A 114,070-nucleotide genomic window follows, 5' to 3' on the forward strand; every position below is an offset into this window, starting at 1 on the left:
CGTCCTGCAGATGGCCCCACACATCATTCAGATTGAATTACACTCAATTATTGTCTCAAAAAACATTGAAAAGCATTCATTGAGATAAAGACATTTTTCACGAGATGAAATGAAATCTGATATCATTCAAATAAGCTGCCCCGGAAGAGCAAACTGTATACAATATAATCACATAGAGGAAAATGTTTTCATTCACCTTGTGTAAAAATATGAAGACTGGATATGTTTTTAGATGGCCTAAATATGCAGACAAGCACATTTTAATTAACAGACGCTCTTCAATATCGAACAAGCATTCTAAACAACGTTTAAGGTGACTCCCCTTGGCATCAATACACGCTTGGATTCTCCTTTTTCCCCCCCTCTAAGCTCTGCAATCAATTGTTCGCTTAAGAAAGACTGAATGAAAACCTCCGTGTGCACAGTCAATGGTAGAATTTGCTACTCTCCATCGATGAAAGACTGATGAGCGTGGGGTTGTGACACGTCTTCCAAAAGTTTCCTTTAAAAACTGCTTCGATCAGTGAGATCATCCTGTTGAATATCTTTGACATGGCCAAAGTTGAAATGAACAAAGGTGGTCATTCCATCAGTACTGTGTACTTAAAACTTTCCGTAGTCCATTAAGACATCAAGCTGTTGCCATGGCAACACCGGCGATTCTATTTTCCTCATGATGTACCAGTGTGAACTCAAAACAAAAGGCAGCAGTGCACTTACGTTGTGGTTTAATGAATTCAAGATCGAGATGCACAAAGATGAGGCGATAAAGTGCGGAGGAGACTTTGTACTCGTCAGTCAGGCCTCCCTCCCTCCCTCCCTCCCTCCACCCCTGGAATGGCCCTAACCTCCCACCCCAATCCAGCAAGTCCTAAACATGGCACATGGCTTTTGCCCTGGGGTCCATCCAAGTGACAGCTGTTGATTTAGATCCCTCCAGCACATGCCAGATAAAGAAGGATTCAGTCACTCCCAATCCTACTCCATTCTTTGACCCCAAACCTGCTTCTCTGCTACTGGACTTCTCCAAGCACGCATGATTGCGTACGATTTTCAGTCCCCACTAAAGAGCCCAACCCCCACGCAATATTGACTTCTTTAGCCAACCAAAGAATTTGCTTGCGTTTCAGTCATGGCTACAAATGACCGTAGCGATGTTTATGTGATTGTAGTGCTGCCTTGAGATGAAAGCTATCACGAGGATTTTGTTTGGACTTTTGACTTGAGAGCAACATTTTCCAGATATTTACATTTGGCCACAAGCAGCAGTTTGACAGGTAGTCAACATCCTTCCATCCAGCCATCCATTCTCTGTCACGCTTTCGGATTTCCGGGGGCTCACCAGCCGATTGCAGGAAATCGTCAACAATTGTTCAAAGAAAATAAAAAGGCAAATATTTCCAATCCCATTGGATGTTTATTACATTTAAAACACATAATAAAAATCATTAAAAAATCACTAAATGAAATTAAACATAAATAAATATAAATAAATAAATAAATATAAGCGAATAAAAGCACTTCATTATTCCAAGCAACTCTAAAGCTTTGCTATGTGTCTGGGAATTAAAACATTAAAATATTTGATTCATCCCATTGATCAAACACCAAATAATTGACAAAAAAGAAGACACAGTTGATACAAAAATAAGGAACGGAAAACGACCCACAAGAAATGTACGGCTAGTCTACTCAGTGACACCCACTCAGTCAGAAGACAAGCAAGCTAGCTGTCATGTCAGTCGTTCTGCTAACCCGTCCGACTCCCAGAGTGACTGCGAACATTGTGGGAAGCGTTGCCACCCTGACACACACACACACACACACACACAAACAAGTTCCCGAAGGTAGCCTCCTGCGACAAGACAGGTTGTTGTTTTTATCCACTGATGGATGGATGGATGGATGGATGGATGGAGGGAGGTGGCGGCTGACACTGAAACACTCGACTGAACTTCAACATTCCTACAACATCACCCTGGTGTGAGAATAAGAAGCCAGAAAGAATTCTATATTCTCATTTAAATATGATCCATCCAATTGAGTTCAGGTCAAACAAGGAAGTTTCCGATGCTCAACATTTAACGGCAACATCAGACAGCTGTTCTTTCTCATCTTTGTCCTCATCTCAATCTCCCTAAATGCCCGTTTTGACTCTCAATCATCATCGCGCCACATCTGTGAGTCATTTCCCTTCGGTTGAAATTTGACTGCGTACTCGACATTGCCAGAGATACGCGGGCCGATAAAGGAATAATTCATGCCACATAATTGGACTCAATCAGGCTTCATGAGATCATTTCAATTAGCGGCTGTGTTTTCATTTGCCGCTCCTGGAGGGCTGTTCTATATCCGCAAGGGACTAATCTATCGCTGCCATTGTTTCCAGCTCCATGAATTAGTCACGGATAATTAATTGATCCCATTTAGCACATGCATTTAATCAAGACGCTCATGTGTGGCTTTAAACTTCATTGAGAGTGAAGGTTGGTCATCTAAATCAACGTGAGTATCACAATAGAGTTTAAGGGATGATTTGACCCAAATGATTCGATCGCAATAATAATTCGATGCAATTATGAAGCCTGTGGGGGAGAAAAAAAGCCGCTCGTTCCATTCCTTGTGAATGTCAATTGATGGGGCGGAATATGCATGCAATGGGATCCATTCGGTGTGAGCGACATCGATTAGATGAACTAAAAGGCCGCCTCTCTTTCGAAGGTTAAGGTGAAAATTCATTTGCTTGTTTGTCAGTTCAATCCTGCTCTTGAAAATAATTTGAATGTGACTTTTACTGCCCACTGGGTCATGTGATCTCTTCTCTCCGTAATTGTGCTTGCTGAATACAAATGGTGGCGACTTTGGACAGGGTTAGGATTGAAATTTCATTTTCAGCCCTTCATTTATTGGCTTGTGGTTGAGTTGAAGCTATTCATACGGGATTTGTCCCGGCCACCGGCACCCGGTTGCTCCTGTCTTGTATTCCACAATGGCCGAGATTCTTTGAGTATACACACAAGGAAGAGGAGGAGGAGGAGGAGGAAGGAAGGTTTGGGGGGATTAAAACGAAAGCACTCAAAAGTCAAGGTCCATCCATGTAGTTATTGTATGAGATGGTCCCTGTCAAGGATGACAGTTTGAAACACTTGACCCACAAAAATGAATTCTTTGCCAGGGCCAAGTGACAGCTCTGAGTAATTCATTCTTTTGAAATGTTGAGGCAGATGGAGAGAGAATGGAAGAAGAAGGGGAGTGACGTGGAATTTGATAGAGCGAGACAAGAGCCAGGGACAGCCAGATAAGGTAGGAATAAAAATGAGACAAACAAAGACAATTTAGACATGCGGGGATGGATTAGAAGAACACTCTGACCACCTTAAGTTAATACGAATAATATACATTCGAAAATATAGGAATTGATATGTCATTTTGGTGGTCTAACAAGTACGTACGCCAAGAGCATTTAAATAGGTATGTTCAATAAGAGATCACCCTAGCTCCAATGACACTGACGGTTATTCACGTTGTGCTCTTAGAAAAACTTCATTTCACAGAATAAAAGAAAAAGGAATTAAGTAACCTCTCGTTAGGTAAACAAACTGTGAAAGGCTTTTATTAAAGGATTGACTCTGCTGCTTTGAGATCATCGGAATCGACTTGTGTGATGTCCATGAAAACTTTTGAATGCTAATAGCTCGACAGATGATGAGATAGAGTGGGGGAGGAAAAGAAAAAAAAGAAGCCCGAGTGCGGCACCGTCCTTCAGATGGCTGATGGCTGCACGGTGCGCTTTGTTGAAATTAGCAGAACTTGGCAGCGATCAACATCCTCAAATAGCGACATCTCCAACGCGCTGTGTTCTTTCAACTTAAAACCACAACAAAAAAGGAGAGACGCACAAGTGACGGGGGGGGGGAGCAAAGAAAATTCATAAAAGAAGCTTAAAATACAAAACTGGCTTGCCAGTGGAAAAATAGCTGTTGGGTGTCACCTTTTAACCTTTTGAAGAACAGGTCACATCGCTGACAGACAACCAATGGAAAAAGCAGAACAAAAAGGTTTCGATATGCTGCAAGAAAATGCTACCAGACCCCCAAGGCAGCGGTGACGGCCGGACGGACGGACGGACGGATGGATGGGAGAGAGACAGAGAGAGAGAGACAGAGAGAGAGCTTTTTCTCTCTGTCTCTCTCTAAATGGTCCAATTTCCACTCTCTCTTTGGCCATCAGCGTTATTTAGAGAGCTGCTGATGCTTTAATGATTGGAGGGGGCCTCATTGTGATGTAGCGCCACCTCTGTGTTGTCTAATTGTCTCCGAGCAGGCTGATGGCCGTCTGTCTGGAATGCAAAATCAACTCGTAACGAGGAGCCCATAAAAAAGCAAGCGTGTCTGTATTGTATTCTTGGGTGGAGCATTTGGAGATAAAGAAGAAATGTGTGCATGCATGCATGCATGCATGCGTCACCAATTAAAAATGACCTCCTGTGAGATGAATGGCCTGCACTCAGAAAATCTCTCTACCTGTGATCATTTCAATCCAGTTTACCCTGTAATGAGAAAGCAAGCTATTAATTGTAATCATAAAATGAACGCTTGACTTAAATCATCTTTATATTTCCTTGCAATTAGCCGTCACGTAACCAAATTTCTTGGCATTATAAATTTAATTGACGCGTCTTTTAAAAGCCACATTCGTGACATTTAAGTGTTTGTGTGTGTGTGTGTGTGTGTGTGCGCGCGTCCACAATCGATCGGTGCATGGTTTAAATGACTTGCAATCAATATTACGCCAATTAAAAAAATCGTAATAAATTGCTAATGCACACTCATTATACTTGGAGTGACCTATCATGTCATAATTGCTTGATTATGAAGGCCTGTTAGTTTTTCTCTGACAGAACATCATTTCCTTTTCATAGACTATCGTCAGACAATCCTCATTAAAAAATATATTTATACTGTATATGCATGTTTTTGTAAAACGACTCTGTTGTTTCTAATTGCTCACTAAGCATAAAATAAAGTTGCTGTGATTCAATCACGAGATAATTTGTTCTTCAATTCATTTAAGAGTTTGCTTCTTTGAGAATTGAATGGATTTCTTAGAAAATGTATTTTTGTCGATCGTCAGCGAGGAAAAAAGAAAAACAGAAAATGCACAGGCTCAATCCATATTTGATGCATTTTTGAAGTAGGCATGCATTAAAAGTTCAGGGACATCATCGCAAGGCTTTTTAACACAAAGAAAAGAGTGGCCAAATACTGAACAAATGTTTCTAACAAGACGAGAGGTAATTGCTTGTTTGACGCTCACCTCAAGCTCTAAAAGCAACATTCTTGAAGATGAGATTTTTTTGAATACACACAAAAGCTAGTTTAATTTGCACATTCGCTATGTGGATCTTAAGTGCCTGAGGTATAACAGATTTCCTTTTTTTTTTTTTTTGATGAATACACAGCGATGCAGTGTCCTTACACCCGTGCAAGGCTGGCCTGTAAATTTAACAAGAGTGTAACCTTGATGGACCCAACACACACACACACACACACGTTTTTCTATAACACGAGTGTGCTTTCTTTCTCGCTGTACTTAAATGATGTTGAAACATAGACACTTGTTGAATAAAAATGATTCAACCTCAATCTTCAAGTTTGGCTCCTTTCAGTTTTTTCCCCGAAGGGGTCGACACAGCATTTTTGTCCAGATGACAAAACAAATGGTGTACCCAAGAGCAATAGTAGAAGAATTTTTATTGGAAGTTGAATGCAATGAATTTAATAGATCATAAAAAGTAGCTAAATTCTCCACTTATGAATTGTTGTTTTACTTAGAAGAAGTAAATAAAACTCACATCGCATGTTGATGTTTGAGAACGAGCTAGGCTTGACTTTTGGCATAGCTTGACTCAACTGAAAACAAAGAAATATCAAATATACAAACAATATTAACTGAGAAGGGGTGTACCTTCTTTGGATGTGTTTTAGATTAGATGGAGAAAACAAGGATTTTTCTTAAGCATGTTCAAATGTAGCAGCTAACGTATGGTATTTGTAAAAATAATTCATGAAGATTTTTCTAAAGAAAGATTTTTGTAATGTAGCAGGTACAGTGTTTTCATATATATATTTTTTTTTAGTTTGATATTTCATGTTGCTATTTGTGGAGGTTAGAGAGATACCAAGCAATGCCTTTATTGTTGAAGAAAGGGGTTACTTTATGGGCATTCATGCAGGGAGATTTGAGTTGCAAGTGCCATTCATCTGTCACCTTTCCCTTCCCGTCTCGGTAGGCGGCCTTGTCCGTCCCCGTTATGACCCACATTTAATTTGGCTTTTGGAAATGTCCCTGATAAAATTGCCTCTTTCGCTCATTCCCCAAACCTGCATTCTTGTTTTTTTTTTGTTTTTTCTTCCCAGAGCCACAGGCTAAAATCCATTGCCCAACTCCGCCAATGTTTTCATGGCAGCTTTACCCTCCTGCCTTTTTGAAAGTTCATAGCCTGGCTCGGAGGCAAACGGAGAAAAAAAAAAATCAAAACTGTAAGGTAGGCTCACATCACAATTACAACCCCCACCCTCACTTCTTCTTGAAAATCAGGTTGCTCCCTTTAACCATCTCTGGGGTTCCATTTAACATAGCTATGTCTTTTTTATTTTGCCCATTTTTGTTCAGGGCTATTTTCTCATGAAATAAGGAAGGCAATTATTTGCAAAGAGCTGATCTTTGCCTCTGTTGTATTCGTGACGTTTCACCTATTGGCACACACGGGCGGGCACATGTAGCAAGCCACCAATGTGATCACTGAATGTCAGGTCAGGAACATCCAAAGACCAGCAGTCCTCTCAGCTGAGCATACAAGAAGTTGATAAAGAGCATCAGAACGCAAAGATTCTACCAGGTCAGCTCAAAATGCTACCACGCCATACATGATGTCATACAGATGAAACATTTCTTTGTCATTTGTGGCCAAATTGTCTATTTTTTGTGTGGATTGCAACCAATCATGGCTCAGCTTACGGCTGTCACATGACCACACCTAGGAAACAGGTGAGCTGTGATTGGTTGTTAGTTGAGCCCTTAGCACATGTGACGTCATTTTTAGTCAAAGGTATTAAATGCACACGCACAAAATAATTGTAGAGAAAATAAGTTTTTACTGCTGAAAATGGCTAAATAAGTGCACTATTGCTTTCAAATCATCTTACCTTCAAATGTTGTCTTTTGCCTTTAAATGTTTTCTAACCATGTGAAAGCAACCTGGTGTCTGAAAAACAGCATGTTTACAAAAAGATCCTGCGGCATTTGCTTCTTTGAGTGAGCTAGTGCTGTGGCAGGAACTTCACCATGCAAAAACCTGAAATGCAATTTTACAGCATTGTGGACAAGTGTGGGCGGGCGGACGTGAGGCCCTTATTCTGAAACTGTGAAAGACAGCCCAGTGGCCAGAGGTGCCGGCCAAATGTGAAATGGAAAGTCTTTTGGATTCACATTGTGGAAAAAAGTCAACACTTATGAGGAGTGTGGGTGGGTGTCAAGGAATTTCTGGTCGAACGTTGTTGTAATAATCTATTGTAATAATGGAGCTGTTCCTAATTGCGGTGATTTGTTTTTGGACTTTGTTTGGAATAGGAGCACGTGAAATTAAATGAAGAGGAGGAACCTTGGACCACACAGAACAGATTTATTGTGTCATGGGTTCAAGTGGCCCTCCAATTGAAAACAACGACTCGAGACAGGAAGGAGGGGAGGAAAACATAATATTAATATCTTCACCACGTAATTAGTAGGAAATGTTAATAGGAAGGTATTATTGATCCTCATAAAAACTCCCACACATCAGGAAAGGAAACGTTCATGTAAAGGTTAATCCAGTGGACATGCTGAGGCAAGGCGGAGCATTTGGATTCTTTTGTATTTTGTGCAACAATGACAATGAACACTTGTTTTACAATAAAAATGAACAATTTAAGAGGAACTCCACAGAACTATTTTTAACACGCTTTCTAATAAAAAAAAAATTCCAATTCGTGTTAAAATTTCATTAGTTTGTAAAATTTCAAGTAATGGAAAAGAAACATGAAAATAAATAAATAAATAAATATTTAAAGTCTACTAGCCACTGGATACTAGCGAGTGGATTTTTGACATTTATGCAAAAATACTGCTCTCCTTTGGTGAAAGCGGGAACAGCATGTTAAAAAAATGCTCATTTCATGTCATTGCTTTTTTTTTTCTTGCCAAGAGTCAGTTGAAATAGGCTCCTTCCTATTCACGTTTTTTGTGGACCTTTTGGAATTCCCTTAGATGCTATGCCAAAATTGTGATCAATCAGAAAGTAGTCATTGATATCAGAGTAGATTGAAATTCTGTAGCCTGAGTTGTTTGACTTCACCACACGTACAAAATATATATTTTTTTCTCTTGAGTTGCTTCTCAAAAACGAAATCACATCATCGATAAGATCCATCCACCCATCCATTTTCTGTCCCGCGTTGGTTTAATTTTAATGCTAAACTGTGAACAGATGATTGATTTCCCCTTCAGTCATTTTGTCACACGCTTGTTGTTCATAATATCACCAGCAGAGGGCAGCGTAGCTTTACATTTGTTTTTCTAAATTGGAGACATCTGAGCCAAGTCATACAATGTCGGCTCCATGTTTTTAAGAGGGGAAAGGTCATGTGTAAGGGACGTGAAAGAGTACAAGAACAAATGGTTAACAAGCAGTTCAACTACTTTTGGAGAGGAGTGTGATTGCTTTACGACATGAATATTCGAACGCCGCCGCGACAGAGTGTCGGCCAGCTACAAATCTCGCACTAATCTTACTTGCAGCATTTTGCAACGTCATTAGCTATAAATCAATATAGACTATTGATTTGTGGGCTTATTAACCTTGTAAGACAACAGCTAAATTGATTGTTCTGTCAAGGTATTGGAAATATGGAGTCTGCATGTAAGGGTCCAGATTTAGCTTGTCCTCAAGCACTGGGAATATTTTGAAACATGTAAGTGTAAATCATCAATGTTATCATTGTAAAATTTCCTCTGTTTTCTCCATGCATGAACAGATTTTTGACAACATTAGATAAAAATATTTGCTCCAGAGCGGAACTGACCTGGTACAAATCAAGAACCAAATTAATTTCAAGTGTCATTAGACATAATATGGCCATAGAAATTGATGTCAAAAGGAATTAGTACATATTTCTTTGGAGTTTTCATGGTCGGGTATACAACAGTTTCCATGGCAACTGTGGCTCCCGCACTCCTGTGGATCTTGCATGGAAAGGAAACAAAAGGATTAACAAGAAGCACACGAGGGGGTTTCTTCAATCAGGTGAAGACCACAAGTTCTGCTTGCAAAAGGGTTGGCTAATTAGATCCTAAAGTAAACTTTTGGATAAATGATCTCAAACTGACCATCCCAGTTATGAGGGGGTGCACACTTACACAATTACAATGAATTTATTTTTAAAAACATGATCATTTTCCTATTTTTGTACAGGTCATCGATCACAATTTTTTATTTTATTTTTTTAATACATGTCCAAGCTTGTTCTCATTTTATTTAAATCATCAAAAGCTGTCATTCCAACAGGGGTGTGTAGACTTTTTAATCGACTGTTCATGTGAGTTGGTTTGACCCGTTGGCCCAAGGGAAGTGTTATTTGATGAAAGGAAAATGTGGGAACAGACTCCAATACTAATCTAATCTTACTCCAAAGGTCCTTGAAGAGGACAAGCCAGGTCATGAACAAGGATCTGTGGGCTGCACTTGCCAGATGGTTGAGCTGCCAATGTGACAGACAAGACAAAGCAGCTACTTGATGCAACCACAACTGAACTGTGTAGCTCTCAAAAGATAGCTGGAACACAGACGTTGTGTTTTCCTGACTTTCTGACGTTACACCGTAGCTCCGCCCCTAAAGTCAAGCGTACTTTCAGTGATCCCTCGCTACTTCGCGTTTCGTTTATCGCAGCTTTACTACATCGCGGATTTTTTTGCCAAATTAAGAAAACTTTTAAAAGTCAAACAAAAACTTATAAATTGAGGAAACATGTGTCTAACTTTTAGGACAATGTAGCATTGCTCCAAATGTTCGTTTACATTCCATTAGAAGTCTGTTTTCGCGTGTTAGCACGATCGCGAATTAGCATCTTTCCGCTAACTCGTTAGCCTGCCCAGTACTTCTTGTTGATGACCATACTTCGAGGATTTCACTTATCGCGGGTGGTTTTTGGAACCAATTATCCGCGATAAACGAGGGATTACCGTAGCAAAATGGGTGTAAAAAGGGAAAGGTTTGATCAAATAACACTTTCATTTCTTTCTAAAATATGGATTAAAGATTGTTCATCCGTTTATGAGCGTCAGGCACGCATTTTGTGAGCATATGTAGTTTATTACTCTTGTTCCATTGGATAATGGTCAGTGTTTGGGAATGATTTTCAACTCTGGAAAAAAAATGCCTATATCTCCATGAAATAGCTTGGCAGAAGACACGCCTACCTTGGTCGGTCAGCAGCGTCTCTGTCACACGTTTCCACAAACAATGCACCGCGCCCGTGAGCGCACGACCACACGAGCATCTCGGAAATGAGAAGCGATTGCTTTTGTCTGATGTTTGGCTGCCGCATGTACGCGATCAGCCAAGGCCGTCAAGCGTGCGTCATGGGGGAAATTTTCTGACCATCATGACTGACTGGTGACAAAAGGAACGGATTGTATTTTTTGTTTGGGGGGGGTGAAGAAGGAAATAATGCCGGTCCGCAGGGGCCACGTAGCGCCACATAATACATTTCTCGGAGTAATAATTCGTAAATTCGAAGGACAAAGTGAGTACAGTGCATGAAGTGTGTGTCCTGCGCTGCGCTGCGCTACGCTGCGCTGCGGTGCATGCTGCGCCCGTAAAAAGCACGAGTCTCATTCCTCTTTAAATGATTTTATTTTCGCCCTAAATGTGATTTATTGTCCTTTTGAGTACAGGTGCAAGAATTTTATCTTTCAATTTCAGTTCAGTTTTATCCACGTGAACATTCATTCGTTATTAATAAGCTTGGACATGTATTTATTTATTTATTTATTTTTATGTAATTTTATTCATTTATTTATTTATTTATTTATTGCTCAATTTTATTGGGACAATTTCTGCTGTAATTTGGTGGTATTTATTGGGATATATTAATCATAATTTGGGTTAACGTCATCATCATGATCATTATTTCACCATTTCCTCGAACATGCATTTTCCAAATGAGTTCCAATCAGGCGTTGACTGCAGGCAAATCTTTTTTGGGCCATAAACTATAAGCAAATAGAATCACCAAAGTTATTAGAACTTAAATCTTGGAGTACTGCACTCCATTTAATGAGCCTATAAATGAGTTTCATTGTTTTGTCACTTATACCACTAGAACAAATTTTCATCGAGGTCATTGGTCGAATATGAACAAAACAAATTCAAAAAAGAACCAAGCTCTAAGTATGTGGGGTCTGAAAGTTAGTGGGGCGAATTAAAGAAACCCTTAACTGATATTTTGGCATATTGACTTTTGTTGTTATTGTTGACAGACAAGAAATTCATCATCGCCAATGCTTGTGTGCAAAACTGCGCCATCATCTACTGCAACGATGGATTCTGCGAGCTGACCGGTTTCTCCAGGCCGGATGTCATGCAGAAGTCGTGCATATGCGACTTCCTGCACGGTCAGTCCACAAGCCGCTATGCCATCACTCAAGTCGCTCAGGCCCTCCTGGGATCGGAGGAACGCAAGGTGGAGATCATGTACCAACGTAAAGACGGTGAGTGACCTTCACTGACTTTGTGTGAAAAGGTTCAACTAAGATGTGCTGCTTACTTTTGTTTGTCTACTTCTCTTTGTAGCATAATTTATTCAGAGAACATTCTATAATGATTCATTATTACAGTGAAGAGATCTACCATGCAGTCCTTTTTGACTTGATGGCTCCTAATAGAATCTTTGAGAGCAAATTCAATTCATTTCATTTATTGCCTCCCATCAGCCTCTTTTGCTCGTTGTTTCTATTCCTGGGGACATTTAGACTACAGTTCATTTTGAACGGAGTTCCTGTAAAATGTTCCCAATATGGGATGACAACAGACTATTAGTACCTTCTAGGTGTACTTAGAAGTAAAGGAACTGACATTGTGGGCAAATCTTTGAGTACATTTACATGGCAAACATAAAACAGCCATGTTGTCGCTTTAGACTTGTTGCTACTGTTGTCAAAGTGATATTTTTAACGAGGCGGCGGACGAAGCTGAGGTCAAAAGATTTTTTCACAGTCAAATAATAGAGTATTGCTATCATCAGATAAAAATGCAGTTTGTCTTTGGTCAGAATTAGAAATATTTAATGGCCCTACACTTGTGTCAGAGGCTATCAGAAGACAAGTTTTTGCCTGTGTTCTGCCCACTGGAACACTTCATAGCTGCTGTATATCTAAGGAATGTCAAGCATGTGCTACATATAAGTCCTTGTATCAGGATGGATTAGCTCTTTGCTGTATTATCACTGTACACATGCGGTTGCAATGCGACATGAACAAAACACATGTATACACTTTCAAGTTGACAACCGCGTGAACATGAAATGATGGCAGCGAACGCAGGTTATTAAATCTGAAAAGAGCATACAGAATCCTGACCCTGGCTGTCTTACTTTCAGGTCAAAGTGATTGATTTCTTGGCCAAAGTTAATGGAGCATTACAATGTTTTCCCCATCAATCAGAGCGCTTCAAGATCTGCCCTGCTGAAAATATGTCTCTGGTGGTGTTAATAGTACATCCCTCGAGTCATCGTGAGGCTAGCTGGCTCAGTTTAGCTCATCGTTAGCTCATACCCACCTAGCTTGCGCACAATGCTTTTCAGGGTTTATGCATTGCTAGCTTGCTAGCTAGCTAGCTAACTGTTTCAAATGAATGCTGAGCTACAGTGTCTTAATTATTGAAAGTGGAAATGAAATGAAATGAAACCGAATGACGTGCTCAAAAGTCCTCATTTTCTCAATAATTTGAAATGTATTATAGTCACTGTAGTACATTCAAAATTTAATGAGTAACAACGTTTTTTTTCTTGTTTGGGCAGTTTTACAGACATTTAATTGCACCTGCATATTTATGAGTACAAGTACCTTCCTCACAAGCTGGATTGCTGTGTTTTTGTCCGTTTGATCGCCAAACAGGAATCTCGAATCTCATTATTCGTGCATTCAATTGTTGTAGGACTCACTCTGCCTAATTTTAGTTTCCAATATTAGCAATAATATTACTATCAACAGAGTTGTCAATAGAGCTACCAATAAAAATAAAAAAATACTCAGAGGACACCATTCGTTTTATATTTGTGTGTCTAATGTGTGTAATCGGGCAAACTAGTAGGAAATTCAGTGACTTTCCCTCATGAGAGTGATCATCTTGCCTCCTCCTCCTCCTCATATCAGCAGATTTATCATGACTTATTAATGTCTTTTTCCTTTTGTGGTGACAGTGATGTACGATAATGGGCATAATACAGCTTAGCCCAGCAGAATCAAGGCTCACCAATACATAAAAAAACGACCCTTTGCTACCTAAAGTCAGCTGGAGGATTTGATTTATTATCTTGCTGCACAAAATAAATTTTGTTTGGATAACATGCTTTCTAGAATTATGGTTAAAAAAGAGATGGATGGATGGATGGATGGATGGATGGATGGATGGATGGATGGATGGATGGATGGATGGATGGATGGATGGATGACATGATAGATAGGTAATTTCAGTTCTGCATTCAAATGAATATGTGGACAGAATGTTAAGTTCCTGCTGAAAAAAAAGCTGCTGTATGAGTTGAGGCAGCGTGCGCTATAAATAACTCGCCTGCAGACTTGCAGCCTGATTCGACTGCAGGGATCTTCTATAAATGTCCATTTTACAACTGAATATTCATTGCAGAACTTCCTGACAATTCATGAGTCATACATGGAAAAATTCCATGCAAATATTGCCATTAGAATCGAGCCTCCTTCCTGACAATTCATGAGTCGTACATGGAAAAATTCCATGCAAATATTGGCATTAGAATCGAGCCTCCTTCTGAAGCAGGTTTAAGAAATAATAAATCAAACAAAATCCTATTTTTAGATAGAGCAGGTGTTCTCGCTCGGAACCCGCATTTGGCTATGATCCATTTTTATAGAGGTCACACACATTGGGCCAAATCACTAAAATCCTTTTAAACCTGAATATACAGCACACATCTGAAAAGTCTATTCCAGAGCCCGTTGTTAAGATACTCAATAAGTCACATTCAATAAGGTCATAAAATTTGATGGTCCAATCATAAAAGTTTCATTTCTTCATTTCAGTGTTGTCACATGATATAAATGTAATTGATGGATCTAGAGATTGACTAACCATGACTCAATCTCTTTTTGGTCAGGTTCAAAGTTTCTGTGTGCCACACATATCATTCCGGTGAAGAATGAAGACGGCGTGGTCATGATGTTCATTCTTAATTTCGATTACATTCTGGACGAGGGCAGCAGCGACTCGGTGGAGAAGCTAAACCGCGCTTCCCCTTCCAAAGCTGACCAACGTAAGTGAAAATGCAATGGAAACAATGGAAGCTAATCAAGCATGTGTAATGCGTTATTTTTTTTTTAGTTTTTTATTTCATACAAACTTGAAAAATGCTGATGAAGATTCATCATGAGAAATCCTATCAAAATTGGAAAATACGCAAAAGTTCATTATTTGGCCTAGCACTTGGTTAGGGGGGGCAGTGCCCTCATGGTCCCACCTCTATCTCCGCCACTGAGCTTAGAAGTAAACAATATAAATGTAGCCATTTCTAAACATTGGGGGTGGGGGCAGCAGTTACCGATGGCAAAGCCCACCCTCAAATGTAACCATCTGTAACTGTGATCTACTCCTCGTTCAGGAAAAAGAAGATTCTTCCATTTCCGTTTGCCAGTTTTACCACTTCTGGGCATCAGCAAGCAGTCCCTGCCTCAGGAAGACCCCGATGATGTGATGGTGGAATCTCCTTGCCACAGTGACGACTCCATAACAATGTGTAACGACCAACTGGCCAACATCCAGGAGAGCTGGAGTCGTTCCAACCCCAACGACACTCTCATCGTCCCGAGTTTTTCTTCCACACCCGTTTCTGGCCCGTTGGATCACTCCTCGCCCAAAGGTCCTTGGGACAGATTATATCCAGATGCCAAGTGTCAGGAGGACACAATTATCGCCACGCCATCCATCCCGGGCCTCACTCCCACCGCATCCAGGGAGAGCGTATGTAGCATTCGGAAAGCCTCATCCCTCTATGACGTGGACGGTTTTAGATCCAACTCCAAGGAGGCCTTCAGGGATCGCCACGACAGTGAAGGTAGGCCAATAAAAAAGGATGGAGGAATGTTTTGAGGCTCACACTCTACTTATCTCATCTCGTGCCTGTCAGAGAAAATAAAGCCCCAAAGCTCATGTCCAATATTCCAAGTATTACAAAATGGCCGCTTAATATCAGCTCCAATTTGCATACATTGAAGAGCACAAGCTCCTTTGTCTATTCTCCTCTCCGTGTCCCCTCCACCTTCTCTGTTATTAATTGCTGCCATCTGACAAAGGACAGCTAACAAGCTTCCTGTATCTTCATTAGCTCAAATGCAGGTTTACCGCACGAGTGGTGCTGAATGACAAATTATTTAAATGAGCATGTGTTTGAATAGATACATGAAATTTGGTCTGATTGTTGGGTTATTACTCATAGGTTAAAAATGAATCAGAAATGTATCGTAGTTCATCGGACCCCAATCGGTCAGTCCTGGGTTTCCCCCCCTACCCCCACCCTTCACCTTGAGTACCCTGCAGCTGGATGACTGGTGCTATGGTTTGAGCCATTTTTCCTCCACAAGCTGCGCAAGCATAGTCCATCCTCAAGTGTCTCTTGCGCTGTCCTATACCATCAATCACGATATTGTACGGCCATGGCAGCGGCAGAAGCAGGGAGTGGGTCGGTTCTGTGTCAGCCAGAGTTCACCTTTGGTCACTCTTGTCACTGTAAAATAGAAATGAAGTGCTGAATATTGTGGCGACAACATTACAGAGGTACCTTGACTTACAGCACAAGTAAAAAAAATAAAATAAAGTACTCGTTCCCATTCTACATCATCCCAAACATTGCTTGATTTCTCTTTTTGCAGCCATTTTAAACAAGCTAACACGATGGCTGATGGATGTTTCGCTACGCAAATATCGGATGGTCTCGGCTGAGATGTGCTTCGTTCATCACTCCCACTTTCATTGTAATGACAAACTGTCCTCTGATGTGCACCGTTGGCTTTCCATCTTCAGGGCCTCTCATCCAGATCAAATCAAGTCTGCTCTGCTCCACCTCCGATTCCAATCTCAACAAGTACAGCACAATCAACAAGATTCCCCTCATCACGCTTAACTTCTCAGAGACCAACGTTGAGAAGAAATGCCCATCGCCGCCGTGTTCGGAGAAAACCGTGATTGCGCCCAAGGTCAAAGACCGAACGCACAATGTCACGGATAAGGTCACACAGGTAAGTAGTTAAGAATGAGAAGGAAAAAAATCATCCTCAACCTCGTGTCACTGTCTCCAGGTTCTATCGCTGGGTGCCGACGTACTGCCTGAGTACAAACTCCAGAGCCAGCGCATGGATAAGTGCACCATCCTTCACTACAGCCCCTTCAAGGCAGTGTGGGACTGGCTCATCCTCCTCTTAGTCATCTACACGGCCATTTTCACGCCTTACTCGGCCGCCTTCCTCCTCAACGACGTGGAGGAGCAGAGTAGACGCGAGTGCGGCTACTCCTGCTCGCCGCTCAATGTGGTGGACTTGATCGTGGACATCATGTTCATCGTGGACATCCTCATCAATTTCCGCACCACGTATGTCAACAGCAACGAGGAGGTGGTCAGCCACCCGGGCAAGATAGCCGTCCACTACTTTAAAGGCTGGTTCCTCATAGATATGGTGGCCGCCATTCCCTTTGACCTACTCATCTTTGGATCGGGATCTGATGAGGTGAGATGCTAGTCATGTGCGGCTTTGGATGTCATTTGCCCAAAGAAAACAGGGTCGTTGGCTTAAATGATGATCTTCTCCTTTACCATCATAGTTTGGAAGTTTTAACAGGTCAGTTGATTCTAAAGTAGACATAGGGAAAATAGAAATCGTTTCTGCGATAATTGAGAGAGAGAGACCGGACATTAATGGCGCTCCGAATTATTTGGATGGTAAAATGGATAACGTTCTTTAGACTTCTCCGCTAAACATTCATTCAAACTAAACTCGTGGGGATGAAAACAGTGTGCTAATCTTTCAAATAAAAACGCTATTTGTTAGGCAAGGCCTGGACCATAATTGTACTTTATGGCTGGGCAAAAGCTAGCTAACATTAGCACTGTCTAAACGAGAGCTGGTGTTAGCTAGCAGGCTAAGCATTAAGTTTTGATAATCAAAGAAAGACAATCCAACCAAACATTCTTTACATTCCTGGAATAAAATTCCTTCCGTAAGGTTCTGGTCCCAAGAAGTGGCTGGTCCACAACGAGGCACTCTCGCTATCATCTCTGTAGAGTACAACTATTTACGACAACCACTTGAGCCTCCTCACCCACACCTTCCACTGGATTAATATAGATTTCTTTTTTTTAAATCATAAACAAAACAATAATGCATCACATTTATATAGCGCTTTCGGGATATTATTTTCTACCCCAAAAAAACCAACAAGGTGGGTTTGTGTTGACTGTAGTTTGAAATTGCTCCGAGTAGTTGACGCCGTGTTGGCCTTGCTTTGCAGACCACCACCCTGATCGGTCTGCTGAAGACGGCCCGCCTCCTGCGTTTGGTACGGGTCGCACGCAAACTGGACCGCTACTCCGAGTACGGCGCTGCCGTGCTCATGCTGCTCATGTGTATCTTTGCCCTCATCGCTCATTGGCTAGCCTGCATCTGGTACGCCATCGGCAATGTGGAGAAGCCGTATTTGGAGCACAAAATTGGCTGGCTGGATAACCTGGGCTTATCTATAGGTGAGTTATACTTCATCAAGCTGGTGACCTTTGACACTTCATACCACTGTGATTTTTCATCCCAGGCAAAAAATATAACTACAGTGACCCAGGTTCCGGACCGTCCATCAAAGATAAGTACGTCACTGCACTTTACTTCACCTTCAGCAGTTTGACCAGCGTGGGCTTTGGCAACGTCTCCCCCAACACCAACTCAGAGAAGATCTTTTCTATTTGCGTCATGCTCATTGGATGTGAGTGACAACCTACAAATCTTCTCATTAATTCACACTTGTAAAAAAAAAAAAAACTTCTAGGCCTTAATTTTTCTGTTCTAAGTTTAGCATCCACTTCCTGTTTGATCCATGATAGAGAAGACTGTTTGAATACATCATTCTAAGTAAACCAGTCCAATCATGGATCAAATACCGATGACACCAAACTCATTTTTGCCACGGTCCGCATCATAGTCATAATTTCCCTCGGAGGGCCATTATGATCGTTTTAAAATCTGAGACTAGTATAAATATTTTAAAAAGATGAATGGTAATAAAAATTGCAAGCAATATCTCTATTTATTTATTTTTTTTAAGTGAAGACAATTTGTAATCTTAGTAATGACACAAAGTCGATGCAAAATCGGTCTTCGTGGGCCACATAAAATGATATGGCGGGCCGCATTTGGCCCCCGGGCCTTGAGTTTGACACCCACCAATGAATGTTGGACATTCAAAGCTCCATGTGACTTTTTCAGCACTAATGTACGCCAGCATCTTTGGGAACGTCTCGGCCATCATCCAAAGGGTGTATTCCAGTACGGCCCGTTACCACCTCCAGATGCTGCGAGTCAAAGAATTCATCCGCTTTCACCAGATCCCAAACCCGCTTAGGCAGCGGCTCGAGGAGTATTTTGAACACGCGTGGACGTACACCAACGGCATTGACATGAATATGGTATGAGAGCCATGCCGTCCGGTCGTTGGAAAGAGGCTGACAATGGCAATTTGATCATGTAACATTATGACATGCGTTACAATATTTGTTTCTATTCATCACCGTATTATTGATGGTACTTATTTAAGTTTGTCTTTTTCCATGTCTGCTTCATGCCAAATGGAATGATTGGACCACTCTGGTAAGAGAAGGAGGTACATGTGTACCATTTGTTGATTGTTACTTGGGGCGGTGTGGCTCAGGCGGTAGGGTGGTCGTCTCCCGATCCAGAAAGTTGTGGGTTCGATCCCCTCGCCCCTTGTGACTATGTTGCTCCTGATGCTGCATCATCAATAGGTAAAATGAGGAGGTGTTTTCAAAAGCATCATGCAAGTGAGAGTCCATTTGATGATCATAAAATCACAGTGTAGTTTTTAGCTTTACTGTAAAAAAAAAAAAAGCATACTAGTATCAGTCTTGTTTGAAAATGCAAAGTTGTGCTACTAGTCAATTATTTAGGCATCATTGGACTTGGATTAGGTTTTCAAAAAAGCTTCAGTAGCCGTGTCCGGCGCTAGCACAAAGTTTGACAGTTTTTGATGCTCACAGAATGCTTCAGCCGATATGTAAAAATATTCATACATACCCGAGTAAATATGGAAAATTAAAGTAATGGCAGGAGCAATGATGGATTCAGTGTGAAAGTACTAAAATGATGGAAAGACTTCCCAGCTAATGAAAATTCTTTCATTGAGCAAGGTACAATTTTGTTACGCCAACTCATTGTAAATATGTAAAACAAACGTGATGAGTTGATAAAAAAATATACTGTTATTGCTTTTCTTGTGTTAACTATAAAACAGAGGAAACCCACATGAACACTAAGAATACAGTAATTCTAGAAAAGCTGAAGCCCGGATTTGAACTCACAAACTCAGAACTGCGAGGCTGATCAGCTAACGACTGCATCATGTAAAACTACAAGTGGCAATTGTGATATTTGTCCAAACTGCAACTTCACAGAATCAAAGCAACTTTTTTTTTTTTCTTCTTCAATTCCTCACTCGCTCTCACCACAAATCCATCTGCTTGTAGGTCCTGAAGGGTTTCCCGGAGTGCCTCCAGGCAGATATCTGCCTTCACCTCAACAAGAACCTCCTGCAAGGCTGCAAGGCGTTTGGCGGTGCCACTAAAGGTTGCCTGCGGGCGCTGGCCATGAGGTTCAAAACCACGCACGCACCCCCCGGAGACACACTGGTTCATTGCGGAGACGTGCTCAGCGTGTTATATTTTGTCACGCGTGGCTCCATCGAGATCCTCAAAGAAGATGTTGTGGTGGCCATCTTGGGTGAGTCTTACGACTTTAAGGTTAGCAACACGTGACAAAGTTGACATGAACGTGTGGCCTGCAGGCAAGAACGACATATTTGGAGAAATGATCTCCCCGTCAGCAAAGCCAGGAAAATCATGCGCTGATGTGCGGGTGCTGAGCTATTGCGACTTGCACACCATCCAGCGGGGGGAGCTCTTGGAGGTTCTGGACATGTATCCAGAATTTGCTGACCATTTTATGACGAACCTGGAGCTGACCTTTGACCTCTGTAATGAGAATGCCAAGGTATGGATTCAAGTTCAATTCAGTTCAAGTATTTGCATGAAATCCTTAAGGACTGTTTGTTTTTAAACTTTGACCTGTGCAAACGTCATTGAACTCAACCCTAATGCCTAATTTGAAACCCTAATTCTAGTTTCAAACACTAACCCTGATTTGAAACCCTAGTTTGGAATCCTAATTTTAAACCGCTAACTGGGTCATCCAAATAATCTGTTCAACTTTGTAGATTCATACAGCATACATGACTTCCTTCTGAGTATTCCATTTGTCTACCTAGAGACCCAACACGCAAGACATCGATTCCAGCGTGGACCCTCAAATGAGTTGGAGGAGAATGTCATGCGCTAGGAAGTCTTCGATTGGTATGTTCATTTTTGTTTATTCACTTTTGTCAACACGTCCATTTAAACAAATTGACCGAAAAACTCGAAATACATGGGATCTCGATGAATCAACTCTCGCGACCTCGCTTTAGATTGTCGTTTCAAACATTTTACAAATCATTAATACTTCTGTTTGTTGTAGGTCTTCCTGCACCAACATTCTGCAACTCCACTCCAGAGCAAACCTCCTCCACAGCCAAGGAGCGGCGAGATTCTGCCATGGCTGCTGGAGAGCACGAGGAGGAGGAAGAGGAGGAGGAGGAAGAGGAAGAGAAACCCAAACCTTGGCGTTCCAGCGCACTGGGCAAGCCACCGGTCCCGGACCAGCGCAGCTCTGCCGCTGGGCTCGACACTTCTGGTTGGTTTGAGTTTGAGTTTATTCACGCAATATCCAAGACATACAACATGAAACAACAAACAGTATTACACAGTCGGATGCGTGAAAGGTCACCCCAAGCAAGCTATTTAAAGCTTCATCATGACTTCATTCAACATGTTCACGTACGACACTGACTGTTACCATGGTGACCGTGATTCTTCCCAACAGAGCACCTCGAAGACCAGTGGACACTTACAAACCAAGAAAAGGAGTCACTCCGGGGTCAGGCCACGCCAGTCGAAGAGGACGACACCGATACCGACCTCAGCTACGTGGAAGTGGAGCAGCGGCTGGACAGGCTGCAACAGCACCTCAACAGGTGCGGGAGAGGCACAAAGGACGAGGAGAGCCCGGTGGGATATGACCATCATCTACGAGCGTGCAACTCCAGTTCTGTGCCGCCTTGTGCTGTTTTGACTACAGGCTGGAGTCCCAGATGACGGCCGACATACGAGCCGTCCTCCAGCTCCTCCAGAGGCAAACTTCTTCCTTCCCGCCTGCCTACAGCGCCGTCCAGCCCGGAGGAACCGAGATTGGCCATCAGGGTGCGGCAAGCGTCGGACATCCGGACAAGTCCTACTCGACATCCACTTCTGGTAGACGACACAAGCATTTTGGGATTTTGAAACAAACTTTTTCATTCTGGATCGTTTTCAGGGTCCTGGCACAGAGACTCATCCAGGTGTGAACATAGCTGGAGTGGAGCAGAGACTTCCAGTGGGGAACGTGTCCTCTGTTGAGTGATGCCCGTACCAGCTTCCCAGCAACGTCACCAGCAGCTCAGTACCAGCGGGACTCCGTGGACCAAGCCGTGTCTGACCTGCGGCACTCCCCAAGATGACCAAGGACTTTTTTAGTTGGACTCAGGGTAGAAGAATATGCAAAGGAACAAAACACGACTTCCATTCCTTTACAGCAGTGTTTCCCAACCAGTGTGCAGTGTGCCGCCGTGAGAGATGTTCAGCTGTGCCGTGGGAAATTGTCCAACATTAAATACCCAGCGCATTGTAAACAGGATCGCCAAACCACAGGTCAGTTAGCGCAAGGCCTGGTCAGCCACTTGCTAATCGTGCATGCGTGGCAAATCGGAGAATCTTGACATTTCATGTTGCGGCATCGGCACATACTCAGTTCATGTTTATGTGTTGCTGTTAGCGTTGGCTCGTGAGTGAACGATTCGTTCAAAAGAACGATTTTCTTTTCAGTGAACGAGAGTGAACAAATCACTTCCTAAAGTGATTCGTTCTTTTTTCTGTTCATATGACTTCAACAAGTAGGTGCCGGTAATGCGCATTGAAGCTGGTGCCACCTCGCCGCAAATCAGAATGAAAAAGAAGCACTTTCACTTAAGCTTTTTCCCTAATGAAGTGGCCTGTGATTAGGTACACCTCATGGACACTTCAATAGGTACACTACACGAGGTAAAAAAAAAAAAAAGAATAAATAAATAAGAAAGTGTAGCGAACGATTTGGTGAACGATTCTTTTGAACAATTCTTTTGAACAAATATTTTGAGTGAACCGATTCTAAAGGTTCAGTTCACTTAAAAGAACTGGAATGCACTAGTACAAAAGAGTGCAGACGGCCAAGGGCTGTCAGGTCGAAATAGCTGACTGGTTAGTGACACGGGCTCTCGCTTGGAAGGAACTTGGTTCGATCCCAGGTGTGAGCATACACCTAATTGTCCTTTTAGAATTGGAACCTCGCTGCATATGCAAACATATGCAAGTATTTATGTGTAAATACATAAGGTGGCCCGGCCCCAAGTTGGCGGAGCGAACCAATGGATCACGCCCACTACCTAGGGGGCCGGGTGGAATCCAGTAGTGTAAGGGGCGGGGTGAAGAGAGTTACGGTTCCAAAGTAGGGTTTAAAGCTAGGGTTAGGGGCGGGCCACCTTATGTATTTACACATAAATACTTGCATTTGATGGCATATGCGTACGCAGCGAGGGTCCAATTCTAAAAGCACATTCAGGTATATGCTCACACCTGGGCTCGAACTAAGTTCTTTCCGAGTGAGAGCCAAGGGAATCTTGGAAAACATGTTGGAATGCGGCCCCGAGGACTAGAGCTTGACACCTGTGACCTTTGACCATGATATTTCCCTAATAAAGTGGCCTGTTATTAGGTACACTTGAAAATGGCGGTGTACCTAATGGAGTGTCCGTGTGAGTCCCTCGTTAAGTGCACCTGCGTGAAAAGTTTTAGCTCCTGCGGAACGTGAAAGGAGCTAAAACATTTCACGCAGGTGCGCTTAACGAGGGTCCATTGGAAAACATGTTGGAACGTGGCCCCGAGGACTAGAGCTTGACACCAGTGACCTTTGACCATGATATTTCCCTAATAAAGTGGCCTGTTATTAGGTACACTTGAAAATGGCGGTGTACCTATTGGAGTGTCCGTGTGTTTCCCTCGTTAAGTGCACCTGCGTGAAAAGTTTTAGCTCCTGCAGAACGTGAAAGTGACCAAAATCTTTTCACACAGGTGTGTTTAACGAGGGTAACTTGGAAAACTTATTGGAACGCGGCCCCAAGGACTAGAGCTCGACACCTGTGACCTTTGACCATGATATTTCCCTAATAAAGTGGCCTGTTATTAGGTACACTTGAAAATGGCGGTGTACCTAATGGAGTGTCCGTGTGATTCCCTCGTTAAGTGCACCTGCGTGAAAAGTTTTAGCTCCTGCGGAACGTGAAAGTGGCTAAAACTTTTCACGCAGGTGTTTTTAACGAGGGTAACTTTGGAAAACATATTGGAACGCGGCCCTGAGGACTAGAGTTTGACACCTGTGACCTTTGACCATGATATTTCCCTAATAAAGTGGCCTGTTATTAGGTACACTTGAAAATGGCGGTGTACCTAATGGAGTGTCCGTGTGATTCCCTCGTTAAGTGCACCTGCGTGAAAAGTTTTAGCTCCTGCAGAACGTGAAAGGAGCTAAAACTTTTCACGCAGGTGCGCTTAACGAGGGTCACTTGGAAAACATATTGGAACGCGGCCCCGAGGACTAGAGCTCGACACCTGTGACCTTTGACCATGATATTTCCCTAATAAAGTGGCCTGTTATTAGGTACACTTGAAAATGGCGGTGTACCTAATGGAGTGTCCGTGTGATTCCCTCGTTAAGTGCACCTGCGTGAAAAGTTTTAGCTCCTGCAGAACGTGAAAGGAGCTAAAACTTTTCACGCAGGTGCGCTTAACGAGGGTCACTTGGAAAACATATTGGAACGCGGCCCCGAGGACTAGAGCTCGACACCTGTGACCTTTGACCATGATATTTCCCTAATAAAGTGGCCTGTTATTAGGTACACTTGAAAATGGCGGTGTACCTAATGGAGTGTCCGTGTGATTCCCTCGTTAAGTGCACCTGCGTGAAAAGTTTTAGCTCCTGCAGAACGTGAAAGGAGCTAAAACTTTTCACGCAGGTGCGCTTAACGAGGGTCACTTGGAAAACATGTTGGAACGCGGCCCCGAGGACTAGAGCTCGACACCTGTGACCTTTGACCATGATATTTCCCTAATAAAGTGGCCTGTTATTAGGTACACTTGAAAATGGCGGTGTACCTAATGGAGTGTCCGTGTGATTCCCTCGTTAAGCGCACCTGCGTGAAAAGTTTTCGCTCCTGCAGAACGTGAAAGTGGCTAAAACTTTTCACGCAGGTGTTTTTAACGAGGGTAACTTTGGAAAACATATTGGAACGCGGCCCTGAGGACTAGAGTTTGACACCTGTGACCTTTGACCATGATATTTCCCTAATAAAGTGGCCTGTTATTAGGTACACTTGAAAATGGCGGTGGACCTAATGGAGTGTCCGTGTGATTCCCTCGTTAAGTGCACCTGCGTGAAAAGTTTTAGCTCCTGCAGAACGTGAAAGGAGCTAAAACTTTTCACGCAGGTGCGCTTAACGAGGGTCACTTGGAAAACATATTGGAACGCGGCCCCGAGGACTAGAGCTCGACACCTGTGACCTTTGACCATGATATTTCCCTAATAAAGTGGCCTGTTATTAGGTACACTTGAAAATGGCGGTGTACCTAATGGAGTGTCCGTGTGATTCCCTCGTTAAGTGCACCTGCGTGAAAAGTTTTAGCTCCTGCGGAACGTGAAAGGAGCTAAAACTTTTCACGCAGGTGCGCTTAACGAGGGTCACTTGGAAAACATGTTGGAACGCGGCCCCGAGGACTAGAGCTCGACACCTGTGACCTTTGACCATGATACTTCCCTAATAAAGTGGCCTGTTATTAAGTACACTTGAAAATGGCGGTGGACCTAATGGAGTGTCCGTGTGATTCCCTCGTTAAGCGCACCTGCGTGAAAAGTTTTCGCTCCTGCAGAACGTGAAAGTGGCTAAAACTTTTCACGCAGGTGTTTTTAACGAGGGTAACTTTGGAAAACATATTGGAACGCGGCCCTGAGGACTAGAGTTTGACACCTGTGACCTTTGACCATGATATTTCCCTAATAAAGTGGCCTGTTATTAGGTACACTTGAAAATGGCGGTGGACCTAATGGAGTGTCCGTGTGATTCCCTCGTTAAGTGCACCTGCGTGAAAAGTTTTAGCTCCTGCAGAACGTGAAAGGAGCTAAAACTTTTCACGCAGGTGCGCTTAACGAGGGTCACTTGGAAAACATATTGGAACGCGGCCCCGAGGACTAGAGCTCGACACCTGTGACCTTTGACCATGATATTTCCCTAATAAAGTGGCCTGTTATTAGGTACACTTGAAAATGGCGGTGTACCTAATGGAGTGTCCGTGTGATTCCCTCGTTAAGTGCACCTGCGTGAAAAGTTTTAGCTCCTGCGGAACGTGAAAGGAGCTAAAACTTTTCACGCAGGTGCGCTTAACGAGGGTCACTTGGAAAACATGTTGGAACGCGGCCCCGAGGACTAGAGCTCGACACCTGTGACCTTTGACCATGATACTTCCCTAATAAAGTGGCCTGTTATTAAGTACACTTGAAAATGGCGGTGGACCTAATGGAGTGTCCGTGTGATTCCCTCGTTAAGCGCACCTGCGTGAAAAGTTTTCGCTCCTGCAGAACGTGAAAGTGGCTAAAACTTTTCACGCAGGTGTTTTTAACGAGGGTAACTTTGGAAAACATATTGGAACGCGGCCCTGAGGACTAGAGTTTGACACCTGTGACCTTTGACCATGATATTTCCCTAATAAAGTGGCCTGTTATTAGGTACACTTGAAAATGGCGGTGGACCTAATGGAGTGTCCGTGTGATTCCCTCGTTAAGTGCACCTGCGTGAAAAGTTTTAGCTCCTGCAGAACGTGAAAGGAGCTAAAACTTTTCACGCAGGTGCGCTTAACGAGGGTCACTTGGAAAACATATTGGAACGCGGCCCCGAGGACTAGAGCTCGACACCTGTGACCTTTGACCATGATATTTCCCTAATAAAGTGGCCTGTTATTAGGTACACTTGAAAATGGCGGTGTACCTAATGGAGTGTCCGTGTGATTCCCTCGTTAAGTGCACCTGCGTGAAAAGTTTTAGCTCCTGCAGAACGTGAAAGGAGCTAAAACTTTTCACGCAGGTGCGCTTAACGAGGGTCACTTGGAAAACATGTTGGAACGCGGCCCCGAGGACTAGAGCTCGACACCTGTGACCTTTGACCATGATATTTCCCTAATAAAGTGGCCTGTTATTAGGTACACTTGAAAATGGCGGTGTACCTAATGGAGTGTCCGTGTGATTCCCTCGTTAAGCGCACCTGCGTGAAAAGTTTTAGCTCCTGCAGAACGTGAAAGTGGCTAAAACTTTTCACGCAGGTGTTTTTAACGAGGGTCACTTGGAAAACATGTTGGAACGCGGCCCCGAGGACTAGCGCTTGACACCTGTGACCTTTGACCATGATATTTCCCTAATAAAGTGGCCTGTTATGAGGTACACTTGAAAATGGCGGTGTACCTAATAGTGTCCAAGTGACATCACAGATCAAACAGCCAATCAGGAGGTGGGGGTGAGGGCGGGTGTGGCACTTTTCACTTTCACTTAAGCTTTTTCCTGTGATTAGGTACACCTCATGGACACTACAATAGGTACACTACACGAGGTAAAAAAAAGAAAAAGTATAAATAAATAAGAAAGTGTAGTGAACGATTCGGTGAACGATTCTTTCTAACAAATATTTTGAGTGAACCGATTCTAAAGATTCAGTTAACTGGAATGCACATCACTAGTACAAAAGAGTGCAGACGACTATGGGCTTCCAGGTCGAAGTAGCTGACTGGATAATGACACGGGCTTTTGCTCGGTAAGAACTTGGTTCGATCCCAGGTGTGAGAATCTATACTACTGTGCTTTTATTGTGCAATTAATCCTTTATTTATTTATTCTTTTTATTTTTACCTCGTGTAGTGTACCTATTGAAGTGTCCATGAGGTGTACCTACACACATAGTCATATAAAGCAGTCTGATTTTTATGTTTTAATTGGCGAATAAAAAAACAAGGAATAAAACACCAGACAAGTTTTAACATAAATGTTTATTTGAAAATAATAATATTAAAAGTAAATTTCAAACCAGCAATCTAATGTGAAATTGTAGTAGATATATTGGATAACAATATTTAGGCGTATGTATGCATACACGTTATTTAAAAACTACTACAAGTGTTATAAAATCAGGATTACCCAAAGAGAAGCATAATCTCCCCGTTGTTGCATAAGGGCGCATCCCTTCATGCAATAAAGTTAGCCGTTAGCTTGGAGAAAACGTGCATAAAAGAAGTGGTGTTTCAGTGAGTGGTTCTTTCTTTCCTTGGCAAATCGTCAATCGACATTCTGGCTTACATAGTTCACGCCAGGAGACGCAACACGTTCACGGACTGATCCGTTGATGCACGGGAAGGCAGTTGACCCATGAACTCGTTCGCGAACGGGAAAGTCAGAACTCGTTCCCTCACTGATCCGTTCTCGCGATGAACTGGAAATGCGAATCACTCACTCACAGATCCGTTCTGTTGGGGAACTCGTTCGTGAACGGGAAGTGACGTCATTTTCTTCGTTTTGATTTACGGCGTGGTGGCACCAGCTTTAATGCGCATTACCGACACCTACTGGTTGAAGTCATATGAACTGAAAAAAGAACGAATCACTTTAGGAAGTGATGTTTATTCAATTATTCGACTCTCCATACATATATAGGAATAGAACTTTACGTCTTTTGTTGTAATATGACTGATTTTAATATAGAAGCTGGTGTAACACTTAACAGATATTTGTTGGTGGTGTGCCTCGAGATTTTTTCCAATGAAAAGGTGTGCCGTGAATGGAAAAAGGTTGGGAAACACTGCTTTACAGAATATCCTTTCCTAGTTGGAATTTGGATTTCTTAAGTCCATTTATATACTGAAGATAATCAACCTAAATGTATTACAAGTACAATGTGCATGTTCTTTTTTTCCAGAGAGAATTTGTATTTTCTGGTGCATGTTCTTTATTGGATCAATTCTCACAAAGGTTCTGACTGCAGCTGTCGCTAGCAAAGTGCAATTTGCTTTGCTATTTGTTTTCCTCACAGGGGACATGAGAAGCTCATTTTGTTGAAAATGTTGAAATGCAAGCTGAACTTTTCTGGTACACTTGTGAACAAGATTTGCCAGATCTCGTCATCAATCATCTACAATTTGCAACTCTATGCACGTTCTACAAAAAAAAAAAAAAAAATGTTGTACAGGATAGTATAAACGACACATTTGAAATGTTTTTGTGAGAATGTGATATAATGCAACACTTTTCACAGCTGTTTTGTTTTTAAATGAAATGGAACAAAAGTGTAAGAACACTTGGGGGAAAAAAATCACAATTGTACAAAGTCAATAAACACAAAGAACACAACATTTAGAAAAGTTTATTAGTAACAAAATATGATCTCATCAGTAATGTGTTTTTGGGTCTAGAAAAAAAAAAAACATGCAAAAATGTATAGACACATTATATAAATATGAAGTTATCCGTGACTTCATATATGCTGGTATTAAATGGCACAGGTGTCACAAAATCTATTCAAACTATTACTATACCTTTGGTTTTATACATTTTTCAAGTTATATGAGCATGTGAACATTCATTTCTAAGCAAATATGTTTTGAACGTTATAGCAAGCTTTTTCACCTCGTCAACCCGACTGGCCATGATTGGCATTGTTGTACAGTGATTGGTCAAAGGGCAATCCCCCGCCCGATCGGCTCCTCAAGGGATATTGGACTCAAAACTCCGCCCACGTGCAGCAATTAAATGGCCATTGTGCACAGGATGAACTGCCCAGAAAGAACACAAACGTTTTAGGAGCCACATTTTGAAGTTGGTTCAAACACATATCATAATATCAGCAAGAATAAATATCAGCGTAATAATTGACAAAGGAAACACAACGTAAGTTGATGAGCGTAAAATGAGGAACCGGCAGTGATTTCGGGTGACTTACGTCATCGTAGCCAAAGTGCACAGAACCTTGCTGCATGGTATCTCGCCTCTTAAAATGATCTGCAATGAGAACGGATGTGAATGTCGAAGTTTCAGTTTGCCGCGTCTGAAATTGTGAGCGTGGTTACCTGTGAGCGTCCGGAGCTTGACGCAGCAGGCCACGTAGTCGTCAAAGTAGATGCGACCGCCTTTGTTGTAGCGCTTGATGATGGCGATCAGGGCCTGAGGACTGATGCGGTATCCTGGTTTGGTGGTGGTGGGGGGGGGGTAAATGTTATGTAATGCAACCTTGACTTGCATGTTATTTCCTATGGAAGCCACAAGATGGCAGCAAAACCCTTTTTTTTGCCTGCTCGACTGGTCAGATTAAATGAGTGGTTCTTCACCTTTTTCCTTGTTCGCACCCCATTCAATTCACCAACCAGTTCTCGCACCCCTAACCCTAAATAATGATTATAATAACAATTGGTTTACTTTACAGCTATAAGGCTTAATTAGCATTATCCCTAATGCCAATTAACACAATGACTTCTTGATTTCCAGAATTTTTCGGTTGCCCGACCAGTATCCCCGAAAATTTCCCCCAGGGTATCCTCGCACCCCCTAGGAAGCATTCTCGCACCCACTGGATTAAATGAAGCTCCGCCCTTCAGTTCAACATTGCTTCTTGGCACCAAATGATGCCAAAGCGATAAAAGATGAATAAATATGTGTCTCAATATCTTTCAAAGTGGAATGATTTGACTCCGTTTGATTTGATACATCAAACTTGATTTTCTGATTCAACTCATTCCCACTCTGTCTCGTTTGATTTGCATCGTCATTTTCTCACCCATGGCGCTGATTGCCTGGTTCATCTCATGTTGCTCAATTGTACCGCTCCGGTCTCGGTCAAACATTGTGAAGTTCTGCTTCCAGCCGTTGAGCGCCACAAAAAGCTCCTTGAACTCAGTGAAGCCCATCTTGCCCGTAAAGTCTCTCTGGGGATGGCGTGGTGAAGGTACAATCGTCCATGACGGAAAGGCGGTTGCACAAAAAGCGCTGCGCTTACACAAAAGGATACGTCGAGCATGGCGATCATGATTCTGCACGTCTCCAAGCTAAATGCTGCAACACGCAGAAAACACCAATTATACGACCAAGCAAAAACTTTGCACAGCTTGATGATCAAAACGGTCACTCACGGTTGTAGGTTCCAGTGAAGCCGGATTGAGTTAAGCACCTTTGCAACTCCACCGCATCCACCTCGCCGTCCTGTAGAACGAGCAAGCAGACCGCTGGCTAAATGGCACTGTGAGCAAACCTTTTTGCCTAAGCTGAGAGACTTTCCAATACCTGGCCAGCGATGGCCGTGAAATAACCCCACATTGGGTCATTGGCAGCCGGGGACGCAGCGCCATATGGGCCCGGATAGCCTGCTCCGTAGGAGGCGTATCCCCCACCGTGGGGCTGTGCGCCTCCCATTGGGCCAAGCATTGGTCCGCTCATGTGATTGGGCATGGGCCGTCCCATCGGTCCGCCGGGCATTCCTTGGGGTGCCATCGGGCTGCCGTACTGAGAAAGGAAACACTCGAGCTCAACCATGATTTACCCAATTATTTAGAAAAGTACATAAGGACAACAACACCAGAGTCCAGTGCTTCTCAAACAACTCTCTTTAAATCAAATACCATTTTAAAAGCATCATTCGCATCGACTCTAAATGGCTTCAAACACTATGTGAATGAAACCGACCTGTGGGTGGCGTTAATAAGTGTAGATGATTTATATCAGCAAGTGCAGCCGAATGAGGTCAAAAGTAGATTATTCCGGGTCTGACCCATGAAACTGTCTGTCTGTCAAATACAACCTCCTTGAGTCTGGTGGGTGTAATGAACGTTGGCAGAACCAGATACATAAACAAGCAACAAAATAGTACAAAAGCTCAAACATAAATGACAAAAAGAGTCGAGTGTGTCTATGAAGTGAAGGGAACCAAAGTGTTCAAGCAGGTTTCAGCAGCTGCTCCACCCTGAGGAATGTTCGTGGGCATGAGTTAGTGACAACTCAGACAGCTGCAAGCAGGTTGACTGGCAGAAGAAGCAACAGAGCAGCAAGAGTGAATGTTGATGACGTATGTAAACAAAAACACATCAATGACGAGAGCGAAAATACTATGACTTCATTTCCCCCCGTTGAGTCACTATAGTTCTTTTTAAAAATCAAACAATTGGTTAATAAAATTTTCGAAATGACAATTTTAGCTGGCGTTTGTCTCCTTCTCCACCTTCAAACTAGCTGTTCAAAGATGTCAAATTGAACATGCTGTATGTGCAAAGAAGCGGAGAAGACACCAGGCTACCCTCTGTTTGGTCGCTTAGCAACCAGTGGCAAATATGCCCATAACTATACCGCCGTCATGTGTGCGTTCCAATTTTCCACGCCTCTCTCTCCTCGGTGCGCGTCGAGCAAACGACAATGTCTGTAGGGTTTACAATTTCGGTTTGATCAGCTTGCTAGCAAATGACACAGCAAACGGGACTGACCAAAAATGGAGGTTGACTTGTGACATTTTACAACCCCGGAAGTCGTTTACTTACGGTCATTTGGAACCGACACAAACGTTAGTTTGGTTGCAAATGGGACACATAATATGCGAGAAAGGAACTTGTTTGTGCTTCAAAAGTGTGAAACACTTGGGGAAGCACGACAGTGTCAACCACGAACTGCAAGTCGATTATAAAGAAAACCGTGAGCACGTCTAATGTACTCACCCCACCGTATCCGGGATAAGCCATTTGATGTTGATTTAAGCTAGAGAATTGCAAAATGTTAAACTGTGAATAACACAAGTGACACCCTTTAGACTTCCGGTAAGTTCCAGTCAGACGCGAACGGAAATTCAAGTCGAAACGTGACGTAATCAGGCCCGCCCCGCCCCGCGCGTTGGGTATACATATATTTACAACCCTCCTCGACTATTCGACATTTAGGTGCAAGAAATTACAAATTTGCAAATCAGACGAACTGGCTCATGTAAAACCCACGGTACATGTTAAATACGATATAATTTTATGTAGAGATATATTTATTTAAAAAAATGATAGTCAAATGATCGTATTTATAGTCACTGAGGAGCGTTGAAACGGAGTGAAATATTTTCTTCTTTCCGCTGGGGGATAACACAAACAAAATGAGAAGCACACAATTTCAGCAAACACATCGTAGATGTAGAGCAAAATGAAACAAAGAAATGCATACATATGTATCGCAAGGCTGCCACGCAGTGTTGCCCTTTCACCGTCTTGTTATTAAAAATGATTCAAGTTGGATGCGCCTTTTTTTTTCCCTCACTCTGTCTTGAAAATGTGTGTACCCACCATCATGTTGAAAATTAATGGCTGGCTGAATGGATTGATGGATATGCCAGCCGTGTTTTTGTTCAATTCATCTTGTTATTAATGCGTGGTGATGTGCTTATTAAGTTTGCGGTCATGAGATTGGTTATGTCACAGAAGCACACGTCACAGACTGCCAACAAGTGTATAAAGACAAGTGAAAAGGCAAAAAGACAATACTGCTGAAAAAAAAAAAAAAGAACACGGCCCCAACTGCACGGATAATGGCAGACAACTCAGTGATTGTGGAGAAAAAAAAAAAAAAAAGAGTGACGAGTTTCAAGAGAAGAAATAAAAGAAAAGCAGGCTGAGGGCAAATGTGTTCAAAATGTCCTCTATAAAGAATTTGGTTTCGTGGCATGTAAATGGAAAGGTTGTACTCATCAAACAAGGCATGCTGCATTAGGGAAGATTTGTTTGCAGAGGATGTCCGCTCTGAGTGGAACAAGTGTTGAAAATGGTGTTTATTCCCCATAAATGCAGAGCTTCTCTATTTGTGAAGCTTTCAACAGGCTTTTACTGTGGACGCAGCCTAATCATCGCCTCACACCTTCCGGCAGGACGGAAATAGACTTGCGCGCTTTCTCGCTGCTCCGTGGAATGATGTGTTTTTCACTTTTGTTTCATGTCATTAAAAAGTACATGGGTTTTATTGTACGTTTTGGAAAGTAAATACAATACCAATGATCAGGGCCGGTTTTTGCTCTGGGCAATATGGGCGAGCGCCCAAGGCGCAATCCACGTGGGGGCGCACGAGCGCTCTCAAGAAAAAAAAGTTCCATCTCAAATGTGTTCAGTGGGCACCGGGGCACCCTTATTGTCACGTAATGGTAATTTGCTGCTGAGAGTCGTGTTGGGTCGCGTCGGGTCGGGGTTCTTTCGCAGCCCTCTCCTCTCGCTCCGCCCCTCGCCTGCTCCGAGAGACGCGAAACAAGACAGAAAGAGGGTGTTTGCCATATCCACCACTAGATGTCGCTGTTTTACTTGTGAGAGGAAGTGACCTCTACAAACTTCTTATCCAACCAAATAATAACTAAAACAAACTTCAATAAATTATTAAGAAAGAATGGAATTTTCATTTTTGGAAAGTAATATGATGACAGAAATAAAACAAATCATAACATTGACAAATTTGTTGACTGATAAAGACAAACATAATTTCCCTTAGGTTTGGATAGTATTAAAAAAGAAACACCACAAGAATACTATGAAAACATTTTGACGACAAAGGAAGGGGATGTGATTAAATCTCCTTTTAAATGACTTTGATGAAAGAAAACTTTCGGTTTCTTCAAAGTTGATTCAACTTGTCAAACTTTGCTCTGCTGTTTACGCATTTATTGGCTTACCCTTGAAACCAAAGGTAATATTTAACAGCTAAGTTGGATAGACGTACAACTACCTGCGAGCACAATATTCTGACGCTGCATGGGTGCTGTTGTGAATTTTTTGGACCCATATTGTTGAGTCTTTTTTTTTTTAATTATGGTGAGTTAATTGACAGCACATGTTCATGTAACTAAAGTTGGTGTTTTACATGACATTTTTGCTCCATCCAATCAGGTCTCAATTGCCAAGGTGGTCCTCGGAGTTCTTGGACTGGTTGTTGTAGTTGTTCTGATCACAGTACCAACTGTGATTCACTTAAAGGGTAAGTCATTTTCCCGTTTTATTCAAATGTTTTCCCCCAAATTTTCAGATGATTCCATTTATCTTTCAAGACTAAACACAGAACCAAAATTAAAGTTAATAGTTAACACTTAAGTACCATCAGCAGTCGTAAGTTGTTTCCAACCTTCTTAAGCCTCTACCTGTCCCTCTCTTCTTTTATGGTTGATATCAAAAGAGTCATTATGAATGTCCACCGGAAGAGCTTTACTCACCATCAGCAAAGCATGAGATCAAATAAGATTTACTGTCAAAAGGCTACTAATAATATGAAAGCCGAGTTAAAAAAAAAAAAATCATACTCTATTTCATACAGCTAGCAGACATAACTTTAAGAGTTTCAAAAGACTCTTTAGCGCCTGCTAGAGAAGAGATTAACAACAAGCTGTAAAGTACAGTTAAATTATCTTGACGGGACACTTCAAGAACTTTTAGACTTGTCAATTATTTAATCTCCCTTGTAAACAAGTCAAAAGGTTTGAAATTTAGATTGAATAAATCTGAGAAAAAACTTGAGTGTATATTAGTGCTGAGTATGCAACATCCAAGTTTCTTGTCTTTATCAGAGGAGCAGAATGAAAACATAGAAGAGAAGTTTTTCACACTGGCGGACGTGTTCAACAGTTCCCTCAAACCCAGATCTCCCAGCATCCGGTGGATTTCTGGTAGGTATCACTGGCCATTTTGAATGTCAGTGCCAATCAAATGGCAGCATTTTTGCCTAGTTTGTCATCCTACACCAATTCCCTTTGTAGATGATGAGTATTTGCAACGGCGACAAGGCTCAGTCTATCTTCATAACGTGACCACAGGAAGGTCCTCCATCTTCTTGAGCGCAGACATATTTGTAAGTCATCCATCTTGTTTTGATCTCTGGAGCTTGAATTGAAAAAAATTTGACGAGCAGTTCTTATTGGATCAGAACATTTACTTATAAAATCTTCTTTTCTTATTCAAACAGGGAGAAAAAGAGGCTTCCGACTATCAACTGTCTGCTGATCGTAGATATGTGGCATTTATGAGTAACTACACATTGGTGAGATTCAACTTTTGATATCTGGGTCAAAATCACCGCATGTTTCTTACAATCAATATTCAATTCAATGTGGAATTTCCATTTTCGAAATGGAGATAAGGAGATGTCTCAAAGGCACCTTGTGGTTCTTTTAACTCATATTTTTGTGTGTAGTCCACAAAATAATGCCAACTGAACATTTCCTTCCCCGATAGCTGTGGAGGCATTCATTCACCGCTTCCTACTCACTTTATGATCGGACTTTGAAGTAAGTAAGCATAAAGATTATGTGCTGGGTTATTTTTATTTATTTTTTTACTTTTATTACTTATATCATCTCAGCAAGTTTGTAGAACCTTCTAAACTTCCTGAAGAAATCCAATATTTGGCTTGGGCACCTGCAGGGAATAAACTGGTGAGTGTGACTGAATCAAGTTCAATGTCAACTTTGATGGATCAGTGAAACTTTGAGCTGCCTTTTCCAAACACTTGATGTCAACTCTGGACTAGAGATGGATTACTGAGCCGTCATACACTTGTTCTCTCGTCCATTTCTAGGCCTTTGTGTGGAAAAATAATGTGTATATAAAGACCAGCCCGGATTCATTGCCCCAACAAGTGACATACAATGGCAAGGAGAATGAGATTTTAAATGGAATTCCAGATTGGGTGTATGAGGGTAAGTAAGAAGTACTAGAAAATGACATAACTTTTGGTACCCTCCTATTAGAGGAGAGTTAAAAACCCAAATCAACATAAATGCACAATCGTTTTATACTGGAGAAACGCGCACTCCTAATCTTTACGTTTGCCACTTTAGGGATATTTGATATCAACGTGCGGTTATTTTTTACCGGAGTCTCCTAACAATTGACTTTCATATTTCTTCCTCCTACCAGAGGAGATGTTCTCATCCAATCAGGGCCTTTGGTGGTCCCCGGGAGGGAAATATGTGGCCTACGCCGAGTTCAATGATACATTGGTCCCCATTGTGGAGTTCACCTGGTACGGGGATCAGCAGTATCCCACTACTATTTCTATCCCATATCCCAAGGTGGGTACTCATCCAGGAGCCCCTCATCACATATCCAAAGATGGCTACCCGATGTCAAGTGTTTTGTATCATCATCTTCAGGCAGGTTCCCCAAACCCAGAGGTGAAAGTGTTTGTTGTGGACACAGACAATACAACAATTATCTCCGAGGTCCTCGTTCCGGAAACCTTCAGCTCACAGTAAGAGAAGCTTCATAGCTATTAAAGTTACAGAATGTTTCGGTCGAAGATTGAATGTCTCTGGCTAAATAGGGAGCACTACTTGGCCACAGTGACTTGGGGGACTGACCAGCGTCTTGCTGTCCAATGGCTAAAAAGGCTCCAAAACCACCTTATCCTTCAGATTTATGACCTCGAGGACTTCACTTGGGTCCCTGTTGCGGTACAAAACTAGTAGTGTGCTTGCCAGTCTCACTATACAATATGTAGAATGAACAAATATATCAAATGTCTTCTCTGTCTTTCTTTTTTTTTTTTGTAGAGTCAGGAAGTGAAAAGCATCACTGGTTGGATTGGACGGGTAAAAATGAAAGAATGACCTAGCGTAGCTATGAAACTAGCTATGTTATGAGCTATGCTAACATTTTTTTTCTGGCTAGTTTTCCCCATCAGCTCCAGTTTTTTCCAATGATAAGACGAGTTATTACTTATTGATGAGTGACCCCAAAGGCTACAAGCACCTGCATCATGTTGTGGAGGTTGGTTAAGTGGACAAACGCAGGACAGTTATCTATTTATTCTGGGGTCAACGTTATGCTAATGTCTCCTTTGCAGGGCAAGGTGACGGCAATCACTACAGGAGAATGGGAAGTCATTGCCATTCAGAAAGTAACTGCTGATAGTGTGTAAGTTGATTTTATTTCGTTGGCGGATATCCCTCAAGGGGGCGGGGGCTATTTTGGGTTAGTTCATCTTGGTGAAAGGCGATTGACGTGAATGAGTTTGAGCGTCTGCCTCCCGTTTCCTCCCACTTCCCTAAAACACACACGTTAGGTCAATTGAAGTCCCGAAATTGGCCGTTGGTGTGAATGCGAGTGTGAATGGCCCTTTGTCTATATGTGCCCTGCAGTTGGCTGGCGACCAGCCCTGGGTGTCGCCCAAAGTCTGCCGGGATTGGCCTCTGCTCGCCCGGGGACACAAACGGTAAAGAAAATGGTGGCGGCGGTAGCCAATTGGCTTTCCAACACTTGCGAGGACGCAAATGAACGAGTTTGAATGATGACTTGGATGGACTGATGCAAAATCTTTTCTATTGTCCATTAAGGATATTTCTATCTTTAACACACTTCATATTCCACAGATACTACTCAAGTAACCAAGAAGGAGGCAAACCTGGAGGAAGGAATGTTTATCGGTAAGGCCTTTGCGGCATTGTGCTTGCGTCCTTTTAATGCGACTGCTTGTTGCAGATGGGCCAATGGAGAGGTCAAGTGTCTAACTTGCAACTTGGGCGGGGAAAACTGCCAGTATAATTCTGCTTATTTCAGCCACAATGCAAGATTCTACCTCATGACCTGCCGTGGTCAGTTCTTATCTTTTCGTGTCAAATATGTTCAAATGTCCCGTGACAAGTTGTTTATGTTTGATTAAAGGTCCGGGCATACCTTACAGTTCTCTTATGGATAGGAAAGAAGGCAAAGGTGAGCGCCGTTAGCTTCAGCTAGCAATGACTTTGATTCAGTGGTCTTTCACCTCTTTAGAGCTGATGCGTTTGGAGGATAACAAGCAATTTGGCCAACTCATTTCTGACATCCAAATGCCCACCGTGCGTCGAGAAACTATCACCGTTGCCGGATACAGTGAGTTCACTAAATTGCAAAATCAGCGTGATTGTCCGCGTTATTAAATCTTTGACCTTTTTCTCGTCGGTGACAGAGCTCTGGTACAAGATGTATTTGCCACCGGGCTTCGATGAGTCCAAGAAGTACCCCTTACTGATAGACGTGTAAGAGCACATCGCTAGCTCCGCAAACCGTCCGGAATTAAAAAAGAAACAGCCTCAATGATCAAAACACTTTCAGGTATGCAGGGCCCTGCAGCCAGAAAGTAGACTTTACCTACAGAGTAAGCTGGTCCACATACTTGGCCAGCACAGAGAAGATCATCGTCGCCAGTTTTGATGGGAGAGGCAGCGGTTACCAAGGCGACAAGATAATGCACAAACTCTATAAACGTCTCGGAACCTACGAGGTGGAAGATCAGATAACAGCGGCGAGGTAAGGAGGTGAAGGGTCAACAATCATTTCTCCTTCGACGAGAAGGTCTAAAGGACATTTCTGTTTTAGGGAATTCATCAAAATGGGATTTATTGACAAAGATAGAATTGCTATATGGGGATGGGTGAGTAGTCCAAGTAGCTCATGTTGAAGTCACTTTGCGCCTCTAATTATTATTATTATTTTTTTTTGGTTTAGTCTTATGGTGGATATGTGGCTTCCATGGTTTTGGGATCTGGAAGTGGAGTCTTTAAATGTGGAATGGCAGTTGCTCCAGTCTCCAAATGGGAATATTATGGTACTTTATTTGCAAAATTCACACGACATTTTTTGTTGTTCTTCTTTCAAACTAGTGTTCCTCCATCTAGTGGTCAACAGTTGAATTGCACCCAAAATAGATGAACGCTACATCCAAATATTGATTGTACGAACAAAACAAAATGTGAAATAGCAAGATCGCGAACCCAGAATGAAATATTACGATACAAGAGATCAAAAAGCAAAGGTCCACTTTGGGTTCTTTCCAGATTCCATCTACACTGAGCGCTACATGACAACGCCAAATGACAATCCAGTCGCCTACGCTGTACGTTTGCACACACACATCCTTCGGTTGTAGAGTACGTCTTCAAATCCAATCCCGCTCTGCACAGAACTCAACAGTTACTGGACGGGCCAAGAACTTCCATTCAGTGCAGTATCTTCTAATTCACGGAACAGCCGATGGTGAGTTATTTTATTTCAGGTTATTTAGAACAAGGCCCGCATGATGGAAGAGAAAAAAGGTAAACGGTAAGAAAAAAATGGATGGGTGGATGAGCAAGTAACCCCCTGCCCTGGCCTGCCCTGCCCTGCCCTGCCCTGCCCTGCCCCGCCCCGATTTCTAGACAACGTGCATTTCCAGCAGGCAGCTGAGATCTCTGAAGCTCTGGTGAACGAGCAGGTGGACTTCGAAGCCATGGTGAGCAAAGGAACCACGCACCATATTGATACGCAGCATGTCCAAATGAAAATTCTAAACGTGTTGACGTTGTCCTTTAGTGGTATACGGACAAGAACCACGGACTTCCTGGTTCTGCCTACCAGCACGTCTATACCCACATGAGCCACTTCTTACAGAGATGCTTCGCATGAAGTCGACTGGGTCGGTCGGCACTCCACGCAGCACTCCGAAGCAGATTGTCGCAGTTGATTACTTTCATTTAAACATTGCCGCATTGATGGCGATCAAGTTAAAGGGCGTTTTTCAAGAGGATGAACGCGAGAGAGAATATTCTTGCTAAGAACGTGAGCGAGCGTGGTTGTAAATTGAAATGGCTGTGCACTTGTGAGCTGGAGACGCTGGTATGCGCACAATTTTGAGCTTTGTCTGTGAAAAGCTATGAACCTACAGGTGACTTTTCTTTTTTCACTTTTTATAAATTTGCCAAGATTTTAAAAGCACTTCATTTTCTTCCATTATGGGCTCTTGAGTCAGGCTGTAAAATCAAATGTGGCCAAATTGAAGCACGATGAACACTTTCTTTCCAGTGGCACTTATCTAGCGTGGTACTTACTTCAAACTTGAAGGTTAAGATTTGATTGTCTGGACTGCACGGTAAGCAAGCCACGCCCTCTCCTCGCCTCGCCCCGCCCCCTCACTCGAGTTCATGACTCCACGTGATGTCTGCTTCTTTTGACTTTTCATGATCTAAGCGTGTCAGGGATCTCGCGTTGTGAGTAGTGCCGGTCCATGACTTTATTGGGTCCGAAGCAGAATTGAATTGAAATCAATTTAAACAATGGATCAAATGAATGTTTTGACTGCAGCAGTGACAAGAGCAGCAGATGTGGAGACAATACAAAATGACGTAAGGCACACAAAAAAACAAGCCCAGATAAAGCAAGAACCAATTACAAAACAATCCCAAAGCACAGATGTTCACACAGCTACTCGGCATTGACCTTTTATGATCATTTCCATCCATCAGTCCAAAAGGTATCATTTGTTTCTTCCTTGACTACTTTGCTGGTAACCAGGGCTTTTGGCGCCGACTAGTGGCATTAAAGGGCATTGCGGAAAGCGCACTAAACCAAAAAGGTTTTCAGAGAACAACTGAAGAATATTTGAATTTATGAAGTGAACCACTGCATTAAAAACTTTCACAAGGTATAGTCAAATTCAAATCACTTCACGTTCACCTCTCTTGCCTCCACAAATTTCCTCCGATTTCAGTTAAAAGTTTGTTGAGAAGCTCAAGGTCAATTTCCTTGTCGTTTGCGCGCAAGGTTTAGAAGACACGTTGGTGAAATCTATAGACATGAATCGTCATGGATCCTAAAATAGTGACTCATTGTGCCCACATTAAAACACAGACACGCTATGCAGGAAATCACAGTAGCCCATTTAAGGATTACATCCTGCTTTTTGCCGGCCGTGTTGACTTTATTTGTTTGAACATTGCACCTTTACCTGGCATCACGCCCCAACGGGTTTCCCGACAAGGGTTGAAACACATTTAACAAATGGACTGAAAGTAATTGCTGGGCCGTAAATAAGGCAGAAACCTACCCACCGAAGCAGATCCACCTTCAGGTATTCACGAGCCACAGGCAAAGACGGAAAGTTGGCGTTCTTCTGAAAGAGGAAATATAGGTGAGATTCATTTGAGTCAACGTCTTCACAGAATTTCCCGCGCTTACTGTGTCCGTGCGGTTGTGGTTCTATGCGACAGGTTGTAGCAATGACAAACATTCGCTCCTTGGCTGGCCTCCTTGTCGTCCTCAGCTTTGTCCAATGTAGCTGGCAGGTTCCTCTTCAAGACATCTCAAGGTAGTAGTAGGTGAGGTTACGTTTGCCGCCACCGCCTCTTTGTGAAGGACTTGTTCTTCCTCCTCAAGTTCAGAGACAGACGATGCTTTAATGAGGAGACATTCGGAGGGAACTTTTTCCAACGACTACAGCAAATATCTTGAAGACCGGAAAGCTCAGGACTTTGTTCAGTGGCTCATGAACAACAAGCGGAGCGGGTTAGTGGTCCATTTATACCTCTTCGTGGTTTGTTCTGATATCGGTTTGTATTATATTTGCTGAATGGAATTGGTGTTCTTCAATCGACCAAGAATCCAATCTTTTAAAAAGCAGCATATTAATAAGTTGAATACTGTTTGGCGTTTCTCACTTGTTGCCATTCTGCATGACATTGATGGTTTCCATAATTGCAGCTTGACCGTTGGAGTGTTGAGGCGGGTTAAGTTTATTTTGTGGTTTAAAAAAACTCTTGCATATACTGTACGGTAAGAGTGCGACTAAAATGTATTTTGATAATCGATTAATCGCTCCATTAATTATGAAAATAAATGTTAGCTGTACTCTTACCGTACGGTATAATCGATTAATAGTGGCAACATACATCTATGAGTGAGCGGATGAGGATGTTCGGTTGGTCGGATTTCGCGTTAGCCACAGTTTGACACAACATGACGCTCGCTCTTGTTCCCAGCAGCATGGAAAAGCGTCACGCCGAGGGCACATACACCAGCGACGTCAGCTCGTACCTTCAGGACCAGGCCGTGAAAGATTTTGTCGCCGGGCTCATGTCTGGCCAAACCAGAAGCGAGTAGGGGAACTTCCTGCTTCTTTGCATTCCTCCAGTGCCTGATTCCACTGGGACAACACCTCGGCAGCTTTGTCCTAGCCGTCCCGTTCCCGTTTGACCTTGATGTCCCTTTTTCGTGTAATAATAAATCACATGAATGCGTTGAGTGGAGTGACATTTTACAACATGAACAACGTTAGCCAACCAATTAGCTTCTTTAGCATCATAGGTTGAAGAAATAGTGTGCTGATTTACAGCCTCAAAATCATTCAGCTATCAAAATGGAATGAGATGAGTGCATAGTATAAACGTTGACACACCTTAACCATAACTTTGGTGCACAGGTTTGTAAGTGGTTAGCAGTTCATTTGCCTGGATTCGGTACTCACTCGTAAAAGGCTCCATGTGTGTCCTGTGACTGACTGGTAACCAGTCCAGGTTGTATTCTGCCTTTTGTCCCAAGTCAGCTGGGATAAGCTCCAGCATCCTGTGAGCATGAAGAAGACAAGCGGAACAGAAAATGGATGGATGGTTTGTGAATAAGGACAGCCAAATGAACATGAAAGTTGTTTTTGCCCAACGGCACAAACATCTCGGGCAAAATAGATGTACGGGTAACCATAAACTTTACTGTACTCTTTCAATGCATATTATCAGATCACAACAGGAACTCAAATGAATGTTTCTGAAAATATGTTTTTAAATAATAACCATGCAATTTACATAAAAAAAACAAAAACCCCACCTGTGATTTGCTCAAGGGCACAAATCCAGACACCATATGCCCTAGTAACGGTTTCCATGGTGTGCATGTACAGATGGAACGTCAAGATGCAGGATTGGGCGTCAAACCGGAGGAGGCACGTGGACGGAAGCTTCACCAGCGACGTGAACAAAGTGCTGGATTCCATGGCGGCCAAGGAGTACTTACTCTGGGTCATGAACTCCAAGCCTTCAGAGGAGAGGTAAAGGACCACTCAGTAGTTACCTTGACCAAGTAGCATGTTCCTACCATGATGTTCTGTGTATTCCAGTAAGAGAGGACAAGCTGACCACTGAGAACGACACAAGAAAACAAATATGAGGAACAGGAAGCCATACAAAAAAAAAAGCAGATTCTTCCATTGTTTTGAAAGCACCGCCATAATTATTTTTTTTCTACGCATTTAAATTATTTTCTATTTATAAAAGTTACAAAGAAATTTAAAGCATAGGTATAAACAATTCTGCTCGGCAAAATAAATGTTTTTTCATCGAGCGTTTGCATTACTTCTATCGCACATGGAGGGAATATATTGGTGTTTTGTCGACAGCGTTTTGCATTGTCTTTACTATTAGCATCATGCTAACTTAAGTGCTAAACCACTGCCTGTTGTGAAGTGAGTTGAATTGAGTTCAAATTTTCTGAAAACAAAGATAGAAGAGGAAAAAAAGCATATCTTTGTGTATGTTTATTTCATTTTTTATAGACACGCCAATCAAATCCTTTTTCATTCTGCTGAACAAAACCACAATTGAAGAACAAATCGGAACGGATTACTTCACAATCGCCAGTCAAATTGTCAACCAAATGCACATGGCTATCGTCTATCAAAGTTGAAGGCAAACAAAAATACACACAGATGCAGTCAAAATATGTGATAGTGATATAATTTTGACCTCTTATTAGTTTAAGCATCAAGAGAAGCATCAAGGAAACATCTACGTCAGAAAAAAAGCCTCGGACATCATTTTCAGTTCTATATTAGGAACACGGAATAAAATAAACTATAGTGTGTATTATACATTGTTAAGACTGATCAGCACATATTACAGGTTGCCCTTTGCAGAAAAAAAAGGTTTTATTGCATCTCTAGAAGTACTAATGGTGCCGTTTCAAATAATAATCATTTTGAACACAACACTGAAGACAGATTAGGTCCGTGGATGACACGTACTGACAGCGGTAAAGAGTTTTGTACAAGCCACTCGAAAGGTCAGCAACAAACAAAGAGGAAAAAGACCAAGTAGCAATTTGCCAAAGGAGGCTAAGATCACGTGCTACTTTGCAAAAGATGAAGGGAAAACAAAACAGCTGTAACATCACCAAAAATAATAAATATACAGAATATATATGAGATTTCATATATTCCCCCCCCCCCCCCCCAAATCGACACACTTTTGACAGAAATTCTAAATTCTACAATAATCACATATTTCAGCAATTGAACTATTCTGCTGAGGCAGGATTTTATAAATGTTCTAAGTTTTTGCGAAACATATAAATACAATGAAATATTTTTGAAAAAGTGTCCTTCACTTGGCCCGTTTTGTTGCTGGTTTCACGCAAATGTGCATTGATTCTTTAATATAGTCGCCAATGTTGCTTCTAATGTCATGTTTCATACAGAAGTGGCACACGACACACAATACTAATCATTAAAAAAAAAAAATCACAGTACAAAGGTGGTGGAGTGTGGCACAGTTTTTTTTTCTGATGAACAAAAGAGACAAAACAACGGCATTGTCTGCCAATGTGTGTCATCACAAGCTTGTTTCCCGATCCAAGCTCTTGTCGTGTCTCCGACGTTTGTGGCGCTTCTCAACTTTTTTGGGTAAACTGGGCAGGTGAAGGGGAGAAAAAAAAAAAAAAACACAATGTATTGAAATACCAGCAAATTACTTTTTTTGTAAATGCAGAGGAAGGCTGAGGGGAAAATACCAAAGGAACAAATGAATTGACTAGTGCACAGCACAACTATCATCTCAGTCCCAAGATATCATGCAGACATGCCCCCTAGTGGCTGGAAGCAGCACATGTATGTCAATAGCACAATCTGATTGGATAGATAGGTAAATATAGAGGAGTGGGCAGATAAACTCCAAATAGTGACTGTGGTTCCAACTTCAAAACGTGAATCTCTCACTTTGCTCTATTGTTGTTATGATATATGGACACGTGATCTTTTTTAACGCACTGAAAACGTGACACGATGACGAGAAGTTCAAGTTTATGTCTCTAAGTTGAGTCACTGCCACCTTGCACCAGTTATATTGCAAATTTTAATCGTCTCAGTGACAACTTGTACCTCAAAAACCCTTAAGTCGGGTCAGTGGTAAGTTGAGTTTCCATTCAATTCTTCCTAACATGCAAAGGGGCAAACATGCACGGACAGCACAGGCGCATGTCTGGATTCAAAACAAACGCATTCATTTGACATGACTGGGTCAAAAGTTGCAGCCCTACCAAACCCTCAACAAGCAACAGGAAAAGACTCACCTTTGGCTTCTCAGCTTCTAGGAAGTTAGGAAGGGGAGCTTGATGGGTGGGTGGAATGAAGCAGAGGGAAGCAATGCAGGAGATTCTATGTTAGTCTAGCGGCTGGACAACCACGACGGGGACAGGGCTGCTCAGAACTCATGTTCACGCAAACATTTGTTTAAACAAAAAAAAACAGGCCTTCAGGATAAGGAAGTTCTTTAAGTTGATTTAGCAAAATGTAATTGAGTAGAACAAGTTCTAATCCCTGTAGCTCCAGTGGCTGGATGTAATGGTAACAAAAGGAAACGAGACAAAACTTAAAATAAAAAAAGGGACCTAATAAACAATTTGCGTGTTGACAAAGAGCTAATACGTATCTATGTTTGTATGGGCATGAACTACTTGAACCTAAACACTATTCTGGGAAAATTTGATTCTAAATAATAAAGAGCCGAAAAGATTTTTGCTGGCGGTTTACCTTTTAGCAGCCGGTTCCTTTTCCACGGGGTTCACGCCCTTCCAAACGTTCCCGAAGGAACCCTTAGACATCTCATCAGTGATGTTCACAGTCGCTGGGTCGCCCCTTCAAATATAGAAAAAAGAAATCATATTTGAAAACACAAAGATAATACAGGTTCAATCTATGTGGTAGTTCCAAAATGGATTCGAAACTTACTTGTAGTGTCCTTCAAGTGGAACCTGCACAATGCCTTCTTCTTCTACAATAATACTGTGTTCCTCCTGAGGAGAAACGCAAGCGAGCGACCGTCAGCAACGCAAAGGAGAAGTCGTCGTCTTCACACCTTTACATATCACTCCACCTCTTGAGCAGCATCTTCAAGTTTCTTCTTCTTCCATTCTGGCATTAAGTCATCCAACCAGCTGAGCTCTCTCTTGGTGAAGATGAAGTCCAGGAGCTTACGGATGAAGACGAGTGCCAAGACCTTGAGTCAAATAAATTCAATAACCACTTTTTGTTCACGCACGATGAGATCATTTTCAATGCGTTGCTCTCTGGACTTTTTTTTTTTTTTTGCTCCTGTCTTGTTTTTTTCTTTTACCATCATCGGGAAAACGATGGCAGCCCTGGAGGTCTTGATGACCCACAGCAGCACCAAACAGCTGAGCTGGATGATGGTGAAGAGGTGCACTTTCCTCAAGGGAACGTGGCGAAGGTAAATGAAGTCAGGCTGATGTTTGGCCGGCATCCCATACAATCTGAGACGGTCAAAGAACTGTCAACAGAGAGGTCAGATCAAGCTACAGGACTCATCTTTTCTCAAAAACATTATGTAGCCATTGTTATCTGCCTGTCCGTACCTATTTCTTAAAATTAAAAAAAAAAAGAAATGTCAAACGCAAACATCCTGAACTTAAGTTAAATATAACTGAATTGTACAGAGGCCGTGATTTGCTCGCATGCCACTAGAGGGAGCCCACGTAGCACCCTTGAGAGTATTACTGATCGAGACGATCCAAGAAATGTTGAGATGTTGGTGGTTAAGAATGATAACATAAAGGTTGTAAGCAACTAGAGCCAAATCAATCAATTGATTGGACAAAAAAAAAAAAAAGACAAAAAGACTCACCTGGATGCCTCGAAGTGAAGACGCCCCCATGTAGAGAAACACTCCATACAGCACAGGCATCGGGATGAACTACAATTCCAACCCAGAAAAGTCATGTGTGATGTCTCCATATTTACACGGCACATATTAATCCATTTATTTGGCCGACCTTCAACACTGAGGTCATAAAAACAGAGCAGCCCATGAGGGTGAAGATCATGAGGCCGGTAAAGCGCTGCTCACGGATGCCCAGGAACTTAGGCTGCTCTCCGGGTGCAGAGCACTCGGACTCCAGCTTCAAGCTGTTCACGTGCGAGATAGAAAGCACGGTGGCGGCCACGAACCACGGCAGGCCCATCACAGAGCACACGCCCAGCATCACCCCGACCACAAACAAGTCAAGGTGGTAGCCACAGCCTTTCTGAAAGAGCACAGGCATTTTCAGAGCTTTTTCTCCGCAAGTCATTCCCAGGTGTAGATACCTTCAGTTTGTGTTCCTTCCTGTTGATAATCACAGCTGTGATCTGTTGGTCCATGAAGATGAGGATGGTGCACAACAGAGCAGGGATGAAGGTGATGATGGTGGTCCACCATGGGTTGGGGCCCACGGGGTTTATAATCCAGGTGCGATCATCTCTGGTTGGCTAGAAACAGTACCGAGAGGCTCTTAAATCTTGAATACATTTCTTTTTTTCTTCAAGACATGAGCTGTGGCTGTGGTAGTAACAAAAGCCAAGTGATCTTTGATTGTTTGGGCTGGCTAAGACTCACTTTAAACTTGTTGGGAACTTGTAATTTTGGTGAGGGAATGCCCAGAGCGTAGTCAACCAGAACCATGGTGAGGATGGTGATGAAGACTGCAAAGTCACTGATGATGGCCCGAACCTGAAGGCAAACATGGACAAAAAGGTCATTGAGGTCAGTGCCACAAGGTGGCTCAGTTGCTACTGACCTTGGTAGGAAAGTAGCGCCTTGTCTTGAACTCCTTCAGAAAGGCGGACATGAAGACGGTAGAGAAGAAGAGGAGCACACACCAGAAGAGGACGTCTGGAATGTAAGGGCCGTGGGGACCACAGGCGCTGCCCTTGAATTCCCCGTGCAGTTTTTCGCACTCCTACTGGCACCAGAGGACACGATGAGGACGATCGCGGGATGAATGACAACGGAAATCAGGTTTTGATTTGTAATTTAGACTTCATTTGGCTGAAATGGACCAACATTGAAAACATTTTCTGTCACTATTGTCAAGAATGAAAATCACATTATTTTGAATGTAGATTTTTTTGACACAGAACAATTAGTGGGGAACGTTTGTCTCGCAGTCATGGCACGACTCATGGAGTCTTTGCGGTGGTCTCAGGACTGACACTTGCGCTCCTCCGAAAAGCGGAACTATCGTCTGGGTATGAGTGGATTGTAAACCCGATGGGTGAGTTTCAAAAATGACTTACCTTAACTTCCAACATGGTCCAGTTGACCTCAGATGCCGTGATGTTGCTCTCCTGCCACAACAGCCGAGTCTCATTGCTGGGATCTTGGGGCTCTGCACAAGTGCACCTGTGTAGACCATCTAGTCACGTCTAGATAATTCCAAGTTGGTAAGTTGATCTTTAGTCTTAGCTCACGCAACAATTATAGCAAACAGGGTTCTTCTTTTTTAGCACTTACGAATACAGCGTAAGCTTCTGAAGGTTGTTGTTTTTATTGATGGGGTAGTGCACGCCCAGGTGGAGCAGTTTCTCCAGGGCCTCATAGATGAATATGATGCAGATCAGGGAAGCAAAGGCTTCCTCTGTAAACCTTGTGATGTAACAAACAAGTGAGCTGGCATCTGTGGCCACAAGCAGGAGACAGAAAAAGGACGTCCAAAGGCCGATACAGGCCCTCAGGGAGAGGTAGGAGAGGCCGTAGTCCCTGCAAGAGAACAACAAGAAAGTCCTCAGAATCAATTTGCAAAATGATTCAAAATACTTGGGGAAAAAAAAAAAAGACACACTTGCAGAACTTGAAGAGGATCTTCTCAAACACAAGGACCGGACCAGTGCTGCCAAGGATTGTGAGCGGCTGCCCGGCAAAAAGCGAATAGGCAATTCCAGTCATGGAAGCCCCGAACAAGGACTCAATAGCGCTCTGAAAACACGGGAACAGTGAAAAACACTTTTGCGGGAAATGTCAAATGGGAGCGACAATAAGTGAGGTTTTGGAGCATATACAAACTGCAAGAAATGATTTCTTTTCTTTGAATCCACTTACCACACGTCCTTCGGTCGCTTCACCGAGAAGACCTCCAAAGGTGATGACAGGTGACATGCAAGCGCAGTAAAGGAAAAGGAAGGAGGCCAGACACTGCAGACTGAGGGCATCCGTGTAGTCCGAAAGGTAGTGAGGGGCCTTTCGCTTGATGTCCAGGATGAAACCGCCAAACAGCCTTGGAGGAGCATCAGAGGAAAAAAGCTGTCAGTGTGTAAGTGGTGTTATCTCATTGTGTCAAGGTGCACTTCTGTCGGAACACGGCAAGGTTGAGGTGACATTTGAACAGACGAGGCGAGTGCATGCCATGGCTGTCTCTCTTTGACCTACTTTCCAGTACGTTGAAGCTCAGGGCCACCGTGGCCTCCGTGTTCCTCTGAGTCAACAAGATCCGTGACTCCATTTGGAAGAGGAGGAATCTTCCGCTTTTCCTGTCGAAGAATAACAGAAAATATGTGCTTCAAAGTATTTGATTTTGAGAAGGAAAATGCATCAATAGGCAACTTGAATGTAGAATATCTCAATCCTCCTACTACAGCTGGTACATATTGGAATTTGTTCATTATGGGAAAAAAAAAATGGTGCAGTTCAGTGTTTCCCAACACGAGTGCCCATGCAATATTCTTTATTTCATCATTTATCCCCAAATTATTATTCATTTACTATCAATAATGTATTTGTTTGTCATCCACGGGTATCTAGGTCAACAGCATATAGTGACAGGCAGAACAAGGAAATGCACTTTCCATAAATGGCAATTGTCCCGTGGATCGATTTTTTGGTGTGTGGTGAGTTTTTTTTTTTTTTTTTACCATGTCATATAAGTGCCTTGGCTCAATAAAGGTTAAACGTTCTGGTGTGCTTTGTATATAATCCTGCTATAAATAAAAGAAAGCAAACTCCTAACAATACCTCTGGCCTTCTTTTGGTGGGAGTTTACCTGAGAGGGCACATTTTTGGGAGGTTCTATTCTGATGGAGGGATCCCATTCTCCAGGGGGTAACACTGTCACTTGGTCCAGGAACTCATCAATACCAGCCACGAGGTCATTTCTGTCTTTGGCTTTGTACGCCACATCGTGGAAAATCTGTTGAGGGGAAAACTTTGGTTGTCATCCCAACGCCTTAAGGCAACATCTGCCATTGATAATAGTTGCACTGCTGAAAATCCTGATACTCGCTCATCATAGCGTGCCGTGCATTCATCCCTCTGGAGCTTACTTTTTTTTTTTTTTTTTCCAAAGGGCAGCTTGAGATCAACAGAATCTGTCGTCGTTGCTGCTTTTATAGTACCCGGAGCAAAACCTCACCTCGTCCGTCATCAAGGTTGCGATAGACCGTCCGATTTCATGGTACTGCGGACCTTTGCCCAGAGGCCCGAGCAGGATGAAAAGAAACCTGCGAGAGAGGACACAGTCAGGGAGTGTGCTGGATCATCTGTCCAAAAAGAAACACAGAGGTCAACCTAGTGGTGATGGGAACCTCAGCCAGGCCGCTGAGCAGCACAGCGGGCGCCAGGCGGACAAAGGCCACCACAGGGCGTTCGAGAAATTCCAACTCCCCAACCAGGATGTTGGAGGCCTCTGCGCCAGGTGGGATCTTCTTCATGAAGTGAAGGTCAATCTAATAAACAAAACTTGTTCATAACCCATCAACTCTTTATCCTCATCATTCTAGAGAGAGTTATTGTGACTAATTTATATAAGACCTTGATTTCAATAAAAAGGCAATTGTGAAAGTACAGGACAAAGTTTCGTACGAGTTGTGTGAAAGGTGAAGGTAGCCATGGAGTCCCGCAAGGGTCAATACTAGACACAATATTATTTCGTTTCATGTTGAAGAGAAGCCAAAATCATGAATTGGAAGACTTGAATATCTTTATTTGTTCACATCCACAATGGTGCATATGTACTTGTTCATTATTTTCTCCCCTTGTTGTAGGTACAGTAATTCTGTCTCCAGGAACACTACTTCTTCTTGTAGGCCATGTCAGATTAGGATTTTACTCATAAACAAAACTATTCACACTCATATCAACACCTGCGGGGAAAGTGAGTGCGCCTGGAGAAAACCCACGCCACGCAAGCATGGTGACGAAGTATTTTCACCATGTATTTTTCGTAAAGTAAATAGCTTGGTCCTCTAGTTACATGATGTCCAATTTCCCAGGATAAGTTGCAAAAGCACACGGTACCCAATCTTAAATCAACAATCTCACTTTTCCGCAGATAAACAGCAAAAGCAGCGGTGGCTCACCTTGCTGAAGTCGACAGCGCTGTTTTCTCGACTGACGTCCTGTTTGCCCTCGGTCATCGCTGACTGAGACTGAGATGAAACGGTTTGTCCTGTCATGAAAACACTGATATCAGGTCAGCCAAAATACCTAACTGGATGTCGTTCGTTCATTTATTCTTTGAATGAATGGCTAACGCGTCCTCACCATTCTTATCCATGGAGTGAGGCTCTGATTGCTTCTTGCCAATGTCTGCAAAGGAGCGGACAATGGGGATACGGTTGGCAAGCTTCTTGTGGTTCTGGTGGTGATGCTGCTTGAGCAGGGCCTCACGAATCCTCCTCCTGGCATCCTGACCCAGTTGACCAGACACTTCGTGCTGATCCAGGACCATGTCTGAAAAGGAGAGCGAGCCACAGCTAGTTTTTTTTAATGATCGATGGATTCTATACTGTCATTGCTAATAAGTATGGGTTCATTGTCTCTATGGAAAAGAAACACTTGTGATTGGATAAAAATGATTTGGAGTATTTTTGAAAAAGCATTGTTGTACCTGCAATCTCCTCCAGCGAATTTGCTCTCATGTCCAGCATAACAGTGCCATTCATGATGCAGCTGCGGAGCTCAAAGAGACTGTGGAGGGACAGCGTGGCCACGTAGGGCTTACTCCATCGCTCGCCACCATCCTCGACGTCTTCCTCAAACTTCAGCCACCTTTACACACAAATACAGCAGCTGTTGCCAAAGCATCAACATCTGGATGGGTCGCAAAAATGATGATGCTTGTCTTGACTTTTTATTGTTTGGTATTTTCGTCTTCATCGGATTCATTTGAGGGTGTTAGATACCAACACAGATATTCATTCATTGGTACGGATACTAAACTACTTGGACTCAAATTAGAAAATGAGTCTGGATCATTTGGAGTGACATTTAGAGGAGACCTAAGAAGAAGACGTGGGTGTGAAGAACAACACTTTGTCCGCAACCCTCCATCCAAGATTTTGTTTGCAAACATGAAAATGTCTCCAGGGTAGGATGTGGTGCAAGAAAAACAAGCCCACCTGGCAGTCTCCTTCCATTCTGCATCCTCGCCCTCTCTGAGGCAAATTTCATCCAGCTCGGTGAACAAGGCGTGCGGGATGTGCTCCTCGTCGCCATCCTCTGTCCCCAACAAGAACTGCACCCTCTGGGCTGGCGTGTCTGCTGCAGCAAAGGACGACGTTTCATTTCTGCTAAAACCGCAGCCACATGAAAACGTAAGGAACGTCGGGACACCGACTGTGTGAGGGAGATTCTCGTCCGTCGTCAGCCGTGGAGTCCCTCTCCTTGGAGCGCTTCCTGTGTCTGTGGCCGTGGTGACGGTGGCGGCGATGTGATCTGCGGCCCAGAGGAACATGTACCCCAATGTAAAGAGTGCGGTGACCTGGAGTCAACAAGAAAGGGGAAAATAAACATTTGGGGTGAGAGCTTTTACTTGAAGCTCTCTTTCACTGGAAATGTCTCTGCAAATGCCATTACAGTCATCTGTCTCCCACAAAAACCTGTTGTTTTTTCAAGAACAAGAAAAAAAGAGCTCTAAAACACTGTCATTTATAAAAACATGGTCATAACAAATGAGGTCAAGAATTCAGCAAACATTTGTGCATTGTAATTCATTAATTGCGTCTTTTGCTGTGTGTGCAACTTGGCCACCGGGGGCAGTATAATACTGCCACAACTACAGCATGTAACTCGGTATTGTAATATGGGTAATATTGGTCATTTTTTGTAGAGCATAAAGAATGCATACCTGTGAGTGTCACGATTGTGTTGCTGCACCATTTGTGTTTGAATCTCCATTCCTTACTGTGTTGATTCATTTCTCTTCCAAATAAAAATGGTTTGGTGGGGGGCTTTTTCTTGCTTGTTTACATTGAATGCAGACCTAGCAACGGTTTCCCCCACATTTTAGCTGCCACGATTGTGCGTGCGGAATTCGAGCATGCATGCACAAGGTTAGAGTGAAGATAATCTGAGCTGACTGTCTCCTCTTTTTTATTGCAGTGGAGCTGACTGGCCGGCCAGTGATGCACAGCCCCAACCCTCCACCCATCTCTGGCTCTCAGCTGAGTGATCAGAGAACTGTGACTGCCCTGTTCTTGCCTCCTGCACCATATGAGGTGCCACAGTAAAACCAAGTCGATCTGATTCGACACATACAATAAGCGGCTCAGAAAATAGATGGATGGGCTATTCATTCCAGAATTTTGAGATAGGAGTGGTTGGTCTGCTGATTTTCTTTTTTCTTTTGCGCAAACTTGAAATGAGTGTTGTATGGTGATCGGTGACAGAACATTTATTACAAACATGCGGTACAAAATCAACGCATGGACAAATCTTGCCTTGCACAAAATGTAACATTTGCTTTCATGAATAATATATAACACGGAGAGAGGGTTGTTACCTTCTAGTTCTTCCTTCTCAAAGTTGGTGTTCAGCATGGAGCGGGTTCCGCCACGGTCCACCACTGCTTCCTCATCAGTCCTCTGACACAAACACACACAGACAAGGCTTGCTTCAGGACTGGACATAATCGAAACCCGAACATTTCTTCAACCTTACGCTATATATCGAGTATATCCAAAGCTGCACCCAAAAAGTGAAACTCTGCACCACTAACTGTAGACATAACAAGTCAGCCAATTTCAATACAGTATTTGAAAGCTGCTTTTAAAAAAAAAAAATACATCTGCTGTCCAAATGAAGTAGCTCTGACCAACCAATCCGAGGACAGAAATAGGCCAACGTTAGTCTGGCCTTTCCTGAATTTGGGAATTGGATGGGTTAAATAAATAGCAAGAACCATGCATATGACCCTGGGCAGATTACATTCAAATGAAAACACATCATAGCAGAAATCTCAACAACATAGACATTACTGGTGATGGTGTTTCGGCGTCCATGTACCACAAGATTGCTTTTACTGTCTTGGGCGCTCACTTGTCTTCCACACTCTGGGCTCTACTTAGACGACGAGTAAAAGCAAGCAGCAGACAGCCATGAACCCTCGCTGTCGGGTGAGGCGGAAGAAGAGGCAGAACGGAACGCCGGCAGGAGCACAATGATGAGATTCAGCCTCCCGGCTGACAATTTAACCAAAGCCGGCCGGGCTCACCAATGGCCAAACAAGGGTGTCACTGCAGGAGACAGCTCTGGCCCTAATACAAACTAATTCCACCATGAAAGATGCGGTGAGAATGACTCGAATTTTTGTATCTTTGGATATTTTGATGAAAACATCATCATAAGACACGTTTTAAATTGTGATTTGAAGCTATTTCTCTGATGCCAAGTGTCAGGGTCAAAGGTCATACACCAATCACCATTGTGAAAAGAAAATAAGTACACATGGAGTACATCGTGACAGGCTTAGGGCTGCACTTGCTGAGTATCTGACGCTTATCCGGCAAAGATTAACGGGCAAGTGAAATGGTGGCACATCACTCACTCTCTCACACATGGATGATAAGACGGAAGATCAAAAGCGTTTCGCGGCAAGCTCGTGCTGGTGAGTTGGTATTCAATGTCCGATGAGATAAGTCTGTGTTAATTGACTCAAACGGGATGTCGCTGGCATGACAAAAAGAACACAAAGGCTTGTCTCGCATTTACATCACATTACGGTGCAGCTGGAAAATGCCGATCGAATGTTCAACTGCACTACGTCCACTACTGGTGTTCCTTTTCCTCAGATGGAGCTAAGTAAGGAAAGTAGACATTAAACATTCATAAACATAGAAACCCGGCAGTGACGAACACGCCTGGTGTTAAGTGGTGCGAACGTTCATAGCAAATGCGTGTGTAACTAACATTAACATCCAAAGAGCTAGCTTAAAAAAAAATAAAATAAATACACACTTAGAAATTTAAGTTGATCAACTCCAAATAGGACAACACACTACAGTGATGAAAATTGTTTGCTAATCTCATTGGACTATTGTTCAAATTTGTTTGGCACAAAATGGCGGCTGGCAAGTAAATGTTCTTCATCAAGTGTTGATTAGAAAGCAGAATGTTTTTGGAGCAAAACTGTCTTTTGGATAGGAGGCCTAATACAATTAGTCTGCTCTATACTACTAAAAATATCCAATTTAAATATATTTAATAGTACAGTAAGTCTTTAGGAAAGATTTAAGCAGAAGCTTACGCAACGCTGTTGTTTTTTGTGCTCGCATACGTATTTGTGTTTATTACAGTCTAAATGCATATAGGCAAGTCTTTTGTCTGTGTAGTTCATCAAGAAGTATCTCCATAACAGCTACATTTTATATGAAGGCCGAAAGCCACTTTTCAACTTGTCAACCTTACCACTCTGCGATGATAGTTATAGCCCGCCAGCTAACGCTAGCTGTCTAATATGTTCCGTGTGGGGACTCGGTACGGCTCTGTACCTTACAGAATGTTTCCTACCCTCCCAAAAAATCAAATACATGTACCACAACCCCTATTATGTAATGATGAGCTAAAATATCCACCCAGCAGTCCTCTGTTTCTTTTTATAGGCCGTAATGATACAGCTAGCTGAGCTAAACCTGAAAGCATTTAAAAAGAAATACGATGAAAATGGAATCAGGAATTTCATGAATGATGTTGTGTGATGCAGGCTATCAGGGGAGAACAGGGAGCACGGAAGCAAGACTGCAGGGGGATGAACGAGGTGGAGGAGGGGTGGACATGCGACCATGCGTGATAGAGACATGCTCACGTGTTTTTCTATGTACAATCCATGATGATTATGTGCCAGCCACAACATTATGACCAGCGCTGGCCCAATATAATGTTATCTGCTACAAGAACTGAAACATTCTAATAAATGAGAAGAACAGTTTTGCTCTGACTCCAGTCCAATGTCACGTTGCTCTTGTGAAGGTCAGGATGTTTTCGACATGTTGCGCAAATATGAGCTCACGCAATTCTTATTCCACACAGCCTGCCTGTCTTCTTTTTTTAAAACTGTCAATACACACTGTGTGTAACTGTATCAAGCTAATGGTTTTCTGCGTTTTACATACCAATGTATTTGAACTACGCAAAGCCTTTTGTGAGTATTCTCTGAATAATAAGCAATAAAATATATATGTTGAACATGTTTGGGAAGCGCTAACTGTATTTTAAATATCTGGTTGATCTTTTGGTCAGTTGGAAAAAAGATCCGGGTTTGCTGAGATCAACAATATGATATTTATTCTACTACAAGTTCATGAAGCATCCAAATGATTGAAGTGTGAACCACCAACACAAAATATTTAGTTTACTTTTTTTTTTTTTAAGCGCGTTTTGAGGGGGCTATACCGTAACGTGACAAGCAGTTTCTCCTTCATTCGTCACCACAAATGAATAGAACAACCCAGTTGGCTATTGCTAAACTGTGCTAATGCAGCCGCCCTAATTAACTTTGACATAATAAAGCTGCTATGTTTTCCAACAGGTGCCCGTCCGTCCCTATAGTGTCATGTGAAAATGGCCACTCTCGCTCGCTGGCGAGTCATGGACAGCTGGGGAAGGAATTATGTGCATTAGCCGCACTGTTACATCACAATCAGTAAAGAACGGCGCACATGCTTTCAAAACATTCACTTGGTTGTTTCAATTCATGCACTCAAATCTATAGCCAAGCAATTCAAAAGTCACATTTTCCACATTATGTCCACTCTAGGCTTTGAGCAGCAGCTTACTTCAATTCCTATATTCCACACATGCTCCTTATGAGTAATCCTTTCCCAATATCATGTAACTCTGTGAAAAACAGGTACAATGTGTGACCTAATTTCGGCAATAAGCTATTCATGGGTGTTCCCTGGGGAGCAACATAATGAAGGTTAAATTACTATTGTGGGAGCTACAGTATACTTCTCTTAAAAAAAAAAAAAATACACCACAGCATTTGACACGCAACAGCATGTGGGCTTGAGAAAAAATGGCTTGAAAGACAAAGCAATTTGATTTATTTCACGCTGCATAAGTGTAAACACTACATTGTGGCGGCTTTTAGTTGACAAAGACGGAGATGGATTATCGGTGGCTGTAAGGGCCTCTGCGACTGGCGGGTGGTTTTAGTTGTCATGGTTTTTCATCCCTACAGATGGTTACCGTGGCGATGATAACCGCTGAGAGCATCAGCACTTAGAAAAACGGAAATATTCCGTCTGCATAAAAGGCCCTGTCAAAATAGTACAAACGCTTTTTTTTTTTCTTTCTTTTTCCGAACCCGATGAAGTAACCGGAATCATTGCAGCAGATATAAGCCCCAATCTCAGAACAGGACGGTCCCATCTGTCAAGGCAAGCTTCTCTCACATGCGCACATCCAAATCCCGTCGGCAAGAACTTTCCAAATCAAATGAATTTCAGCAGCCTACCCGGTAACTAAATCTCTTGTTGCAGTCCACCGAGAGCATTTTGGGTCCCTTGGGACGGGACAGGATGGTTACTAAACCCCCTCCTTGTTTGTGGTAGGATGAGAGGGTCAGAAGCGTCCCACTCGCAGCTCACGGCGATGTCAGCTCGGAATGGAACATGGCGAGCGAGCTCACATCCAAGAAACGGAGCTCAGCTCAGCTCAGCTCAGAATCAATCGTGTCTCGTCTCATCCAGGGTCAAATGTTTGTGCCTCGCATCCATCCGCCAATCCGCCCATCACCCGCATTGGTTCAACAGGGATTATAGCGCTTGTGACATCACCGACGCCAACATGATTGGAGCAAAGCTTGTTTCTCTCCCAGCTTGGTAGATTTGTTATCTCAAGTCGGCGTCCCAAAAAGTTGACAATCAAGAAAAAGAACAACAATGGTGACAACGGTGCCAGACTTCAATCGGTGGTGTAAGAGACAAGAAATATAGACGGGAACGATCAAGTGCTGGCAACACTTGATGAATATAATGATAGCCGACATTGTGCTTCTAGAAGCCCATCCCTTTTCTTTCATACACTTCAACCGCCCACAGGCACCATGACCACTCACTCGTAACACCAACCAACCATAAGAGGTGAAAAGAATACATCTGGCAGTTAGCGGAAGGTAAAGTGTTGCCATTCAACTAACATGGTACATCTAAACCAAATATTATAAGGTCAGAAATGAAAGATTTTACAACATATAATTGTAAAAAAAGCAAGGGGGGTGTGGAAAAAGGTCCTTGTTTCCTCTTTTCATTTTAACATTCAGTACAATATTGTACCAGTCAGCCTTGAAAGGTCAAGCTCGTCCATACGTGGTGCAACCTTGAAGTGTTAAGTTAGTGCGGTGTGCTAGCCGCTTTTTACTTACTGTCCTTCACGCAAGATTCCAAACTTGCGATCCATTGCCCAAATGTGGAATGCGCTTCCGCTTCGGTTAAGAGATGTTTTTAAAAAGTAGTCACAAAAGACTTTTTGTATTACCTTTAAATACTGTGTGACTCAAACTTACTGCATACTGAAGTCGTTTTAAAATGGACCGAGCCAAAGTAAAATGTCCATTTTAGCATTATTTAGCTCACAGTAAGCACAAACCTTTTTTGATGCCTGCCTTGTCGTGGTCACAAAACTGAATTTGCTTTTAGCTCTTGGTAATTGAATTCAGAAAGAATCCAAGCCAGTGTGTGCTAAAAGCTAAATTAATTGAGGGAATAAAAGGAGTGGACTTACCACATTTTTAGTTTCTTGCACGCTTTGTTCCTGCAATCATAAGACATCAGATATTAGGACAAAATGAAAAACAATTGTCAAAATGCTAACAATGAGATTTGTCGATTCATCGTGATTAATTGTTCAAGATCCTCCAAATTGTCCTTCAACTATAACCTCAAATTCCCTTTGAAATTCCATTTTAAAAGTTCAAAGCTTCACAATTGCTTCTCCGTAGAACTATTCAAATTTGGATTCATCGCCCCAAAGAAGCAACTTTAAAAACCTCAAGGCCATGTCCCAGATTTTTAACGTTGCTTTTGTACAATGGCAAAAGTGAAGTCCATTACGATCAAGAGCCGTCACAAAACTCAACATTAAGTCCCGTTCAATAGAAAACATTAAGTCCAGTCCAGAACCAATCATTGCTGCAGAAATCTCTGGTAATACAATTCAGTGGGAATTGATAGATCAGTTGTGGTTTCCAACCTAATTGACAGAACAGGCACACAATCACATGGAGGCTAATATCTTTTACTAGCTCTGTATTATTATTTTTTATTTCCTGATTAAAATGTAAAGTTGTAATTATTTGCTTGCATTCCTGTACATACCAAAAAACATTTTTAAAAGGTGAATTGAGCTTTAAATTTGTTTCAAAATGCTTCGAGGAAAATGGAGAAGCCCACATGAAAGATTATGAAGTGTTTTATGTGGTCTCTTGGAAAAAAGATTTTTTTTGGGGTCAGCTGTGGCATAAACTGTAAACTGTGTGGTGGTCTAATAATTCTTTCAAGCACTGAATATCGTCAGAATTGATGCCAGATATTGTGCTTATCTCTGTAAACGTAAATATTGTTTCATTCTGGAGCTTATTGACCGATGAAGAAGTGATTTCACTCCACTGGTCTGAATGGATCATCGATGACGCCATATTGTGGCAGGCGGAAAGTATCAAATGAACCTAACGTTTTATTTTAGCTCATCAACCTTTTTCCAATGTTGAATATGTGCATTGGCTCAATAGAAGCATGCGCTAAATCCTATTGAATCGCATCAATACTCGCTTCTCGGACATGATGGCTCCACTATTGCTCCGCATAGCGACATGACATCCTACTGATGCTATGACAACACAGAGAACAAGCACACCGTGTATCCTAAAATAAATCGAGTCAAGATTTCCCATTTTTTTCCTTCTGAATAATGATGAGATGACGCTCTCGTTAGCGACGTGAACTGGGCAGGTGCTCATTCTGCCTCTGAATCACCAAATGATTCATTCCAAAAATGATGATGGATTTCAGAGAATTTAGTAGGGGGGCCTTCTTGTTAGTTGAAAGATGCCTCATCCTAGCTCACAGGTTGCATAAGAGGCTGCAGGTAGTAGAGGGCGCGTGAAGTACACTCACTGGGCATTGGGTCCAAATCTGTTTGGATTTTGAAAAACACCTCTCTTTTGATGGACGATGACAGCATCCTATCCATTTCACATCATGTATAACAAGCAGACTGCAGCGATGCACATCAAGCATCATTCAAATTGAATGAGGATGGGATCGTTTTTGCACTTTTTGCTTTAAATGACATTGAATTTGGAATGTGTGACAAATGAATTGGAGTGGAATTGTAAATCCCAATTGCAGTGCGCCACAGAGATTCAAATGCTTCTAGCCAAGGGAGACATTGACCGACCGTCCGTCTTGTGTTGAATTCTAAAGAGAAATAGCCAAACGTGGACATTTCACACACGAATGAAGACAAGTCATTTGACTCACCGCTGGCAACAGGGGCTCCATTTGAGCACCCTGGTCGGTAATGTCCATCTTTTCCTCCTCCTCCTCCTCCTCCTTCCAAATGTGTTGCGCTTCTTGAGTTGAGATGCCGATTAAGGAGAGTGGCTGCTATGTCTCCTTCTCCCCTCCACTCGCAGTACAGTTTATTTACCGGTTGGGCTTTTCTCAAATGGAGGTGGCAAAGCATGCCCTACATATTTTACGCATGGAGGAGGGAGCTTGCGCCAGCCCACAGACACGTACGTGGGGAGGGGGATCGGCGCCAGAGAGCCTCCGTACGAATTCGTCGTAACAGGGATATGCGCATAAATATATCAAATGTAATAAAGACAGCAGAAAGCGTGAGTGGTGCATTGACATTGTGTTTTTAATTTACGCCCACGAACACAACAGGGTTTGTTACAGTGGCAGCGGGATGTAGCTGCTTTTTTTTTTTTACGTAGCCTGGATGTGTTAACATAACGGAAATAAAGTCGCAGCATAATGTGATCGTGACCACATTTCAGTCTATGCGGCACGCGATCATGTGCGGCCATCGCGCATCATGACGAAGGATGCTGCGGTACCTCAATCTTGTACTCTAGCGCCCCTATCTGGACAAAACGGGGATTTTCTTTATTGTTTACCTCGAGTTGTAAAGGGCCTCTGTAGTAGTCACGGATTAGTAAGATTCTATTTATATTTGTTTGGTACTAGAATTCATTTGTCACACGTGCCAAATTCCCTTTACAGTTGTTTGGTTCTCAAAATCTTTCTTTTTTTTCATGTTGCATCTTTTAATAGACTGACACGTCACACATCAAACTATGCTAGTAGAGAAAGCTACAATCATCATTCAAACCATTTACCCTGGTTGTATTGTAATTTGGTATACTGTACTGTAGTATTTGATTGGTCAAACATTAGCTGGAGTACTCTGGTTTATTCCTGCTGCAAAAGCAGGGAATTATACAGATATATATATATTTTGAATTAAATTGGAGGAAGGAAGTCAGAATGGCAGGCTATGTTATGGAATGGTAGAAAAGAAAGATGATATGGAATTCAGGATGATATGCAAGGAAGGAAGGATTGAAGGAAGGAAAGTATAAAAGAGAGAGATTAAGAACTGAGATGAGTATGAAAGGAGACAAGAATGTATGAATGAAAGGAAGCAAGGAAAATTGGGTCAAGGATTGCATGAAAGGAAACAAACCCGAACCCTGGAAGATGTCTGAAACCTTACTTTGAAAAGACAAATCTTCCATAAAATCCAAAATACTTACTCTAAAACTCAGAATACAAACCTTTGCTTGATGCAAGAACTTTATTTCGTCCGTTTTTTGGGACTTGACGGATTGGAATGAAAGTGCTGCTGTGAGTCACAGAGCTGTGGAAAATTGTTTGGCGAATGTTGATGGTAGGGCATTTACGAGATTGACCAAATGACGCATTTTAAAATTGTACTGTAGCTACTTTTCTTGTGGGCAAATAAATGAACCATAGTACAGCATCCAAACATGGTTTTCTTTACACAAAGCAGGAAATCCGCGAACGATGTTTGAACTGAAATAGTTTTGTATGAGCGCAAACAGGTAGTGTACACATTGAAATATACACTTGCCCAAATAATCTGTCGGTTTCTTCCATGGTGTAGTCCGGATCCGAACCGCCCTACAGTCAGACGTCATAACTGACAAGATGGCCGGGAGTTCGGGGCAAAAGTGAGGAAGGAAACCAAAACACGGGCTGCTTCGAGCACATGACGAACACTTAGTGCGAAGAGAATTGCTTCAAAAGTCCGCTATTCTAAGGTCCATTATTGCCATGCCGGGCTCGTTGTTGTTTGAGGCCGCTACTTGCAGACACCGTTCGGTTGTCTGCTATGATTGGCTAGCTAGGTAGCGAGCTAACAATGCTATCTGTCCACCGAGCTAAAACTGTGACCGAAAGGCTTCACTTTTATAAAGTGACAGCGGGCTAAGAGCTTTGCATAAACTTCCATTTGGTTTCCGAACAACATGAGAAATTGCTGTCATATCAAAACGTCTTCCGGGCGTCGTTATTAAACGGAGGAGTTGAATTGAACTCGGAGCTTGTCGACTGTTAGCAAACGTCCGTTATCTTGCCCAACCTTTAGTGATGCATTTTATTTTGGAAGGGAGACTCTGACACTATTTGAAGTCCACAATAGCCGCAGTACCCGGACCTTGTAGTCCATTCACGTCACTTAACGAGTAGTGGACATTAGTTGAGCCAAGAAGCTCTGAGCCAGTCTCACTATGATGGCCCATCCCCCTGGGAACCTGCCAGGGATGCAAGTAAGAGCAGCCTTCTTTTCTCATCTCCAATACTTTGTGTGTCAGATGATAAGTCTCAAATACCTGTGACAAATTCCAGAATCTTGCACCAGATTCTGGCCCAACTTTAGGGTCAAGACAATAGACATCAAGATTTTTTCTTTTCTTCTGTTGAATCTGAGTTCTAACTTTATGAATCGGATCCCATTTTCAAAGGCATCCGAACATTGGAAAGCTTGCTTATACACAGTAATAATGATTCTAAAGTCATTATAGAACGTCACGGGTGTGATGAATCAAATCTGCTCTGTTCTTTTAAAACAGTCCTTTCTTTTTCTCTTGTTTTGCCTCCCTAAACCTCTCACTCTTCCATCCATCCATCCATCCGTGTCGGTCAGAACGTCAGAGCGGATCCAGAGGAGCTCTTCACCAAGCTGGAGCGTATTGGCAAGGGTTCGTTCGGCGAGGTCTTCAAGGGCATCGACAATCGTACTCAGAAAGTGGTGGCCATCAAGATCATTGACCTGGAGGAAGCCGAGGATGAGATCGAAGACATTCAGCAGGAGATCACTGTGCTGAGCCAATGCGACAGCCCCTTTGTCACCAAGTACTACGGCTCCTACCTGAAGGTAATGCTTGAGCCAATTACAATTTCCTGCTATTGGGAATTGACAGAACATCTTCATCAGCCACATTTTGCTAACTTGTGATTGAATCCTGTTTTGCGCCTCAACGGCATAGGATGCCAAGTTATGGATCATCATGGAGTATTTAGGAGGAGGCTCAGCTTTGGACTTGGTGAGTAAATCCCTCTTGTCAGATTAATAATATCCACCTAGAATTGAGGCCTGATTCGGAAGGAATTTATGGCCGTAATATTGTTTGCACTAAAATTTGCACGGATTGTATTTTGTAATTAAGTTTTTGTTTTTGCCTTTGGAAGATGGAGCCAGGTTCTCTGGATGAGACCCAAATTGCCACCATTCTGAGAGAGATCCTTAAGGGGCTGGAGTATCTGCATTCTGAGAAGAAGATCCATCGTGATATCAAAGGTACGGTTTGGTCCAGCTGTTTACGGCATGAGACCGGAATTACTGGCAGGCAAATAAATACAAATTAAAAAAAAAAAGAAAATTACGCCAGGGACTTTTTTTGTGCCAATTTTGTGAAATGGGTCTTATGATACTTCAAGTTGAACTCGGAGCTTTACTTTGGTTGCCATTTACAATTTATTTTTGGATTTTCCGAATCAGAATAAATCATTTTTCCACATGATTCTTTGTGCAAATTCTAATGTTATGTTGACTGCATTTCAACCCTGCTCACCTCAGCCGCCAACGTGCTGCTTTCCGAGCACGGCGAGGTGAAGCTAGCAGATTTCGGAGTGGCCGGCCAGCTCACCGACACCCAGATCAAGCGCAACACTTTTGTGGGCACGCCTTTTTGGATGGCTCCCGAGGTCATCAAACAGTCTGCGTACGACTCGAAGGTGAGCGACGCACAAACGTACACAAGGTGCCACAGAGGACCCTCAGAATCCCCCAGAAATATTTTCCAGGACCTACGTTTCTTTATATTTAAAAGGTTTTGCAATTCCATATCATTTGAGCGAACTCAAAGAGAAAGTCTGGCAACATCTCTGCGTGCATTTCAGGCAGATATTTGGTCTCTGGGCATCACAGCCATCGAACTGGCAAAAGGCGAACCGCCGCACTCGGAGCTCCATCCCATGAAGGTTTTATTTCTAATTCCAAAGAACAACCCTCCGACGCTGGAGGGAAACTACAGCAAGCCGCTCAAAGAATTTATTGAAGCTTGCCTCAACAAGGAGCCCAGTTTTGTAGGTATTTTCATCCGGCCATCTTGTTTCCCTTCAGCCGTGCATTTCAAACGTTTTTTGCGCGCTTCCTTTCTACAGAGGCCGACTGCCAAGGAGCTGCTGAAGCATAAACTGATTGTGCGCCACGCTAAAAAGACGTCCTATTTGACCGAGCTGGTGGACAAGTACAAGCGATGGAAGGCCGCGCAAACCAGAACCACCAACGAGTCCAGTTCCGACGACTCTGACTCGTAAGTGTACAATAAAAGGATCAGAGTTTGTTTTATTAAGCTTTTTTTTTTGCCAACTCAGCATTTTTGTATATGGCCTAATGTCTACTTGTGTGATATATGCGTTAGGGAGCAGGATGGGCAGGCGTCAGGCGGAAATGACTTTGGCAGTGACAACTGGATCTTCACCATCCGGGAGAAGGACCCAAAGAAGCTACAAAATGGCGAGGGACAGTCAGGCGCAACTGAGCAGGTGCCTCGACAAGTATTTATGCCTTCCAAATGATTTGTGTGCAATACTTTCGTCTTTTCCTTTGACCATAACCCTATTTGGGGGTTTCCCCTCAATCTTCTTCCATGTCTTTCTGTCCTCAACATCTTTAACTCACACACAGAAGGCTGTCTACTATTTTGTCATTCCTGTCCAATAGTTAGCCAATATTAAGCTCTTAATTCCATCCAAGTTGCCTCCTGCTCTCCTCTCACCATCTTTTATTGTGTACAGACGAAAGACATTCCAAAGAGGCCTTATTCACAGAGCCTGTCCACAGTCATCACTCCTGCATTCGCAGAGGTAACAATTCCGCCACAACAAAAAAATATCAAGAACCATTTGGGTCGGTAACTCAAGACTTGTTAACATTCCCAGCTGAAGGCCAGACATGAGCAAGTGAACCGGAATCCCGTCGTCTTGGACGGTTTGAAGGAGGCCATCTTGCGGGCTGAGGAAGCCTACCCGGGCATTTCGGATTCCCTGGTGGCGCACATGATCCACAGGCTTCAGAGGTACCACCACCAACACCTCTCGTTGTACTAGCAGTCATTGATCTGCAATTTTCTTTCTGCTTTTTCAGTTTCTCCACAAGCAGGTCGTCCTCGTCTTCGTAAAGCGAGTGGCTCTCTGCTCCCCACCCACGGAAGCATCCTACAAGCACCCCCTTCTGCCGTTCACTCGGTAGCAGCTGATCTCAATCAACATACTATATTCTGACGGGACTCGTGCCGGCTTTGCCGCTATGCGGCAATTGGCTCGGCCAAGAGACAAGGCTCTTTTCGCCCCGAGGCAAGACTTAAATCCAGCCCCTCCCTCCCTCCCTTTTAACTCGAGCTTGCAGCGTATCCCACCTTTGACAGAGCATGCATGTAATGGTGTGAACGTCCCGACGTTTGCACCAACATGCCCAAAAGGTAAATGGCATTCTCTGTGGGAAAACTCAGGTAAAATGCTTTATGCTGGGGTTGTCACTTTGCAGGGGATTGATTCATCGCTGTATACAAAATGCCACCCCGCACATTTTGCAGATGCTTCTACTGAAAGAGAAGAGAATAAGCAGAAAATGGTTTTTTTTGTTTGTTATTATCTTACTTCATTTGAGTTAGTTCCATCAGTCTGAATACAGAGCCCCAGACATAATTGAGACAAAAAAGGAAATGCTCATTTGTAACAATGAAATAGATTTAACATACGCATGAAATTTGACTTCGAAATACTAATTTGTGGACACAAAATACTTATTTGTCGATTGGGTATTCCCAAGAACAACTTGTGTGGGTGGATAAGCAAATGGAGCGCACAATAACCAGATTTTTTTTTTCCCCCCCATTCATTCAAATTCCAAATCGCTTACCTTCATGCCTATCCCAGTAGGCGGGGTATGTCCTGAACTGGTTGCCAGCCAATCACAGGGCACACTTGGACAAACAACTATTCACATTCACAGATATTTTGGAGGTCAATCGGCCTATCATGCATGTGGAAGGAAACCGGAGTTACCAGAGAAAAGCCTCGCAGGCATGGGGAGAAAATGCAAACCTCTGAGGTGGACATGCTATTTTTGTATTATTTCATTTTTATATTCTACCCACTTGTCTGGGGCTCTGTAGCGAGTCAGTGTTTTCTCTGTGTCAATTTACAATCCTTTCATTTCAATGGCCTGCTTAGTGCACCGATGTTTTAAAGGATGCGGGGGATTTTGTGGGCAACACGGCCAAACAATGCCACTCATCATGCCCTCACATGAGAAGTGCCACGGCTTGTCTTTTTTTTGTTTTTTATTAACTGTTATGGTCTCCAATTCATTTTTTTTTTTTTTTTTTTAAACCCACGAAAGTGTGGTCCGAACTGAATTGAAAGCAAACATTTTTACAGTTGCTAATAGCCATGTTGCTATGTTTACTTAAGAGCTCCAGAGTCTACTGTGCTAAAGCAGCAATAATGTTGATAAGTATCACTTGTCAGCGCAGGTAAGAAGCTAATTAAGAAATATATGGTATTTTTATAACTGCAGTTATGGAAATATGGAATGCTTAGCTGAAATTTAAAAAAAGAAAAAGCAACACAAAAAAAATCACTTTAAGGAAATTGTGTACATTTGTTTATCATAGCAAGCAGTTTATAGTAGTGTATATAATATTTGCTCGAGTCATTGGAGAAATCAAATGTAAGCGTTCAAAGTGGCATAAGAAATAAAGATGCTACTGCTGATTGGATGACTCCACACTGGGAACTTGTGCAGAACATTGCAACATTTGTATGCTTTGATCATTTATAGAATACACAAGGCATTTTCTCGACTTTTTATACTGAGCCAGCTGGTTGAGATGGAATGTAATGGCGGCTGACGGTGGGATACATTTCCTGTCAGTTACGTGACGGGACACTAGCAAGCATTCGCAGTTATTCTCCAAGTGTGGTACATATATAACACGAGTGGCACACAGGCTCCCTCTAATAATCGCTGCCTAAAAAGTTCAATATAACTGAACTGTAAGTTAAGTACATGAGCATTTCATCATTTTAACACCCCCACTAATTTTCCAATGATTTGGCACAGCATGTGAGTTCAAACTGCACTGTTAGTGAGCTCAAACACACAAAAAAAAAGTTCAAGTCAATGTTTGAAGTGGGAAGCCTTATTTTGTGAGTGCACTTTCATTTGAGCTGAAAAAATAGAATAGAATGGCACGCACCCCCTTGACTAGGATGAATCAAGAACCAGGACCGAATCACTTCTTCCAGGTGTAGCTGTAGTTGTTCATGGAGATCTGTGTGAGCGCCGTCTTTCCCAGGCTGGATGGTTGCTGCAGCTGCTTGACGGAGGCCGGATGGAGGCCAAACGCAGAGTGGTCCTCTGACCCACTCGTGCACTATCCCAAATAAAAATGCAAAAACATTAGAAAAGTGCCTATTTATGGAATTGGGATTGAGTTTACCTGTTGCTTGGTTCCATGAATGTTCAGGATGGCTGTGGGCGCATGTGTGTAAAGAGTCGCTGAGAAGTTTCCTTTCTGTGCGGGGCGGAGCAGGGTTGTGATGGCGTGCAAAGACGATGGCAGGATGGGCCCTTGAGGACAACAAATAATCATTTCCCAGAGGCCGTCCTGTCTCGGGGCTGCTCCTGTGTCCGCTCCCTACCTGTAATCTCCATACTGCTAATGTTCTGGTAGGCAGTCCCAACTTGGCTCTTCACGTTCACACAGCGAGCCTGAAAGGGTCACAACACACTCAGCTGCCGAGGTCATTTGAGATCTTTTACGTTCACTGGTGGAAGTTGCAGCTCTTCTGCTTCCGTAAAGACAACTTATTTTAAAAACAGATATCGAGTTTACTTCAGTAAATAAATCTGAATTCATTTGACAAGGCCCTGTCAGAATTGACTTCTTCACTCGAGTTGACGGTACTTTTGCGACCTGCCGTTGGTTACCTTAAGCGAATGCATGGCAGCGCCTCGAAAAGCAACCGGGGCCAGTAACGTCGGTGGAAGGCCCGCCTGAGACCCGGCCGCCGCCACCACGCTCTTGCAGTTGATGAGGAAGTTGACGAGCGTGAACGCGTGCGCCCCCTCCACGCACACCACCGACTCGGGCTTGTGGTCCACCCTGAGCGCTCGGTCTTCCTTGCGACTGCATGCAAACATGTTAAGGACGAGACGAGACAAGAAAACGGGGCATCGCACTGAAGCTGAAAGACTATCAAATCATTTGATAATCGTTTATTCCTTTGATTATTCCATCGATTTATGGGATACAATATTACGTATTCCACATTTAATTATTCAAATTGTTTATTAATTGTTTGCCCAATTAGTGTTTGTTGATTTTTTTCATTTTTACACCCCTATAGGATACAGTTGAATGCCGATGCTGTCTGGCTTCTTGATCTTGTCCTGGACTCCCATCTCCTTCAGCCACGAGAGGCTGCCACCTCCATCCTCGTCGTCATCGTCGTCATCATCATCATCATCATCATCATCCGGGCCATCCGAGGAGCACGTGTCCTCTTTGTGCTCACAACTACTGGGATAGAAAGATTCAGCTTGGACAAACGTGTTTGAATAGATAGATACAGAAGATACAATAGATCTGATCGCTCGGTCATTTTTTTTGGGCATGGGTTTGAAATGACATTTAAGTGTTACTAAATGATAGTTTGCACTATACAGTATTGAAGGTTTGCACTGATACTTGCAACTTGACAAGACTCACTCTTTCTGTTGCCGTTCTTCATTGCAAACATTCTGTTGCTCTCTGCTCGTCGTCCTTTCCTCCACTAGAGGCAGAGTGAACTCGATACCTGACCATCAATAATGACGGGAATTAAAACCACTCAACACCCATTTGGCTTTGGAAATGACTCACCTTCAGCTTTCATGGCCTCACGGAGCCCTCTGGTCGTGGGAGAAACCAGGGCATTAATGCTGACGGAGCCTCCGAGTCCAGCGGCACGGAACAATACTGTGAACTGACCGTGAACAGGCACAGGCAAACAAATGCTTATTTAGGGGAATATTGAGAAGAAGCAGAGCTTGGGAGCTTAAGCTCAGGGGATGCTTTGAGAATAATTGTCCATTTTTGTCTATGTGAAGCCCTTTGAGACTGCTCGCGATTTAGGGCGATACAAATAAACTTGACTTGACTGCAGCTCAACCTCCACTGCCAGGATAGTAGAGGGCTCCTCCGGCAGCCCTTCGCTCTGACTTGGACATCCACTTTTTTGATTTTCACATTCTGTATTATTTGTGCCCTCTCTGCATCCATTACAACCTGGTGATCCTGAAAGGGGGATCCTTCCATCTGTGGTCCCTTCTCAAGGTTTCTCATTTTCCCCGGGCAGGGGTTTTTTGAGTTTTTCCTTGCCCTTTTGGGAGCTTAAGACCAGGGGATGCTTTGAGAATAATTGTCAATTTTTGTCTATGTGAAGCCCTTTGAGACTGCTTGTGATTTAGGGCGATACAAATAAACTTGACTAGATAATGTCCTCGGAATTAAAGCATAAAATGAGGAAAAATCCATTTGTTATCTTAATTATTTATTTACATGCCATGCATTGTAAACGATGAAGTACCTGATAGGAGCAGACATAGAAGTAAGGACACAGTTTGGCCTTTAGTAGACTGTAGAGTGATGACAGACTGGCTGACCTGCACAAACATACAGAAATGGTTTGATCCACGTGCATTCTCCAAACACTTCAAGAACCATAAACCTTGACCTGTGATTCCCAACCACTGTGCTCTGTCTGAGAGGTCATCGGGTAGGTATACTGGGGGGAACTTGACCAATATCACGTAAGTCAAAAATGAAGACTATATATGTAATAGGGCCTAATTAGCTCTTTTAAAAGTCAAACACTAAAGGACAAATTACAGCAAGACATCCAAATGTTCTGCCTGCAATCTTTTGTTGTAAGTGTTAAGGGATCAAAAACGGAGCGATCTCAATTTTATTCTGGCCAATATCAGAATCGGCATCAGAAGTGAAAATATTTACATGTCGAGACACTTGTAAGTTGAAGTACCATTCACGTCAAGATTTTGTTTTGCGAATCACTTTTGAAAGGGCTCACATCCTTCCTTACCAGTCACTCATGAGACCTCGCTGCAGCTCTGCATCATGTGCCCAGGGGGCGCTCTTCCCAGTAAACCTGCGCTCAGCATTGATCCTGGGGAACAGTGGCACCCAAGACAGGCTGGGATGTTGCCAATAGATCAGACTCTGCTGGAAGGCACAGCGAAGCTCCGTGCATGACTTTGGATCCTAAAGGAGGAAGGATGGAACTAAGTACCACACCTTTTTTAAGGCACCACGACAATGTCGCTGTACCTGTAGATTAGGTGGCCATGTGCTAAAGTGTGCTCGGCAGTGCTGGCTGAGCCCAGAGGCTTCCTCCTGAGCTTTGGGCTGCTCAGACCAAGACAGCGACAGCGAGGACGTAAAAAGTAGACGGGTCTTCAAGCTCCAGTCGGCTGGATACTCCGTGCACAGAGGGGCCGCTATGGAAAGAGGGGAAATGGCCCGTGGGCTCTAGATGGAAAGACAGGAGAATATTCCACCGTTACATTTCAACATCCTTATTACGATAGGTATTAGAACGCGCAACCCTATTTGTAGTGATAATTATCCTGGAATGTTGCAAAGAACATAGAATTATTTTCCCATTTACCTTCAGTAGTGGTGTTTTAACGTCATCCTCACTTTCCTCAAAAAGAGAGCTATCTTCAGAGAGAGACAAACCCTTCTGGAATGGGCAAGAAAGATTAAGATGACCTTAAATGTACAGCTGTGCAACGACGCATTTCAAATCTCAAACATTGGTCCGCGTCACATTAATTTGTCATGAGAGATCATTCGGTGTGCTATGAGAAATGATTTAATTGCCCCTGATGGGTTCAAAAACTATTCATTTATATTTATTATTCTGTATTTAAACAAACACACAAACACAAAAGTCCAGGAACTTAATGCCAACCCACTTGCAAACCAACATAGAAATGCTAACAAAACTAATATCAATGTCCAGGCATTGAACCATTCGACAATAGAAAAAGACAATTACTATAACAATACGCACATGCATGTATTCTTTATCCTCAGCATCCTACTGCTACTGTCGTTTCATGTTCATTTATGCGTATAATCTGCTGCCAAACCAATGATTTACAAATTGTTTAACTTTTGACACTAAAGTATTGTATTTATTTCATGTTACAGTTTCAAAAATAGAACTAACCTGTTTGTCGTTTTCTTGTCGTCCCATAGCTTCGACTTTGCTCATCAATTCTGAGAAAGCCAAGTCATCGCTTTTTCTTAAGAGACCTTCTTCCCTTGTTGGCGGCCTTTCTGTCGTTTGCTCGCCCGCTTCGTCGTCGTTCAAATGGAGACATTTCTTCTTCGGACTGCGTCTGTTCTCAATGTTTGCGAACGGGTTTCTGCGCTTCACCCCAGCGCCGGAGCTTGTGTGGCTGTGGAAGTAAAGTGGCCCTGGCGAGAAGGGACGGACACACGACGATGACGACGACGGGGAAGAGACACTTTGCTCGGTGCCGCTAGTGTCACTACTCGGGCTAGAAGAGAAAGCTTCGCTGCGGGCTCTTTTCCTCCGCATTCGCAAAATTTCCGAAGGTCGTTTGAAGCTGGGAGAATAGCCCATCTCCTCGGACATTGTGGAGACTGCAAATTCGGCCGGCAAGTCTAAAATGTAACAATAATGTAATGTTTATTCAATCCACGGACATTTGGTGCTTTCAAAACCTAGCGCCTGACGGAATGACGTATCCAGTTCTTCTTCGTCGTTGTCTTCTTTGTTTAGTAAAATGGCGGTTGATCATGATCATTACTGCCATCTATCGGCCTGGAGTATGAATGGAAGAATAAGACCATCGGGGATTTTTAAATCTTGACGTGTGAGGAAAATATGTTATGGCGTGGGTGTTTCTAGCCAATATTTATGGGGTGGTCAAGCACTGCTAATAGTCACTTTTATCTTCTTTTTTTTTTTTTTAAATCAAACACAAAAACGGAACCAATTGCGATTACATCATATTAATAATTTCATTTTAGTGGTAGATTCAATGACCTGATTAAAAAAGGATGTAGCTGATTTTAGATTGACTTTATTTTAGGTGACCGGTATCCTTATTAGGTGTTTAAGGCAACAACCCAAAAAAAAAAATGGTGGCAGTGGTTGAATATGACATTTCATCTTTTATTTCCAGGTATGTACATGTGAATTCAATAAAGAATTTAAAAGTAACCTCGTTTGTTAAAAAAACAAAAACAGCATTTTAGGTGAGCTATGCACAATTTGGAGTTTTAAATAACCAAACATGCTTGTTTTTGGAATGTGTGAGGAAGCTGGGATATCCAGAGAAAAAGCCCACAAGCATGGCGACAACATGCAAAGTCCACAGAATAAAGCCTGAGCCGAGAATTGAACTCCAACCTCAGAACAAGGCAAACGAGCTAAGCATTCACTCTCAAAAAATACGACAGTGGTACCTTGACCTACGAGAACCCCGACTTGCACGTTTTAGAGCTACTTGCTGTCACGTCGTTCATTTTATTTTAATGAGCAAAAATGTGACCACCAGATGGCGGCAGCAAACTGCATGTCCTCCCTCACCACAGCCATAAACTTGCTTGTCTGAAAACGGCTGGATTATTCTTTTTTTAATTCTTCTTCCAAAAACGCAATATTAATCAGGATACCGCGTTTAGACTTTTGGGGCCGCATACAACATATTGTAAGGAAGGTTTGGACTTTTTGGTACTTTGGAACGGATTCATATAATTTCCATTTGTTCGAATGGGCAAAAGTTGATTTGAGACTCAAGTGACATGAGTAACAAGCCTGGTTAAATGGAGAGTCACTGCACCACTGTAATAGAAGATCTTCTGAAAATATAAATGTACAAATATGACCTTTAACCTCTGCGATCGGGCAGTCCTGCAAATCGGTAGAGCTGCTGACCTTCACATTGCCATCAAAACCTTGTGATGATGAAAATATTTGTCGATCCCCGTCAATAAGGTCTCCAGACAGCCTCGGCGTTTGCCGGGGAACTACTATGACTGGACTCCACCTCCACAGCCACGCCCTCATTCTGATTCGGCAAAGACGGGTGCAGGAGCGGGGAGCCTGTCGAAGCGTTCGTGCAAGGCGGTAAGATTCTGGGCGGGGAACGAGCTTCGCCGCCGCCACCTCCCCCGGCCATCATGGAGAACTGGTACGAGCCCGCCGCCGTGGAGTAGTACACGTGATACGGCGAAGAGGTGGACTGGAAGGGCCTGTTCTGGCCCTGGTGCGGCGTATTGGTCGGGTACGGAGGCGGCAGGTAAGTGTGATACCGACCGCCAGGTGTGGTGGCCATCGCTGTCGCCATGGTGATGCCGATGGCGCCGTTGGAGACGGGATTGTGCGGAGGGGTGTAAGTGAAGGCAGCCGTGGGGGGGTAATGGACCCGCGGGTCGGAGAAGCGGCTGTCTGGCAAGGAGGGGACAGAGGTGAACGATCGTTCCAAGGTCATCCTCGGGTCACTAAATGCGGCCAGGTCGGGACCTGAATGAGGGCAAAGGTCACGGCTTATGCGTTTGTTCTTTTGGCGCGATCGTCATTGTTAAATGTGCGTGTGTTACCTGTAAGACGTGAGGACAGCTCGCCTAGCGATGAGCGACTTGGTGAAAGGGGATTGGTCGAGTGGATGCTAGGTGTGGTTATCTGTCCAAGATAGGGATAGGATTGGTCGTAGGACCATGATGGAGATGACTGCATCTGTCGCCCTTCTAAGAGAAGGATAGAATGAGGAGACTTTAATTTCTTGCCACATCATTTGAATTTGTTTTTCAACACGTAAAGAGAAGGTCAAGTCAAAAAAAAATATTTCGGATCATAGGTTCTATGCTCCCCCACTCGTCTAAACACGCCATTGTGGATACTTTTGCATTTGTGGAATATGAATGAAGCAGCAACATCAACCTGCTTTTATAGATAAGTCGGATAGATCCGTGCTGTGAGCCAATCTGAAGCGACATCGCCACAAGGCGGCCATTTTTAGACAGGACTGGTCAATCACTCAAAACATTAGAATTAGTGGAGCACAGACTTTAATATTAGATTGCTCGACTCGGCCAATTTTCGAACGGCTTGTGTTCCCTTTTTTTCGGACATATTTAGTGCGTACGTGTATTAGTTTACTTCCAGCGTCACTGGCAGGCAAATAAGAGGAAATGATACCATGGTTCCGTGATGACACCAAAATAAACAGTAACGAGGAACACATACTATTCATGTTCTGCTGTGACAGAGAACTACGCCGAAAAAACATGGACATTACTGATGCCTACTTTGTGTCACATACCAGTTGCCATCTGGGTGTGGGTGGGGCTGGAGAACGTGGCCGAGTGCAATGCGGCCGCTGCCGTGGACTGACGCGTGTTACAACCGGAGGGCTGATGATGATGAGGATGATGGTGGTGGTGTGGGGGAGTCACTCTCATGGAGCTCCGCCTCAGTTGCTCCAGCTCTGTCAGTCTCTCGGAAAAGGCCAACGACCCGGGCTTGATGTCATCCATCTTCTGGCGATGACCTAAGCGAGGATTTCATTACTGAGCTTCGTGTACAGTGGCATGCCTTGAGTGTGTGTGTGTGTGTGTGTGTTTATGCACATGTGCACATTGTCTGTGGTGTTGGTTACACTTCCAAGCTCTTAATGGGTGTAATCCCCAGCTATTAGAAAGCCCCGCCGTCACAAATAGTGAAAAACTGAGCGTAATTGACACCCTCCCCAAATGGTTTATAATTGCCCAAATAGATGGCACAAGATGAGGTCAAAGCACGAACCCCAGTCAAAGCTTTAAAAGTGCCACAAGATGGTGCCAAATCACTACTTTTTCCTTCTAGACTTTGTTCCCTTAACGAGAACCCCCCTGCCGTCAATCGTGAAATAAAGGGAGTAATTAACCCGGACTCTCCCCATTGGTTTAAAACTCCCTATTTATGCCAGAAGGTGGCGCCAAAAGACTCCTTTTCAAGGAGCCAGGCAAAAACCACGTCTCCTAAATTCAACGTGTCACCCAGATGTCACAACATTCTACAGGGGGGAAAAGAAAAAAGTCATAGTGAACCGAAAATAAGCGCTACTTGACTGTATACGCGTGTGTGCTTGTCGGTGTGCGTGAGAGAGCGAGCGAGCAGTGACGGTCGTGCGCAAAGTGAGCCGTTAGAGGAAGTTGGCATTTGCATCGGTGACTCACTTCGAGCTGCCACGATTCAAGTTTCCAGCTTAGCCAACTAGCAGAAGAAGATGACTTGATGACAGCAGAAGGTGTTACTCACGTCGCGGCTCTCTGGGCCCATCCACTGTGATTTTGATGGCTCTCTGGTATGTCGCCACCTGGGAGGGATTGGTGAACACTGTGATGGTCAGGGTGAAACTTTTGCCTATGAAAGGTGAACAAAGAAAAGACACCAAAAAATCAATTCAAAACAAAATGGATGAATCTTATCATTGTAAAAATCGATATCTTATTCGATCCCAAACTTACTTTAAGCACACATAATTATGCACACAATTAGTTGTGTTTGCTAATATACACGTTAGCAATCTCTTTTTTTTATTTTTTTTTTATATTAAATCCAACTGGAGGACGAGAAAAAAAAAAGCGCCCCGAGTCACGCGTGTGTTTAGAATACGCAATTCAGGTTTGGTAGCAACCAGACAAAAGAAAGACACCTGAAGCTAAATCGAAAATGTCCACAAAATGGAAATACGAAAATTATATTTTGAGTGGATGTAGTAGTTAGATGTTATTTTGTTTTGCTTTACTGGCTAAAAATGTCAGAAGCATAAATATTATACTTTTGCATTATGTATGTGAAATGAATGCAAAATAATAGCTCATTTAATAAAACAAAAACAATACATCAAATATAATTGTAATTTTGGTTACACTATACTGACAGCTTTGTCTCATATTTTGATTATCTTATTAAGATACACGAGACAACGTTTAGAAGCTGACGAAGAGAGCAGCTGCAATTTGTTAAAAAAAATCAATTAATGAATAATATTTACTATTTTATCTGTACATTTAATCAGGACCTGACACTAATACAACTTCTCCAAAACAGGAAGCTCTGACTAATAATGAGTTAAAAAGTTAATATTTTCTTCATCATCACTACTACCAATGCTGTTTGCAAATGAGCAAATGTGACAACCGTTGCTATTCAAACAAATTGCCAGTTGACTTCCTCTCGTAGTCTTTTGGTGACTCATCCTCAACACTCTAATGTTGTGTTCACATTATGGTTGGAATTTGCAAAATACGCAGTAAATGTAAAAGTCGACTACATGTCGCAACTTCAAGAGAAGCCTTGGAGTTTTAAGGCATGCGACTAGTCTTAGTAATTAACACCAGTCAATAAATACTCTTCAGAGTCATCAAAAAGATGTTTTGGTCTGAAACATCATAGCTATACATTTTAACTGGTGGTATTGCACAGGCTTGTTATAAAGTCCAATTTAAAACCAAAAAATGAAAATGTCACATAAAGCCAGCTCTTATTGAAATTTGCTGAGTAGTGTAACCAACCGTAAAAAGTGAATACAACATTTTTCAGCGATTCTTTTTTAATTACAAATCCATGGGAACACCGCACGTTCTATTTATTCCAAACAAAAGCCTAAAGAAGACAATCCTTTGCAAAAAGCAAAGAAATAATGTCATTTTAGACACCACAAGTTGGCAAACCCTTCCGTCATTTTTCAGTAAATGTTGACCTTTTATTTGCCTGTGTGGAAATAAAAGATCTTTGTTTTCTTTTCCTTTTTTTTAAAAAACACATAGCAGACACTGTCATGTAAAACGTTGCTGTTTTAAATAGATAAGTTGAACTATTTGCTTAACTGTGTGCCAAAGAGAGGGGGAAGAAGGGGGGAGGGGGGCTCTACCAGGAAGTTTTTTTTTTTGAATAATGAATTCTACTCACTTGCACTTCCCCCTTGTATATGTGCAGTATATGTCAGAGTGGTGCATATTTTTGCACGTGCGTCTAGTTTTGCACAAGTGAGCAACAAGCATACCCCTCCCGCTGCGACCGACGAAGCGCAGGTCATTGAATCGAGCCACTTGGTTCTTAATGGCGGCCGTGGCGTTACGGAGCTCTGCCGAGTAGTTCTCGTCGTTGCCTGCCATCACCGTCACCATGGTTCCGTCAGGGACCTCGCCGAGGGCAACCACCTGATCAGCACCCAGAAAAATAAAATGTTTGAGTATGATAAATCAGTACTGTTCCATGGGTTTAAATTAGGGGGTTCAAACTGCGGCTTGGGGACCATATGAGGCCAGTCCACGGAATATACGAAATATAGCATTTGACTCAGCCCATGTTGTAATTTAAAAAAAAAAAAAACGCGATCAATGTGACATCTACAACAACCACGAAATAGCTGAACCTCATATAGTGACAAAAATGTTTAACACTAAATGTGTCATTCATGATTGTTTCACTTTCTGCTCTGTGTCAAGGTCTGGTTAACTTAAGAAAGGATGTGCTCTACTTATTGTTTGTTTGTTTATTGACCATATAAACAAGTAACTGAAATATTAGTATATTATACATTATTAACGACATAGGATCCCTATGAATTCTCCCATTTTTCTTGAAACATTTTCTCCATGACACTTTCAACACGATTTTGCGTCAAATACTACTCCAAGGAATTTATTTTCAGATATTCTTTTGATGTCAATTGAGTTTACTGTCATTTTGACTGATGTTCGGATTTATCTAGTGCCGAAGCCAACTTTGTTATGTGATAGTTTACAAATATCAAACCAATTTTTGACCATGTTGAATTTATTTTCCACTGTCAGTGGTTCAATGGTGATGACAGATTGCTCTTCTTTTGGTTGTGAACATGGAAATGTGACTCTGCACTGGTTGATTTTTTTTTTTTTCATGCGAGCTACATGGCTGCGGGCCATGCCAAAATCATGAAGAATCCTAAACGAGTTGCCTCATTACATCCAACAGAAATCGATCTTGTATTATCAAGAGTGAAACATTTCAGTGACTTTTGTTTTTTTCTGTATGTTTGATAGCGATTGGTTAAATGGATGGACATCATGGTATTGATGCATCCTACCAATAATCTGTTGTCAGGAAGAGGTAAGTGGCACTTCATTAGGATGCATAACACAGCACGCGTGTGCACACGTATGATGGCGAGTGTGAGGACCGCGAGCGAGCTAATGCAAGAAAGCCACTAAACGAGTCGGGTCGGCGGCTAAAAGCCACTTTTGCCACAAATGCATTTTGGCCCCAAAGTGCAGGAAAGACGCGCGCGCACAAGCGTCAACAGGATGTAACGAGACCATTAACCCATGTAAATAGTCAACTTCTGGAATACATGGAAAGGTCTTCTACAAATGTGTGTTGGATTAATGTAGCAGTTGAATAATTGCTTGCAGTTTACTGCTAAGCCACAGCGGACTAGGTGCATCCAACAAAAAATCCAAAAAAGAATAAATATTAAATTCCAACATCATATTCTGACCAACGGTATTTTACATGAGGAACATCTGATGGCAAAGAAAACGGTCTCGATATACGGAAATGAAATCTTGGCTTGAGACATTGAAAAGGTCATGTCAAAGATCTGTCAAATCTACAATTGTTTCGTTCAACACTAAGCTATTCCGGTGTATGTATATGACAAGAGGTTAAATGTACCTTGTGGAAGAAAAGAGGTGTTCTGCCTGTCAATATACGTCGCCGGCATAGACAGGTGGACAAAGATCAATTAGGATGATTTCACAAGTGAGCATCTCTACCAGCGCACCGATACGGTGGCGCGCGAGGGATCTAAGGCACCGGTGTCAAACTGAAGGCTCCGGGGCCAGATCAGGCCCATCACATGGCGAGATATGGCACACTAAACGAAATCATCTGCTTCCTCTTCCTCATGTTTCTTGCTGGAATAAATTGCAAATAATCTTCACTTTTAATGCGACTGAGCGTTTTTCTGTGATCAAAGCTTTTTTCAAAATGAACTGAACAATAGTTGGCATGATTTTCGATATGAAAACGATTTTATCCATCAATTACATGATGAGACGAAATGACAGTCTTGATGTAAGGAAGACAAAAATGATAGAACAAAGGCTTTCTGACCTTAAAAGCAATAGGCAGGGTTTTGTTGCACCTCCAGTGTGTGGGCAGCACTGAACACAGGAAGTTGGGACTGTCCGTCTTCACAAGCTCGCCCGGATGATCTGAAAGCAGCTGCCAAAGAAACAAACAAGTATTTCGTTTTGCGAAAAGATAATAAAAACATGAGAGCCACTCGCAGACCACCTACCATGTCACGGTCGGCCATGCGCAGCTTGCCCACCAGGGATGCTCCGCCCCCGGCCTCCTGGGCACCCAGAGCCTCGGCCATCTTTCCCCCCGAGGCGAGCGTGGTGGACGGGGGAGTGTAGCGCCGGCCGGGGCAGGGGTCTGGAAGAACCATTGATTGACACATCACAATGAAAAAAACACTTTTGCTCCTGAATAAATACAAATAGTTGGAAACACAAACACGGGCGGGCATATGAACATTTGTGACATTTTCCCAAGAGTTTGAAGTCATTTGACAACATGTGCTCATGCCTCAGAGCAAAAATGACTGGTCAGATTTGGCACACATTGTACCCCATAATACAAGGAGTTGGCATCAAAACCTCCTGCATTTACAAAAATAATATTGCTCACTTTTGAATGACATTTGCAATATGTTTTGTATTGTCAGTGTAGCCAATGGTGACAATGACATGAGACCGGCAAAGTAATTATTATAAATATAGAAGACTTCATTTATCTCACAGGACAAATAAAGTATCTAGTTGTCAATGATAGGAGTCAAAAGTCAATTTTGACATAGCAAAGCAAATTCAGTTTTGCATTATAACCTATATTGCTTTCACTGGACTCATATTTTGGCATTAGTGTTAAGAGATTGAATGACTTTCAAGTATGATGTCAACAACATTTTTTACTCCCCAACCCAAGTAATAAATAAAATGTGTGCTAAATAAATAGACGACCCATATTGTTTTACAGTTTTCTATGCGTTACAATTCAAAAGTACATTCATCAATTGATCTCATCTATGTTAAAAATACTTAACTCAAAACGCAATATGAGTCATAGAGTGAGTGCATTTTTCTTCGACCCTGTATAATGTCATCATAAAAATGATCATCAATAAAGATAATGACGGGTCTACCGTATTTGGCGTCCCAAAGGAAGACCATTTGTGCGACTCTTTCAGTCAATAAACGCCCAGGCAAGTCTCCCTTTTCTGGATGATGTAAATCCGTTACAAGTGCTGCCGTCTTGAATAACTACTTCCTTTAGTTTGTTCCCCCTGCACTCCGCGAGTATTGAAAAAGAAAAAAAAAAAAATAGTTGTCACAATCTTCAAAACAGCTGAGCGTTTAAAACCGCAGACGAAATAAAAGACATGTCAAGCTTGTTTGAACGCGGAGAAGTGCTCATAATAGCACACCGACACGTAAATGACCATAGACGCTCGCAGCAACTGAATTTTTACCGGAATAGCCCACGTTTGGCTTTCATCCGGGAAAGTGCGACGGTTGCTCATGCTGTCAGCTGATTGGTTGTTGAGCTGCCAAGAGCGATGATGGAAGGTGGAACGGGCCAATCAGCTTCCTGTCCGTCCGCGAAGGTGGGTGTGGCTTGGACGTTGGGGAGGGGTGTGCGCGCGCGTGTGTGTGTGCGTGTGTGTGTGCGTGTGTGTGTGTGTGTGTGTTGGGGGGGGGGGGGGTCCTACATTGAAGAGCATCAACAAAACTCCACTTTTGTCCTTCAAAAACAGCTCGTTGAGGAGATCCGGGGAACCTTTTTTTATATTCCTAAAATCCCTACTTTCCTCACAATTCAGCTTCAAGCCTTTTGGCTCAATCAAGAGATCTGAAGAGATATTCAGAAATTCCCACATTTTCAGTATTCAACATTTTCCGAGAAAAATAAAACAATTAGGAGAGCAGTTTTAAATGTTTTTACCTGACCCTTCCTTCCATATTTCCAAACAATTCCACCTTCAAACGGTTCCAGACATTCCAAACAATAGCTTTTTAAAAAGAGAATATTTCCCAACTTTCCCCATTTTCAGTGTTCCATATTTTCCAAGAAAAAAAAAATCCAAATGAATGGAGACATTTTACAAATGTAGCTAATCCTTTCACAGTTCTCATTTTATTCCAACCAAATTCCAACTTTGCAATGATCTCCTAACTCATTCAGACATTTACAGCGCTACTCTCCACTTTGCAACAACTCCCCTTTAAAATGTCCAAATTAAGAGACATTTCACATATTCACAACTACAATTATTGCAACTTCAAAGTCTTCCTTGACTTTGGAAAATGTGTTAAATTCCTCACCAATCTCCCTGAATTGAAGAACTCTCATCATACCCCTACTGTTATTAATTTATCACGTTCAACATTTCATAATATCAGCTTTCCTGCAGTTTTTCAAAAATCTCATTCCCTATAATGATGTCATACCATTTTGGAAGGGCCACATGTGGTGCTCACAATAATGTGACATAACATCAAGGAATTTGCGTCCACCTGTAGAAATAGTCCAGGTCAGCTTTGAATGCCTCCATCCTGCAGTTAAAGCAGACCAGTACCGCTTTACGGCCAATAGGGGACAGTGAGGGATCGAAGGCATAGCCAATAGATTGGACTCAAAGTAATCTATTTTATTCACGCATATGTTGGGGAATTCCGAGGTGGAAAAAGCACATTTGCCATCAAATATAATGATCAGAAAATCATTTTTATCATCCATAAGTTTGAATGTAAAATTGGGAGGGGACGAGGTTCCCTGATTGTACACACAACATGAAAATAATCTAAATATTACAACTATAGACATATAATATAGGGTGATTGCATTTACAAAATGCGGTTCTTTTTTATTTCAACTTTTGTTGAACAGATAGTTGACCCGACTTGTCCACTAAATATTTGGTATGCCAAACTTTCTATGGAGTCCATCACGGAATTGAGTGCGTATGATTTAAGTCAAGTCAAGCTTTTATTGCCTTACAGCTGCTGTCGGAAGAGTTTTAAGAAAACGCCAGTCTGGCCCTATGGCCAAAGGGGAATGATAAAAAATGTAAACGCCTCTTTTCTTGTCTGGCCCAGAGCCGGACGGGATGTGATTTGCCCTGGGAAATATTTATAGTCAACAGCCATGTGTACTCTCAAGAAAAGAGAGAAAAAATAAAGTCATAATGTCGTCTTTATGTTTTACAACAAACATCAATTGCACAACTTTTTTTTTTTTTTCTTCAACGCTAGATTGATCAGATAAAATAGTTCAAGGCTTTGTCTTAAAAAAAGGTCAACGTGAACATTTTTACCAAGAGAGAATTTAATCAATGAAAGAAGTTGTGGCTTTACCAAAGAGTTCGCTGCCCGATCGGCCTTTCCTCATCAAGAACATCGCCAAGGACAGTGGACCGGAACCGGAGAAAGTTCCCGGGTTCATGCTGGGATCATCGACGGGTGACGACCGCTTGTCCGATTTCCAAGCCGAGTAGAATGAAAATGAGAAATTATAACAAACCCCTCAAAGAATATTGAAAAGAAATCAGATGAATCAAAACTTAGGGTGATGATCAACCCCGAAGAAGAAGTCACTCACCTTCACCGGCAGTTTTTATACTCATCCTTCCCCCTCGAGCATGTAAAAAAAAAAACATCAAAATGTGAAGGAAGAGCAGTCAGTCAAGCTGAATTCATCTTGGCCTCTAAAGCTCGTAGCCACAGGGGACATGAGTCCACTTTGCCCTCAGGCGCTTTCGCAGCTACTAATTTCCTTTTCACTTTGCCGCTCAGTGCCGTATTTTCCATTTTTTAGGGTCACTCCCGTAATTTCCAAGCACTTCCCTTCCATTTTCATCCTATTTGAAAGTACCATTCCATTTTTTAGTCTTTTTTTTTTTTTTAGGCTTACAATAATATTTCATGCACTATTGGAGTAAAACCTATGTCATATTTTTGATGTAGGTCCACTTCACTAGAATCATGTTAGTCCTTAAGGTGGTGGAAAAAAATTGAGAAGCGCTGCAAGCTCCTTCCAAAATAAAAAGAAATATATATATTTTGAGAAATTTGAATATTGTGAAACAATTCAATATTTAAAACTACTGGCATCACACTTTAATCACTTGAAACTTCCTCCAGGTGAAAGTCTGATTCCAAATGAATGTGTGTGTTTTTTTTTTTTTTTAGAGGAACTAACATTTCTGGATCAAAAATGTGTCATCTGGACTCAATGTAAAGTTAACATCCATGTTTTGAGCCTGTGCAAGCACAAGGAGATCACCGAAACTCAGCACCAAATCATGAATGTCAGCTTTGGGTTCGCGTGGTGCTGTCCATGGTGCTGAATGAACAGTTTGCCCTGTTGGCTTGGACTTGAGCATTTCATCGATACCACAATGTACCGTAGTTTTAGTATCAAGTATTGATGCTCTTGTTGGAAGAGTAAACATTTGATTTAAGAATTTGATTGTGCTTTTATGAGCACAGCAGACAAGTAGAAGTATTGGTTCAACTTTAAGTTGAGTAAAAAAAAGTAGAGATCGAAATGTATTTGAGAAATATTACGAGAAAATATATGCAATACCACTTTTGATAACTTGCTGCAATGACAAAAAAAACTTGGTTGCTCACAAAATAGTTTGTCTCTTAATTAGAAGAAAATAAAACGAGGTTATATGTTGCTGCAACTTTTATGCTCGTCAGAAAAATGCTAAATTAGCCAATCATAACAACGGAAAAGAAAGGTTTTTTTTACTTTTTTTGTTCATTTTTTTTTTGAGATTCAACAGAACATGGCAACAATGCGAATCATTCTTGTGACCGACAACATCAAACAATTTTAAATAACATTACGCTAGTTTGATTATTATGAATATGGGGAAACAGTACGATAACAAAGTATTTGTACTTTGATATTTTGCACCTACGTCACAACATTTGCTTGGCTTCCAGGCCTCTGAGTGACCGGCGACCAATCCAGGGTGTGGTCTACCTAGCCCCAGTTGACCTTTAATGAAGACAAGCTGTAAAGAAAATGGATGGATGGATGGATGGATTTTTCTTGAACGCACATAAAAAGCCAGCAGCTATGTGTCCCCTTCTGCTGCACCAGCCCGAGGGCAGCGACAATGGCAAGACTCCAATCAATATTGGTGTGCGACGGTCCCAAAACGGCTTTACTCGACACAACTTGGCCAAGCCGAACAAGAGATTGATCGGGAGGCGGCGGTGGGTGGAGCAAGTGGCCATGAGGCCCGGCGCAGTGCAAAGTGGTTGGCTGTTGATTTGTGCGCCGGATAAACGCAGCTTTCAACTGCTCTCATCAAAGATGAGAAACTATACAGGAGACAAAGTCGCACACCTTTTCTATAATTCAGTGGCTGTATTGTGGGGATGCAGTTAACTGCCGCTTCAAAGTAATTAATTGATTTTCTGACAGTGCCGTTAGCGGGACCGGCGAGTGACACACAAACACATAAAAATAAATACAAATGAGGAATGTATTACCGTATTGCCTGTTATATTTGGTGTAAAAAAAAGAAAAACATGTTTAATCATGTGCAACTTGACATAATTGAAATTTTCCACAGTAAATTGGGACTTGTTTGAAACTTTTCATGAGCAGGAATTGCGCAACGCCGATGCAGAAATCTGTGTAGCCCTGATAAAGCTCCTCCAGCGTTGTGGTCACTTTTTTTGCATTTTTATTCTTTTTTTTGTTGAACATTCTTGAGCCAAATTCAGTTAAAACTCCTTTTGAATGAAACATGTATTATTCTTTTACTGAAAAAATGCAAAGGTCTTTATAAAGTAAGTGAAATGATGAAAATCGATATTTATTTCCTTACCCGCTCCCCCGAGACCAAATCGACGCCAAGCATCTCATTATCTAAACGTACCTACCGTTTCTATATTTTTTTTTGACTTTTTACAAGAAAAATGGAATGCATAAAAGCAAGACCTTCTCTTTGCAACAGCCCAAGATCTGCACCACACGCTCCTCTCTGACTTCATCCTATCAGCTATTTTATCGTTTGAAAATTGTCAAAATGATTTTGAAAATAATGCATCATTCATCCCATGCGCGTCCGCGAGTGTGTGCACATTGAATTATTCAGCCAGACGAGCGGCTAATTCTTGCTAAACTAACGATTGATTTTCTGACACAAGAAATGAAGGACAGAGAACGGTGAACAGCGGCTGGCTGTACGTGGCTGGTTGGGAAGGGCTTGAAGGTGGGGTGGGAGGAAGATGGGGAGGGACAGGGGCAGTCAAAAGTGAGAGCGCACGTGTCGAGTGACACCGGGGCGGAGTGAGAGGGCCCAAGAGATGGGAGGCAGGAAGAACCGAGAGCCTCCGGCAGTGTTTAGTGCAGTTTGAATAGCTGAGCAGGTGCATTAGCCCGAGAAACTCTCCAGCGTCCAAACATGAACTCTTTCTCTCTTTCCGTGTCGGCTGAATTTGGATGTGCTGAAGTCGATCAGCAATTTGGCCTTTCTTGCGCACACAAACAACATTTGACAGCAAAACCTGGCTACATTTTAGGCCATCATTGTGACATCAGATGTCTTTGGTTTTTCATTCGTTCATCTTTTTTTATGCTTCAACACTTTTGCATTTTTTGACACTGATCACTTGCACTTTAATCCAGTGACTGGAACTATGACCTACTTATTTTAAAGACTTGTATTGGTGCTTTGTACTTTTTCTTGTGTTTAATATTAGTACAAAGCAATTCATCATATCTAACGATTGACCAGCTGACAAACTCCGATAACAGCGACCTTTCTATTGACTTACTGTTTGTTCGACCAACGGCTAGATAGTTAGCAAGCTAGCTATCAAAGTGGTTACCTAGCTTGCTATTTAGGTATATATGAGCTAGCACAGTGTGTGAGTGCGTGCGTTCATGATAAAACATATTTCTGAATGGTCAAAAGTGATATACTATACATTGATACTTATTTTGTTTGTTTGTTTTTAACATCAAGCTCATGCCAGCAGACCTTGTAGCTTTTAGGGGCATGCAATGATGGAGTTCCCCAAAGTTATCATCATTTGTCCCTCACGTCAAAAGAAGTCTCCACATGTAACAAGAAAGCATTTTCAAATGTTCACCAACACATGATCAATGAATATCCGCAAGCGTTTGTTAGCATTTGCCGAATGAGCTTTTGCATGCTAAGTCGCCCAGAAGACTCCCTGTAACAGAATCATTAAAGTGGAAGGAGCTAACCAAATGAGCCAATCAGCAGACCCTTTGAAAGCCACCGCACGCATACGCATCAAATCCCAAACGAGCCAATGAATAAATCAGAAGGTGCAGTCAATGTGTGGAATTTACAAGAATAGAAGGATGCTAATGGCTGCCAGCCACATACTGTATGTACACATACACATGGAGACAACACTTTGCCTTCATTTTTTTTTTTTTTAACCACAAAGTGGGGACAAATGGGGCGCACGCCAGGCGGAGCGAGTGAGGGAGAGTGTGAAAAGGGCGAGGCGACTCTTTGCATGACTTCTTCGTTAACCGCAGCACTGATGGGACCCTGCCTGCCTCGCCTCGCCCTGCACGGGACAGCCGTCCCGACCAGACTTTGACAAACACAAAGCCGCCCATTAAGGCTCGAAGGGACCCCGTGTGGTTAGGAGACGTTGGAAACATCCGTAGAGCTTAGGATGTTCGCAGACTTCATCGATCGTCAAATGGCTCTTCGCTGTTGGCGGTTTTCTACTGTCGGCGCTACCAAACTTTGACGCGAGTTCAAATCAGCAGGGAAGTGCAACGGAACAAGCCAGCAGCGCGTAAAACACTTGGAGATAACACGTCAATTCTTGTCGCTCCAGGTCCCATCTACAAAATTGTCTCCCTGCACCTAAATGTTTATTCTGTTCATGAATGTTCCAATTTAGCTATCGTTCCAATGACAAGCCACATTACCCTTCAGTGCCATTGACGGGTATAGACGTCAAAGATATCAACTGGGTTGGCAGTGAATGAGTTAAATAGTCTTACATTTTGTCATCAGTTGAATTTTTCAAAAGGAACTTTCTCCATCCCTAAACACACACAACCATTATTTGGCAAGACAGGGAATTTATGGCTTACAGGTCACTTACACGTGTCACGTTGCAGTCAATCCACAAAATATAAGACCGACAGAGGCAAAATAGCAAAGTGGTGAAAAGTCTGCGCCACTTGACAACCAAGAGCAGAGCCTGGGAGCAAAACAACTTACAACTGCCTTCAAGTTGAATTATGGGCTACTAAAGGGTAAAGTTTGCATCACCTCGTCTGAAAATCAGCCACCAACAGACCTGTTGAGTTTCCTCTGCTGTCGTTACCTGACACGCACGCGCACACGCAAAACACAAGTGTAGCCTCCAGATAACCACAATATGACCAGGCTGAGAAAGGCAAAGAATGTCGGCAAGTGGAAACGAGATTGCGCAGCACTCCATATCCAGTGGCCAGAGGTGTCAATTCATGACAGAAATGAATGGAACAAAACAACCAGCAATGCACCTTGATATATGAGCAGCCAGCACCGATCAAAAAAAATCCAAAACAATAACACGACGCATTGATGCTTTAAGTCCCATCGAAGCAGCGAAGAGGAATGGAATGGGAACTAACCATGATAAGAGACAGTACGGATTTCAATAAAAACAGGACAAATAAATAGAAGAAATGCTATGGCTGCACCAGATTGGAAAAACATGCGACATAGCTGTTGAATTTGCAGGGGTGAAATAATTGCGATTATTTATATATATATATATATATATATACATTTCACATTTTGATTTGTAATCTAAAGGAAAACTATACATTTCTAAATGTTAATTCCTTCGACAGACAACTCAACAGTGACTGGACAGCGGAGACACTGGAAGAACATAGCCCAGTAGACATCCTACTGCGCGTGTTCTGGGAGCGCGCAGTGGGAGAAGGCTCAGTGTTGACCCCTCCCAGACAAAACATGACCCCCAGCTGCAACTTCCTGGATCGAATCAGACGTACAAGGCCGAACGAGCGCCTGCTGAAGACAGAAGATCACGTCACCATCACTGAGGTCGGACAACAAATCAAGAATAATGGAATCATTAGGAATACTGAAATTCTCTTGTTAGAATCGCTTGACTTCTTTCAAAGCAATAAGTCGATTTCAAAGGTAAGAGAATTCAAATGGCACTAGCCTGTGTTCCTTTGGTCATCCTCATCGCCCGGCCCGGCCCGGCCCGGCCCGGCCCCCGCAACCCCCCGCTGAGCTCCCACGACATCAAAATAAATCCGACTGAATACGGCTCACATCTTTGTGCCAAGTCACTCTGTGTGTGTTCTTAGCAGCTGCTAAAATACAACAGAAAGAATCAACAAACAAAAGTCAACATGAAGTCTTTGGGGAAGGTGCAGTTTTGCTGTCAAATCAAGACTTGGACGCGGCCGCCCATTGTCTCCTCGGGTACATCTCATTTCTTTATTCGAGCTCCCATGGAGAAATGAGACTTTCTCAGGGAGACGTCAATCCAAAATGATGTGTGTGACAAATGAATCACATGTCAACTTGATTTAGATTTGAAGCGGAATTCAATTGATATGTTCAACGTCGTTGGGATGCTTTTGACTCAAACGTTGGTTGACAGTCATGACACAAATAAGAATTCTTCAATGACTGAATGAAGATCCTCCTACCCATCCACGCAAGTACATACTGTAGCTCACATATATTATCATCTTTTTAAAACTTAAAGAGTAGTTATGTTGTGCACTAAATAATTTGCATCATTCACAAGACAACACACACACACAGAGAGAAAAAAAAGAATGTCATCTCAGGCTAATGAGGTGTGTTTACTGTATCTGTTCAGTGCCGTCTCTGTCAGTTAGTTTGGGGTGTCAGCAAATGAAATAATTGGTCCCACGAGATTTTGAAGAGTGCAGAATTCGGTGTGTAGTTGCTCTCTATTGGCCTCGCTCGGCCTCTCAACTTTTTCTTATGGGCTTCTTTTAAAAAACAACACGTTGAATTTCAAGTCCAGTTCATATCTTGCAATACCCAATTTGTCGTACTTGATTTTTGCCAGAGTAACATATGTGACTTCCGACCAACTCTCGGATTTTATTAGCCCGCCACACGTGCGCCTCTTGTAGCTAATGACGACTTAACGCCCGTTTTGGATCATGACATGTCGTGCGTGTCCATATTTATGAGCTAACGACGAAACGTCATGAGCGTTATGTTTTGTTCTCTGAGCAGTTTTACGGCCCCACAAATTTCACAGAGAATTAGACAATGAGTGGGCGGGAACTAAATACTTTATATTGCCCACTCTGAGCCATTGCGATGACCTTTTTTAGGGTCTTCAGCCACGTCAGGGCTAAATGAGCTGACGCTATTACGATCTGATGGAGTACGTTGCTAATGTCACAAATGGCCTCGGGTAAAGCACGCACACAGAGATACGCAAAACTCAAGTCAAAAAGAAGAAATCATGGAGGAAAATGCACATTTAGATAGATGCAATCTAATAGGTATTTAAAAGAGGATAAAGGTGATATCAAATGCATTTTATGAGCAAAACAAATAAAAAGTGGTACGGAGGAGTATCCAGACAGATGGATTCATTTAATGGCATTTTTGCAAGAAAGAAAATATAAAGAAAATGATGACAATTCAGCAATTACTATTTTGATACTGTGTGAGGTACCTACGTATACTCTTTGTGGATGAATCTATTTTTCTTCCATGTATACTTATGGCCTAAGCAAATTATAATAATATCTCAAAACCATTTCAAATAAGAAAATACTCAGAATTTGACATTAATCTATCTATAGGAAGTAAAGTCATTTCTCAAGTCTCTACAACTCTTGGAAACGTGATTGGCGAGAGTTCTGGTTGGAAAAAAAAAAGAAAATATCCAAGCGTAGCATCTGTGAATTACAAAGGACAGTACAACAGGACTTTAGCCTTCGTATGATTTTTAATCCTGCTAAAAAATATTTTGCATGATTGGTTAGAAAATAAAAATGTTTTGTCTTTTTTTTGACTCATTCCCCTGAGCTTGTAAATCATGAGTTGAGCTTCTATTGTTATGGACTTGTGGTTGTAAATGTCCAATTTCCTCATGAAATGAGCGCACACCTGTTTTCAAAACAACAATGCAGCACACGTTCGTGGTAAGCTTAATGCGTCAAGTTAGGCGTGGACAAGCCTCCTTGCATCTGTCACGTCTCGCACTTCCAACTAATTATTAAGCTCACGCACACACACAGACGTGCAAACTTGGCGTGTAAATTGTGGGCTGTTTTCTGACACAAGATCGCTACGCCTCCTCCAGCAGCGTCATTATTGCCAACGTGCATATGTAATTAAAGGTAAGGGAAGCTGAACAGAGCGGCAGATGGCCACCATATCATATTTTTCGATGGCACACAACAGAGGCAAACAGACGGACACATTTGGCGCTCTTTACTCCAAATGGCTAATCACAATTTTTGCAATGATCTTATTTAGAATCTTTTTTTATTGTTGGTTGTAAGAATGATTCGCTGTGTTGTACTGTGCTCACCTAAGAACAACCTGCTTCTGTCAAAAAAGAAAAAAAAAAAAGGAAAATTAATATGGGCAAACAGATAAAGTGATGCTAATCCAGTATCATTTTGTTAGTCAGGTAAGAAAATTCAGCAAAATTATGGAGACTGCGTTTTTTGAATGCAGCCCATTTTTTGCTTGGTCAGCTTTTTATTGGTTGATTCACTGCAGCAGGCAAGGTTTTAAAGTTGAGCTAGCTTGCTAGTTCTTTGAACAAAAAACAATTTTATTTGCTCTCTACATTTTTTACTCAGTTAATGTCAGCAAAAGTTTGGAAACATGTTTTGAAAGTCTAAATGCGTGAGCCAATGCTAGCTAGCGCTGACATCACCTGTAAAATAGACTCTTCAGTGCAATCGTTGACAGGAAAAAAATCATTTTAAATTTTGGACATTAACATAAGAGTAACTAACGTAAAGGAGTTGAATCATTTTTACCTTTCGTTTTTTTCTAAACATGCATCTGTACTTGAGTCTGGCAGTTCTATGATTATGAGGGTAACGTCTCTTTGTCCACCATCCCTCAAATAAGTTATGAGCTTCACAAACAATCAAATATATTGACCAGACACACTCACACACACGAAACACACACACGAGTGCATCGGCTGCCGTTCCGTACAACGGGTCCAATATGCAACATTATATGCTTCCATAGCGACTCCTCAGTGGACTAACCTCGTTGGTCTCGGTCCATTGATCTGATGTTTGGTGCCACCAAGGTTTCAATTGATGACTGATAAGAAATGGATGCGTTTTGTTTCTTGTCTGTGTCACATTATCTACCTGTCTGTTTCATAAGAAGCAATCTGAGTTTATATGGTACAGTCCGAAAGAATTGTGGGAGAAAAAATAGTAGGTACATAATTCAAGGCCAATGTTGTTTAGTGGTCACAATGTTTATACATATAGACACAATTTTATTATCTAAAAAAATAACATTTAATATTATTTAAATAATATTGAATTATTAAATCTAGTCATATAATTATGAAATAACATTTAATATTAATCAATGTTATTTATTTAATTGTATACATATCTATTTATACAATTTTATTCTACTAAGTGGTCTCCAACCTGTTGGTATGTGCTTTTTGCGGACCATTCATCCTCGGGTGGGTTGAAGGGGGATCGGTTCCTCAAATCCTGAAAAAGAAAAGAATAATCAGTCAGTATCCAGAGTTTACTCAAGTAAAATGATTCAACTAAATGATTATATTTCCTGATTCATTGCAAACATTATTCTCAACAGTACAACAAAAGTATACAATATAAAACAACTAAAAATCGACCCTTTAGGAATTATGAATACGACTTAAAATGTCAGCATTATCATTTTTAAGTCATTTCTACTTGCAAATTTTTATGATCAAACTATGACATGACTTTTGGTATATAATATAGAATAGAATATTAGAACTAATAGTGTTCTCATGTTCCTATTCCATGAAATAGCTAAATTACATTTTCATGATTTACGCTTTAAATCTGACATAATTCAAGAAGTTGAAGTCATTCAAAATCAGCAGTCATCAGTCTTCTTTTTTGCTGACGAAACGTCTGCCCTATTTGGGACTTTTGTTTCAACAGCATCGCTATCTGTCTTTGGGAGTGAGAAGGATGGCATCACATTGTCCTCCCCAAGGGACAAATGAGACCCTTTCAAGGCTTGTCTCGCTTGTCTCTTTTTCCCCTTGAATCACCTCTTTTTCTATCAAGACCATTGGAACACTAACGATAAGTGATAGATCAACTCCAATCAGAAAAAAAACATTTATTGTTCACACAAATCCTTCGTTAAAAGGCATAATTGCCCAAGTAATTTTTACGATGGTAAAAAAAAAAAAAAGTAAAAAGCTAATCCGTAGATTGCATAGTGTGTGGAGTATCTCTATGCTTCGAACTGTAAGAGGGAGGGCTGCGTCACTGTGGGAGTGGTCAGTGAAACGCAATTTAGCACCCAGTCAGATTGCTTTTGTATTGCCCCGAAGATACTCTCAGGGCTCATTTGTATGGAATCCAGGGATCGCAATGATATGTTGTGATGCATTCATCGCCATTATCGTCTTCAAATAATTCATCTTCTTCGGATTTGTAATGTCAACAATTTTGGAGGGAACTGCAATCACTTATCATGTCAAAAGGTGAGAGAAATATGTAAATGTGAGCCTTCCGTTAACACATACAACTTGGCCGATCACGTGCTGATATTGGAATATTTATTCATATTTGATGCCACTGGATTTAAAAAAAGAAAAAAAAATCAATTAGGTAATCAAGTTTTCACAATGCATATGGTGTTCCGGTGGTGTTTTGCATATTGCCTGCCACTCATATCATTAAAAAGGCATCTGTCGATGTCACCGCTGCCAAATGGCCTTTGATTAGTTCCAGCAAATATATTGAACCGCATCAAGCAGATGCACCGAAACGGGATTATGCTGAATCTGCATGAGTAATATATATTTAAAAAAAAAAAAAAAAAAAACAGGGCCTGCTGAGAGTGTAAACTTTGCTCATTCACTACTTAAACTAGCTAGCTTAGTTTGGGATCACAAATATTGTTTTCCTGCTTTATATCTCAGGAACTAAAATGCAAACAATTACACTTTTACAAGAGAATTTATTTTTGTGCTCAGTGTGGAAATGTCTTTTTGATTGGAAAGTGCCTTTGAGCCGGTTCCCTCAGCTTCTGGCCGGCGATGAAGAAAACAGAAAAAAGCCTCTCATGTGTCAGAAATGACCGCATCACCTCTTGCTGGTCACACACACCCACAGTCGCTCACGCCTTCACGTTCCCACAAAGCCACAATGCATCTTGGGAACCATTAAGGAAACCCGAGACCACCGCAGTGGGCAAAGGACGCAAACACAGGGTGAGCGGCTGAGGGCAAGTGAGACCGAGATGGGGAAAAGTGATGGCTTTAGGCGGCTGACCAAATCTAAAAGTATGACAATAAATATACGGAGAAAAATTGGGAAATTACAATGCCTATCATCTTTAGCAAAATGAGAATAAAACTCTCACATGACTGTGCCGATAATCCAGGCAACGGGAAAATGAGCAAATATATCATTAGTAAACCCATCATTGATTTATGGTATGTCTGAATTTCCACAACTGGATACTGGTGACGCTAGGATTTATTTATTTTTTTTGGGATGGCCAAGGACATCTCAGAGTGTCCGTTTTGTTGATGTTGTTTGTTTTGTTTTCCTCAACCAAAAAAATCGGAGAAAGATTTATGATATGCTCCCTACAGGGCACATGTAGAAATGTTGAAAAAAAATCCCAGTATAATCAAAAAAGAAAATATCTGGCCTGGCACCTGGAGGATCCAAGCATATTTCAGAGGGGGGTGGAAGTGCCCTTGTAGCCCCCCTTTCTAGCTCCGCCAGAGCTACTATTTTTTGAGTCAACATATTATGATGAAATTGAAATGACCAAAGCAATGCTCCCGATTCGCACACAATTTGGGGGGGAATTAATCCTTTGTTTTCATGAACCAAAATATTTTTTTTATTATTCTTTCATCTGACATTGTATGGCTTTTTCCTTTTTACCATGTTGGCCCCTTAAAGTTTTTTTTTTTGAGGGGGGGGCACATTCCTGCAGACAGCACTCTGAGGTAACGTCTCAAATGTGGACAGCAAATTAGACTTGTCATCTTCGCAATTGTACATCACATCATCTACAATGTAAAGTTGATTCCACTCTCATGTTGCAGTCTGCCTATAAAATGACTAATCTGTGCAATTGTGATTATAGATCTGCCAGCAGCCAGCAAAGGCCTCTGATATGTCTAATTATAGCAGGTCGCCACAGCGATACGATAGCCAGGAAGTATCGTTTGCACGGAGATGCATTTTTGCCAACCGAGCCGCTTGATCATCTTAAAATCGTACCAGCTTTTTTAAGTGGAAATCAATGTGGACTTTTTAATTTGCTCATTTTTGTGGATACAAATTCCAGAATGAAATGATTTCTTAACACTGCCTTAAGGAGCTGCTAGAACGAGCAGCAAGTGCCGTATTTTCTCGTTGCCGTGAATAAATGCAGACCGCACGTGCACAAACGGAGAGCTTGTCTATTTTGGACAAATGGAAGGAAGAAAAAAAAAAAAAAATGAAGGGCAGAGACGAGCGTCCTCTTTTATACAATTAAGTCTTACAGTAAGCCTTTTTCAGAAAGACATACTGGAAATCTCATTTCTATCCTTTTTAGTAATCAATTACCAGAAGACGCTTCCTAAGAAGTTACGATCCTTTTCTGCATGACAGACAAATCTTTCATGGCTCCATTTTCCCATGACTTACTCCAGCTACGCGGCGCGCCATCATAATGCTTCATCGAAAGGTTTCATCATGTATTGGCTCCTCGAAGGTTCTTGTTTCGTTTGGAACATTTGAATTCCAGGCACACACACACACAAAAAAATGGCCAATTGTCTTTGTGTCTGTGGAAAGCAGGTAAACCTTGTTGCCCGCCCGCCCGCCCGGTAACTTGATGATTGTTATTGGGGGTTGTTTAAGGGAAAAGGCTCTATGGGGACCACGAGCACTGGCTGCTGTGTGATAATATCACTTTCTTATGGTGGGAAACATGAGCAGAAATCTTTAAGAGACAGAGAGGGTCCACATAGATCTCCAGGGTCACTTCGAAAATATTCCTGGCCAGGACGATACGCGGATTGGCATGGAAGCGTCTGCCCTTTTATTGTATTTATTTTTTTTGCCGAAAGGTATCGTGCAAGATTGCGAGTGACAGTAAAAGTAGTTTTGCGACGCATGGCCATGACTTGACTGCTCGGTTGGATTTACCACCAACCCAGTAAGACGCTTGATAATGCAAATGTCTTGCAATTGTATTTCATGGTCATCAAAAATTGTCCAAAACCACAAAGGTGAAACAAGAGTCGAGTGGAAGGTATACATCAGGCGAGTCGAGTGGTATTAGTGTCGTAGTATCGGAGCTTTCGTTTCATGTACGATATGACTTAGTAAGCACTCGTTTCAAATTTAAAAACAATCGACGACGTCATAATTACTTCAAGGACCTCCCCGGGTTCGAAAATGAAATGTAAAGCTTCAAACTATGGCTGGTGTGACTTCAAGCTGCAGACGTCCATCGCTGAATTGACGGTGCACGTTCCTTCATGGTCCAAATGGTCAACTCCCGCATTTGATTTTCAACGTGAAATGATCTTCTGATGCTAAGAGCAAGCAGCAAGAGTTAGCATTGGTAATGGCTTTGCTCTTTTGCTCTTGTTTTGGCATCTGGCTTGTGTTATTTTGTTTGTGTTTGCTTCTGCTCGGTTCCGCTGGGCTGCCTTTCCTCCCGAGTGTCACTGTGGGATGTCGAAGCCGGCACTAACGGGAGGCCTCGCAGGGTCGGCGTGTGAGACTTTCTTTTTTCGGTGTGTGCGTGTTTGTTTCGGTGTATGTGTAAGTGCAGGTTCCCCTGGGTCGGAGTGAAGTGTTTGGTTGTGTGAAAACACTGCGTGGCAGGTAAACGCACACACATACACACAAGGACCTGTCGACAAACTACCAGTGTGAAAACAAACCGATGAGGGCAAAGAAGAGGAGTGTGTGTGTGTGTGTGTGTGTGTGTGTGTGTGTGTGTGTGTGTGTGTGTGTGTGTGTGTGTGTGTGTGTGTGTTAGCGTGTTGGTGTGTCTGTGTTTTGTTGCCCAAAGGCCTCCTAATAAATAAGATTAGATATTATAGCGAAATTTTTAAGTCACGATATATTTATGCAAATATCAATTTGTACCTTTTTAAACTCTGGTTTTTATGGGTTCATATTATGCTTTGTTGTTTTTATCTTCTGTAATATTGATGTACTTTTATGATGTGTGCGTTGAAAATGAAGCGCTCTTTGCTCGGCCGTGTTGTAAACGCGCAATAAAAATCATCTTTGAATTGGATTGTCTTTCCTTCGACGTTTGTCACTCTGCAAAGCTCAGTCAGAGGATTTTTTATTTTTTTATATATTATTTTATCATTAGCTGGAGTACATTTTTCATCATGAGTGAAATCAAGACACTACTAGTGTGTCACCACTTTGAGAACAATGCGGTTTGTTTTGATTACAGCCATTTTAAACAGTTGTGGTATGCCACCAATCAATAAAACGGCATTGGTCATAATAGCAAAGCTGTGGCAACTCGTGGTCGAGGAACCAAAACAGACAAGTGAACTAATTATGGCGGAAAAAGTACCTCCAGCTAATAATGCTCAAAATAATAGACGCAAAATTTCTGTTCTGCTCTCGAAATGATTCACGTAACTTTGCTGTGGTCAATGAGACAGTAAAGTATCATGGGAAATGGAGTCCCAGGTTCAGATGAAAATGTTGTTCTTGCTAAAATAAATATGACAGGTACACACACACACAAAGCATTGCAACCAGTTTTATTTGGAAGAATAAAAACATAACAGCAGCCACCCAATATTCTTCTCAGCAACAATCAAAGACATGAATGAATTTATTGAATCAAATCTATTTCATATTTATTGAGCAAGGTGTGCGTGCGCTTGTGTGACGCTCATATCCAGTAACAGTGACTTCCTGTCAGCCTGAGCAGTAAAACAGGATGAATCCGTGTTACTGAAAATGTCAGGTCACGATACCTCATCGTCTTTTATTTTTCATTTGTTTTTGCTTCCCACTTTAGAGGAATTAACACGTGAGTTGCTGCATTCAAATTAAATGCGAGATCAGTGAATTTGCTCGTGCATTCGGATCGATCGATTAGGATTCGATGGTACAATGCAAATGAAATAGTCAAGTTCAATTTATTTATTAGCCCTTCGTCAGAGAAACGTCTCAAAGGGGTTCACATGCCTAAGGTTTACAGAACTAACCAAACAGAAATTCAAATCAACCGAATAACGGCAAAAAAAAAAAAATCAACCTTTTTGTCACCTTGTTTTTGTTTGTATCCAGGGATGCATCAATTTAAGTAAATAATTCACCAGCCGAGTCATGAATTATTAATGAGGCTAAGGGCCTAATTGTCATTTGTTTAAGAGGCGCAGATAACACCTGAAAATAGAGAGCAGCTTGTGAAACTACAAGAGAGAAATCTCACGGCAATAAAACATTTGCTTTCCAATAAACTGTGCGATGACATCATCTGTGACAATGCCAAAGATTTTTCTTTTTTTTAGATAAAGGCTATGTAGTGTTTCTCTAGCATCACATTTTCAGTGTATCGAGTGTCCCGGACACAATCTTGTTAATTGGGCGGAGATTGCAGTCATTGCACGCCAGCCGACCGACCGACCCACCGAGCGAGCGGGCCTTTTAGCAGTAGCAGTGCACTATTGGATTGAGATCATGTTGACTGCATTAACATCTGCTAACATCTTTGTGCAAGCAAAACATTCCATCAGTACTTGATTGCTTCTTGAAAAGGAGAGATTCACCCGTCGGGATATTCAGGCTCTCCATCTAGCCAAATATGAATGAAATGTGTTTATTAGGAAATCTGGTTGTGTTCATTTCATATTTATTTTGTTATCGATTTTTTTTTCTACATGATCTCATTTTACTACAATTTTGGAATGGCTGTGTCAAATAATTATAAATGAATGCCAGATAATGCCGTGTAAATCCACCTGGTTGCAAAAGGTCCACTGTTGTGAAGAAATAGATGAGAAGAAAAAAACAAAAAACAGCAGTAGACGCTATAAGGTTTGTTTTCCATGCGCAGTGGTTACATTGGTTAAGAAAGCGCCCTCCCCAAAACCAAAGTGTGGATCACTCACCTTCTGCGGTTGCACAAGAGTGAGGCTTAGCAGGTCGTGCGGCTCTTGTTAACAAGGCGCTTGCCACCTTTGGACTTCAGACCAACGTGTGGACGTATCTAATCTTTATGGCTGGAGGAGGACCCAGCCTGAGAGATGAAGGATAGGAGTAGGAGATAGGAGGTTATTCAAACTGAGTTCCTATTGAAATTTTGAAGTTCATTTCAAACGTGACAAAAATAACAACACAGAAAAAAAGACAATATAAATATCCCAAATGAGCACATGTACTACTAGTCCTGAAAGCAATAAAGAAGCATTTACTATTTTAGATTGAACATGCACACTCAATATGCGACTTCAACTCTCATTAAATATGACCTTGAAAATTTTCATTCCTGCACCTTTTCAATTTCAACCCCATTTATGGTTTATATGCATCGAAGTGTCTTTTATGTGATTTTTAAATAACATTTATTTTCATTTGTCTACATTTAATGATAATAGATTGGAACACTTTATTGTTATTATCCCATGCTGTTGTCTCAAGGGCAGGTTTTGGATGAAAGAGGGCATGAAGTCAATGAAAATGATTATTTTTATATATATATTGCTATGATAATAATAATATGCAATATCCACAGTATATCCCTTTTGTGCTGTATTGTTAGAATTATCAATGGAATTGTTTGGCAAATGTTTTTGGAAGCTGGCAGATCTGGATGCAGCAGCGTCCTGCCTCCAACTCACACCTCTATTCCTTTCTCAGCTCATCAGTACAGCACTAATATTAGTCGTTCTACGCAATTGAAGGCTTTTAAATTTGTGTTGGCTTTTTTCTTTGCTTGATTGGAAGCTACTCTCTGTTCAAGCATTAACCATACAAGTAATGCCACAACCATAATGTGGTCTGTGGGTTGCTCTCTCTTTCCTCTCCTATTTTTTTTTTTTTTTTTTTGAGGTGGGGTGTTGTGGGGACGGAGGGGTTCTCTTCCTTTCAGGTCTATGTGTCTCACTTGGTTTGTCAGGCAGGCAGGCAGTTGTGGTCAGAGGGAATTGTGGGTGGGAATAAACAGCACATTTCAACATGGCTAATGTCCAGTCTTGCAATGACAGCTCCGGCATATTTATGCACTCCAAAAGACAAGCCGTGTCTGTTTCATGGACCAAACTTGATCGTTTACTCTCAATGATAACATCATCTGTTATCTGTAGTCATCAGATCTTAATGGTGAACTATTTAAGAATCATTCATAACTCACATTTGTGCTTGGTAACATAATGATATCAGAGCTTTTTTTCTTTTTACTGAAAATGGCTTGTATTTATAATGTTGCCAGTGTTTTTTTTTTCCTTCAATTATTGGTTGCATAATTCATATTAAAATAAGAAACCTGGTTGGGCTAGTAATCAGGACATATTTGATGTCAGTACTCTACTACGGATTTTTAACGAGTGAGCTTTGCGTGATTAGCATTTGATATTGTGATTAACGTGTTTGTCCCGTTTGAGAAACGTAAACTGTTTCTTTGCATAGCAAACATTTGCTAAATGTTACCAATCCGCATATTTCTATAAAATCTTGAGATGCCACCAATCAAAAAAAATTGCTGTCAATGAAGTATTCCCAATATTAACATGCAGGGAAAAAGGCCTTTTCCAAGAGGAATTGAAATTGTGTCAATAATGATGTAAACGAGTTCAACTTTGACGTAAGCTTAGTCAAACATGTCGCCATCACAATTGCAGAATGATAGCTGAGAAAAATAGGATTTCAACAACGAACGGAAAGTTGCCGCCCACACATGGATACAAACAATGTCCATTTTTGGTCCTCCCTGCAAATTCTCCATCGCTCTCAATTACTTCTCTTCTGCTGCCATCTCTCTTTTGTCTCGGCTAGCGCCCCGCCCCACCCCCGAGACATGCAATTGGAGTGGAAGCGAATCAATCAGCTATCGAGCAGGGATTGGATTTGGACGGGCCTTTGGATCCTGCCTGGGTGCTTTTTGATTTTAGCTCTGCTCCAATGAAGGTGGATCAGATGTATTATTGTTATAGACATCGTGTGTGTGTGTGTGTGTGCGCGCGCGTGTGCGAGATGGTCTGATGTCACATCTGTCAAACAGAGACGTTCGCTTACGCGTTTCAGACATGACAAAGCCATGGAGACATGTAATGAGTGAGATGGCCTTTTTTCCAAATCCAAATGTGTGGTTTCCAAGCTTTGACCTTGTCATGACACAAGAAAAGCCGTTTCTTGTTCAAGCAATCTTCTTGAAGCTTGACAGATTTTGTTTGCACTCAAAGAATGAAGTTGGATTTGATGAATTTGAAGTTGGATTTTTTACTGTGGGCAGCCTGTGGGACACATTCACAATAAAGGTGCAGCAACACTGCATGAAGAAAATGTTGGTCACAGTAGAAGACATAAAGAACGTTTAGTCTCAATGATCGATGTTAAAAATATGCTGTCATTCCAATTCAGTTTTACCAAAAGTGGTTGTCAATTTTATGTTATTTAGCAGACTTGTGTTGAGTGTAACTCATAAAATAACATGTAATGTAACACAAAAAATGAAATAACTTACCTATGTTACTTTCAAAGTCAACTCACTGACCAAGACCTTCTCTCTTGTATTTTTGGTACAAGAAAAATATCAAACAGTTGTTTGGTAAATATTAAAATTGTGCATCACTTTATTTTAAAGTTTTTTGTTTTTTTTAATTTGACCCTAACCAATTCTTTATACATTATTATACTGGTATGTTTTTTGGCGGACTGAAATAAATAATAAAGGTTTCATCCATGAAATGAAATGTTCATGTATTAACCGTCATGAAGCGACTTTGTCTCAATGTGACTCTGGTCGCCCATTTAATTAATGGCAGCATTAGTCATGTGACCTTTGACATTTATGATGTTCCACTCGCTCTCTCTCTCACGCACATATTTGCACAATTTCACTTCAGTTAAAACAGAAGAACATCAAATACAAATCCAGCCGAATAATTATTTCTCCCCAAAAATGTTGATTCACAATTTTAACAGCCCTGAATGAGTGATTAGCTTCGGCCCCAGACAATGTTGTAAACACTGAGTCAATACTAACTCACTCACTTGCTAGCGCTAACCTGCTTTGTAGTGAACACTTTGGCTTCCACAAGCCATCTGTTTGTGTGTGCGTCCGTATCCTCTTTGGTGCTCTCTTTACATATTTGGTTGCTAGAACTTGAAGCTCAATCAATAAAAATGTTTCTTTGTCAGCAAAGAATTGGGTTGTACACCGACCGCTTTGTCATATTTTTCTTGCTAATGGTTACACCATTTTTGGAGATGTTTCGCAATATTCTGACTGGAAATGATTCAGTTTAATTGGTTTGGAAATGATTTTTGTCAGCTCAGAATTCAGCTGATAACAAAATGTATCACGACAGCTTTGCTTGTCGAAGTTTTAGACAGCGGACGGGAACATGCCGACGTCAGAGAGATAATTGTAATATGTTTGTACACAAAGTCATAATTTAACTGACTTTTTTTTGTCTTCATTTGATTGATGATGTATAGTTTACATGTTTGAAACAAATAAACTTCATTCATTCATTCAATTGCGTTGCCAATATAGCTGACGTTCTGTCGGGCAAAATCTTGGGCAGATTAGTTGACGTGGTAACATTTCGAGGCTGAAATCTGATCGGACAAAAAAATCTTACATGGTACATTTTTTTACATACGTACATCTTTTTTTTTTTCCCCCCTGGAAACCTTCCAAACGTACGACGCATCTTATTCAGGTGTGCTACGTTAATGATTAAATTGCAGTTAGACGCGGAAGTGGGACCACTCCTACATCAGTCCCCCTAGAGGTCAAAGTTTGAGGTTCAAAACTCCACACGCTCTTTCATCAGCGTGAGATTTACTGTTTTGATAAAGTTGTAAATGTTTGCTCACAACTAAATTGATTAGAGGAGAGAAGCACGAGTCATCACATCACCATGAATTTGTGCAGAAAAGTTCTCTGGAGTCAGAAGCCAGCAATATGAAGAAGATGGCAGACGCTTGATGTCCTTCCCATCTCCGACATCCAAGACGCTCGACATCAGTGCTCGTGTGCACGCGTGTGTGAGAGACGGTCACCATTGATCCCCTGTCATCCTGATCACATTACAAGACCAAACCCTGCCCACCACTCCGATTAAATCTACATTTTTAATTTTCCTCCATGGATGAGAAAAAAAAAGACAGATTATAAGAAGAAGCTGATGTTGGTGAAGTTCAATACTCCAATGGTTGTGGGAAGTAAGATGATGAGATGTTTATAGTTTATTAAACATCAAAAAATATTCAATTGAAGCTTTTATTTTTATGCTTAATGGTTTATAATAGAGCTAAAATTGAATTATGTTGTTGTTTCATTTCCTTTAGCGGCTTGAACGGAAAACAAAATTGCGTGGCAAATTCATTTTAAAGAACATTAGAAGGCCAAATTTGATTGTGTTTTTTTTTTTGGTAATATTTATAATAACTGATCTTCGAATGCACACTACACTGTTCACATTCCAAATAGAATGAACTCCATCTCTGGCGTGACCAGTAGGGAGGACACGTGTACACTTGACATGCTTCATCTTAATGCTCTAAATAATCCTACTTGTTTTCATTAAAGTCAGCGGCCACTATGATGGTAACACACAGACTGTATGAGTATGTACCATTAGGCAGCAGCGTAAGTGAAATCGATGATATCCTGGTCACTCTCCCCCGAAATTACGCTGGTGACCTTGGTCCACCTCATCAAGTTCTTCTCGCCACACGCATAAAAATAACCAGATCATCAAGATGATTTTTTAGCCAGATTCTGTTTGGAGCATAGTTTGCAAAAAAAATCATTGTTTTATATTTATTCAATCAAACCACTAGGAGGCACAAGTGAGGGGGGGCTTGTGATAATATGCTTCCGCACTGTAAAGACAAGAGAGCAACTAGCATTTAGAAGGAATGAAAGGAGCCGCTTGATTGGGCATGATCCATGTCGGCTGTGACCACCCCCGCAGCGGCGCAGCCCTCCTTATAAGCCAGCCTGCGCTTATCTGCAGAATTTACGATGCTCAAACAATAGTGCACTTCAAAAAAAAGTATGCTACCACAAATGTTGGCTAATGCTAGCGTTGTATTGCTAACCCTGCTAATTTGCTGATGCGAACTGATAACACAAAAAAACTATGACACAACCCTTTTTTGTTATGTTACTATATTCTACCTTCCAACACTAAATATGAGCAGCAATAAAGATTGTCCACGCTGTACGTCCTTTCCTTCCAGATCTTTCTTCCTCTAGGCTTTTCCCTCTTCCTTATTTCTCCATCTGTCTCATCCCGGTACGACCATTAACTCATAAATCCAATACAGGCCACCTAAACACTATCTGTCTTCTGCCAATGGAAAGAAGGATTGGATGGACGGAGCATTGAAGAGGATCAATGGCTCCCCTGACTGTCAGTCTGCTCACTTGTTTTCACATCCATCTACCAACATCGTCGTCTCCTCCTCCCCACTGCCCCCTTCTCTTCCTCCTCCTCCTCCTCCCTGCTGTCTTCTGTCATCTTCTCGTTGGGGCCACTCTCATCGTAAAGGCTTTGCTCCCCTTGACGCAAATAATCTACCGCATTACTGCCGAGCGACTAATTGTCATCCGTGGCCGGGGGCAGTCAAAACAGTTATTTGAAAGGTTATCCAACCAAAACTGATCCGAGATTATTTTCCATGTGTTTAAGATGAAGCATAACGGTTACTAACTCATCTGATACTTGACTTCAATGACAAAAACTTGGTCATTTTATTGTAGTTGGGGTCTGTGGATCTCAAAATGGGGTTTGCAAAATAATTTCAATTAAAATGTGACATGTATAAAAAAGTGCATACCTCTAGATAGGGACTGACGACAATAAAATTAATATCATTTATTTCACTCTACCTCAGCTTTCGGGCATATTTTTTATTTTCATCTTTAAGGCAAATAAAGGTGTCTTTAAGAATAAAAGGTGGCAATGTTTTTTATTTTTCATTTTGTAACATTTTCCTTGCTCAAAAATCAGCAACTGTTTAATTCCTATGATAGTTATGTTTAGAGGACATGGTGGGCCCTTGGAAAAACAAAAAGGTGCTCATGAACCCAAACATTTTGAGAACCCCTGTGTTAAATATACCGAGTTATTTTTTGTACACACACACATATGCACGCACACACGCACGGGCGATGCCCTTCTCGTGTTTCCTTTGACACGCTGTAATAGATTCCGCGGCAGCTCCACGCCGTGGCTAAGTGGCCTCACCTTTCACTGAAAACAAATCACTCACCCGCTCAGGCTCATTCTTTCTCTCTCACACACACACACACACACACACACACACAAACTCTTCATTTGTGACCTTCCGTTTTTCTGTCTCCCAAGGGTGCTCTCTTCTTCCTCGCCATCACTTGGCCTGCCATCCTTTGAGTCTTATCACATACCCACCTTTTTTTTTTTTTAAGGCATTTTCCCCACTCAGACAAAACACATTATTTTGATGAAACACGAGATTGTAATGATGATGAATTTAATTTTCTCTTTTGGGAAGTTTGACAAAGAAGAAGCCATTTTTGGCCAACCCAACTAAATCAGCATGCAACAAGGCATTTAGAATTTATCATAAAACGTGGATCAATGGAGGGAAGTACTGGAATCCAAATAATTGGGTCGATTTTTCAGGTGTCTGTATTATTCTTTTTTTTTTTTTTTAAGTTATGTACGTTATGTAATTGCAATTGAGCGTTTATTTTTATTTGTTTTTACAGTGGATGGTGGTGTATTTATTTTCAAAAAATAAAAGCTAAATTTCCTACATTACATTTTCAGTCGTTCTTAAGAAATCATTGTGTTTATTATCTAACAAAATTCCATCGTGTTTTTGCTTGTGTAACTTCGTGGTTGTCCGTGGTTGGACCTTGTAAAGAACAAGCCTGCCCTCTTGTGGTGAGTTTGTTTTCTATGCGTTTTATGCGTGTCCATTTTTATTGCTTATGACAGAGTAAATCTAGGATCTAAATTTAAAATTTTAAGCATACTTCACAACTACTAAATCAAAAAAGCTGCAATTTATCTGTTGTTGTACAATGACAAGAAAAGCTTTCTACATATTCTAAATAATAAATACTTCTGGTAAAGATGTTTATGTATTCATTTCCTGCCTTTTACACCCGTGAAAACTTCACATGAGGTACACATTACAACGCAATCTTTAAAGTCACCCAAATACGCATGTAAATGACTTTTAAAGACTAACGTTGCCAGCAACTTTCTCAAAGTGGCCTGATTTGCGTCCTCACAGCAAACTCGACTTGCACAGCAGAGTGAGCAACGTAGCCAGCTAGTCTGCTAGGTTTTTTTTCCTGTTGCTTGTAAATAGTATTTAAAAGGAAAGTGAATCGCGTCAAATTGTTGTGACGACGATCTCGGTGTGACTACTTTGAAGGTGTTCTTGGATGGCCAGGGAAAACGGCGGAGGTAAACATCACAAATAAGGAATAAATAAAGGAACATCGAGCGAATGTGCACCCAAGTTCATAGTTGCACAACACTTTGCCATTATTTCACAATTCCTGATCACTTACTCATCGTGACAAATGAAGTTCAAATGACTGTGATAACTTACCAAAGATGAAACGCGACGATGTCCTCGATACAGTCAGCGTATAAAAGCTTGCAACAGGTTCTTCCCCCTCCATTGTTTTTCAAATGACCTCATGAGGGAAAAAAAAGAAAAAAACTCTTTCCACCTTAATTCGTACACCTGTACACACAACAGTTTGCCTTTACAATGTTCGAAACGATTACAAAATTGACAAAAATAGCACGATACAAAAATGGAAATAAAAAGTGTGTGTCCTCAGCCAATCATCATCATGTTTCCCTTTTTTGGCCCACTAATGCGCGGCAAGACTTTCTTCTTTTTCTTCAATTTGATGGCGGCTGGCAAACAACTTGTGGTGCATTAGCGCCACCTTCTGAAACGGATGTGGAACTGGATAATCCTATCCCATCACAACCTTCAATTAACCCATATTCCATTAAAACAAAAATAGAAAATTAAAACTCAACCCACAGGAACTTAATGTCTCTTGTGTTCCAAACTTTCTGACCTCTCAGTCTTGGACCTACTCCACATGGAAGGTTGTGACGTCACATAATTATGAATGGAACACATTGAATTGGAGTTCACTGTTCACTGTTTTTATTTGGTAGCATTTTTAAAAACTATTTGTTCGCTTCCTGTTTACGCAACTCCTTCTATTCAGGGTGCAAGCAATGAATGAGTGGAAGTTCTCAAGCAAAATTCTCTTCCCCCAGCAACTGATGTGCACACACACACACTCGCGCATACGTATGTCCCATTTATCAAAATTATTTATCTTTTTTTAATCCGGGGGAGAACGCTTATTTTGGGAACCGAGATCGTCACTCGCGTCAAATTCCTGTCTGTGACATTAATTAGCACAAAGAGTCACCCTTTCCTGTCTTTTGTGTCTTTTGCTCATGTTGCCATCATCACACTTCTTTTTTTACAACCTGTTTGTGTGCGTTGTGTGTGTGTGCTGTGGGGACTTTTCATCCAAGTTTAAAACCAACCCTGGATAGTGTCCATTTGTGTACAAGTTGTGTTTTAACAGTTTGAAAGTACTCTATTTGGTTTTGCCGTGTGTGTGTGTGTGTGTGTGTGTGTGTGTGTGTGTGTGTGTGTGTGTGTGTGTGTGTGTGTGTGCATGCGTGTGTGTGTGTGTGCGTGTGTGCGTGCGTGTGTGTGCGTGTGTGTGGCCTGGGCCTGTAGAAGCAGTGATTAGTTAGTTCTTAATATGTTTGCTTAAGACCACAGTAAGAGAAAGACCCTCTGACGCATGAGGGGACTCACACAAGGACACACATACGCACAACCACACACACACAACCACACGTATACTAAAGCCTAAACACACATTTACAAAACGATATTGGATCTCAAAGCTGGCTGCCAAAGTCCCCAAATGTCACCAATCTATTGAGAAGCGAGAGGCGGAGCCTCTTGAACCGATTGGTCGGCGCAGATTTACCGCCCGACTGTCCCAAAGCGGAATTTTAAAAAGGCAGGTTAGTCGGAGAGGATCAGGGAGACGAGAGTCGCCGACAAACACTTGACAAGCCTTCTTCTTTAAGAGGCGCATCCCTGGAACATGAACCAGCAGCAATAAGGACGGAAGATTCATTTCGACAAGAGAATTATTTAAATACTTTGCTGCATTGACGAACACCAAATCCTGGTTGAAATACTTCATTTTTTTACATCTATATTTTGGGGGAAATCCGAACTGAAAACTCACAAAATGATGATGACCAATGGACCGTCTTCAATGTAAGACAAAACGAACGAATCCAAAGAAACAGTAAAAATCTCAATCGATTTTTCATTGTTCGACCTTTCCAAATCACCTTTGAGATCAACGATGCTTCCTCGAGCTGCGAAATTGCCGTTCGTTCCCGTTATGATGCTGATTGTCGCAATGACGCAAATCCGGGCAGCACCCGCAGAAAAAGGTAACGAAGCTAAATCTTCCTGTTGTTTCTTTTGTTTTTTACTCATCCCAAATCGACAAGATCCTGATTTGACCCTTTCTCTTCCCCTAGATCCGCTGAAACCTCCAACTCATCTTTCCACTCGTCTTCATTCGTCAGCTGAACCCCCAAGGTCTGGTCAAAGCGAGTTCCTCAAACACTGGCGTCTAAACAGCAGAGCATCTGGGGCAGAAGGAACGAGACGAGGAGACCGAACCACTTCGCGAACATTTACTGCCGGCATGAGATACCATCCTGGGATGGATGGTTCTGAGAAGCGGGGCCAGATACTTAAGATGCTCTCGGTCCTGGAGAGGATGCACCGGACGTTCAACAGCACGCTGAAGACAAGGATCACCTTCCTGCCAAGAGGTTAAACATGTTCACACTTCCTGTCATTATGAGAGAAAAGGCTTGGAAAACGCATCAGACTCCAGGGGGATTATTTCCAAAGGACAAATTCATAGTTTGGATTTGAAATGTAATTTTTGTGACGGCAGTCCTGGAAACTTTCTGACATGCCCTCGTAACGTGTCAATGTTAATCGACGGCAGCCATTTGCACTTTTCACAACACTAACTTACCAGGGCGCCTCTGCCCTTAGTGGCTGTTCATGTGGTGACCTCGTCCGATTTTCAAGATTTTTTGACACATATATTGCTATCATAACACGTAATCTGTGATATACATACATAAATTGAGTGTCAAAGTGTTGACTCCGCTATGGCGCCATTTTGACTTTAATACGGTGCACTGCTACCCTCTGCTGGCAGTTGGGCGCATTACCACTCTTTAAAGCGCTTGCAATTTCAAGGGCCAGCGCATCGGACCAATGAAAAAGCATAAAACTGGACCTTGTCAATTCATGTTTTGATTCGAATGGGTTTCTTCAGTCGTTCTTGACATTTAATGAATTAACGACCATTTATTAGCTTCTGAGTAATGATCTTGGGGCTAATAAGACCAAGTGCGTTGAAATTGTCCTACTGGGCATGATATGAAACTACCTGCACAATGAAGTCATGTTTTTTTTTTCTTTGCAGCAAATGCAAGAAATTCAGGACGGAAAAATAAAATGGTAGGTCCCTTTTGATTTTATCCTTCCATTTTCTACATCACATTGACACATTTTCAAAAATAGTTTGGGACTGTTCTAAATGACGATTGTTTGACCTTGGCTGGCGGAGATCAACCAAGCTGACAGAAGCTCATTTGAGTTCAAGCCTCATTTTCAACTTGTCTTTCATGGTCTTATGATGAGGCTGCAGCGATGTTGACCACCTCCCCGCCAGCGGCTGCCAATAGCACCGCTTCCGGAGCGAGTGCCGGCGTAGTCGTCCCCAGCCTTACCGGCCGCAACCTCCGCAAGTCGCTCCCAACGCAGTCGAAGAAGACAAACAAAAGAGGTAACAATCAACAATCGGACTCCTCGAAAATGCCATGTTAGCATTAGCATGTCAATGGCTTTTCGCTACGTTTGTTAGCATTAAGGCAAGATGACTTTCCCATGGCAAAGTTGTGTTTTTCGTCTCATGTTCACAGTTTCATATTTATAAACTTCATCTGGAAGTGGCATCAAACAGTTTGAAGCCTCTTTTTTTGATGAATCGTTCAATATTTGCTACTTTTACAGCACTCGTATCTTGAGTTTAAAATCACGCGCATCTCAAGGCAACACTGCAAAGTAGAAAAATCGCAATATAATCAACTTCTCAGTAGCTGTGAAGTCAAACTACACAGTGATGGAAAAACACACATTTGGAATCGAAAAGAATGTTTGCTGATGCAAACAAAACTTGTGTTCTTGTAGCATCATTGTCTACAAGTTTTTTATTGATTTCTTTTGAATGACTATTTTTTTCTTCAACAGTGTGTTTCTGGAAGTACTGCTCCCAGAACTGAGCTCCCAGCGTTTCACCTGTGAGCCTCATTTCCCTCCTCCCCTCCTCCATCCATCTATCCATCCATTCAAGGTCATGACCTTTGCTTTGTCCTCGTGAAAGAAAACAAAAAAAAAAGTGAACTATTGCTTTACCAAAGTGTCTCATAGCTCCTGGAAAATTTCAATTTGGCCACTATTCTCCATGCATCCATCCTGTCAACCAAGCAAGCAAGCAAGCAGTTTCCATTCCATACCTATGCTCTGGGCTCGCGTTTGACCTCTGCGTGCTAGGCAACAGTTGCTCAGACATCAGCAGCAGGCCCCGGGCGGGGCCTTCCACCGCGACGGCGCCAATACCGACTTAGACCTTTTCATCCGACTCGTTAATTAACAAAACTGACCGATCAAAGAAGACGATGTGTGCTCAAGGCTAAGCACATGGATAAAGAAATCCCCGTTTAATACCACCCCGCCCGCCTAAAGACAGATGCACATTGCTTTTTTTATGTGTATGCCTTCTTGAAATAAAGTGCTTCTACAACATGCCAACGACAACAGAAACTAATCTTATGTTTTAATGTCTTTCTTTTAACGTCATTGTTTTCGCTGAATGACTCAAAAGTTCAGAAAGTTGATTAGCAACTCCACAAAAAAGGGCATACGAGTTCACCAAACATAAAACGACAACAATGTTCCACTGTCTTGTCAAATTGTCTGAAAAAGGGTTGCAGCTAACAGTATTAATAATCAAGTCATCTGTTGATTATTTTGTGGATCAATCAATGAATATTTTGTTTAAAACCCCATTCCATCCTATTAATCTAAAATAGAATATTATTTCCAATACACAAACATGAATGAATTATATTTGTTTGGTTCGTAACATGTCAGAAAACAGGCATACATGTTGCTCATCGTTTTTTCAAAAAAAAAAGCAAATGTTCTATTTTGATTCAAAACAAAGATAATCAGTGTTTTTATGCAGAGCTACAAAAATTGGAGAAAATGTATTATTGAAAACTTGAAATTCTGGACGAAATTAAAAAATAGATCCAAATGAGTTATGATCAAACATAATAATCAAATAATTTCATAATAGACAAGTTGTCAATTAATCAATTCACCTATTTGCATCTTGATACGGCACACCTGTGAAGGATTATCTCGGCAAAAATGCTCAGTAACACAAGTTTGGACATATTGGTGAACAATTTTTGAAAACAAATTCTCCTGGCATTTCAAATGCTCTATTCCAATACAAAACAACCTTCAGGCATGTAGAAGCTCGTTAAATTGACATATATCCCGAGCCAGATTTGTTTTTTTCTTTCTTCCCCGCAACAAAAACGACCCAATCACTGTATTTGTGGTGTGACTTTACAGAGTGTCGAAAGCGTTGTAGTGGTGGCTGTACATTCCTCGTGTGGATGTTTCTATGGTAACAGATAAGAGTGTTTGCTGTTTGGATGAGTAAACTGTGCTTCATTACATTCAGAGCGTTTCACTGCCACTGTTGCCCCGGTGATGAGTGTGTGTGTGTGTCTGTACATGCTTCTATGAGTGTGGAGAGAGAGGTGTTAAATACACAGCATAGAATTATTCAGCATTCATTGAGCTACAGCACAGAATCGTGTCGTCGTCCCAAATTATTCCAAAAAGAAGCAGGTGGAATCATTTCGCTTTCAGGTGGGAAATTTCAACAATGCCAGTTGCTCAATATTCACCAAAAAAGCAATCAGGTCGGAAGGATGAGTCACACACTATGGTGAAAATAAAAAAGTGAATGATTTATTATTCTTTTAAATGGACTGTATAAAAAAAGTGAATGATGTATGATCTTTTTAAATGGACTGTATATTCGTCGCCTTCTGACAATCTTTTCCTCTTATTGTTTGCGAAACCAAATTGTCTCATTCATGTCACACTATACTATTGTGTCAAATCCTCAATCGATATTTTACGATTAGACTTTTTAGTTGATAAAAATGCATGGACATTAGATTATGCCTAGGACTAGAAGATTTTCAAGATTACTTTTAAGTAATGCAGGTTAAGTCCATAAATGTAACCCAACACAAATACAATTATACATTTTCTAAAATTGTCTGTAACAAAGAAAATAATTCACGAATCAAACTGACTGACCTGACCAGAAAGGAATGGGCGCCATTTTTTTCAGCAGCGGATTTATCACACAAATGCAAAGTATGGCTCTTTTCACTGGCACAGTGACATAATACTTGATTCATTCCAAAAAAAATAAAACTTGCCGATGTATTAAATTCCGAAACTCTAACGGTTCCCTCACACTGAATCCTCTAAATTAGTGGTGTCCAAACTACGGCCCGCGGGCCAACTGCGGCCCGCGGTCCAGTTTTTATTGGCCCGCAGCAAATTCTGAAAACATAATTGAACGTGGCCCGCACAACACCTTGAGCACTTCTCAGTTTCCACACTAGATGGAGCCCGCCACACAAAGCGCTTGACGTCCGATTAGCCCCCCCCCGGAAGAGA

At 41.9% G+C, this 114,070-nt stretch overlaps 9 protein-coding genes and 1 long non-coding RNA gene across 21 annotated transcripts; 5 read left to right on the forward strand and 5 right to left on the reverse strand.

Annotated features, from left to right (window-relative positions):
* The first annotated feature begins 10,538 nt into the window (after window positions 1-10,538).
* Window positions 10,539-22,281, forward strand: kcnh7 (potassium channel, voltage gated eag related subfamily H, member 7). Of its 5 annotated transcripts, none has more exons than XM_037246203.1 (16): window positions 10,539-10,842; window positions 11,579-11,809; window positions 14,452-14,607; window positions 14,953-15,405; window positions 16,371-16,585; window positions 16,646-17,071; window positions 17,853-18,084; window positions 18,150-18,317; window positions 18,818-19,017; window positions 20,092-20,344; window positions 20,409-20,614; window positions 20,889-20,973; window positions 21,137-21,352; window positions 21,542-21,692; window positions 21,797-21,969; window positions 22,031-22,281. In XM_037246203.1, exons 1-16 carry the CDS (start codon window positions 10,767-10,769, stop codon window positions 22,111-22,113), a joined length of 3,324 nt encoding a protein of 1,107 aa, XP_037102098.1. In that variant the 5' UTR covers window positions 10,539-10,766; the 3' UTR covers window positions 22,114-22,281. The 5 variants fall into 5 exon arrangements, with proteins under 5 accessions (XP_037102098.1, XP_037102099.1, XP_037102100.1 ...); XM_037246204.1 differs by having other exon boundaries at window positions 20,101-20,344; XM_037246205.1 differs by lacking the exons at window positions 20,409-20,614; window positions 20,889-20,973; window positions 21,137-21,352; ... (1 more) ...; window positions 21,797-21,969; window positions 22,031-22,281 and adding an exon at window positions 19,209-19,353 and having other exon boundaries at window positions 20,092-20,308.
* Window positions 22,282-29,221: 6,940 nt separating this feature from the next.
* Window positions 29,222-32,718, reverse strand: zgc:92027 (uncharacterized protein LOC449543 homolog). Of its 2 annotated transcripts, none has more exons than XM_037246335.1 (8): window positions 32,566-32,717; window positions 31,148-31,366; window positions 30,997-31,066; window positions 30,876-30,919; window positions 30,645-30,792; window positions 29,941-30,054; window positions 29,814-29,872; window positions 29,222-29,646 (listed from the first exon to the last, which is right to left on the reverse strand). In XM_037246335.1, the coding sequence occupies exons 1-8, from the start codon at window positions 32,587-32,589 to the stop codon at window positions 29,620-29,622; spliced, it is 705 nt and encodes a 234-aa protein (XP_037102230.1). In that variant the 5' UTR covers window positions 32,590-32,717; the 3' UTR covers window positions 29,222-29,619. The 2 variants fall into 2 exon arrangements, with proteins under 2 accessions (XP_037102230.1, XP_037102229.1); XM_037246334.1 differs by lacking the exon at window positions 29,222-29,646 and adding an exon at window positions 29,700-29,718 and having other exon boundaries at window positions 29,764-29,872; window positions 32,566-32,718.
* A 1,830-nt stretch (window positions 32,719-34,548) lies between these two features.
* On the forward strand, window positions 34,549-40,581 carry LOC119119698 (dipeptidyl peptidase 4-like). The gene is made up of 26 exons (XM_037246225.1): window positions 34,549-34,677; window positions 34,753-34,840; window positions 35,424-35,522; window positions 35,613-35,704; window positions 35,819-35,893; window positions 36,088-36,140; window positions 36,215-36,287; window positions 36,431-36,551; window positions 36,772-36,926; window positions 37,008-37,105; window positions 37,178-37,307; window positions 37,407-37,445; window positions 37,525-37,623; window positions 37,700-37,770; window positions 38,226-38,279; window positions 38,335-38,447; window positions 38,518-38,565; window positions 38,626-38,724; window positions 38,801-38,870; window positions 38,947-39,141; window positions 39,211-39,265; window positions 39,340-39,439; window positions 39,669-39,727; window positions 39,795-39,867; window positions 40,029-40,102; window positions 40,183-40,581. Exons 1-26 carry the CDS (start codon window positions 34,675-34,677, stop codon window positions 40,273-40,275), a joined length of 2,229 nt encoding a protein of 742 aa, XP_037102120.1. The 5' UTR covers window positions 34,549-34,674; the 3' UTR covers window positions 40,276-40,581.
* A 1,093-nt stretch (window positions 40,582-41,674) lies between these two features.
* Window positions 41,675-43,881, forward strand: LOC119119761 (pro-glucagon-like). 2 transcript variants are annotated; one of them, XM_037246364.1, is made up of 6 exons: window positions 41,675-41,776; window positions 41,856-41,953; window positions 42,022-42,150; window positions 42,627-42,740; window positions 43,538-43,684; window positions 43,754-43,881. In XM_037246364.1, exons 2-6 carry the CDS (start codon window positions 41,865-41,867, stop codon window positions 43,776-43,778), a joined length of 504 nt encoding a protein of 167 aa, XP_037102259.1. In that variant the 5' UTR covers window positions 41,675-41,776; window positions 41,856-41,864; the 3' UTR covers window positions 43,779-43,881. The 2 variants fall into 2 exon arrangements, with proteins under 2 accessions (XP_037102259.1, XP_037102258.1); XM_037246363.1 differs by lacking the exon at window positions 41,675-41,776 and having other exon boundaries at window positions 41,783-41,953.
* A 274-nt stretch (window positions 43,882-44,155) lies between these two features.
* LOC119119689 (sodium-driven chloride bicarbonate exchanger-like) lies at window positions 44,156-62,380 on the reverse strand. Of its 4 annotated transcripts, XM_037246202.1 has the most exons (27): window positions 61,436-61,865; window positions 59,679-59,708; window positions 54,457-54,538; window positions 53,293-53,436; window positions 53,075-53,216; window positions 52,564-52,724; window positions 52,218-52,406; window positions 52,034-52,122; window positions 51,243-51,400; window positions 51,088-51,175; window positions 50,719-50,865; window positions 50,109-50,209; window positions 49,782-49,956; window positions 49,525-49,658; window positions 49,197-49,442; window positions 48,980-49,085; window positions 48,481-48,642; window positions 48,300-48,413; window positions 48,011-48,172; window positions 47,698-47,949; window positions 47,550-47,618; window positions 47,022-47,195; window positions 46,782-46,904; window positions 46,637-46,701; window positions 46,439-46,543; window positions 45,979-46,016; window positions 44,156-45,318 (listed from the first exon to the last, which is right to left on the reverse strand). In XM_037246202.1, the coding sequence occupies exons 1-26, from the start codon at window positions 61,481-61,483 to the stop codon at window positions 46,004-46,006; spliced, it is 3,279 nt and encodes a 1,092-aa protein (XP_037102097.1). In that variant the 5' UTR covers window positions 61,484-61,865; the 3' UTR covers window positions 44,156-45,318; window positions 45,979-46,003. The 4 variants fall into 4 exon arrangements, with proteins under 4 accessions (XP_037102097.1, XP_037102094.1, XP_037102093.1 ...); XM_037246199.1 differs by lacking the exon at window positions 45,979-46,016 and having other exon boundaries at window positions 53,075-53,213; window positions 61,436-62,380; XM_037246198.1 differs by lacking the exon at window positions 45,979-46,016 and having other exon boundaries at window positions 61,436-62,380.
* A 738-nt stretch (window positions 62,381-63,118) lies between these two features.
* On the forward strand, window positions 63,119-68,129 carry LOC119119724 (serine/threonine-protein kinase 24-like). Its single transcript, XM_037246287.1, has 11 exons — window positions 63,119-63,753; window positions 64,131-64,361; window positions 64,474-64,530; window positions 64,676-64,784; window positions 65,064-65,221; window positions 65,387-65,572; window positions 65,651-65,802; window positions 65,911-66,034; window positions 66,287-66,355; window positions 66,431-66,567; window positions 66,636-68,129. Exons 1-11 carry the CDS (start codon window positions 63,715-63,717, stop codon window positions 66,667-66,669), a joined length of 1,296 nt encoding a protein of 431 aa, XP_037102182.1. The 5' UTR covers window positions 63,119-63,714; the 3' UTR covers window positions 66,670-68,129.
* LOC119119704 (protein downstream neighbor of son homolog) lies at window positions 67,821-73,336 on the reverse strand. Of its 2 annotated transcripts, none has more exons than XM_037246249.1 (12): window positions 72,791-73,336; window positions 72,224-72,298; window positions 71,884-72,084; window positions 71,639-71,817; window positions 71,126-71,201; window positions 70,420-70,522; window positions 70,267-70,354; window positions 69,910-70,074; window positions 69,486-69,684; window positions 69,197-69,266; window positions 68,995-69,125; window positions 67,821-68,928 (listed from the first exon to the last, which is right to left on the reverse strand). In XM_037246249.1, the coding sequence occupies exons 1-12, from the start codon at window positions 73,220-73,222 to the stop codon at window positions 68,788-68,790; spliced, it is 1,860 nt and encodes a 619-aa protein (XP_037102144.1). In that variant the 5' UTR covers window positions 73,223-73,336; the 3' UTR covers window positions 67,821-68,787. The 2 variants fall into 2 exon arrangements, with proteins under 2 accessions (XP_037102144.1, XP_037102143.1); XM_037246248.1 differs by having other exon boundaries at window positions 69,910-70,077.
* Window positions 73,337-74,044: 708 nt separating this feature from the next.
* runx1 (RUNX family transcription factor 1) lies at window positions 74,045-85,427 on the reverse strand. Of its 2 annotated transcripts, XM_037246272.1 has the most exons (9): window positions 84,290-85,427; window positions 84,046-84,160; window positions 80,925-81,064; window positions 80,738-80,848; window positions 78,645-78,801; window positions 76,895-76,999; window positions 75,918-76,145; window positions 75,196-75,342; window positions 74,045-75,118 (listed from the first exon to the last, which is right to left on the reverse strand). In XM_037246272.1, the coding sequence occupies exons 2-9, from the start codon at window positions 84,131-84,133 to the stop codon at window positions 74,583-74,585; spliced, it is 1,512 nt and encodes a 503-aa protein (XP_037102167.1). In that variant the 5' UTR covers window positions 84,134-84,160; window positions 84,290-85,427; the 3' UTR covers window positions 74,045-74,582. The 2 variants fall into 2 exon arrangements, with proteins under 2 accessions (XP_037102167.1, XP_037102168.1); XM_037246273.1 differs by lacking the exons at window positions 84,046-84,160; window positions 84,290-85,427 and adding an exon at window positions 81,834-82,154.
* A 177-nt stretch (window positions 85,428-85,604) lies between these two features.
* LOC119119782 lies at window positions 85,605-108,000 on the reverse strand. Its single transcript, XR_005097395.1, has 4 exons — window positions 107,744-108,000; window positions 100,072-100,199; window positions 93,374-93,442; window positions 85,605-85,699 (listed from the first exon to the last, which is right to left on the reverse strand). It is a non-coding gene; the product is annotated as an uncharacterized LOC119119782 (long non-coding RNA).
* Window positions 108,001-109,531: 1,531 nt separating this feature from the next.
* Window positions 109,532-112,117, forward strand: urp2 (urotensin II-related peptide). The gene is made up of 5 exons (XM_037246355.1): window positions 109,532-109,656; window positions 109,747-110,046; window positions 110,718-110,752; window positions 110,936-111,080; window positions 111,545-112,117. Exons 1-5 carry the CDS (start codon window positions 109,566-109,568, stop codon window positions 111,574-111,576), a joined length of 603 nt encoding a protein of 200 aa, XP_037102250.1. The 5' UTR covers window positions 109,532-109,565; the 3' UTR covers window positions 111,577-112,117.
* Window positions 112,118-114,070: the final 1,953 nt, after the last annotated feature.

This window comes from Syngnathus acus, chromosome 2, assembly GCF_901709675.1.
Source record: "Syngnathus acus chromosome 2, fSynAcu1.2, whole genome shotgun sequence".
NCBI classification, from domain to species: domain Eukaryota; kingdom Metazoa; phylum Chordata; class Actinopteri; order Syngnathiformes; family Syngnathidae; genus Syngnathus; species Syngnathus acus.

Bases quoted from the DNA above. Each gene is read 5' to 3' on its own strand.
- kcnh7 (XM_037246203.1), top strand. From the start codon at position 10,767: ATGCCGGTCCGCAGGGGCCACGTAGCGCCACATAATACATTTCTCGGA. The intron at 17,072-17,852 runs GTGAGATGCTAG...CTTGCTTTGCAG, and splicing joins TTGGATCGGGATCTGATGAG to ACCACCACCCTGATCGGTCT. The intron at 21,693-21,796 runs GTGCGGGAGAGG...TTTTGACTACAG, and splicing joins CTGCAACAGCACCTCAACAG to GCTGGAGTCCCAGATGACGG.
- zgc:92027 (XM_037246334.1), bottom strand. From the start codon at position 32,589: ATGGCTTATCCCGGATACGGTGGG. The intron at 30,920-30,996 runs GTGAGTGACCGT...TGCGTGTTGCAG, and splicing joins CTTCACTGGAACCTACAACC to CATTTAGCTTGGAGACGTGC. The intron at 30,055-30,644 runs GTGAGAAAATGA...CCACCAAACCAG, and splicing joins CCAGGCAATCAGCGCCATGG to GATACCGCATCAGTCCTCAG.
- LOC119119698 (XM_037246225.1), top strand. The intron at 39,266-39,339 runs GTGAGTAGTCCA...TTTTTGGTTTAG, and splicing joins GAATTGCTATATGGGGATGG to TCTTATGGTGGATATGTGGC. The intron at 39,868-40,028 runs GTGAGTTATTTT...CCCGATTTCTAG, and splicing joins AATTCACGGAACAGCCGATG to ACAACGTGCATTTCCAGCAG.
- LOC119119761 (XM_037246363.1), top strand. From the start codon at position 41,847: ATGCGACAGGTTGTAGCAATGACAAACATTCGCTCCTTGGCTGGCCTC. The intron at 41,954-42,021 runs GTAGTAGTAGGT...TTCCTCCTCAAG, and splicing joins CCTCTTCAAGACATCTCAAG to TTCAGAGACAGACGATGCTT. The intron at 42,151-42,626 runs GTTAGTGGTCCA...TGTTCCCAGCAG, and splicing joins ATGAACAACAAGCGGAGCGG to CATGGAAAAGCGTCACGCCG.
- LOC119119689 (XM_037246198.1), bottom strand. From the start codon at position 61,483: ATGGACATTACCGACCAGGGTGCTCAAATGGAGCCCCTGTTGCCAGCG. The intron at 53,217-53,292 runs GTCGGTGTCCCG...CCTTTGCTGCAG, and splicing joins ACGAGAATCTCCCTCACACA to CAGACACGCCAGCCCAGAGG. The intron at 49,086-49,196 runs GTAAGTGCTAAA...TGGTCTACACAG, and splicing joins CAGAAGCTTACGCTGTATTC to GTGCACTTGTGCAGAGCCCC.
- LOC119119724 (XM_037246287.1), top strand. From the start codon at position 63,715: ATGATGGCCCATCCCCCTGGGAACCTGCCAGGGATGCAA. The intron at 64,362-64,473 runs GTAATGCTTGAG...TCAACGGCATAG, and splicing joins ACTACGGCTCCTACCTGAAG to GATGCCAAGTTATGGATCAT. The intron at 66,035-66,286 runs GTGCCTCGACAA...TATTGTGTACAG, and splicing joins AGTCAGGCGCAACTGAGCAG to ACGAAAGACATTCCAAAGAG.
- LOC119119704 (XM_037246248.1), bottom strand. From the start codon at position 73,222: ATGTCCGAGGAGATGGGCTATTCTCCCAGCTTCAAACGACCTTCGGAA. The intron at 72,299-72,790 runs GTTAGTTCTATT...TGCCCATTCCAG, and splicing joins GACAAGAAAACGACAAACAG to AAGGGTTTGTCTCTCTCTGA. The intron at 70,523-71,125 runs GTACTTCATCGT...GTTCACGGTCAG, and splicing joins TCTATGTCTGCTCCTATCAG to TTCACAGTATTGTTCCGTGC.
- runx1 (XM_037246272.1), bottom strand. From the start codon at position 84,133: ATGAACCCGGGAACTTTCTCCGGTTCCGGTCCACTGTCCTTGGCGATG. The intron at 81,065-84,045 runs GTAAAGCCACAA...TGGTTCTTCCAG, and splicing joins ATCGGGCAGCGAACTCTTTG to ACCCCTGCCCCGGCCGGCGC. The intron at 78,802-80,737 runs GTCAGAAAGCCT...GGTGCTGATCAG, and splicing joins CCCTGCCTATTGCTTTTAAG to GTGGTTGCCCTCGGCGAGGT.
- urp2 (XM_037246355.1), top strand. From the start codon at position 109,566: ATGCTTCCTCGAGCTGCGAAATTGCCGTTCGTTCCCGTTATGATGCTG. The intron at 110,047-110,717 runs GTTAAACATGTT...TTTTCTTTGCAG, and splicing joins GATCACCTTCCTGCCAAGAG to CAAATGCAAGAAATTCAGGA. The intron at 111,081-111,544 runs GTAACAATCAAC...TTTCTTCAACAG, and splicing joins GAAGAAGACAAACAAAAGAG to TGTGTTTCTGGAAGTACTGC.